Below are 132287 nucleotides of genomic sequence, written 5' to 3' on the forward strand. Positions count from 1 at the left end.
TGAATGCAGAATGTTTGCTGAGAGCAGCAGAAATTGTTTTATTATCCTCTTTGGTGGAGACACCCAAAACCCACTTACATCCATAATGCACCATCACAACCCAGAATGTATTTCACCCTTTAAATTTGCTGGCAGCCATATAAGCATCACACGTTCTAAATCCAGACAAGACACACACACACAAACACAAATGGATACCCCACACACATGCCGCATTGATAGCCATTACAAGCTAATAGGTCCCACCTCCCGCTGAGGGTTAGAGGTTAATCTGCGCTTTTTCACAGCAGTCGAGCAGAGGAAAGGGATGGAAAGGAAGAGAGCGGTGGGGAAATAAAGGCTGACAGAGGAAAGAGGAAGCCAAGAGCAATGAGGCAACAGAGATAGCTGAAATAAGGGGATTGAGATAGAATAACAAAGAGGAAGCTACAGGCAAGAGAAAAAAATGGAGATACAGAGGAAGAAAGGAAAGAGACAGAAAGCAACAGAGATACAGGCCCGGATGACACAGAGTGTCCACCATGATGGTCTGGATAGAAAAAAAAAAAAAACCATCTCCCCACAGTTCTTTCAACTTCCTGCACATTTATGATGCCACCATCAGATGCACCAGGAAGCTGTCCTTCAGGGTGGAAGGTGCCTTTCGGCATTGATCTTAGATAAGCTTAGCCACTGGAATACCTAACCTTTAACAATAAAAGGAAAATGCAAATCTGACCTTAGATGACAGTGTATGTTAAAGCTCTTCCCACTCACCTAATCTGGGTGCCCACTGAGCTCGGCATCACCTGTGCTGCTGTTGTGGCTGATGAAATGTAGATGTTACAAAGAACGGGTGGCAGCTGGCTTTTTCAACCTGCACCTGTTCATTTTCTGTGCATGTGTATGTGTGTGGGGGGCATGTGTGTCTGTCTAGGGGAAGGGGTTTTGTTGTTTATGTCTTTCTGTATGTGTATGTGCGTCCGTGCCTGTTGTCTTCAGTGTTTCTGTGTTGTCTGCAGAAGTACACTTTCAGGGATGATGCAGTACTGAGACTTCTGATATATGAGGCGTCAGGAACGTTTGTCTAAATAGCCCCAAAGCTGCAGTTGCCCTTACACTTACCCTGCAGTACTGGACATTCGCTTTAACTGGAACCTAAGAGAACCTTGTGCTGAATGACAAATTCATGAATTTATCTGCATTTTAAAAAAGAACGTTTGTGGAAAAGAAAGATTTCACAGGACTCTTTGCAGTCCATGACTCACTAGCTTGTAGAACCATCTTTAGCAGTAATAACTTAAAGTAATCATTTTCTGTGTGAATTTACCTCACATCGTTGTGGAGTAAATTTGATCTACTCTTCTTTAAAACGCTTTGTGGGCATTTACTTATTCACAGTTCTCCTAAGGTCCTGGCACTGAACCACTGAAGCACCTTGAGTCATTTCTTTTTCAGCCATTCTGTTGTAAATTTGCTGCTGTACTTGGGATCATTGTCCTGCTACATGACACAGTTTTTCCAAGATTTAGCTGTTGGACAGATGGTCTCATGTTTGACTGTAAAATACTTTGGTAAACAGAGGAGTTTACAGTTGAGTGAATGACTGCAAGGTCAGCAAAACAAGCCCAAATCATCACCCCTCCACCACCGTGCTGTATTAATTCATTTATTTTCTCAAATAAGGCAAACATCTCGATTTTGGTCTTAAAGGTTTCAACTTGTTCCCAAATTCTTGAGTTTTGTTCAGATGCAAATTTTCAAACTGAAGCCGTGCTGCCATGATTAATTTTACAGAAACTAGGCTTCCTACTGGCAACCCTTCTGAACAAGCCATACTCATTCAGTCTTTCTCTAATTGTACTGTCATGAACTTTAACATTTGTCATGCCGACTGAGGCCTGTGGAGTTTGAGAAGTTTAAATGTAGCTCTTGGGTTTTTTTGCAGTTTCTGTGAGCATTGCACAATCTGGGAGATTGGGGGGGAATTTGCTGAGATGTCCACTCCTGGGAAAATTGTAGGGTTGTGTTAACACACCTGAATGCTCGAGATCAGAAAACTCCCAAAACTTCTGCTTTTGTAGACGTGATCACAACTTCCAATGATCAGTCAACCAAGTGCATTTGATTAGCACTGCTACTTACCCTATTCACTCCCATGGAAGCAGTAATGATGCTCTTTTTCGTAGGGCTGCGAGGATTAATATTAAATTGCTGATGCTATTACTTTGGGACACCTATAGCAAAAGAAGATGTAAATACATTGACTTAATTGAGTTAATTTGGGCAATTAACCCAAAAATAAACCTTAATCCATTTATACTACTTTCCTTTATTTCTTTTAACTTTTATTTTGAACTCTTGAAACTTTGGTCATCTTGCATCCTTTCTGCTCGGTTCATCACACACAGATGTTGCACCACAATGACTACACTGATTCCTTTCATTTGAATGGATGGTGCTCAAAGACCATGAAAGTCTAATCCAATGAGCGCCATTACTTTGCTGTGGTGTGGTCTATCACAGTTTTGCTGCTGTATGATTGTAAGTTCATTCTTTTACTAAAACAAATATTTCAACTTGTTTTGAACTGTTAAATTAAAAAGTATATACTGTGAACTATGAAATTATACCAGCTTCTCTTTTTAGAGAAGTAATTATATGAGTGAATATCTGTTTTACTTATTTCATTTGGCATTCGATTCTTTTATAAAATCCTGGTAAGTAACGTGTATTTGACTAACATGTTGCATGCAGACAGCAAAGGCCTTTGTACAGTTTTGAAATGGTTATGCTATAGAAAAGGTAAGCTCAGTACAGCTGCAGTAATTGCTGCATCTCTCCTTCCTCCTTTTCTTGCTTCTTTATCTACAGTGAGCCCATCGTTCTCTTCAGTGACGCACCCTATCTGATTTATGTCAAGATCCTTGCTTTAAAAAAAAAATGCAGAGTAAGTGACTGCACGAATGTGTGAGTGTGATAGTGAGAGAGACAGGGAGGGAGGGAAGAGAGATCTGCCATTGTGCTCGTTCTCTCTATGTGTGAGATGCTGGTTAGATATTTGCATGAAGGCTGTCGTTAAAATGATACACCTCTTAGCCTCGGCTGAAAATCAAGATTCCCTGAAGGTGCTGCATCAATTAAAAATTACAATTATTTATCCAAAGTGAGACATAATCTCGACACTCGACTCTAAACGACAGAAACAGCGTGAGTGTTTACTCATCACTGGAGTGTTGATTGCCGTGTGTTTGCATGTGTGTCTGGATGCCAGGGTGTAGCATCTTCTGAAGCCAACTAAACTTCTTCCTACTTTTCTAAACGGATCTCTCGCGTTCTTTTTCTTTTTTCTCCTCTAAGAAATCTATCAAGAGTGATTCCCTGCATTAAAATAGCACGTGAAACAGGAACCTCAACATTCCAGTGTTTTTGGATTAGCGCCAGTCTCTTCTCATTGAAATTTGGGATCATCCCTCTCTCAGCTACTGACACTGACTTCTGATGATGTGGAAGTTAAATAAATAAAATCATTTCTCCATGGTAATTTTCGTCAAACCTGCCAAACGCAGCCTAAATATTTGACATGGAAGGGGAGAAGATCAGTGAGAAGTGAGATCAAAGGATGTGGGAGTGGGGTGCGCACGCGCGCGTGTGTGTGTGTGTGCATATGTGTGTGTGGGGTGGGGGTGCATGCGTGCCAGTGCGCATGGGCGCTTGAGTGTGTGTTGGGATGGTGCAAGTAGTGATGAAACGTATTCTGCACTGTGATATTTTCAACACCACCAAATTCCACTCCAGCTCCACCACACATGGGAATAATCTAAACTCAAAGCAACATCAGTGCGTGCACTCGTGTGTGTGTGTGTACACGCGTGTGATGGTCTCCAGCCACAAGCGACTATTCTTCATATTCCTGTCACCTACTCTTCTTCCCTCTCATCTTCCTCTGTCTCCAAAACAACGCGCGCACACACACACATAAACACACACACAAAACGATTGTATTTGTCTTTATCAGGCCCTCCATTTTCTTCGCCCCTCCTTGTGTTCGTCTCCTTCGTTCAATATTTCATGCCGTTGAGAGCGTATCTATTCTGAGCTCTCTCTTTCTTTCTCTCTTTCTATATACGCCCTCTCTACCCCCTCTTCCTCCATCTCTTCGTCGTCTTAAAAAACCCTCTCTCCACACATCACTCTTGCTGTCCTCTCCCTCTTTCTGTACCTCTATAAATCTCTACACCCCCCCCCCCACCCCCACTCTCTATATCTCATTGCACTCCTAATGTTCTGTGCCCCATCTAACTTTTTCTCCCAACCCTGGCTTCCACTCTCTCAGTTCCTTTCCTCTCCCTCTCTTTACTCCTCTTCTCTCTCATCTCCTGCGTCCTCCTCTGGATCAGTTTGCGTGACTGTTCGAAAGTATCAGCTCCCCTTCTCCTTCCCTTAACCCCTCACTCCTTTTTCTTCCTCTTTCCCCCTTGGATTCCCCTCCAACCATAACACATAGAAAGCCCCGTTCTCTCTTTTTGCACCTCTTTCATTTTTTTTGGCATCCACCCCCTCTTCCTCATCCAATCTTAGTGGCACCTTTCCTTCTCTCCCCCTCTTTTTTTCCTTCCTACGACACTCTCCCGTACTCATCTCCATCTCCACCCCTCACACACACTCCCCCGGTCTTCTCCTCTTTGCTCTTAGGCTGTACCAGTGTTGTTTTAGGCACAGCGGTGAAAGGTAAACAGAGAAATTGAAAATTCGTGTCAGTCAGTCGGGTGAGAGAGGGACAGGGAGGGAGGGAGAACAGCAGAGGTGGTGAGGGAGCGGGAGGAGGCGGGAGGAGTGTCAGTACAATTTACTAACACAACAGTGAACAGCGAAGCAGGCCAAGAAACGGAGCGAGCAGGAGGCAGAGTGAGAAAGAGACTCCCAGTTCAAGAATGCCATCAGAACAAAAGTATTCAACAAAAAAAGGCTTTGCTGTATATTCACATGATGTTCATGCACATACAAGAGCCCTGCTGAATTCATCTCTGCAGTGCTTACTTCCTGGTGCCCCAGGAGAGGGATGTGAGCCCTATAGGGGCCTAATATCCAATTATCAGTGCTATGAGAAAGCTCCGATTAGATTTCGAGGTTTCAGAAAGAAGCCCTTGACAGATGTGTTGTTGGCCGGCTATGGGTTGGAAATGTCATAAGAGCCTCTGTGTCACCGCATGCAGTCAGCCCCGAGGTCGTTTCTCATAATAACCCCAATACAAAAGTAATCCAATAGCACTGCAACCCACGCCTGAAAAATCCAACCTGGATGATTAGAATTGACAGGGGCGTTTGCTGAAACAGAGCATGTCAGCGTCTGTTTAAGGGAAACCAAATGGAAAAGCGAGAAACCGAATTTTTATTATTCAAAAAAGGACCAAAACCGTGCCTCTGTGAGGGACAACTTTGTCTTCTTGATCTATAGTTTCCTTTAAAACACAGTCATATAAGATATTTACTGCCAGTATCTTGTAGCCTGTATACACTCAGTCGCCCATGTGCTATAGGATGAGATATAAAGGGCATGTTTACCTAACTGGTGATTTAGATTTCCTCACTTACTTCTATAGTCACCTTTTTTCCGTTCTCAATAAACCAATTTAAAATATTCAGTGTTTTTGTTACTGAAGAAATACAGATTGGATAAACCACAGACGCTGCTGTTAAAGATGCACGCTTCACAAATATTCTAGTCTTTTAACCGTGTTACACATCCCACCTTATAGGAGGAAACATCTTGAACTGTTTATTTTTTTTAATGACTGGGAGAAATAATTATTTGATCACTTCTGCTCACTTCTAAAGAAATGAACAGTCTCTATTTTTATGATAGTTTCGTTTTAATGGCGAGAGACAGAAAATCATCTAAAAATCTAGAAAAAACCCCTCCACATTACATAAAAGTTATAAATTGATTTGCATATCATTGAGTGAAATAAGTATTTGATCCCCAAGCAAATCATGACTTTGTACTTGATGGAAGAACCCTTATTGGCGAGCACAGCAATAGGACATTTCTTATAGTTGGTCACTAGGTTTGCACACATCTCAGGAGGGATATTGGCCCATTCCTTTTTACAGACACTCTAAATCCTTTCGGTTTCTTGGCTGCTACTTGGCAACTCACAGCTTCAGCTCCCTCCACAGAGTTTGTCTAGGACTGAGGTCTGGAGGCTGACTAGGCCATTAAATGATCTTATTGTTCTTCTTTAGTCATTCCTCTTCTTACTTTGGTGGTATGTTTTGGGTAATTTTCATGCTGGAATACCGACCTATGACCCATCTTCAGTGTTCTGGCTGAGGGAATGAGGTTCATACGGCACATGGTCCCGTCCATTAGTAGTAAGTCATCCTGTACCCTTATCAGAAAAACAGACATAATGTTTCCACCTCTGTGCTTGACTGTGGGGATGGTGTTCTCTGGGTCATATTCAGCATTTCTCTTGCTCCAAACATGAGGTGTCTTATTGATGCCAAAGAGCGTGCTTTTTACTTTCATCTCACTACGGCACTTTCTCCCAAGCTTCCTGTGAATCGTTCAGATGTTCACCGGCAAAGACGGGCACCTATGTGCACTTTCTAGACCAGGAGGATCTTGCAGGCAGTGAAGGTTTCGATCTACTACGACATAATGTGCTACCATTGGTGTTCTAGGTGACTTAGGTCCTAACTGCCTTCAGATCACAAATAAGCTCCTCCTGTGTAGTTGTGAGCTGATCCACCATCTTTCTCATTTCGTCACGATCACCCTCGCCCCATGAGGTAAGATCTTACGAGGAGCTTTAGACCGAGGGCGATTCGGTTGCTATTCTGTCTTTTTCCATAAAAACGAACCCAGCATTAAAATTAGAGACTGTTCATTTCTTTGTAAGTGAGCAAACTTACAAATTAAACAGGGGATCAAAAGATTATTTCCCCCACTGTAAGGTTGCACAATAACACCTGAACAAATTTCATTTGCAATAAAGAGGCAATGAGATGAAAGTTAAACCCCCAGAAAAAGTTAATAAGTGTCCCTCGAGTTTTTAATATTGCATCATAGCCAGGAATAAAACTGTTCAACATTATAAAGGCTGTGTGATAATAACTTGGGAAATTTACTTATTTTGTGAAAAATGAAATATATCTGACTGCTGATTAAGATGCTAGTCAGCAGTTAGCTTAGCACAAAATCTGAAAATGGAAAGTGTGTTTTTATTTTTAAAACTTTTTTTTTTTATTGTTTTCTATCATGGTGGCAGCATGCAATTAAAAGTGGTCAGGTAGAGAAAACAAAACAAAACAAAGGAGTAGGGCTTCAGAAGAAAGCACAATTTATGCTGAGCTGAAAATAACCTTTTTCATATTTAGCACACAGAGTAACCTCACTCTCTGAAAGAACATCATTTTCTCAAAGTTCAAGCACCAGTCTTTTAAAATTAAGGCAGAACGATTGAATACGAGACCAAATATTCACTAATTAACTGTACCAGATGTTTGACTGTGCTGCTGTGACACTACACTGTCTAACAAGATCTATGAACTGGACAGGCTGAGGAAGAATGATAGACAGAGGGGCAAGGAGAAAGGGAAAAAGAGGAGAGCTTATTAAAAAAAAAAACAGCCTCCTTGATGTAACAGAGATGGAGAGAGAAGCAGAGGAGATCTGGACACCACCAGGAACAGAGCTAACAAAGGACAGAAGCAAACTACCAGGTAGAAGGTTTCACACAGAGGAGAGAATTTTCATCGAAATCTGAAGGGGGGGGGAGGTGAGGAGAGGAAGCAAGGATGGACAGAGACAGAGGGGGATAAAATGGACAGCTCGTGAAAGGGGTGGAAGTACCGGAGAAGACAGAGGGATTCCCCAATGGCATTTCATCCCTTTCTCTCTCTTTCTTGCGCCCCTTCTTCCCATTTCCCTCCTTTTTTCTCCCAATAAATCATTCTGACTTATCCTTAACCAACTCATTCCCAGCAGGCAGCTAGAAAACTGTAACAATCTTTCTCCTACCTGCAATTTCTCTCTTTCTCTCCCTCTCTCCACGTGTCTCCTTTCCTGTCTGGTCTCTCTCTCTTTCTGTATCACACACACACACAGACACCTTAAACACATGGTTGTGTCAGTGGAGGTGAAAGTGGTGGTCGTGGTGGGGAGGGGATTATACCTTGTCCCTGCAGGACATGCAAAGAACTCAAAATCTATCAGACACTGTCTGGATGTGATCTATTCATGCATTAAAAAAAGGCTGAAACTTAATGTTGACTTGGCACATGACTTATCTGCAAGGGTACAGTTTGTATATTTTCTGTGTATTAGTGCCTGCAGCGCACGGACGAGCCTGCGTGCGCTGCACCAATAACAGAATAGCAGATGATGGTCCAACAGCGCTGTATCAAACTGACTTACAGTGTCTGGGGATCAAAGACGGGCAGTTGTGGAGAACAGGCCTGCAAGTGCGCCAGTGTATGCGTGTTTTTAGCTTTTGTAATAAACGGAAACATCCGACAACTCACGGATACACACGCACACACGTCCTTCGGTGTGTGTGTTTGAGTGCGGTGAGGGGGTATAAATACAGATGGTCGCTGCAGACTTCTCTGGCACCGAGGGGGATTCGGAGCTTTTTACTTTCACGCCATCGGTGGAGGTCGAATAGTTGACCAAAAATAGAAGAAGAAAAAACTTAAAGTTGCAGTGATGCCTGATGGACTGCAGCTCGGCCACAATATTGGAGGAATGCGCTTTTGTCGCTCGCGGGGGGTGGAGTTAAAAAGTGAACGAGTGCTGCCTACCAAACAGAGAGAGGCGGAGAAGGAGGAGAGAGAGAGAAGGGAGAGAGACGGGTGGGCAGGGTGCTCACCGTAAAGGATGGTTGTCGGAAAGAGTCTTGAAGACCTAATGAAACTGGCTGCTTGAATTGTTTGCAGCGATAATAGAGCTCAGTGGCGTGCTTTGCGTTTCTCGGATCCCTGGACGGAAAAAGAACTGCAGTAGCATCCTGATAAAGAAGAAAAAGAACAGTTAGGGACAAAAAGAGGTGGACTTGCTCAGTGTCTTTTATTTTTGCATCGTTTTTTCATCCTTCATTTTTTTCTTCAGTAGCCTGAGCCTTGTTTTTTTCCTTCCACATCTGCAGCACGTAACTCTTTCCCGGCGCACCGGGCTGTTTGGTGCTCAACGAAAGACCGACCTCCCGTTTGGACCCAGTACCGTCCTACCACACTCCTCTGGCGGGCTCACAAGCAGCAGTTCCCGGTGAGAAGAGAGGATCAGCTCAGTCAGAAAAAGCAGGGGGGGACCGCACATACGGACAATACCCCCCTCCCCCCGTTTTTTTTTTACTTGAAGCCCCCAGGATTTGTTGGGGAGGGAGGGAAGGAGGTCTGGTTTACGGAGGAGGGGAGGGTTCTCAGTCACTTTACAGCGCTATAGACTTTTGAGTTTTTCCAACACTTATTTACTACATCAGGTATGGACTTTGAACGTTTTGTATGAATGCATGAAGCATCTGTTTTCCCCCTCTCCCGTTTGTTAGGCATTTGCTGGGATGTTTGAGTCGCGTTGGTTGGTGGGGTGAAGGGACCGAGAGTGTGGCCGGAGAGACCAAAGGATCGGAGGCCGAGAGAGGAGCCGAGAGCATGGCTCTGGTAGCGCTGTCTCTCTGGGTGCTAACGAGTCTCACCTGGGCGAACCTGCTCCAGGTGTCAGCCAACAGGCATACCGTTTACTGGAACAGCTCTAACATACAGTAAGACCCCATTCTTCTTATGTTTACCAGTGTGTGTTTGTGTTTGTCTACTATTTCTCTTAATCTGCCCCCTCTAAAGGGAAGAAAATGATGTGCTCTGTCTGGCCCGAGCTGACGTATTTGTACCATCACACTTGAACTTCATCAGTTGTTTATTTCTCTTGTGAGCCTTGCTTCTAAAGCCTCTATCAGCCTTGCAGCAGTCACCTTCTCCGTCTGTCTTTTTTTTTTTAACTTAATGGAAGAAATGATGTAGATCCACAGGCACTGTTTAAGCAGGCCTCTCACGTTTCTCCTAAGCTATTTTTGAGCCCCAAACAGCTCTGTCAGACCCCTGCTGTGATGTCAAGGTGGCTCCAAACCATCTTTTCAACACCTTCTGTTGCACAACTGGTCAGACATATTTGGTTTCTGTTCCCTACTCAGCCACCAATCTCTGCTTGTAACATTTTACCCCCTCCTTTTCTCCCCGCCTCTGCTACACCTATGGTGGATGAGAACAGAGAGAAGAAAAGGAAGAAAATCACATGTGATTCTCTTGCCTTCCTCTCCTCTCTCTGTCTTCTCCTCTATCTGGTTCAATTAGGAGCACTTCTTCATCCTGACCCCATTGTGTTGTAGCAGTGTCACTATTCAATCTCTCCTTCCCGCTCCCTCTCCAAGTTGCTCTCTCCTTCTATCCCTTCCTAACCCCCTTTCTTGTTTACACTCAGTCCGTTGGCCTTTTTGTTATCCTCCTAATCCCTCGCTCCTCGCCCCTATCTTGAATCAAGTGAAAAAGCTTTTTCTCTCTCTCGTCTTTCTTCTTTTCCCCCTCCTTTTTTTTTTTGGAAAGCTGCCTTTCTAATACTGTCCTCTTGAGTCCAGGGCTCTGCCACTGGATTCTTGAGAATTAAGTGTCAGTCTGCTGCAACACACTCTGGGTTTATGTTTCCTGGTAGAATTCATAGTAAAATGTTGCATGTTTTAACAGCCATGTTTCAACATGGCCTACAGGCACTTTGTCCTGTGCTTGAATTAACACAGATGAAACGTGGAAGCCATATTTTTAGTAAGTTGTTAGATTTAATATAGTCGGCTTGTCTCAATAATGTCAGAAAATCTCAGCTTTATGTGTCAGAAGTACAGAAGAGAGCACACACCTACCTTTTCGCGCTCCATCTTGCAGTGAATCCTGTCTTTGTGCACAAAGTGTCCAGGTGTCCCTCAGAGCAGCTCAGCATGTGATATTTACCTCTTCAACAGAATTTACCGACCTCCTCGAATGAGCAGTCGGATAAATAGCGGCTCTTTTATGACTGTGCTTATTAAAAGCATAAACAAAGTGAAAGGTCGGAAAATACGCCGTTGTTTTATTTTAAGGAGGATGAATGAGTCTGCCCGCCAACGGTTACTCAAGGCCAGTGATTTTAGTTTACAGCGTGGAATAAAACAAAGAGAGGCAGGTGTATTTATACCTCGCAGCAGAATTACTACACATAAAATGCTGCGTGAAGTAATAGACGCGGAAGGTATGAGGATATTCGTTGTGACGTGAGTGGAAACAATATTAGTTTTCCTGAAAGTAAGAAAATAATCTCAACACATTTTAGAGAGAGTAATATTGCACGCACAGTTGCTGCTAATGCATTTTAGCCGGTATTTATTCTCCAAGCACCGCCCGCGTGGAAGGTGCTCATATTCAATTTCTATATTTTTTCCCCCTCTATAAAAATTTGATAATAAATGCTAATGAAATTCCACCTTCGCTTTTCATATAAGAGACAGAAGTTGATTTAGGTAAAACGCATGGAAAAGAAACACGCTTAAAGGCATAAAGGAAAGGCGAGACGTGAACCCCAGACCTCGGCTCAATCAGCTCGATGTAACGTGAGCTGCGTTAACCTTGGTGAAGTGCAAACTCAATTAAGCAATTTCAGCTGATTTTTTTGTTGTAAATTCAGTATGTGGTCATTTTTTTCTTTCTTTTTGTTATTTATTTATTTTTTTTAGAAAAGCAGGGCAAGAACTCAAGCAGTCTGGAGCAGCCTAACCTTTAACCCTATTGTCCAGGACTCGAGCACTGCAGAGCCCAGCAGTCAGTCTTCTCTTTCTCGGCAGGTTCCCTGCCTTTACTGTTTTCATCCCAGTGGCAGAATATTCTTAGCCCCTGCAGTGTGAGTCTTTTATAAAAGACTGTGTTTAATTAAAGAACAAGCCGCATCTCAGTGGACCTGCCTCATCCCTGATCTTCCCTGTCTTTTTCTCTCTTTCTCGTTCTCACTGCACACATGCACAATGACAATGCACGAGCAGTGAGTGGGGCTAACTTTTTCAATTCAGCCTACTTAGTGAGTTAGGAGACAAAGGGGCCATGGACAGTGGGACATAAAAGACAGATAAACGGCAGGAGAGCCTGTCTAATCTACTCTTTCATTCACTACTGAACCATTTTTCTACAGCGCAGATCCTATTTCCAGCATTTATTTTAATCTCTGCACTCAACAGTACAACATCCGACATTTGTAAGGTTGGCTGGCGTGTCTTTAGCCGTTGGCGATCCGCCTCCCTGGAGTTTCTCTAACTTGCAGTGTAGTGTGGAGGTTTAGAAGGCCAATAATAAGCTGTAGTATTGCTGTCAGATTGAGTGGTAAACACATTGTAAAGCCTCAGGACCCAGCAGTTTCTCAACCAGCTTCTGACCCCAAGCCACTCATCAACCACAAGAGACAGGCTGAGACTGTTACCAAGCATTAACTATTTCACACACACACACACACACACGCTTGCAGAAACGTGGGTCTGCAGCCCTACATTTGTGCGCATGCTAGCTCGCCCACTTACATGCGCAGCTTTGTGTGTGCACGTAAAAACACACGCACATCGCTGCTGTGTACTTTTTTAACTTCTATAAGATGGATCATTTCCCGCGTTTGCGTCTCGCACAAAGGCTGGTGCCACTGCCTATCAGTCACTTGTCACTGATATCCCTGGGCATGAATGTGTGTGTAACGGTGTGCATATTTTTTTGCGTGTGTGTGTGAGTGTGTGCGTGTGTGTTTGCCCTGTTACAGATGTCTGTGTTCATTGATGGGTGACCGAAACAAAAACAAATCCATCAGTCCGTTAAATCACACATTATCTTCCACCACCTGGCAATTAACCACTGCTGCGAGTGTGAGCGCGCGCGTACGCGAGTGTGTGCGTGGCTATACATGTGTATGCGTGTAATTTAATAACACAGCAGTTAACTGATTTGCATAATAGATATCTGCTGATATCTCTTAATTTATCAGTTGTATATTTTTCAAGCGATTAGGCTGCGGATAAACAAACACATAAGAAACTGTAGGCACTATGTGTGCGTTATGTGTGTGTGTTACTGTGCGTGCTTGTGTGTGTGTTTGTTCATGACACTGTCACCTCTATGCATACCTCTGGAATAAAGCCAGCTGTTGCAGGGAGAATTTACTCCTCATACCAATGCACATGTGCATGTGTGGTAATCGATGCCAAGGTGGAACTTGTTTTATATTCATCCGACTTGTCGGAGTGCACAGAGACACGTCACGCAAGGCAGGAGAGAAATAATGCCAGGAATATGAGAAGACTGAGGCAGCGAGAGAGAGAAACACTGCGAGACTGGTTGGAGAAGGGAGGACAAATTCAGGTGGATGCTGTGTTGAATTGTAATAGGGCACGGGCAGGGCGGCCTTCATAATAATGATGATAATAATGCCCGGCCGGTGCCCTGGTCCACGCAGCGAGTTCGTACACGCGGCTGTGCCTGAGAAAGAAAGAGGGAGACTCTAAGACAGACGGGAGGGTCGAGCAGGCCAATCAACACTCTCCTCAACAGCAACGCAAAACTATCGGTCTCTGAACCCTACTCGGGACAACAGTATTTACATTTATAAGTAGCTGCACAAAGAAGAGTATTACTCACAATCACCAGACCCGTGGCGTGCATGTGTGTGTACGACCCATCTATCCGTGATGTTTGAGGTGCCACAGCTGTGATGTGTGTTAGTGCACCCTTGCAGCTAAAGCCTTACACAGGGTTCTAACTGTGCTATAGACACATTGATCAGACTGTTCATTAGTAACGAATCATGAGGCCACACGGTGTACAGGTGTGGGTGTGTGTCCATGCGTGGTGTCAGACGTTCACACAGAGATGTCATTAATTAAAAGCAATAGGGAACACCTGTGTGATGGATGACTCCTGTTTGCGCAATAAGATTCAGTGGTCTTCTCTGTCCTGCGCTGCTCCTCACTCTTTATATATGCGTGTGCATGCTGCAGTCATTTTTTCTGATTGGACAGTTATTGCTTGGTAGGTGAGAGGAGCAATAAGAGATGCAAAGGAGGAAAATAAATGAATGGTTTTCCTCTCAATTTTTTTTTTTTAACTTTGCAGATGAGCCAGATATAAAGGGTGTGTGTCCACCTGTGTGTCTTTCTCTCATTCTCCTGAAAGCACTCATAAGGTGGTGGTATTATGGTTTAATGTCGATTTTATGTGACATTTCCTGCTTTGTCAAATAAACTTGAACTGCATGTGCTAGAAAGTATGTTGCATTGTTTTGAGTTCTTCTTCACCTTACCCCACCTACACTTTCTTCCTGTTTCTTCTCTCCTCTCCTCTTTTACACTTTGAAATGTTGACCAAAGCCATTTGCCGTGCATCTTTCTCAAAGCTCACACATGAAACACTCAAAAATCCCGAAAAATCGAGCCCACCATGTTTTTTTTTCTTTTTTTCTGCATCTCGATTGGCCCTTTCATTTCCTCAAATGTTGTCTCGCTTACACCATCGACTAATCGGAAGCGTTGCTGTGAAAATGAAGTACTGATGTTAAGCGTTCGTGCTTGCTTGGCCTTGGGTTTAGCACTAACTGGTCACTGTAATGGTTGGACTCAAAAAGAGCTTTTTGGGGGCGCGAGGTGTGGGGGAATTTTACAGCTGTAATTCTACTAACACACATCTGAGAGTCACTGTGAGTCCGGCAATTGTGATCAAGCCTGGCAAAAAGTAAAGGTCTCACAGGTACAAATATCTGACCCAGGATTGGTATTGATTTATGTGACTGCTGATCTTGTTCTGGTGGCTCAGTGGTTAGCACAGGCTGTTGTTATCAAGCCTTTTAGATTCCCTGTTAGAATTACCAACACAGTGTTGTTGGGGAGTAGAAGTGCTTTCACCTCAGAGCTGAGTTAAACAGTCTTTGCTAAATTAATCTTCCTACACAACCTCGGTAAGAAAAGTAAACTATCGATCCAGAAAGAATATGCCTATTTTTATGACCAGGAAAAATTAAAAACTGGTGCATGTGTTTGATATTTTTTCGGAACAGTAGCCAGAAAACAAGGATTATAAATACAGGAAACCACATTACTACCAGTGTTTCTAACTGGTTGAGAATTTATTTTTGGTTGTCAACCTCATGGGAGGTGGAGGTGTAGCTTGGTGGGCTGCAGTGAGCTGCACATAAATGCTGTATTGTTGCAGACCGAGTCAGTTTTCAATTTCATCTGCGTTTTTACACAACCTTGTCGTGAAGAAATACTGAATAAATCAGTATTTATTATAGATCAGTATGTCAACCGACTTTTGGTATATATAAGAACTTCTGTTACATCCTAATGCACATCATTTGGCCAAAACGTCAAGGCTAATCCACATACGACCAGTATGTATTGATAATGTGATATCGATTTACTTGGAAATTGTCAGTGTTGGGTCTTGGATGAGTGACCTATGTGACTAATGACACTGACTAATAAAAACAAACACATATTTGGGACACAGAAACCTCTTTCATTGTATCTAGTGTTACAAACAGTGAGTGGTATTGAAGCTTTGTAGGTCAGTGGGTATAATCAATAACGCGTCGCACATAATTTCCAGATTTGCCTTTAGTAAAAGATTTAATCACACTAGTATAGTAGTGTTTCATCCAGTTTGTAACTTAAAGGTAGTTTTAATTGCTTCAGTATATGTCTACATCTACTGGAATGTGCATGTGTATTTATGAAGGAAGCACATATTTTTTGGGGAAATTCTGTGCTAATAGTCACACTGATGTTTAAAATACCATTAAAAAAAATCAGTTTGACTAGGAAAAGCTGATTTAAATAACAGAGTTAGAAAAGCTTGATCATGCAACAGACCCAGTGGTGTGGCTCAAATCATGCATCAACCTGAGATTAATTTCTTTAGAAGCTGTTATTAAAATTTTTTTTCTAGGCTGGGGCTTGTGTGGCATTGGAACGTGCATGTGTTTCCTTATTGGTGCTTCCAGCCACATGCCAGCCACTGCAGTCTAACCAAAGATGGGACTAAGAGTGTGAGTGATTGCTTTTCTTGCTGTGTTCTGTGTTAAGGCCACTGTATACTCTCACAGAAGTGCTGTCTGGACAGTCCGTGTTCAGACACGGTGGGCGAGTGTTGTCCAATTAATGCAACTTTCCTAAAGCAACAATCTGACAGTCACACCTGGGCTCTGGCCAGGTGTGAAAATTGGGTGATCTCAAAATGCGGTGCAAATTCTTTCCTCCATCTCACTCGTCTCACTCTACTCACTGTCCAACACTCACTGCTAAACTGCACTGTGTTATAGTAACAGTGGGATTGCTTTTGTAGCAAAGCACAAGAGATTGCAGCCAAAATAGGATCTGAAATACAGCCAGGGACAAATATGAGTCAGCTCTCCCGTTACTTACTCTCAGTGTTTTTGAATTACAGTAACTCTTCTGTGGTCCTCAACAGAGAAAGAGTCTTACTACAAGAAAATCAAATCATTTTTTAAGCATCTTTGAGTCTGTTGTTCACCATTTCTATTTCTGCGTTGTCTGGAGAGGTGGGCAACATAGCCGCAATATAGTCTCAAATTTACATCATGATACCTAAAAAAAAATTGCAATAATGATATTTCTGATGATACAGAAAAAAAAATGAAAATGAACAGTGATCATTCATTGATGCTTGCAGGCAGCAGAATTTATAAGTATAAGTAAATGAAGGGCATTTTTCATCCTTCATTTCCAATAAGATGCTGTCACTAATGTCACCGTTTCTACTTTGAAGTGTGAATCTATTGAAACAAGGTGCCGGCAGCAGCATTATATTACAATAGTAGTGACACAGCATTAAACACAGTGACACAGCGTCACTCAAATGAAAGCACAAAAGTACCCTTGTAGTGTTTTTCTGGGAATTTTAAGTAAAAGTAAAACATGACTTAACAGTTCAGTTTAACAATAGCCAAAGTAACTTTATGTTGTAGCCCTAAAGGTGTATATACACTAAAACAGGTGTGTTGTTTCGACCTTTATCAAGAACAGTTTACTTGCATGTTTTGTTGGAGGTTTCTGAAGTAGCTCTCATATTAGGTGCTCTTCCTCTCAGACATGCCTGGACTTGTCATATTGTTTTCTGTATCAGTGAGTGTTTCTTGTTGTTGAACATAAACCCATGACGTTGCAATATGACACTTTTATATTGCATAGTTATTGTGAACTCTATGGTATGGCACAGCCCTGGTCGTCTAGCCTCTCACCTAAGCGTACTCCAAAAATATTTAACCTTATATGCATTGCTAATAGTTATGCTTTCTTCTTACCGCTGTACCACTGACTCAAACTTGACCACTTTCTAAGCTTAAACAGATGCAAATCACCACGTACCTTAAAATTTAAATGATATACTTGCACAATGGCACACACGAGTTCACACAGTCAAACACATTATCATCTTTTCTGTTTATGCTCTTAAAGTCGAGGTATGTTCAGCATAACCTGGAGTTTATCTCAGGACAGAAGCAGTGTGAGCACAAATCAAATGGTGACTGCAAAGAGGAGTATCCTCAGAAATCACGTTGCAAGAACAAGAGGGGCCACATCAGAGTCACCGAGTCACGCAGCGCTTTAACTTAAAACGGTGCCGTTTGAAGCGGATGAATTGCCTTTTTCCTTGACAGCCAAATTATTGAATGACCGTCTTCCCTTGTTATCTGTAGATTTTAGGCAAACTATGGGGTGCAACAAGAATTTATCTTTCCCACCCATGTGTTAAATTTGAGCAAATTGTCCGCAGAGAACAAGTCCCGTAGCGACGAGCTGGAGTCAGAGCACACAAAACACACACACACATAAACACAGATGCACGCACCTGATGTTGTTGTTGATACGTACATAATACTCTGAGCCGCTGTCTAAGCTCCAGCAGTGTAATCAGGTGCTAATAACAAGGCTGCGATGTTTACAAGCTGTTTTGGTGTGTGTATGTGTGAAGTATATGTGAGCATTCTCTATATTCTATTCCCCACCAGCGCTCTAGGGGCTTTGGGGGTACTAATAATGACTGTCAGCTCCTGCACAGACACACACGGACGCGCACGCACACACCAGATGCTCCAATGGTGTGTTTGTGACGCGGCTAATGATAGCAGCAGAGCGGCAGTCTAAGGCCATATGCTGAGCCTGATCACAACAGAGCGGAGTGGTCTAGCGTTAATAAACTCTACTGACGTGACAATTAGTATTCCTCTGCATAAAGACAATACATTTGCACATGAAAAATGCAGCTGTTTGCATCCAACTCTGCACAAACCAGGAATCAGCTGATGCCAGCCAGGACAATACAGAGGAGGAGCTGGGAAGGAGCAATGTTACTACTGTCACTGCTTGCTGGGTAGAAATGTTGATGTTTATTGTTGAGCTTCAGTTATGAATATCGTTATCGGCTCGTCAAGACGTAAACATCATCAGATCTGAATTGTGAGGGAATGATGGGAGCTTTTATCGGGAAGTTAGCTTCTCTGTAACAGGTTTTCGTAAGACAGGAAGAATTACGGTGTGAAAGTCTTGACTGTGAATGTTTGTTTTAGCACCTGGTAGTAGGGGAAAAAGGTCCTCACTTCAGCAAAATGCACAGGACACAGAATTATGCTTATTCCATCCACAGAGAGACAGCATGTAGAGAGGGAGAGAGTCTTTAATTGAGGTTTTATCCATTTAAGCTGTCACTAAGAGGCCAACTCTGAAACCTTTTAACCACTCTCTTCTCAGTAATGACACAAATCAGAGAGGAAATGTGTTTGTGTCTGAGCTTCAGTGCGAATGTGTGCGGGTGCGGGTGTGTTCATGCGTGTTAGCGTTTGTGAAGCAGGAGGGTAATTATGCGGAAATTGGGAAATGGCTAAGTGAATTATGACCTTGTTTCAGCAGAAGGCTTTAATCAGTCCCAGCCAGGCCAGGGAGGGAGGCAGAAATGTTCGCTGCACAAGCACTCTGCTCCTGATGGCCACAGCAGCCAGTCAGTAAAGCTGACAATCAGCCGGTCTGATGGGTCAATGCAAAGCAGTCACTCAGACTGCTTTAGTCCCAAAACCACCTGCAGAAAATGTATGCATGATGATAAGGCTGAAATGAGGGTTGTTGCATTCATGACACTTTGGTTCGTTTTTCTTCATTCTGTATCTGTGCAGCGCATAGACTGTATATAAAAGATGCAGCCACTGAAAATTCTAGCCTAGTGCCGGCGTCATCACCATATTGTTCTGGAGCCTGCAGCAGCCACATTCAGAGAAAAAGAAGTGCTCTGCTATTGGCTAATAATAGCAAGCTTGGATAGCAAGCTAATGGGTGCAATGTACAGAGCTAAACAACAGAGCAACAAAAGCAGCAATTTCATTCTTCGAAACTGAAGCAAAAACTTCTTGAACACCTAACAGGCCATATTATTTTTGATATAATTAATAATACTGCAGAAGTCACTAAAACCACAAACACTGTTGGGAGAGCTTCATATTAGTGCCGCTCACTGTGTGACTGAGTGACCCCCAACTTTAAGCCTGGATATAAAAAAAGTAGTGAGTTAAGCCGTGTTGTAAACATGCTAATATCATCTCTAAGCTTGAGCATTTAAACCTGTTGATCTAATGGGTTTAACTCCCAGTTTAAGCCGTCCCCAAGTGGCTACTGAAGGGTACTGTTGGTTAGGTGGGCTGGTGATTTATTTTCATTATCAATGTCATGTGACAGGTATACTGAAAACACAGAGCTAGGGCTGTTCGATATAACGATATATATCGGATGACGATATAAAAACGTCTATCGTTTCATTTTATGCTATCGTTTGTTTCGTGGTGTCACAAAATAAACTGTTTACGGCAATATTTTTCATTTGATGGTCACTGTAGTATTTATATTAATTTCTTAAAGTTCTCTCTTTCTCTTTATATTTAATATAACCACACTACAGACGGACAAGCGCCTATTTTTATGCGTTGTCATTAGCAGCAACGACGGTAAAACCATCGCGTGTCCGCTTGTTTATTTTCCATATAAACCTGTCACAATAAAGCTCAAGATCCTGTTGAGACTTTTCAAAATAAACTGAATCACGTGAAAAAGTATGCAGAGTATTTACGGATGAAAAGCAAAAAAGAGCCGTCAGGTGCTAAAAAATAAACCTTAGACTCAAACGTTAGAACAGGCTTTTCCCCGCAGCACGCTGTGTAATAAATACTCACAAAGAAAACGGCAGCCGTTACAACTTATGTCTAAAAATATATAGTTTCATGCATCGGTTAAAACACTCGACTCCAGGTACACGACGCCCAGCTGGAAACACTTCACGCAAGTCGAGCTGCCCGAGATTCACAGAATTTACAGAAAATGTTACATTTTTGTGATTTATATCGTTATCGGACGATAGATGTCTTATGTCGGGATATGAGATTTTGGTCATATCGCACAGCCCTACACAGAGCCTCTTTTTTTCATTTTTATACAGCCTTGGCACTAATTAAAAAAAGATTTTGAAATGCAATTATATCACTAAGATCATTGTTATTTAAATCACTTAAATCGACATTTCCATTACCAATTAATATATTATCTGAAGTCTAATCGACTGTGTAATATTTGTAGATAATTTGTGTGATATAACAGGACAAGTGAAATTTGCTTGTCACATTTTAATAGAGGCCAAAGTCACATGTGACATCACCAGATTGCTTGTTTTCTGTCTGCTAGCTCAAAATCCCCAAAAATGTTCAGCAGGAAAAGCTTAACCAACTTACTAATATCTGATTGATTTCATGTCCGATTATTGTAGCTTTTGAAAGTGTCCTGTTAATCGTTTTACGAGGCCCTACAATCCAAACGAATGATATCAGGCAAATTTTAATGAAAAGGTTTAATACGATATACCACATATTTGCCCTCAGATTTTGTCGTGATCAAAAGTGGAAACTTGGTTTGGAAATGAGGCGGGAAAAGCTGGGGTTTGTATTTGTAGCTATAGCTTGCTGTTTTTGTTTGTGTGCATAAATCACGACTACAAGTTCTGGATTAGTTTTGGAATGAGCTTGAAAAGATTGTTGTGCCGTAATGCTAACTGGTTCCAGGTGGTGTTGCACAAAACAAGCTGTATGATTTTTTTTTTTTTTTAATCAGAAAATATGTAGTAGTTCTGCCAAGCATGCGCGTGCTGTTGATGTTGGTCTCAATCTCAGTTTTTTTTGCCTGTGATTTCCTGGTGGTTTTATCTGTGCCTTCATTGTTAATGTGTTTGTGCATACACATGGATGCTTGTGTGTGGGTGTTAAGTGTTCATGTACAGCATGAAAAGCTCCTGCTGTTCTGGTGTGTGTAGGGCCAGCCATGGTGCTGTCAGTCAGTGTGCCTCAGAGAGCCTGTGCTGCTCTTGGTCTGGTTGTCTATTTCTGCCAAAGCTGGATCGATGGTGTCCTACAGACTCTGCACTCATCTCTTGGATGTTTCAGCCTGTTCCTCTTCTCTCTCGCCGTGTATCTGCTGCTCGGCCCTCCCTCCACCTCTTCATCTCACTTGTTGGCTCGGCCTCTTGGCATCACTTCCTCTTCTCCTCCTCATTGTCCTCCTCTGCATCATCCTACTACTCTCAAGTCTCTCTTCACATCAGACAATGAGCTCTCAGTGCGTGTGTGTGTGTATTAAGTGTATGCATTTATTAGAGCTTCTTTATGAGGGATTCCTCTTGTTGTGTTCACATCTTGTCCAGGTTGTACTTGTGTGGTGAATGCCAGTGTGATGCAGCGGTTCTGTACTAGTTTTAACTGGTATGCGTTTGTGTGTATGTGGCTTTGTACCAAAACAGTTCATTCTACAGAAATTAATCCACAATGATTCATCAGTTCATTGTCTCTCATTTGAGGACTTGTGTGAAATGTGTCTGGTTTTGGATAAAAACAAGGTATTTCAGATTTATTTAAAAAAAAAAAAGTAAATCATTAAGATTAAAAATAATTATTTTAACTACTTTTGGTTGGCAATAAGAATACAGTTAATATGTTGTAGGCTAAAAAAGAAGTTTATTAATTTTTAGCAAAATTTTGCTTAGAGTTTAAAATGTGATCTATTTATATATTCCATTATGTGTATCTCTGATGAGAAGACTGGGAAAAAAAACTTACCTCAAAGCATTACCTTAGGCTGATGGAAATTGTGTTGGAAACACATGAATTATTGAGAGATTAGCTGATGATTTGAATCATAATCTGCAGCCTTAAATTGTAATTTTATATTGTTTCTTGCTGTATTGTTAAATTTAAGATGCTAACATTTCAAACTCAGTAATGATAAGCTGGAAAATACTCAGAACTTGGTAAAGTTTTCAGTACTAGTGGAGAAAAAATTGACAGAAAATTAAGAGGCATTGTAACATCAATGACAAAACTGTGTTTAAGTGCAAAAAACATCTAACTTTAAGGTGTGTGTATGACAAACACGTTAACATTCTCCTAGTGCAACAAAGAAAAAAAATAAGAGTATTTTTAGGTCGTCTGAGGTAGTGCTCTGCTTTTGCGTCATTCTGCAAAATATGTGCTTTTGCGACACCAAGATGTCTTAGAATTGATTTATTTTTTTGGCATTAACTTCGACCGCATTATTACATAACTCGTTGACTTTATGTATTTACAAAAATGACAGATTTAAATCTTATTTTCCCTATTTATTTATAGACACCATCTTCTGCTTTTTTGCAACTGGTGTTACTTTAAACCTTTAGCACATGTAGCCAGAGTCACAGAATATTAAAAATAATACGAAAATAAATTATATGTTACCATTTTCAATCAGGTGTATGCAGCCATCTGTTTGCTATAACTATGAAAATACTTCAAAATAAGTAATGATTCATTCCTTAAGTTTAACAGAAATTCATTGATTTGACTTTATTATCATGTCAGTGTCTGTGACACATTTTATTTGAGACAGGAAAAAACACACACACACAGTAACATCGAGGAGACGGTAAACCGTTTGGAGACACATATCGGACTTTGTTTGAACGTTCCTGACAAAAGGAGGATTATGTTATAATATTCTGTGAACAGCTTTTGATAAAGTTTTTCTATAGATGGGCATCAATGATGTTACCATTAAGTAAGTAACAGCAGTGACAAATTTTCAGGAAAAATGCTTTTAACAAAATGGCTGCTAAAAGGCATCAAACCTGTGAGACATACTCTACATAAAAACATATTATTATTATTATTATTATTATTATTATTATTATTAACAATAATTTCTGTATTCTGTTTTTTACCGTTTTTGTTTTTTTGTTTTTTACAAAAAATTTGGGTCAAACCAGTGACTTAAAGTGTCTTATGAAATTATGAGACAGAAGAGAAAAATTACAATACATTCTATAGACCGTCAGGAAATATGTCTCAGGAAGTCAAGTAATGTCATCACTGTGATGATTTTATTTCAAAATGATACATTTTCTTAAACGGAATCATATGTGACATAGCTCCACGGGACAATTGCGTTCTTTATATATATCACATTTATTTTAAAAAATTGTTATGTCATTTTTATTGTACATTTGATAGATACACTTTTACTTTTGTATTTAAAAACATTTTTTTAACCTCAAAAGTGTGTTTATCCCGGCAGAAACCCTTGTCTGTTACTTGCGCCTATATATCAAATTAATGCCTCCAGAAGGTTTAATTGTTTAAATAAGATATTTTGTTCTTATATTATTTTTAACAGAAATTTTTCAATTGTAATATTTCTGTAAAGGCTAGGGACAAAAATCTGATTTGGTTCTATTTTTTCGTTGCTGATCAAACAGAGTTGCTAAGTTAGGCTGCCACTGGTTTTGTCTAGTTGCTGGTAGACTTTTCTCTGCTCCAATCTGGGATTTTAAGAGAAACATGACACTTTTTAGACACAAATAATTGTGTTATCCTGATAAATTAACACTGTCTCTTAACGTTTAAGATGGCCAGGCTTTACTAACCTCACGAAATTCCTCATAAAATGTTATTCAGTCTTGTGAAGGTTCACTGCTGTTCAAGTGTTCAGCTGCTACTGAGTGGAGAGGCTGCGTGAAGGTATAAGTCAGCTGAAGGAGGCAAAGATAGGAGTGTTGGTGTCGACACTGCTGGATATTAGTGTCTAATCCAGTAGTAATTTTTAATATCGTTTAATCCCTGATGTCTACAAACGTCCTGTAGGGGTGACAATCACAGAGAAACTGATGATGACAAATATTATCTGGATACATTGTCCTCTAAAGCGATGGCATCACAATCTGTAATATGTAACAGCATCTTTGTAAATGAAGGAAAATATGCCCTCAAAAAGGCAAAAAGCAGGTATTAAGTCTTCACTGCAATCTATTGTGAAGATGTGTGTGTGTGTGTGTGTGTGTGTGCGTTATATTATTATTCAGTTTTAATAATTTGTCAGTTAATTACCTCTCTGATTTGCTTTCTCATTTGTTCACCATTTTCCTCCTGTGAATTGCTTTTTTTTCACTGTGAGTTAGTTAACTTGCTCATTTTACACTTATTCATTTAATAAGCTCGATGATGAGGAGTCGTGAAGTTGTGACTCTGTTACGAATTTTCTGGGGAATCCATTTTCGAGCATGTTTTAATCAATCAGATAATGTTTGACGCCAGTGTGTCATTGACGTATTGGAAGAGAAAGCAATGCAATACACAGCTTTAATGATATTTGGTCTCCTAATTCTCTGGGTGAAAACCGATAGATATAATCAATTTATACATCAATTTATAAAATACTTTATTTATTTATTTCTTGCTGGAATCCACTAATAATTGTGGTTTTGTGGATTTATACATCTGAGGAGCTCCATAACAGCCATACAAATCTAGTGCTTCTATAAAGCAGCTGCAGTTATTGATTTACATGAAATGGATATTAACAAACGTATGTATGTATTGTCTATGCTTGCTCTGTTTTTAAGCGTGTTCACGTGTGATTCTCTGAATACCTTTGAGTTTTTGACCTTTAGTTTGGACTTCAGATGTGTTTTGTTTTTTTTATGTATGTATGTATGTATGTTATATATTTTAATGAGGTGCATACATGAGTACACTGAAAAGAGTTGATGGTTGTCAGTGGAGGGAGAGGAGGATGGCTGAGAGCTAGCAATGCTGCCTGGCCTCTACGCTAACACCCACGCTGTCTGTAGGCTCTACTCTCTTCTCCTACGCTTTGAGGTACGGCAATGTGGTAGCGCCGCCGTAGTAAGACTGCATATGAATGAGTGTGTACTATCTCTCAGCCAAGTTCTCTGTCCTGACCGCCTGTCTTGTTTTTAATGAAAGCTTTAAGTCCAGGACGGCTGCTGGAGGTGGCTACATCCACTTTCTTTATTTCACATGTGCGATGGAGAGGGAGAAGGAGAGTAGTGGAGGGGCGCGTGGAGGATGTGGGGGTTGCAGGGTTGTTGTAATGAATGTACTGCAGTTAAAAAGAATTCTGTGTCACTTCCCGGGAGAGAGGGAAATAAAGGTGGTGGCGGGGGAGAGGGAGATGTGGGAGGAGATGTTGGGAAATAGGATGTGTTGTGTTGATGGAGCTGAGTTCTTTGCAGCCAGACGAACTCTCCTCCCATTCTAGTGTTTGCGTGCATTTGTGTATATGTGTGTGCGTGTGTGAATATGCGTATATGTGTTGCACTGGGGTGCAGAACGAAATCACGAAAGAAGGCATGTGAATGCCCCACAGCCTACGAGCATACCACCCACACATTTTACCCACATGTATTAGACCCATACATATGCATACTTCTCCCTTTTCTCCTCCTCTGCTGTTCTTTCCATTTTTCCCCTCTGCTTTCTCACCTCCATCCATGCACAAACACACACACACACGTACTATCTTTCACCAACACATGCACATATGCCGAAGAAAAAACTAGTTACACAGGGGCAATCTCTGTCATTGCTCCCCATAGATTCCTCAAGGGGGTACATTGTTATTTGCTACCAGCCCTGATCAAATAAAATGGAACAAAGAGAACACACTCCGCCACACACAAATTTATAGAAACACACATACAGTCCTGTTTGCAAAATTGTGACTGAAGAAAAAAGAACGGTGCCACCCAACCACCCACTCGCTGTGTGTAAAATGTCACTCACACTGCACACACTCGAGTGTTTTCCCCTAGAGGTAAACAGTAAATCCCAACATATGTATTGCATCATGCATTGCTATAGTATCAGATGAGATAATCAGAGTCTCCAAGCTATTCTCCTCTTAGGCTGGATGTGGCTTTGGAGATGGATGAAGATAGGCAGAGAGCGGGAGAGCAGTTTAACTCTGCATAAGGCATATCTGCTGGCAATTGTTGGTACTTAAAAAAAAGACAGGGAGTGCATACAACAAGAAGAACCAGACAGAGAAAAAAAAATCATTGATGGAGGGTGAAGGAGAAGGAAAGGGAGGGCACCAAAGAATAGAGAAAGGAGGGCCCTGCCGAACAGTACTGCCAAAACCGAGGTCAATTGTGATGAAAATGGCCGTTCACATGACCACAATAGCGGCTGAGTGACAGCACTAAAGCGGCATGGACGGGCTTATCCTGATCACTCAGGGCCTTGACTGGGGAAATCACAATACCCTGGAGATCTGTCCTTTTTGGGCTTGGAGGATCACAGAGCGCCCACGGTCCCAAGCTTTGGCCCTGAAATGTCCCCAGCATTACCATATCAATGCTTCCCCGGCTATTCCGCCAAAGACCAGAACGGCTAGTGATAGTGCCTGCCGGTTAGCATCGTCCTGTGCCTTCACAAGACTATTCAGCAGGGTGTCAATGCTAACTCAATACTAAGTGTGAATGGGAAGAAATGTAAGCTCACCCCTGTAGCGTGAACCCATGTCTGCTGTGCATTCAGGCCAGCGTTGGCGTGTATATGATGCAGCTTTCACACATGCACTGCAGCCCTGGGCTTTTCTAGGCATTGCCGGGTGGATCTGTATGTGTCTTAGATCTGACTTTAAACAGACTTCAGCTTGCCAGCTCCGTGGTACAAAGTCTGTGTACAATAACGCTCATGTGGGAGCAGTGCAGCTAATTGTTTGCTGAATTCACAGCAAGCGAGGGGGCGTCATGTGTGCCTCCTGCACACACTACCCAGGTGCCACCCCTCGCCTAAATTAAAGTTAATATTTCAGTAGTGAGAACGCGTCTGATGCGGACTTCATGCTGTGTGCTACACGTGAGAAAGGGCAACTTCAGACAATACTCGGACTCTCTTGATGTTGTCTGGAGTTGGAATGTGTGAAAACAGCCCTTTTCCTTGTCTCTGCCTGACTCTTTCTTTTCATATTTCAAGTTGCTCTTATATTCTGGGGCTGAATATTGAACTTTTTAAGTGCCAACTGATATGTGTCCGCTTGCAGAGATACTTGAAAAGTCTAAAGACAGGCATCCAGTTCTTGCTCAATTCAGACCACAGTTTCTGATTCTAATCATATTTCTGCCAGTTTTGCACAAAAATTTTGTAATAGAAAGTTCTCATCCAATAAAAACGACATGAACAAATTTGAACATCCACATTAAGAGACAACAGGGTGTGTGGCACTTATGTGACTCAAAGCTCCACAGCAACTAACACTATAGTCACACTAGAGAGCACAGCGGTTGGAGATTGCATGGCTAAAATTATTGTGACCATATGCAAAAATCTTGCACGCTCATTGCCTTTGAAATTCTTGCTTTGAAGACGGCGGCCAGGTCTGGGATCGCTTGAATTCAGTTGCCATCTTGAAATGATCAAGATAGTAATAAAATAGCAATAAGACACATGGTGCAGAAGAAGTGACGTCATTCTCGAGTTAAAAACATTCCAGTAATAAAGTTGCAAAAGTAGAAAAATAGAATTTGTTTTTCTTTTTAGTCATGGAGAGGCATTCATGTATCATTACCAATAAAGTGCAGTACTTGTTTGTTTGCCTGATCAGCGGTCTGTGCATACCTGACTTAGCAAGTCTCAAACACACAACAATGCTGGTACAAATGAAAAGTTTTAAAATGTTTACGTTCACCACGGCCATCTTGGATTAACCTGGATTAACCTGGAGTTGGTGCGGATGCTTTGAATTTCAAAGTCGAAAATTTGGACTTCAGACTGAAACGTCAGTCTGCTATTAGCTTGTGACTGAACAGGGTCGAGTTGGCAGCTACATGTTGTAATTAACTGTGATAAATTGGTGAAAATCAGAAATGTGTTGAGATCTGCTACAAATCTCTTCCTGTCTACATACAGACAAATACACGATAACTATTTACATCCAGAGTCCAGACAGAACCTCACAAAATTGAAAGAGAAATACAGAAATTCCTCTCCAAAACGAGTTACTGCAGTCAGTCTGAGTCAGATGCGATCGTTTGGAGACAGCTTGCCTCCCACGAACCAACCTGTACAGATGCTTTGTGATTTAAAGAGGTCGTCCAGTTACATGCTGAACCTCTGGGCAGTCAGTTCTCTGACAGCAACAAACAAATGTAATCACCAGGGAACCTTAAAGTTTTCTTAGTTGCTCTCCTATTTTTACTCCAATATGACTGAACAAAAAATAGTTGTTGTAATAAAAATTATGCCCCCAGCTGTTCAGTCAGTGTCAGGAATAAACTAATTTGTTTTGGGAATATGGACAAAAAGAGTGAAACTTCTTGTGCTGCACCAAATCTTTTCATATTCAGTCGTTTCAAACTGGGAAACTGCTAAATTGGGTGGCACTGGTCAGATTAAAGCAGTGCTATAAAATCTGATACCACATTTCTAGGAATTATTAGAAGTACAATCAAATGGACTTAAAACTAAAAGAACAAGTTACTGCTGTGGATTGACTCAGTTTAGTAACAACCAATCTCTGTTGCCCGAGTTTAAACTTAGTGTATGTGGCTCTCGCAAATAAAAAGTTATGCTTGAACGCAAGAGATTAAATTCTACGTGAAATTTTTGGTACATCATCTCTGCTCTTACCAACTTTGTGCAGTTTGCTTCAGATAGAAGACAACCGAAACAACACAGTTGAGCAGGGTGTGAAAAATGAGAGCGCATGATGTGAGAGCAGGTTACAGCCTCCCCGTGTTCTAAACATATTATATCACATGGCACTCGCAGTATATGGCCTTTTAGATCATTATAATGGAATTAGAGATAGTAGTCAGTAAGAGTACAAGCCACAATGTAGTGATAACCTGATTATTACGCAATGGGGAGGAAATGGATGATCTCGAGAAGAAGGGTTACTTTTTAAACTGCGAGCAGAAGGTGCAGAGTATGAGAGGGAGAGGGCAAGGAAGGAAGTAAGCAAGGAGGAAATCGATGAAAGTAAAGTGGAGGATGAGAAACTAAAAGGGCAATAAAGAGGGAAAGAGGAGGAAGACAGGTGAGATATTGGCCGTAGACTTCTTGCTTTGTCATTGGAAATCAGAGCCACGGGGCAGGACACTGTTTGATTTGGTGTTCTTGTTTAATCTGTCAGTCAACATGTTCACAGACACACACACACACAGAGATAGCCTCCAGTCTGTTACTGAATATTGGCAGAGAGCTGAGAGGTTATCATGCGTCGTCAGGTGCCAGACCGACTCTTGGTAGCAGGTTTGTCATTTGTAATTAGAGAGAAAAGGAGAGTTGGCTTGTTTTTTTCTCCCCTCTCTCTCCTCTGTTCTCTGGCTGAAGGCTGTCTCTTGGTATCGACAGACAGAAGTGATGGGACAAACACGCACACACGCACACACAAATGCATGCACTGACACACATTTGATGGGCCAAGTTTGATTCCATTAAGTGGAGTTTGTCAGTTAGTCAGTGAAGTTTTGGGGGTGAATGCTGATGGCCCGACAGTGAATCCCACACAGATAAACAGGATCTGAAGCAGCCTGTTCAGACGCTCACAACATTGAGGGTGACTGAGCAGTGGCAGCCCTAACTATGACTATTTTATGTCAGTCACATACACACACACATGCAGTCACACACAGCCTATCTGGTGTTGTATGGCTATGTGGTCACGGTCCATGCAGCTCTGAGTTCTGGTCACGGTTAAAAAGGCTTCCTTCTGGAGAGGAGGGGGGAGTGGAGTCTTAAGACGGGGTAGGATGTGGAGTGGAGGAGGGAGTAAGAGGAGTGGGAGATAATAGGAGAGGGCTAACAGTGGGGGTGGGATGAACCAAAGAGGGAGTAAAAAGGGGGAAGATAGAGGCTGAAGGTGGGTTTTTCTGAGTATGAAAGCCTGCGTGCCTCCAATCCTGTGCCATTGATGTATTCTAATGCTAAGTGTGCAATGCTGGGCCTCGACTGGTCTCTGGGAGAGACGAGCCTTTGATAGGCGCAACCAAACTCTGGGACAGATCCCTCGCATGCCATTCATATGTATATCTGTGTGTGCGTGTACATGTGTGCGCATGTACAAACAGTTTTTTTTTCACCATTAAAGTAACTGTTTTTTGGGGTATTTGGTCGCATTTCCATATCAATGTGAGCATGTTTTAGGCTGTTTTAGGCATCACACACCCTAATCCCAAATTAGCCCCAGGTCCAGTGCTGGTGGATGTTTTCATGATCTGTGTTTGCACAGTTCGGTGAGTGGCTGCAGTGCAGCGGACCATAGCTGATCATGTAACTGGCCATCTGCAGAAGAGGGCAAAGTGCAAAAATCTCAAAGCCCACCAGACCTCGCCAGCCGTTGCTTGAAGTGCGTGTATGCAACACGACGCTTGCGTGTGTGTGTGTTGCGGCGTGTTTTTGTGCCGATTGCTTTGTTTGGCGTGTGTTCCGGTCTGTGGCTGATTACGGCGTGAAATTCCACACGCATTGTATAGCAGTGGGGAGTTTTACATGTGGACAGACACACACAAACGGGAGCACACGCACAATAAGAAAGCAAAGAGAGAAGTCAGAGAGGCCTGTTAATGACTGTCAGGGACAGAAAGGGAGTAGGACTGTGGCGGTGTCAGGGCTTTGTGATAGATGCTGGTTGTTAAATGCCTTGCTCACAGGTTTATTTTTATGAAAGAAAGTGACCATTCAGATTCAGCAAGATTGATGCCATTCCTTTCCTTTTTCTCACTTTTTCACACACGCACAATCACGCACTGCCTGGAGCCTAACACTCCTCCCCTCCCTCCTCATCAAGCCCAGAAGAGTCTCTCCCATCAAGCGACCCTTCTTCCATTTGAGCCCTTTGCCTTGTTTTTCTCCCCTTTCCTGCTCAGATTTGTTCGTCTACTTCAACCTCCTCTCATGCTTGTTCATCTTCACCTCTGCTCACCTGCTACTTCATGGGCTGCTGTGCACACGCCCCCGTGCATATACGTGTAAGCATATATGTGTTTTTGCTAGAGATAGGCAGAGGGGTGCGTCAAAGGGTGTTCGCCTTAATGCTTTCATTGCTTTCCTTTCTACTCAGAAATATGATGGATGTTTCAAAACAGAGCGAAACTTGAATATCAGTGCCAGCCACTGATGCTGCGTTCACCTCGTGCGCGCGCGTGTGTATGTGTGCGCCTGTGCTCAGAGGCACTGGAGGTTATTTGATCTCATTGTGTTGTTGGAGAGGAGGCTGCTCCCATGCTTTATGACCGGCGCTGTAGGGAGATATACAGGTTCACCTGCCTCTCCTCAACAATCCATCATCCCTCTCTCAGCAGACAAACGCACTCCCCTCATCTTATTACTTCCTCTCACACTCTCAGAAACATTTAAGACTTTCTCTCGCTAGCTTGCACTTACATGCAGCGTAATGTATGCACATATTCTCAGTCTTTCTCCAGTTTGCTGACAGAAGTTGATAGAAATGACTAAAAAATGACTGCGTGCTCTCACGGTGACAGACGGCGTGCGCGCGTGTGCGCGTGTGCGCGTTGTATTTTGGTAGTGTTGCTGCAAGTGATTATAAGTCGTTGCGGTGTGAAAGCAACGCAGCTCCTTCGTTAAGATGTTAAGTGTGTGGTAAACTGAATGAGGACGACGACTCAGCTAATGACTGTTTCTGCACACTTCATCAGATTGTTCGTCTGCAATATTGCCTCATATCACTCTCTGGCACCATTGGCGCTTAATAGTCTGTGTACGTTAGGATAGTGTTTGTGTATGTGTTCGTGCGCCTGATCACGACGTATATTGCTTTGTAGAGCTATTACAGTTTAATAGGCATAGTAGAATGTGCAGTGCATTAATGCTGCGGCAACATGAAGTAATGATACAATAAAACAATTAAATATGGTGGAGGAGAATTACTTTTTGAACAAGCCGCACCTAGAAGCAATTTTGAGCGAGACGAAATAAACAAAAAAGTACAGATCAGGCTTATTAGGAGCGGAGGATGAGCTCTGGCTCTTCTTTTCTTCTTCATTGACTAAAAAAGGTCAATATGACTGTAAATCTGCTGATTCATAGATGGATGAATGAAAGAGAAATCCCCTTTAGAGGGAGGTGATTTCTGAGTAATTATGGTCCTATTAGAGCAATTGCTGTTATCAATCAGTCTCTTTTTAGCAACATTGTTTAGAAAAAAACCCCATTTACAATTATGCAGAGCCAAATTCCATTTCTTGTTTATGCATTTTTTTCTAATAAAAGGTCCAGAATTTGAAGATGTTCAATTTATGGTGATGGAAAATAAAAGAAAGCTAATTTAAGAAGCTGGAAGCAGCAAATGTTTTGCAAATGTTCGCTTGAGAAATGACTTAAATAATGACTTGATATGTAAATTGCCAGCAGTTTTTTTGCCATTCAGTACAAGCCAAATATTTTCAGTGGTAAAATTTAATTGCAACACTTCCCCAGCTGCTGCATAATATTGCGAGACGTACACATAAGAAAGCTGTAATTGTCGTTCCCTTTGAAGCTTGCAACTTTGGCTGTTTTCTGCATGGGTTTCCTTTGGGTACTCTGGTTTGCTCCAGCAGTACAAAATCAAGTATTTTATATAAACCAGCACTTTAACAGTCCTGCTGAGTGTCCTGTCTTCAATTTACCTCTCAAATCACAGATGGATAGATTGATATTTATTTTGTTTTGTTTTTCCCAATATTTTCAGCTTATAAAGCTGACCAGTGAGTGATTGCTTATTTCTAAATCAAACAGCTTGTTTCTCACTTAGAACTGAAAACTAGCCGTTTTCACAAAAATTACTCCCTGGAAGATTTTCTTCACACTCAAGGGCCACGTCGTTTATATACTGTAGGGTTGTCACAGTACTAGAATTTCAAAGTCATTACTGAACACCCCGGTGCACTCAATGCTCTGTACTATTTTTGATATGATGAAAGAAAAGGGTTTATTTTAAATAAAGATTACAAAAACAAGTAACAATATCTATTTTCAACACTATTTTTGCGTTTATGTGTGGCAAAAAATCATTGGTATCAAAAAAGTATCATAACTGTAAGGTGTGTGAGACGAGTGGTTTAAAATATGAAACTTTTAGGTTGCGCTTCTGCTGACTTGGCTCCATATTTTATTGCTTTCCAATAGACCTGGGAAGGTAGGCTGCCACTGTTTATATGCATTTGCTGGTGTACTTTTCTCAGCTTTGGTGTGGAAATTTAAGAGAAACATAAACCTTTTAAACATAAATAATTAGCCATAGCCACTAGCTGCTTCCTTAGTAGTAGCTTATGTAGCTATCAGCTAATTGCTAATAGTTAATTAGCTAACCATAGCGTGTGTGGGCAGGTTTACATTTATACTCGTACAGTACTCCACTGTAGTTCGAACGGGAGCTTAACTGACCTCTCGAAATTCCTGACAAAGGGTTGTCCAGCTGCTTCAGCAATGAGTGAGAGGAAGCACTGTATTCACACCTTTGTGCAGTCATATTGTGCAAAGTTGTGTGTCAGCTGGAGGAGGTGAAGGCAGCATTGTTGTTATACATGTGGCCACAAATGACTATGTAATCAGATAGTCATTTTTAGTAGTGATTAGTATCTGAGTATTGTTTTCTTTTACAACCCTAATTTACCGCTGAAAAAGTAACACAGGGACACTTTAATTTTTCTCAATGAAAGTGCAGTAAAACAGAAAACAAACTGATGCTCTGCTTTGCATTTAAAGTAGCAGCAGTTCTTTGATGTACGTTTGTGTGCAGCGCTACTTTTCAGGTAGCTTGTATCTGTTTTCTGGAGAATTTCCCAAAATTCTTCTACAGGCTGTCTCAACCGCTTCTGTCTTTTCATGTAATTTCAGACTGACTTGATGACGTTGAGATCGGAGATCTGTGGGGGCCGCAGCATCTGTTGCAGTGCTCTTTGTTCATTTTCTGGCAGAAAATGGTTTTTCTGTACAGTAATTTTGCTCAGTGTGGTAGCATTGCTCTCTCTAAAGCCAGCATACATGCTAGTGTCCATCTCAGTTGTGGTATGTTACTTTTTCTTTTTTTTGTACAGAAATAAAATTAAAAAAAATTGTTACTTACTAACTTGGGTAGGTTAGTTTAGAAGAGAGTACTGAGATGAGATAAGCACTTCCATTGCATCTTTTCAATTACAAACTGTTCCATGCTGTGTCAATCTGAATCATAGGATGCATAATTTCTGAGGTCATTCTGAGCATAAGTCAGTGGTTGCTGAATGAAAAATGTCACAAACAGGCTACGAGATCTTCTTCCAAGAGATTGTGCAAACCAAACGGTGGGAGACTAATTAAGATCAGACCTCAAACCATATTTAGTGTGGGCGACAGCCGTATGTGTATATCTGTGTTTAAATTGGTGATATGTTTATGTGATGTTAAGTGTAGGAGTCAGATTGACTGTAAACGTTGAGTCACTGACCAGACTAAGAAACCACCGGGAAATTCTGTGGTGATTTGCCAGTTTTTATGTAGGTGTTAGTTTAAAAGTCTCTCCCTCTTATTCTTTAATCTTTTTCGTCTTCTTTTATCTCTCTTTTTCCCCCCTCTCTTGCTCTCACGTGTGTCTTTATGTAGTTGTTTATTGGGATCTGTTGAAAATTAGAAATCGAAAACCCATTTACAGAGGTTACCTACGTAAAGTCAGCCTATTTGTCTCCTGTGAAATCGAAACTTTACCCTTTGCCTCTCTCTTCCTTTCTCTTTTCCCACCCTTTGAAGCTGTCTTTCTCTCAACCTCTCTCTCTTGTGGGGAGGGGGGGGGGGGGTCACAGCTCCACAATGGAGAAGTGATAAGAGAAGAGATAAGGTGATTGGGAAGAAATGAGGGAATTTCTTAAAGATATAGGGATTGACAGAAAGGTCGTTGTTGGGGAATAAAATGGAGACAGAGTGTTAGGGTGAAGCCAATTGTGGCACGAGATGAAAGCTTTTTTATCCTCGCTGAACAAGTGAAGTCAATGTATAATATAAATATGTAGTTCAACATGGTGGCAATTTTTTTTTTTTACCATTTTTATCACTGTAAGGCATTTATTGAGAGTCTCAGGAAGTGACCTGAGGGACTGAAGAAGTCACTTAAATGAGTAAAGAAACATTTCTCCCACTGGTATCACTACATCCAGATGAACAGAATCAACTTTTTGGAATTTGATTGAAATATTGCGGAAATTCACATTTGTTTTCAGGGAAAAGCAGCACCAATTGCAGCTTTCTGAGCATCCCGAGCTGCACAGGTCATAAAGCTTCCATCAGAAAAGTTGGTAGAGCCAAGTGCTGCTGGGACTGATGCTAATGTCACTAATGTCCCTCTGCATACTGGTGTGGGGAGAGATTCTGTGGTCAATGATATGTTGCCTATTTACGGTCAGTGTAGGTGTAAATATCAGAGATCTATTTAAGTTACATGCAAATTTGATAAGAGAAAAGTCCACAGGTACAAATTTTAGGATCATATAGTATTGCAGTAAGAAATAAACCACCTTTGTGGTATAGAAACCCTAAGGTTGACACTGGATTTTATCTACTACTGCCCGAGAGCTTAGACTGGAACCACAAAATGTAACTTTAATTGATCCAAAATAAAGTCGTTGAAATTTAGTAGCTGAACAATAGCAATGTGAACAATTTGATAACAGTGGCGAGAGTTCACAATCCAAGCCAGCAGTTCGAACTCTGAGTAACTGCCCTTTTTAAGTAAATGTACCTATACGAGTACAGGCTTTCCAACACAAATGTTTATGACCCCGGTGGATTTCACCCAGCACGAGGGTGAAGGTATGCTCTATACCAACGATTTTTAAAAAAGAAAGCATGGTGAGAGGGTCATCTTAGGTCTTGTTTCTGGAATGTAACTTCTTCCACACCTCAAGCTACATCCTGTATTAACATTTAGCTGTACCTGAGGTGGGTCGGGGGGGGGGGTTGTGGTGAAAGAGAGCAGAGAGACAGTGAATTTGAAGCTTGCAGAGATTTTTCCCTGGGTCAACAAATGTAAATTATTTCGGTATATAGTCACACATGACTTTACAGTTACAGTTACAACACATATGTCAAATTTTTAATGTATCTAGTTTCTGTTAATGAAACAAAATGTGATTAAATCAAAGGTCACGCGGCAGGAGAAAAAAGCTTTACCCTGAAGTTTAATGGGTTTAATGTTTCACACTCTGTACCAACAGTGAAACACAGTTATGTCATGGTCAGCAGAAAGACAACAAAGATATGAGACTCTGGTGGTCAAATTTTAGAAGGACAATAAATGCAAATGTACGTGGATATGAAAACTGTGCTTTTAATATATATTTGCAATAGTGTGGCTGTGGCTAAAGTAAATGTGAAAGAGAAAGACATGAAAAGATGGGTTGATTGATGAGGGTGTCAGATAGGGAGTTGTTAGATTAAACCCAGGAAGTAGTTTAAGTAAATACAGCTATTTGGAGTAAAATAGTGCACAGAGCAGTAAAATTGTATTTTAGGAACACTGCAATACTGTCACAAAATATTTAGAAATTTGATTATATGATCAAATCGTTAGAATAACTTGGCATACACTGTAAAAATTGATATTTGCGGGGAAAAGCAGCACTGATGCCAGCTTTCTGAGCCTCCCGAGGAGCAAATATTATAAGTAAATAAATAACGTCTAAAGAAATGATAAAAATAATGAAGAGTTGATGCTTACACCTGGTAATACAAAGCGAGTTCAACATACCCATGATGTCTTTTGGTTATCTGGCTTTACCTACCTGGCAATCAGGATAAGTGGTCACACTAAAGTTGTTATCAGCTTGATAAGTTCACCCAGGGTTGCCCCTGTGTGTTCACGTGAAAGAGGCAACGTGGGCAGCACCTGACCCGTCACAGCGTGGAAATCAGCTGCTCTATCTGCAGAGCGGCTGATTTTACAAAGAAAGATAGAAACTATAGTTAGAAAGATAGATAGAAACTAGAAACTATAGTTTGGGAAAAATATGAAGAAGTTACACACATAATACAGACTGAAAACAACACAGCTGCTAGAGCCAAGTCAGTATCACAGCTCTGATGGATTCTAATAGAGTATATCAATAAATTAGTGTTAAAAGACAGAGTTGGTTTTTATTCTTTCTACTGCAGCCTTGGTGGTGTTTAATAATCTGAGCACATTTCAGTATAAAAATGAAATTCAATATAGTCTATATACAAATTTGATAAAAGGCTTCTAAGTACAATGAGGTGCCCTGTTTTAGCATCATATATACATCAAACAGGAGAAAAATGAATGAAGTTGCTGCTTCTTATAACTGATGCACATCAGGGAAAGCTTAGACCCTTTTACTTCCTGAACTCTGATGTCTGAGGGATCTTCCAGGAATGGTGGCATTATTTCCTGGAGAATTGGTTGATCCATAGGCAGTGAATTCATACCTGTTGATCTCTTACCTTGAGTATAACCTTTTCTCTCAAGTTACAAGTTACCGTTATACCCTTGTAAGAAGTGAACCCCTTTTGTAGTACAGAAAACCCAGGGTTAACCCTAAAGTTACCTTCTTACTGGATAAGAGGAAATCCTGCTTGGTTCTACAGGCCTAAGGCGGGTCTCTGGGCTTGAAACCCTGAATGTAAAACTCACAGGAACCATGAAATCTTTAAATGGGTCACAATGAAATTACTTGAAAGTGATTACTCGAAAAATAGCCATATATTTGGAGTTTAAAATCCAACCCAACAATCTGAACTCTGAACAACTCTCCTTTTAAATAAATATAGCTATACCAACACAGAGCTTCAAGTAGAAATCTCTGTACTTAAGCCTGGCGAGGGGTCAGCTTAGGTCTTGTTCCTGGAATCTTCTTCCACACCTCCGGCTGAGTCTTGTATTAACATTTAACTGTACCTGAGGTGGGTCAAGGGGGTTGTGGTGAGAGCAGACAGTGTGCTTTAGGCTTGCAGAGATTTCTTCAAGAGCCAACAAATGTAAATTGTTTCAATGCATAGTTACACATGACTTCATTCAGTCATGACACATGTGTGAGGTTTTAATGTGTCTAGTTTCTGTTAACAATGAAGCAAACAGTGATTTAAAAGATGGTCACAAGGCAGGAAAACTAACAAAAGAATAAATGCAGATGCACATGGACACACAAACTGTGATTCCATATATATCTGCAATAGTGTGGTCAAGGCTAACGTGAATGTGAAAGGACGAGAGAAAGGAAAAAGATGAGTTAGAGTGGTGAGAGCGTGAGATGGGGCATTTTTAGAAAAATCCCAGGAGATAGTTTAAGTAAATACAGCTATTTGGACTAAAATAGTGTGACAACAGACTGATAAAACTACTTTCACTGTAACACTAGCACTGAACATTTATAAATTTGATTATCTGATCAAATTGTAAAAAGAACCTGGCATCTGACTGTAAAAAAAAAAAAAAAAAGATATTTGTGGTGAAAAGCTGCACTAATGGCAGCTTTCTGAGCCTCTTGAGCTGCACACATTATAAAGCCTCCATCAGAAAAGTTGGAAGTGAATGTAAATGACAGGTATTAATGCTTTTAAATGATTGGTTCTTTTGTTACTTTTTAAAAACTTTTGTAAAAACAGTAGCAGGGGGCTAAAGTATCCAAAATTTTCTATTTTATGTCTAAAATAATAATGAGGAGACCTTAGACCTGAGCCCTGTGCCACGAACCGAGTTAAACAAACCCAGGATATCAGGATGATCAGTCACACAAAGGTTGTTATCAGCTTGACAAGTTCACACGGGGTTTCCCCTCTGTGTGTTCACATGAAAGACGCGGCATTGGAAGCATCTGACCAATCGCAGTGTGGAAATCAACCGCTCTATCAGCACAGTGGCTGATTTCCATAGTGTGATAGGACAAATGCTATATTAACATTTATTTGTACCTGGTGGGGGGGTCGTGAGTTGGTTGTGGTTAAGGAAGAGGGGACAGTGTGTTGATCCTACAGGGATTTGTTCCAACTTTAAACCACCAAATAAAATGTGAATTATTTCAATAAATAGTTATACCGGAATTTATTCAGTCATGACACGTGTCAGGGTTTTAGTGTTTTTATTTGCAGTCAATAGTGAAACATAATGTGATTAAATAGAAGGTCACAAGGCACGAGAACAAAGTGTATCCTTGAAAAGGCAAGTTTGTTTAAATGTTTGACACTCTGTACCAACAGCAACGGTGGAGCATAATTACATCATGGCCAAGAAAAAGACAAAGACGACAGGACTAAGCTGGTAAAATTTTTGCAAGCAACAATAAATGTGTGTACGCACAACCCCCCCCCCCCCCCAAAGCAAAACAAAAAACCGGTGCGTTCACATATTTCTGCAATAGTGCGGTCATGGCTAAAGTGAATGTGAAAGATAGAAAAAGATGGGTTTGAGTGGTGAGAGTGTGTTATTTAATGATGCGTGCTGGGTTGAGGGGAGGGTGGTTTGAGGATTTATGGTGAGAAATGGCATGGTGTGAGTGTGAGAAAAGAGAGGGGAGCGCAGAATGATGGAAAACAGGATTAGATAGACAACGCCGCGGGGAAGTGGTTTGGGCCCGTAGCGAGGAAAACTGTGCGAGTAAAGTGACAGAGAGAGCCAGTGTATGAAAGCGAGAGAGAGAGTGTTTGTGTGTTGGTGGGAGACGTAGAGCGGGAACAGAGTGGAGCCATAAACGAGTCAAGGTAGGAAATCAGGATAACCAAGAGCTGGCTAAAGAAGGAGTAAGGAGATGTTTTGGGAAAGACAGAAAGGAAGTAAGGGGAGAGGAAGATGGAGAAGGGAGAGAGAAAGTCAGTGTAACTGTAACAGAGTCTGACACAAAGCTCTGACCTAAGCTAATAGCCTGTCTATTAATATCTCCTGCTAATGACTGCCACTCCCTGTCACAGAGTGACAGAAATCGTAATCCTTGTTCATCAGTTTTAACTTTTACTTCCTGAATAATGATCCTAATAAATTCTTTAAATATGGAGAGCAGAGTGACCTCCCGTGTGATATTTTATAATGACACTGCTGCAGTATCCTGGAAGCAGTGCGGCTGTGGGTTTAAAGGGCGTCTGCTTGGTTGAAATTTTAGATTTATGAGAACGTGTAGGAGGGGATATGGATTGAGTAACAAATACTGTTAATGAAAACAGTACCACGTGTGGCATGTGGTGAGATGCGCTTGTTCACATTGTTGATAAGAGCGCTGACACCACTGCCATGTCTGCTGGTTGAAGCTACAGTCAGCAGAAAACTGTGTAATATAAAAGATGCAGACGTTAGGAGGCGACTGCATCTCTAGACCAAGCTAGGCTCCCGGTTTCCCCCTGCTTTGTCTTTGTGTCAAGCTAAGTTAGCAGGATGTAGCTCACTTTAAACAGTTGCAGTTGTACGCCTCCACCAACCAGTCAAAACTGCAGTTTCGGGGCATGCTCACACCTGTAGTTCATTTGAGTCAGAATCAGCTGATGAGTTTGTAAACTTAGAGCTTTTCCTTGAGGTTTGCTTTCTTTTCACTCCCAAAAACGCCAACCGATGTCCAAGCAAATCAAACCGCACAAGAGAGCCTTCAGTCTGCTTTATTGCCCATATGTGGGACAAGAGCAACAAAAGTAAATACAGGAAGAAGGTGCTACGTTCTGGTCTAGTGGATAACATGGAGAGTTTACATTCATTTTACAGCTAGCTGTAGTCTGTGTATTGTACATGTCTATGGTGTTCTGCCACATCCCGCAATGCAAAACACACCTGGCTATGGGAAGGTGCTCAATCTTGCAGTGTACACAAGCTACATGGGTTAGTTTGAGGTCAGATCACATTCTCACTATAAATAAACCATTATAGAGTTTGTTTGGAACCATATGGAGACCGCCTCCTCCAAAGGGTCTCTGTGGGTTTGTTTTGGTCTGCACGCGAGTCCAATGACCATGTTCGCGTCTGCACAATGAATTGCACAACGGGAGAGTGCACAACCCAGAGTTCAGTGTAAACAGACATAAACATTGCAGATATGAAAAACACCCCTAAATCTCTTTCCATCCAGCTGTGGACTTTGACCTTTAGGGTATAAATTGTCTTTTTTAAAAAAAAATCCTATTAGATATTTGTGTGGGAGTTTTTCATAATAGCGTCATAGCTTCATAGCTTAAGGGCATTTGTACCAAATTTAGTGAAAAGTCTCTAAAGATGTTAAAGAGATTGATTCAAAACAAGAAGACAGATGGATGAATCGAAAACCTGAAAACATAATATTCCTTCTCCCTGCATGGTACAGCTCGACGTGGTATGATTGTACTTGCTCTTTTTATGGTTTTTCATTGTGGATAGTACCCACTAATGTCTTTGGTACTAAGAGCACCTGCTAAAACGCTTTTTTGCAGCTTTTTATACTTTTTTTCCCCCCTCTGCTCTTGTGGCTCACTGCCTTTAGCCAGGAGTCAAACTCAGCACCATGTCCAGATATCTGTAATTTCTGTGTTTCTGGTAGAACCCTTGACATCACCCTTAGTAAAATTCCAGTGTGAATTCTGGAGCCAAGTATTTTGATCATTTTGAAATTGGCAGTGACAACTGAAGAGTGGATCTGACTGAGAAAATGAGGGACACTGTGTGCTTGTACAGTACTATTCAGTTACAGAGTGTACCTCCTAAAAACATAGTCTGCGTTCTCGTCCTTTTATCCTTTGTTTATTCTAATGGAGACCATCATTTACAAAACAGCTGTAATAAAAAGGTCTTGAAACTGGTCAATGGGACCATAAATATCAGGTAAGTGTTTTAGTGAGGTCAAAAACAATACCCAAAGGGTTGTTTTCTTATAGACTTATACAAAACTTTATCTTTTTTGCAGCCAGAGGAGCTGCCCTCTGCTGGCCATTACATATAATGCAGGTTCTACACTGGCTTTACTTTTTAGACCCACAGATGCATCCATGCACTTTGCAACAAGCGACACTCTTTTGATGAGCGTTATGTAAAAGAAAGAAATAACAATAACCAAAAATCTGTTTTGTCACATTACTCTGCATTTTTGTCTGTGCACTGTGAAATGAATAAGGAGAAGTGCTAATGCTTGTGTAACCACACGCTAATGTTCCTCTCACTTGACACATTCTGAGCAGCAACGCTATTAAAACTTGATTCTAATGTGGCTAGAATTTGATTTACTCATATCTTACGTTTCTCTGTCTTCATTGTTAATTCTGCTTTAATGCACATGATTACATACATTTTAAGCACGTCTTGAAATACCTCTCAGCCTCATTGAGGTCAATAAATAACAAACAGCTCAGAAAGCCTCAGGAGCCATCTGATTCAGTTAGTGTAGGTAATCTGTTTGTGTCAGTGAAAAGCTAAAAACTGCAGCGTTTCAGAGGCCTGCTCATCGGAAAAACTAATGACTCTGGTTTTATCTGGCAGCTGTGTTGGAAACTCTTTGACTGAAGAAAACTCAAAATCACCAGTCACATTTGGAAGATGAGCAAAAACAAAGACAACAAATTTGACTAAAAATTTGTGAAATTTTTTTGTCTTCCTACATTTTCAATAAATAAAATTTCAATAAAATTTGATGAACCTTAGTTAGTTTATAGGGCTTTGGAGTTGATGTCACGCCGCAGTGCATTGTGGGATCGCGGCGCCATGTCAGAAGGCCACAAATCAAAACAAACACACTGTGTTGGAAGCAGGACTGCCAGAACCATGCTTAAAATCAACGCAAAAGACAAAGGGCTGTATCGCGACCGACTGCGCCCAGACGCCAAGAAACGGTACATGGAAAAAATAGCGTGCATCGGTAATGTGGACCCGTATGAAAAAAGGCAGTGGAGCGGAAACCCAGACAGCCTACCGCCGTTGTCCTATCCCGATATCGTCGCGTACCTTGTCTGTGGAGTCAGCGCGTACACGGCGAATCATTTTCGGAATTATAAATTCCTGGAGGCGCACATCTAATTCACAAACGGTTGGGTACAAGATTTGGCCGTTTTTAAGCCTCCACGTTGTGAGTACGTTGACCATATGACCAAGATACAGCCAGAGGTTGCCAGCTGTACGTTGCCATGTAAATAGTTTGCATTTCATGTGTATGTACTTGCTAAGTACATGTCAACAGATCTTGAATAAAAAAAATAAACATACTTTTCTTTCCTGTTTCATATTTCATATGCTGGTTTGCCTGCAATAATGCCAAATAATACGCTACTCCGTCAACATGACGTGGTTCTGCAGCATCACACATTAGGATGTTTTATCTAATTATCTATGACCTCAGCGCATTCAAAATAACACTAAAAGCCTATTAAGAGAGATATGAATTTATTTAGAACTCACCGGAAAGAAAATGCCGCGAGCAAACCAACAAAAAATTGGGGATGGCAGAGAACTCGATATCCGCTCGTCTGACCGCTGCAATCCAAGCCTGACGTCTTCGTTTAGTAATATCGGATACATGAGATCCCTCCCGTTGCCTCCAGGAGGGGAAACGATGAAAAGAGCCAATTTTCCAGCTTCTTGCCTTCCTTATCGTGTGATCTAACGTTGCAACACAGCACGTACGAACCATAGCTGACGCTTCCGTGTGCTTTCCTTGGCCTACTGTCATGGCGGGAGGGGGCGTGGCCCCGCTCCCGTGACATCACGCTCCAAAGCCCTATAAAACAGTTCCTTCTTTGTCCCAGTCTTTATGCTACAGACTGTTCCTTCATTTGGTAGGAGCTATTTTTTTCACAACTACAGAAATGGGAAGCTAATGGGGTTCAAAATCTGTAATCATCTGACCTACAGCTGCATTACAAAACACTAGGAAAACATTAAAAGCCTTTGGACAAAAGGAAAAGACTGCAACAAGTGAGAAGAAATCATTTTTTTAAACCTGTGCTGATCCCAGTCAAACTTCTCTTGGTCCAAAAGCAAGCACAGGTTAGAGATGCAGATGATACAACATTAGCAAATAGTTGTGCTACACTAATGGCTCCATGTTTCTCAATGAAAGTTAGGTGGCCTTTTGAATAATCAGCAAAAGAAATACAAATAATAGTCAACAAATGGATTCTTTTCCCTTTTCCTTTGAAAAGTACATCGAATTGTGCATCACTAACTAACAAATTGCTTTATAAACACTACAAATAGCAATACTGTCCAATCCCTCCTGGTTTGTCTTAATGGCTTCTTTCTAAACTGTAGTTGTTGCCTCCTAACATTCTCTTGCATCCCATCCTTGCACCTTCTGCCTGCTCATATGGCCAGAAAGATTATTCAAAAAGATGTAATGCTGCAAACAAGTCTGTGCAACACACACAGGTTTCGTTAAGTGGGAGGTCTTTGCTTAGTTAAGCATCTTTGTCTGTGTCACACGTTCCAATTAAAGACGTCTGCATCCTGGAAAGCTTAACTCTTTTGAGAACAAGCGGAAATATTGTAGATGACAGTAGATCCTTCTATTTTCTGTAAACAGAGCTAGAGAATGGTGTGTGGCAGAGATGAGGCTCTTCTTCCCTCATCTCCTCTCGTAATCCAGACCGCCTGCCTGCCTGTCTGTCTTCTTCCATTTCTTTCTCCCTGTCTCGCTGACCCTTGACACGTACGCGCATACGCAGACCAATACACACACAAAAAAGTATGCATGAGACAAAACACACACTCGAATGTTTTGCTGCCTCTCTGCCTGCCCCACTTTGCTCCTTTCTCAGTGGTTATGTAAAAATGGGACTAATGTGTTATCAGTGCGCCACCACAATGCAAAATACCATACATCGAGTAACAGTGTTATGTCACTGTTAAGCGGCGCATTTAACCCTGTGTAATGGATGGCGATGGGGAGCAGTGAGACGTATTAACAACCTAATATAGGCGCAAGTACAGCGGCGTGAGACGTGCTGATGATCGCTGCTCGCTCTCTTCGCAGAGAGGGACCCTTGCAGCGAGTGTGGGAGGAAGGGAGGGGAGAGTGAGGTAGCGAATAGGTTTTAACAAGTTGAGAAGAAGAGAAGAGAGAGACAAGAGGGTAATAAAGGACAGGCGGAGACATAAAAGCTGACATTGCAGATCCACACTCAGTGGGAGGTCCAAAGTGTTGTGTACTTCGCGCACCTCTGGAGTTTCTTTGTCTCATTTAGTGTTTCCAAATGCACTGCTGATGGCTGTGTTTGCCCATGTGTTTGTGCATGAGAGGGAGGGAGAGACATGTCCTGGCTGTCTGCTGCTGCGTTCAGCGACTGTCAGAGCCACCAGCATGGCTCACTCACACACATACGCTACATATTAATGAACTGTAGTCTGTTCCTTGGTATTGCTAGCATGACCCATTGAAACGGAGCAGTCCCTCAGACAAGAGGCCACACAGACACGCAGCACATTAGCCACGCATGAAGCTTCATGCCGCAAGAAACATCAGTACAGCCTTCGCCCTCCCCTTCATTTTCTTGCTGACCTCTCTGGCCTCTTGCTGTCTCTTTCCCTGACCACCCTCACATGCTCCTTCCATCTCTTGCTCATGTGATTCACTCATCACTCACTCTTCTTCTTCTTTTTTACCAATTTTCACCACTAGCATCTTCTGTCTCCAATAGAAAATTAGCTTAAGGACTGCTTTTTTTCCCCAACACAAACATATATCAGCACAAAAATATGTGCACACATCATAAACAAGGATTTAATTTGTGTGTTTATGCAAAGCCAGCGTTTGCTATTCAAACCAGCCGACCACAACCAATTACAACCAATCCAATTACTGTCTACATCCAACACGTGATATCAAGAAAAGTGTGCTCAGGCCTCTGCGAACAATGCCGCGATTCAAACGAGCCCATTCTGCCGATTGTGCGCGCATGCCAGTGTGTGTGCATGTCGCCGTGCTGGCTGACCCGCAGGTTATTCCCCGGGTTGGCTCGTCGTCATGTCTGATTGGCTGCCTGCCGGTTTCATCACATTGCGCCAGAGACAGAAGCAGACCTTGTGGCCTCCTCACCCACAGGTCTCTCTCTCTCTGTTTCTCCTCCTCTCTGTCTCTTTCTGTCCCTCGCTGTTTGCCTCTCAGTCCGATTGAGCCGAGCTTTGAGGCGAGTGTTGGCTGACTTTGGTTTTGTCTGGCAGGCCGAGCTGTGGGGAAGCACTTTGATTGAAGAGACAGAACAAAAGCTCACACTGCTATCTTTGAAGCAGCTGTCCTCGTCCGCAAGATGGTCTCACAGATGATACGCACATGGCAAACAAATCCACGTGAAGACACTAACGCACATGCATACGGGATGGTTTACTCATGCGACAATAGGTCAGCTGACAGGAACAGTTGTGGCACCTGTAATGTATGTAGAAGCAAACAAACATCCCTCTCTCTCGCCTCATCCAGCATATGCTTCTCAATTTTTTAACAATTAATTTTTGTTCAACACACCAGATAACAGTAAAAATATCTCGCTCTAGCCTACCAACACTCCCCAATCACTACATATTTAATTTCCTGCAATTTAAAGTAAAAAAGATAAAGATTCTTATGTTATAGTGCTAAATTGTGTCTATTTTCTCCCCTTTAAAAAAAATTATTTTCTCTGAAAATATACAGTTTTTTATAATTCTATATTAAAATATGCAATTTAAAGTGTGAATCATGCTATACATCCATCCTTCCATTTACTTATCCACTTATTCAGCTGTAGTCTGTCCCAGCTGACGTGGCATGAGAGGCAGATTACACCCTGGACAGGTCGCCAGTCCATCACAGGGGTAACACAATGGCACAGACAACTATTCACACTCACATCCCTATCGACAGCCGATTTAGAATAACCGATTAACCTTACACGCTTGTCTCTGGACTATCAGGGAAAACCTGGGGGAAACTACAAACTGAGAAAGGCCACAGCCAACCAGGAGGTCTGAACCAGGAGCCTCGCTGCTGTTATTGCTAAACAGTGCAAATTCATGTTGCCAATCTTACATTATCCTGAAATTACATGCAAGTTCCTTATAGATTAAAATTAAGTCAAGTGTTAACATATTTTAAAATAAAGGACTAAACTAAACTGGCAGTAATAGATTACATTTTCGAATATTTATTGCACTTCCCCAAATGTCCACTCAAAAGTTGACCTTCATCACTTCTTTTACCGTCTCACTGCTGCTCCTTTGTTTTGCTATTACATTGACTCTGAAAAATAATGAAGAAAAGATGGGATGAAGACAACGGTGTGGGAAAGGCTGAAAAATGGAGGTGGTGGAAAGTGGAGAAAACACAGAGGGTGCCACGTGGCGTTTGCTGCACATGAGCCGATGAGCGAGTTAAGTCTGCCTCTGAGAGATGAACCAGGTTCAGAGTTCAGACAGAAGAGCCAGAGCCGGCCGGCTGCTGGTAGTCTCAGCTCAGCGGTAATGATAAACATTACAGCAAACTAATGGATGTGCGAGTCGGTCACCGCGGCCTCTGATGCCGCTTTATCTTCTTTCTTAACACCCAACACCAGATTGCTCACAACCTCCATGGCCCCGGACAGGAATGTGCGCTAAGCAAATCACTGACCGCACGGGCCGTCAATAAAGCTCGGGTTTGAATTTCAGTCGTGCCGTGAGCGGGGGGAGGGAGGGACGGAAAGGCGGAGGCAGGGAAGCAGAAGGAGGGCGCTGATGAGGGGAGGAGGGATAGAAGGATAGAGGGAACGAGGGGAAGGATGAAGGGGTCAGTCCTGTGAGATAAGGAAGGGCAGGGAATGCGAAATGGAGTATGAAAGCGAAAACAGATGGAGATATTTTACATAGAGGCAGATAGATGGTTGACAGGAGGTGCGACAAGGGGACAGGGTGGAGAGATAATTACAAAGATAGAGAAGGATGTAAACGACAGGAATGAAAAGGAAAGGGATTATAACTTTACACTACGGTGGCTAGATTGGTAGTGGCACACACATAGAGACAGAGAGAGACAGGGGGAGGGCAGTGGCACAGAAGACGAGAGGAGCAGGTGATGTCAGACAGAAAAGACTGGAAAAAGAGCGTGTTTGAAGGGGAGTAAGGACAAAGAGTGAGGGAGAAAGTCCTTGCCAGAGGGGACAAAAACGTCAAATAGCAAACACTTGATTCATTTCTCTTGTGTGTGTTTTTTTTCTCTCCTTTTTTTCCGCTCCTGGATGTCAGTTGTGGCTGTTTGTGTTCTTACACACATCTTCGAAGGACTACACACGTCTACATACGGCATCAAACCTTAGCCAGGTGCGCACATACACAGCACCTTCGGTAACGGCACAACAGCGGTCTCCCAAGACATACCAGCATCTTTTCATAATCCTGAAATTGGCTAAATCAAAGTGCTTTTTACAAGAAAGCGAGTCGGTTTGTGTCAAGAGAGCTCCACAGCAGCTGAGGTGAGCAGGTGGCACATCTGGTTTCAAAAGAGATATTTTTAAACCCAGAAAGGAGCAGTATACCAATGACTTTCCTTTAATATTGTTGCATTCACATGTAAAATTTGCATTTGGCAGTATGTGGAGAATAGTGTAGTGAAAGCGGAGGTGTAGTGCATCCCTGGATAGGTAGTAAAGTCTGGGAAATATGAATAAACAGTCAGCTTACTATGAGTCAGAGCTTTTTTAAAGTCAAATGACAAGAAGGAAATCAGTGTCATCAGTGTCTGGTGGTATCAGGGTTAAAACTATGCTTTGTGTATGTTTGACTGAATGTAAAGAAGGTATTTAACTTGATGAATGACACAGCTGAGTACAAAATAAATGTAAAAGTACAGCTGGACATGAATTTAATGAAGAATGAACAGACTGAGTTCAGTTAGCTCCTGTGAGAATGATCAACCAGGCCATGTTCTCCTGGCTGCATGAAGATCCACATATACTCTGTGCAAAGAATGTGCACTAATGGGAATATGATTTTGGGGACACTGGATATTTGGTCAGAAACAATCACTGGCTGTCTTAATGTTGTCTTGCTTCTCTGGAATAAATAATTCCACCAAGTCCCTCTGACATGTTTTTCTTTTAAATAAGTGTTTTTCATCAGTTTTTTTTTAGTTTGTTCAGGTTCAGTAAGTTCACTTTAATTGCAGTGAAAATGTTACAGTATATACTTTAGGGCAGTATTTAATTTTAAGAAAATAGTATTGTATTTTGTATATATTCATTTTGTTTTTTTTGTTCCTTTTTAATACACTTCAAGAAGATTGTAGGGGAGTAAAAACAAGTGCAAAGTTACTTCGAAATCCATTTTGACATACATGACATAATTTCTAATATAATTATTTTGTATTATTCTTTATATAATATATATTTACATATATTACATATATAGAATCATATTTAAATCTTTATACAGTACTTTCTATATGTTGACAATACACACCACACTTGTAAGAATCATACAAGTGTATGATTCTAAGTTCTTAGTTTTTGATCAATCATTAATTTTACTTGTTTTTAGTTTTAGTCTTTGTCAGTATTATGAAATATACTGCGATGGTGCATCTCATTACTTGTCTTATTTTAATAAATGTTCATAGGTTGGGGTTTTGTTGTTTGTTTGTTTTTTTCAGCTCTTGTGAATACACACCTCTTAAAAAAACAATTAAACAAATTTAATTGAAAATAATGCAAACTATCCTAAAACTAAACATTTTCCAAAACCCCCCAAAAAACAAACTATAGCAGATTTCTCTGGAAACTGCAAAGTACATCAGTAAAAATAAACTACACAAAAAAAGCAGAGTATTTAAAGTTAAATGGTAAATGGCCTGTATTTGTATAGCGCCTTACTTAGTTCTAAGGACCCCAAAGCGCTTTAAACTACATTCAGTCATTCACACACACATTCACACACTGGTGATGGCAAGCTACATTGTAGCCACAGCTGCCCTGGGGCGCACTGACAGAGGCGAGGCTGCCGGACACTGGCGCCACCGGGCCCTCTGACCACCATGAGTAGGCAACGGGTGAAGTGTCTTGCCCAAGGACACAACAACCGAGACTATCGGAGCCGGGGCTCGAACCGGCAACCTTCCAATTACAAGACGAACTGCCAACTCTTGAGCCGCGATCGCCCCATGCAATATCAAAGTGGCAACAATTTATTTTTTTTCAGAATTGGACAATAAATATTTAAAATTGTTCTTTGGATCATAAAAGCTGTCATGTATATTAACTGAGACCCTCCTGTGTATGTGTGTTTTCCCACGTTCCCGATTGTAGAGAGTGTGAATTCCAACCAGGAGTTCCTCCAACTTTGAACCTCCACACATACACATAAAGTTTGACAACAAACACTCGCATCTTGTCGGCCGTGTATTCTCGCCTCGCTCTTCCAAATAAAATAAAGCAAGAGCTTTCCGCTGACTGGAATGCTCTCGTTAGCCTGCAGAGTGCAGTAACTAGAGAGCAGTGCCCATTAGCAGATTGATGTTATGCTCACCTGAGCTGACAACTTTTAGGGGAAGCTGGATGAAGGAAGGCTGACTGAAAGAGTAAAGAGATTAGATGGAAACGAAGCCCGTCTTGTAGCTGTCCTGTTTGTGTGTGCTCCCGTCTCTGTCTGCATGGATGATAGAATTTGACGCTGACTTAGTGTCAGACTCCTCGCTGACACATAGTGTAGTTAAAGATTAGAGAGATGTGCACGAAAAAAGGGATGAGATGAAAGTAGAGAGATGGATAGATTTGGATACACTAGTGCTTTCCCAGTGGTAGGCTGTTTTTAGTTGTCATCTCTGTAAATTTTGAATAAATGAAAATGGACTTTCTGCCCAAATAATTTTCATTTTCTTCCTCTTCGCCCTCACTTCTTTTATGCCTTTCTCCTCTTCTTCTTCCGGTATGCTAACATGTCTGTTTGTCTATCTGTTTGCCTGTCTGTCTGTCCACGTGTCTCACTTTTTTCCCCTCCCTGCGTGGCTTATATTAAATTTTAATTCCCTGCAGTGGAGGGCCGGAGAGCCTGACAGTGACAGAGCCTGACAGAAGTGTGGCAAAGAAAATAAAGACAGTGTGACAGCTTAGTGGGGTGGCACATGCATGTGGATGGGTGTTTGTTTATATCTTTGAGACAGTCGAGACATTTGCTCGTGTTTCTCTGTGTGAGGACTCTTTTCGCCTGTTGTTATGTTGCTGCTCTTTGTAATGTCTTTACATCAACATGAGAAACTTCAAGTGAAAAATGTACACGAATCAGTGTCAAATCTCTTCCCTCTCCTAAAAAGTGTTTGCTCGGCTGTGTGTACGTGCTTTTGACTGTTATTGCGTGTGCACTGTCAGCAGAAAGTTGGTGTTGAAACTGATAAACCATTATGCACAACGTGGGAGTGCATGTTTGTGTGCCATTTGGTGTGTACGTAAGTGTGTGCGTACACACCAGTGTGTGTTAGGTTTAATGATCTTTTTGATGGTTTTCTGTGGCGCGTATTGAGACGGATGGTCCATATGCTCTTTATGGCCCATGCATATTTCATATTCCAGCAGCAAAGCAGAGCAGAGCAGGCATTGCTTATATGGCCAGGATGTTGCACTGGGACGTGGGCTGACTTTATGAGAGCTCATATACCCATCCCACAGCTTTGTCCCCTTTGAATAAATGCCCGAGTACGAATAAATACAACACATTTCAGAAAGATGTCCATAAACCTTAAAGTTGGGCAAAGGCACAAGATCTCAAATGGACCCATGTGGCCATCGGTTGCATGATTTACCATTGGTTTACCAGGTGTACGTTTGCATGTCGTTTAAAGCAAAGGACATCACTTGACTTGAAGTAATAACCTGCAGTGTCTTTACATAAAAAAAGCTAACTTTGCTTCTTTCCTTTCCCACATAAAAAACACACAAAAAACACACAATAGTGATTGAACTGATTCCATTTTCATTTTCTCTTCTCTCTTGAGAAATACCTCTGGGCACACGCAATGTGATGCTTTTTATGCCTCCAGCAGCAACTGCAGTTTGTTTTTGGAATAAAAAGATGAAGAGTTCAGTAGTTAGAATGAAAGAAAAGACTGAAACCCAGAAAAGCTCATCAAAGAAAACTATATCACCATGATGTATTGTTGGGGTTTTTTCTCATCAGTCTCTGCGAAAGATGTGAAGTCACATGAAGTACGCGCACAAGAACATAGAAGGAAAAGAAACCTTGATATTGTTCTCATGTTTATGATACTATTTTATTTTTTAGAAGTCTTATACTCCTTTCACATGCAGGTGTTCTGCATTTGTGAACCACTTGTACACTTGTGTCCAAGTATGCGCTTTGTAGTCGTTTCAACAAATCAGCTTTGGATCGCCTTCAGACTGTGCAGAATGCTCCGGCAAGACTTTTAACTGGCACCAACAGAAGATCGCATATCACTCCAGTGTTGGCTCCAGAGGTTGCTGCTGGCCCCACACAACCTGTGGTGATCAGGCTTTTCAGGCAGTGGCACCAAGGTTGTCTGTTATTACACTGTATAGACGCCACTGAATCTTTTAAAAAGCAGTTGAAGACATTTTATACAGACAAGCCCTTAATTAACTTGTTGTTTTATGCTGAATTCTATTGCTTTACATTGTTATATGTTACACTTTTATTTTTTGTGTTTTGTTGTGAAGAATGTGATTTTTATGTGTGCATTCAGTAAACCCCTGGGAGACACACAAACACAAAGTCCAGATGAAAGCACATTTTACAGACTGTCACATGATGATTGGCAGGTTGCCGCCACATCGAGAGGTGTATCGACTTTATGAGAGAGCGTGTGTGTGTGTGTTTGGGGGGGTGGGGGCAGATTGACAGCGGAAGACATAAGGGGAGGAAGAGGTGTCGTCAGAGGAGGAGTAAGCAGACGTCAGAAAGATTGAACCTGAAATGAAAAATTGAACAGGAGACGGATGGAAGGACGCTGATAAGGATGGACAGACAGAGGAGGGAGAGTAGGGCAGAACGAGTGATAGTGTGTGTGTGCTTTTGGGGGGATGTAGGAGGGGATGTGAGACGGATGTTGCACTGATAGACTGTCGAGTCTGACAGAGTCTGCTCATGTTCAGCAGAGAGAGTCAGCCACATCATCAGACAACGACAACGACACCCGCAAACGTGCACACAGAGATGCATGATAAGCTTATAAAATCCACACGATCTAAGGCTTCGAGCTCATAATCCTACACTATCAGTTTCACTCACTGTACTTCAGTGCATTTACATTACTATGGCAAACGAGGCTAGCCCGTGTCCCTTTGATTATCTAAACACCACAGTGATACTGTGCAAATAGTCCACTTTACTGGTTTATTGTCCTGCAAATTAAAATGGTGTTCCTCTGAAAAGCACTATACCCGAGTGCGAGGAGGTTTTGTGCAGCAGGCCCCATTCAGAGCTGACCATTGGCTCTCACTGGTAGCATTTCTCAGGCCTGATTAGGGGGAATGATTGAGCATATAGTGAAGCAAAGCATATACAGTTGCAATGAGTAACAGAGACCACCCCCACTTCCTTGCACACACAGTCGCTGAGTGATTAAGTATACTCCCCAAAGTCAAAGTTTCTGTTTCCGCACCAGTCACCGAGTTGAGTTAAAAAACTGGCATTGATAGATTTTTAGCTCATTTATCACCCAACAAAATCCTTTTGTTTCTGTTATCACTTTGGCCCGCACACTGGAGAAGGTCTTAACGCTGAAACATCTGTGCTCCGCTTGTCTTTTATGTTCAGCTTTGATAAAGAATAAAAATAGAAAACTCTCAAGATCAAGTGAGGCAGAACATTGTTTTTTTCTGAGTGCAGGTTTTTTTTCCTCTCCTTTCATTGTTTTACTCCATTGATTCCATCTTTCCTAAACGGCTAATTGAACGCTTGCTGTTTCGATTAGCGCCGCGCTTCAGTCTGCATTCTTTAATTTCAGGCCTTTTTGAGCTAGTATATGTGAATATATGTAATTAATTCTCCCCGTCACAATGCATTAATAGAAATGTTAGAGCTCAATGTCATCTCCTATCTGACAAGAATACCCAGACGCTTTTAAACACTTAAATACTTCATGCTGGCGCCTGCTTGTCCAACCAAGTCCACTATGTGTCTTGCCACTTTGATGTATCTTACCCTGAGAGTAACAAAGCTTATAATTGCCTTTAAAATGTGCTTGTTCTGTTGTTATTTTCTTTTTTACTGAGAACATTGAAAGGTCACAGGGGGCTTTTTGTTATAATGACATAGTACTCAGAAGACGTGGGAATCACGGAGAAACACATTATATACTAACTGCAATAGTGCCATCTAAACCTCGTATCACAGCACAGCGATGCCCAGCACAATTCAAGGCAGTAATCATGGGCATATGACAATATCTGTGGAGTAGAAGAGGAAAAATACCCCTAAAAGGCAAATGAGTTATGTGTTTATTTACTGTATCGTGTTATCATTGTGTGGGTATATCATCATCATTCTTGTGCCATTTCACATAATTAGCTCTCTCTCGCTGTCTGCTCTGCCTGTCCCTCCTTCCCAATCAGTTTCTTCTCCATCACATGTTGGTAAACTTTTCTCAACTTTTCCCTCACATATTTTTATAAGTGCCCACCATGATGAGTCATAAAGGAGTAAATCCGGTAAGTCAACCCCGTCAGCTGAATCCATTTAGCTCGACTTTGTGTTTAATAAAAGTATCAATATTTAATCCGGTTTGTCCGTAAAAAATTAAAATATATTGCCATGTCTTGGTAAGTTAATTGTACATTTTCAGGAAAAAGCACTTCTCTTTGGGGCAGTCCCCTCCCCCCGTTATGTACAAGTGAAGCACTGTATGTCTGACTGGTCGTAAAGGACGTGACCGACTCGAGTTTTGCCTGTAGCCGTTAAAAACACACCCCTGCTCTCTCCCACTGCTTTTAGCCTTTATTTTTATGTTCATTTTGCAGCCGGACTGAGACGTAACAAAAGAAACTCTCCACCTAAAAACAGTGTGAAACCAAATTTGCCACAGTAATAGCTGATGATTTGTGATAATGGCAAAGAGTAATAAGTGGTACTTAATTAGCCATTAGAGACACAGAGGGGAGATGGTGGATAAAGAGGGGATGGGTTTTTTTGCACAAAGCAATGAACCCCTGTAGTCCGCCCCCTCTCCTATTTTTTTCTTCTTCTTTTTTTTTGCTACAATAGCACCATAGCAAGGGCTTCTTCAGTCGTCATGGAGACTAATGTTGAAAGCCAGCTGTGGTTTTGTCTTGGCAGCCCATTAGGCTGGAGCTCTGTTGGCACTTCTCTCGGTTTCTTTTTTTTCTTTGTGGCTTTGCCTCCTTTGACTTACAATGGTGAAATATAGTCTCTCTGGGTTTAACTTAAGTTTGTGATATTGGCTGAGGGTCATATACGGGTTTTAAATTCTTCTGAGCTTTTGTTTCACCTTGTTTTAAGTGCTCGTTGAGGGATACTTTTTCTTACATCACCCGAATTGGTCTCACAGAGCAGCACAGCTGGGTATGGCACAGAAAATCAACTCACTGAGTTTTAAAGAGTTTGGTTAAGTAGCTCCAGCTTCTATATGGCAGACCCCACCCACCTTGCAGTTCAAGTAGGTTAAAACAAGTTCAAGCAGATAAAGAATTATCTGCCTGCCCCTGCTCTGCTTGATGGATGGCATTTCTTCTCATTCTACATTGTCCCTACGCCTGGCAAGCAGCGTTTCTTGCCCCGGATCCCTTATTAAAGTGGCTCAAGAGAGGGATCTGAGTAATGTTTTTGTTGTTGTTGAGAACCGTTTATCCCAGCGCTGGAGCTCTTTTCCCCACAGCCCTGATATTCAAGCCTCCCTGACCCAAACACATCAGTCAACAGGACATTGGTGCCGTGTGACTCGGCCAGGAAGTGGGCTGAGGCAGGCAGGGAGAGCGATTGTTATGCAGCAGATTGATCAGGTTTCACAGGACACCGCGAAACTATCAATCTGTAGGACTGTACACACAGCGTGAGTGTTTGGGGGTCAAGGCTAGAGTTGTGTGTTTGGGGCGGTGAACGCAAGAATCAATAGCTGGGTCAGAGGGTAATGTCTCACTGAGTGCTGAGTCTATACACAGCCATCAGACAGGATCACTATCAATCATGGGAGAGCTTAGGGAACATACACTCTCTGCTCTCAGTGCGTCTCTTTGCCTCTGCTGGCCCAGTGTCTGATGGGATCACTATTGCTCATGTAAGGGCTTTAGGAACAGAGACAGAGGGAGATGTGGGGAAACAGAGGGATAGAGCAACGCAGGGTGGATTGATGGCAACAAAGTGACAGAATAAGAAGGAAAGATGGGTTTGTATTGGCAGACACATGGAGGGTGACACTTGGGGTTTGGGAGATAAAAGAAGCCTTAAAGTGAAGAAAGTCTTTGGAGCGTAAAATAGGCTGTGTGGGTGGGATGGTGGTGAAATGGACAATAAATTAAAGCTGAAAACAAAATCAATAAACACGCAAATTAAGGTAAAGACCACAAGTCCCGGTCTTACTCACAGGTTAAACAACATTTTTCTTAATTGAAGTATTCTGTCTTTCCTCCTTCCTGGTCTCGTCGTTCACGCTTTTATCCGCCTTCGTCTCTGATCTCTGTTTTTTTTTGCCTTTTGTCTTATTCAGCATGTGTTTTTTTTTTTCTTCTTTTTGGTTTTTTTTCCCGACCTCGGCTTTTGCCATCTGGTGTTCCATGTGCGTTTGTTCATTTTAATTTCCTCACATTCATCCATCTGTGTCACGAGTGTTTGAACAAAAGCCACAAAAAGCGCATGTATGATTGATTGCAGAAACACACGTGTGGAAGAGAACATGCTTATTATTATACATAATGGTGTGGGAGTGTGTTCGCCGAATGTGGCTCTGTGTGCGAGCGAGACGGCTCGGTTCAAAGGGCTAATAACGCTTGCCATTAGGTTTTGTGCTGCTGGGACAGTCTCTCTCTCTCACCGTGCAGTCAATATCCACAGACACCGAGAGGAAGGGAAGAAGGGAGACGGAGTGAGCGGACAGGACAGCGAAAAAGTCAAATGAGAGCTGAGAAATTAAGCAAAAGAGGGAGTGAAAGAGATTTGGACAATGCTACTTGTGTGATCATTTCGGTGCTTTGTGTGTGTGTGTGTGTGTGTGTGTGTGTGTGTGTGTGAGGCCACCTGGGAATAAATCCTGTTACCTGTAATATTTTGATCAATTACCAATGATGAAACATCGCTCAGCAGGCCTGGGCTGTATGTGTGTGAGAGTGGAAGTGTGTGCAGTGGCCTTGAGAAAAGGGAGCATATTCCAGCCTGTTGGACACACTCAAGACAGCTATTGATTTTAACGGGGAGAATTTAGAACCATTTCAACCCTTACACCCTATCAAACACCGCTTTACACACACATTCAGGCACATACACACACACATATTGTACATGTTCTTCAACTAATCCAGCTGGATTCAAATAAAGGGATAAATTCATCTGCAACCAGTATTTAATGAGACGGCATCATTTGAGCAAGCTTCTACGCAAGTTTTTAATCAAAATTTGTCTGCGCGCTTCTTCTCACGGGGTGTTAAACGTAGACAGAAACAGATTGAAGATGAAGGTGATGAGAAAAGAAGGAAAGGCAGAGTAGAATGACTAGGTAGTGGGAAAGACTCGTGTCTGCCTTTGATGAGGGCCTCATTGATGCTACAGATCTCTGGGAGTCTCCATTCACCGGGGGAGCCGTTCAATTACACCGACCACTCCGCTGGCTGATTGGAGTCCTCCCGCAACAATGTTAGCATCTCTGTAGCGAGCCGAGATGGGATTAAGAAGTCTGGCCTCTGGAGGCAAAGTGGCTTTTAAGTCCTGATTGGCAATCATTTGTAACACTGCTGGACAAGTTTTAATCCAGCCCTACCTTGTGCCCATCAGGTGTGTCTCTTTTGATTTCTTTAACCTTGATTTATCTTGGCATATAGGTTGCTTTTTCCCCCCAAACAGTAACGCACACTTAAAGTCTTACAACCCAATCAGCCACCTGTGGTTTTCCACTTTTGATCAGCAAATGATTAGAAAAATTAAATTAAATGCTTCATACTTAAATCCAAAGATAACTTAGCATTCACTGTGCTGAGTTACTATAGAAAGTTGTGTTGCTGAAGCCTAATTTATAGGTCATAATGGTTAATCTCCAGAGAAGGTTGATGGAAAAAGAAAAAAGTTTTTAAAAAGCTTAATAAAATACAGCGTCTGACATCCTTTTTAAAATATGTATTACTACGAAGGGAAAAAAGCATAAATGATTTATTTTTGCCTTGTTGTCAGCATTTAAAAACATAAACATACTTTAATAAGTAATAAAATAACACCATCTCTCCAGTAGGGCTGTGCGATATGACCAAAATCTCATATCCCGACATAAGACATCTATCGTCCGATAACGATATAAATCACAAAAATGTAACATTTTCTGTAAATTCTGTGAATCTCGGGCAGCTCGACTTGCGTGAAGTGTTTCCAGCTGGGCGTCGTGTACCTGGAGTCGAGTGTTTTAACCGATGCATGAAACTATATATTTTTAGACATAAGTTGTAACGGCTGCCGTTTTCTTTGTGAGTATTTATTACACGGCGTGCTGCGGGGAAAAGCCTGTTCTAACGTTTGAGTCTAAGGTTTATTTTTTAGCACCTGACGGCTCTTTTTTGCTTTTCATCCGTAAATACTCCGCATACTTTTTCACGTGATTCAGTTTATTTTGAAAAGTCTCAACAGGATCTTGAGCTTTATTGTGACAGGTTTATATGGAAAATAAACAAGCGGACACGCGATGGTTTTACCGTCGTTGTTGCTAATGACAACGCATAAAAACAGGCGCTTGTCCATCCTTAGTGTGGTTATATTAAATATAAAGAGAAAGAGAGAACTTTAAGTAATTAATATAGATACTACAGTGACCATCAAATGAAAAAATATTGCCGTAAACAGTTTATTTTGTGACACCACGAAACAAACGATAGCATAAAATGAAACGATAGACGTTTTTATATCGTCATATATCGAACAGCCCTACTCTCCAGTGTGTGGGGAAATGGTGTTGTTTTTATCATGGGACTACAGCTGTGATGCTTTCTGATGCACCTGAAGTTAAATTTTTTTTAGATCAAAATAATATTTTAAACAACTGGAGAGTGGGAGAGTAGGCAGCTGTGCATGGTTACAACTTGGAGAGAGTTGCAACACGTTAATTTCCATCAATCAGGGACAAATGAGAAATTTTTGTCTTCCTCCTCACTTCATGTTGTAGCTTCCAAAGGTGGAAACACCCACTTAGGTAAAAAAAAAAAAATAGGACTACTATAACACTATATTTTACGGAGTAGTGGTATTATTATAGATCTAACTGTGTGACAATATTGTTTGGCTTATGTGCTGCTGGCAACAAAATAGCAAGGGTAGATGTTGCTTAAAAATGGGTCATTTTAGCTCATTGCTAGGTGGTTGCAGGCATGTATTATTAAAGTTTTGTGGATATAAATGAGGTGTTATTGTGATGAAATAAACCAGTAGTGTCGTAGGTACTTAAAAGGTAAACACAGGTCATTTTCTTTTGCTACTAGGTGGTTGCCAGGGAGCTTTATGGCATAATATATAAGGTATAATTTAACTTTTGTGGATATAAATTAAATGATGTCTGATAGAAGTTATATAATTCTTTTGTTCAAGGCATTGTAGGTGCATAAAAGCTAAAAAAAAAGTCGTTTAACTCATCCATTGCTAGGTGGATGTTGGCAACATGATGACATTAACATGTTTTACATTGATAACCATCAGGAAACTTAAGATGTACATCTTTGCCAAGTTTCAGTGCTGAACTCCCGATGGTCTGGGATGTCCACCCAAGGTTAACAAATGAGAGCTTAGCCAGTGGAGCCCAGAGTACATTGTAAGAAAAAGAGTTGCCAAACAATTTAAAAACTGTAAACCCTTATTTGAAGTATTTACTGTGGCTTCAGCTAACCCCCAGCATGTATTACCAAGTTGGTAGAATCCAAGCAAAACATGAGGTTATCTCCCCCAGTGAAATTTGATCTAATCGATATAGAGTAGTAGAAAACAAACTCTTTCTTTCCAGGAAGTTTAACAAGGACATTCAGACAACATTCACAAAGTTGAGGTAACATCTGCGAAGTCGGCTCAACTTTTATTCTGAACATTTTTCTACCATGAGTACACATCGACAGATATTCAAACGAGTGTGATGTATTTGACATGAACCCACAATGTTACATTTTGTGTCATTTATAGCAAACGAAATGAGCATCTTGTATTAAAGTTTAAAAGCTCTAGTTCAGAAACTAAGTGAGTCAGAGTTACTGAGGGAAAGTTTGTTACAGCCAGACTCGGCCTTTCTTTAACTATCTTGACACTATCATAGTTTTGAAAGGGGCAGAATGTAACGTCTCCAAATTACTGTGCATCTGTCATGGTTGCAATTTCAGAAATATGTCTAAAAGTAAAGCTGATTCCCCTAATAAGGAAAAATCAATCAGATGGCCTTCTTCGCAGCAAACATTTTGACTTGGTGTATAAAATCATGTCAGAAAAAACACTGGTGTGACTAATAGAAGAACTGTAATGACAGCGCCACAAACTTCTGTAATAGCGTGATGGTAAACCAGGCGATCCACAGCCTAAGAACACTAAAACAAAGCAGCATTGCTTATATATTCTTTGATTTATTCTTTTTCATTCTTTGTTTTTATATATCTATGTACAACTAATTGTAACATAGCAAAGTGTCTTCAGTAAAAAGGACCGTTTATTCCCAGAAACAATGTTTGCTAACTGTTACATTGTGTTTTTTTAATGTCTTTCCTTTTGTTTCCATGGCTATTTTCAAGCCCACTGCTGAAATTGAGCTGCTGTTTTAAAATGTGCTACAAAGTAATGTTCTCCCACATTTGCTGACCTGTCATGGCAAAGTTTAATAAGCCATAAGAAAAAATATGCTTTAATAAGTAACATTTTCCACCTTAGCCGGGGCATCAGCGAGCTTTCACACCATCCCTTGTTTAAAATACCCTGCATTAGAATAATTGTAACAAATGAGAGCATTTTCAGCAGTTAATCAAAGACTGCTGGTACAGTGAAATAGTGGAACTATACCTGGACACATATCCCACGTTATGGGAATCACATAGATGTGCCTACACTATGCAGCATATTGACCAATGTGCTGTTCTGACAAAAAACATGGTCCTAAGGGGGAGATCCTCTCACTGACTTAAATATTTGAGCTTCTACCTATCCTTATTGTCCTCCGCTGTCCACAAAATCTTCCATGTAACCAACAGAAGAGCAGAGTAAGCCAGTCCCACTAGCTCTTGTTACAAAAAGTAACGATGGCGCTTACTGTCAAGTGCTTTATTGATATATGATGCTCCAACAGGCCACACAGATAATAAGTAGATAGAGGGTAACTCTGTGGCATTATGTTGCCTATGACTGATTTATACAGGCAACATACTCTCTCTCTCTCTCTCTGTATCTCCCTCACACTCTCTGATGTGATTTTACAGTAGTGACATTGATCCAGGCCCACTTTGATCTTGCTCTTAGCTGTTGCTCGCTCTCACTCCCTCCAGCTATCACCCTTGGCTCTCTGGTTGCTAGAGTCTGCTGTTTTTAACCCCAGCTACCCCTCGTCTCATCCTATAAATCCTCTCATCTTTCTCTCCATCTTTCCATCGCTCCATCTCTTTGGCGGATCTGTATACAAGTGATCTTTTGCTCTTGGAAACCTTTGCTCAGGCCGATGAAATGTCCCATCAGGTCTCCGGCTGTTATCAGCGTCACCTAGCCAGGTATCACTTGTAAGAGAGGAAATTAGTGGTGCCTCAACACAAAAGGAAACTGAGGCATCAGGAGGCAGCATCTGCAAGCAGCACGTTCTGACTTTTCATAACCTGCTGGGCTGTATCGCTGCGTCTCTCTTTGTTTGGAATTTCAGGAAGAGTTACGATCTAATAAACTCCGGTATCATAGAGGGGAATAAAAGAAAATTCCAAAATGAGGCTGAACATTTTGTGATAGAGTCTTCTCAGCCAGAGCGACTTTCGCTCACGACTCTAAGGGAAATCCGTTTTTAAAATTAAAATATTTATTGCATTTTCTTTGGACTCGAAGCAGACGGCAGGAACGATATGGCTGGTACGTGACTGTCGCAGCTTCTTTGCTCAAAAGGATGTTTCTGTACATGAATGATAGTCGTCAATATTTCAGTAACTGTGAGTCGACTTTTTATTTGTAAAAATAAAAATGCATAGAAAAAGTGTTTTATAGAAGAATTAACACATTTCTCTAAAACATGAGTACATTAGTGTGTACCATTATGGTTAAAAATATAGTGAGCAAAGCATGTTAACAGCGTCTTGCATATACTGGAAATGCTGACCCAGGATTCTAATGCAGTGTCGCACCCATGCAGTAAATTATAGCTTAAAAGCTTTTTGTTTATTTGTTGGCCACATTATTGCACATCTTTTGAGCCGTAGTTAAACTGAACTGCTTTATACTGAAACGTTTCTATATTTACTGAGATATGCATCGACTAAAATGTAAAAATGCCTTACTGTATAACGCACTCGAGTAAAACCAAAACATGCTTTATTAGCTCATTTTTATCACCTGCATATTTTCTGATTAAAATTTATCTCAACTTGTCGAATTCATCGGGGTCATTCTTCTGATGGGAGAGTCTCAGTTCACATAATAATAACTACATTTAAAGCGAATATTTAAACACACTGTATTTTTTATTATATGAGCAACATATAATGAAATCTGATTGTTCTTGAAGTTTACATTGTGTTGTTAAAATTGTTCAGTGCCACAATGAATTTATTGCGCATGGTTTTTGCTTTTTTTTTTTCAGCTTTTCGTGTCTTCTGTGTCACGTAATTGGTCATTAATCGAGTAATAAAAAAAGAATCCTTGTGTATAGTTCGAAATTTGGATCATTTTTGTTTAATGCAATCAGTCTTTCTGCTTATGCAAAAGCGGTATAATTATTGTGATATATGAATAAGACTGCAGACATGATATATCATGCAAGCCCCCTCAACGCTCTATCTGCTCTTTAATCTCACTCTGAAATTGGTCTGATTTTCCGATTATCCACGGCGTGAAACAAAGGAGTATTATATGATCTGATGCCACTTTTATATAAGATTGGTTTTGCCGTTAAGTCACTTATGTTGGATTTTATGTGCGTACATGTGTGCGTGTCAGAGACATGGCTCCTAAAGATGTCAAGATATCAAATAAATGGCTGGCAAATCGCAGCGCTGTACGCTCGGAGAAATGCTCATTCGCACCTACTACAAACCAAACCAGGACATACACAGTGGGAATCCTGTGGCATCTTTTATCTTGGAGGAGTGATTTGCTTTCAGATTATTCAAGATGCCCTGAGATGCCCTCCCCCTCATTTTCTCTCACTTTCTTTTCTGCCATTATCCCTTCATCTTTCAAAACTTGCTTTTCTTTGGTATCATAAAACTCGCCAATTGCTTCTTTTTTTTTCTTTTTTTTTCTTTTTTTTGTCTGCTCTATTCTGGCTTTCACTCCTCTTCTACTCAATTTGCATTCACACCTCCCTAGTGGAACCAAACTCATCGCTCACTCGAGTCTTTTCTCGCTTGCTCTCCATGTCTCTCTCTTTTGCATTCACTATAAATATAGTTCCCTTAAAGCATTTTCTGCATTTTTCTACCACTAATACCAGAAAAAGTAAATCTCCTCTGCAGGCTATTAAGTGATGTAATGAGTGAAAGTGAGAGGGGTGGATAGGAGACGAGGCAAAGGGAGTAAAGGATGAATGTCGAACAATTAGTCTTAGGTTACTCTGAAAGAACGAGATGAGAGAAAAATGAAGGGCTCAGAGGAAAAAAGAAATTCAGGATGGATTTAAAGAGAGCAGTAAGAAGTGATGGAGAGAAGGAGACATTGAGAACAGTGTTTCGATCTTCATTTAATAATTGAATAATAATCTCCCTGGAGACATGACCTAGAACTGGCAAAGTGGGAGCGAGGCAGAGTCGGGCTGAGGATGACACACTGCTGCCCCCTTGTGATTTTATGGTGTCACCACTAGAGCGTCTGAGTGAACGAGAGCGGATGTGTGTACGCACATGCTCATCGGTGTGTGCATGATTTACAACTGCAGCCTGTCTCAGTCTCACAGACATGGGCCCGTGTCTGTGATGGGGAGAAAAAAAGGGGCTTTTGGATGTCAGGAAAGAACCTATTTCACTTTGTCACAGAAACTACACACACACATAGGCGCACACACAAGCTCCCAGACACAGAATCAGACCTTATCTTCCTGTCAAGCCGAATCTTTTTTAGGGTTGACGCTGATATATGAGCTTTGGGGGGGAAGAAATGTTGCCGGGACGTTGACGGCTGACGTGAGTGCAACGTTGCGCTCAGGTTGATGTACGAGCAGTGGGGTTAGGGGACAACGCTGCGCTGACACCAGGAGAAGGAGCTGTGGCCCTGGGGCCTTGAGTCCATTCTGAAGAGCCAGCTCCGCATTCTTTGCATGCAGCAGCCCCGCAGCCACGAATACACACCCTCGCCCCCTTAAGCACACACCCGCTTACTGTTATTAATAACTCGATACCTCTGAAACAAAGATTTGTGTGACGCCCGGTGATTGTTCAAGCAGAAAGCATCCGAAAGACAAAATCCCGTGCAGTGATCTGAGATGTTACATCGCTGCTGCTGCTGTGCAGTGATGTATGTGACACTGAGTGTTGAGGAAATACCGAAAGCATGTTTATGTTTGTGTGTGTCATCTGTGTACGAACATACTCAAAAATTAGCACTCATAATATAAAGAGTGTAAAATGTGTGTTCATCAACACCTCTGTTCAGCTTTGCAATGGCACTGATTTCAAAAAAATGATGTAAATGATGACAGAAAGTGCCAGAATTTAGATAAATAATACAACTTTTCATGCATGCACCTTTCCAAGTGGCTTTTGGCAAGACGATAAACCTCAAATTGGCCCGATGCGGCCTTTACTGTGTGATTTGTGATAAATGCTGTATATATATCAAAGAAAGAAAACACTTTTTAAATGATAAATACCGCTTGCATTAAAAAAAATCAAGTAATATTTATATATAGCTGTTTTGAGTGTTTTATATTCTAATCTCTGCTGCTTCTCTGCTTGTCCAGTCTGCGTAGGGAGGGCTACACAATGCAGGTGAACGTCAACGACTACCTGGACATCTACTGCCCTCATTACAACGACAGCCAGCGCATGGTGGGCACCGGAGAGCAGTACGTCCTCTACATGGTCAGCTATCGCGGTTACAGGAGCTGTGATCCCCAGATGGGCTTCAAGCGGTGGGAGTGTAACCGGCCTCACGCCCCCCACGCGCCCATCAAGTTCTCCGAGAAGTTCCAGCGCTACAGCGCCTTCTCGCTGGGCTACGAGTTCCACGTCGGCCAGGAGTATTACTACATCTGTGAGTGGAATCAAACCTGCTGGATATCTTATAAAATAAATTTCACTAATGTCGTAAATGTCTAAATATAAATATTAAAGAACTAAGTTAATGAGGTCAGAGCAGCAGGTTAAAAAAAAACTGCTCGTTATAATATTACACATATTACTTTTATCTTTGAATATTCGGCTCGATTATCCAAGTCATGTCCTCGAGTAATTTGGGGATGACAAATTGCAGCCTCACATTTAATCATATCGCCCTGCAGCCGTGCAGGCTCATCCATTTTGTTGATTGCTAATCAAATTAACTTGCAGCACCTTGTGCCAACAAGCCACTGTATAAATAATGAACTTTTAGCCTGTCATAAAACAGTGCAAAAACAGATATTACGAGGCACTGACTGTATAATCGGTGCAGTACTCATTTACTCCTGTACATATTTGTGTGTACTGTGGGTTTGATAATATTAACGTAGGATTCTGGTAGGTAGGTGAGCAAATTCTACAAGAATCATGTGCCATCCTAACATTTTCAGACCACTGCTCTCACTGCTTCACATGAAAAACCCAACACTAAACTATACACCGTTTTTACCCAGTGAGTCGCTTGCAATAAAACATTCAACCCACCTTCTCGGGTCATTGTTTTGTGTAGCTGATTGCCAGCTGATTGATTAGTCAAGTAGTAGTAACATAACATCTGGCTGATTGTTTTTCTGTTTAACAAATGCATGCTAATAGTGATCCAAAGGGTTAATTCTGGCTATATTTAAGTACAATCTCTGTAACAAAAGTGCACACGGCATGGTAGTTAATTTATTGTGTATTATTTTGTTGTGCAGCCACGCCCACTCATCACCACGGACGCGCCTGTCTGAGACTACGAGTGTACGTCTGCTGCTCCACGGGTAAGTCTCCTGCTTTGTGTTTGGGTGGATGATGTTTGACCTATAATGCTTGGACTTGTTCGCCGGCTTTACCTGGACCCATCTGGCCACTCTGCCCATCTGGAAAGCACCAGGCTCCCAATGAACTCACACACTCTCTGCATACAGATGCTCACACAATCTAAATACAGCCTAAAACAGGCAGAGCTATTAATACTGCTGCTGAGTCTCCTGCAGCATTTTCACTCACAGCATAGCCCCCCACGTCCCAGCTCCTCTTTTTTCTCTTCTTCCCCGTCTCACTCTTCTTTCACTTTCTCTCTCTCCCTCTCTTTACAGCAGCAAAAAAAAAAAGGAGCAGCTTCAGCTTTGAAGGCCCTCAACCCCCTCCTGCTTCCTCTCCACTCCTCTCCCTCTCTCTTCCACCCCTCCTCCCTCTCTCCCTGTCAGAATCCATTTATTGCCGTGTGCGGTCAGTGGGTGGCTATGTATATGTAGTGTTATCCTCTCTCGCTCTCCTGCCACCCTTCAATCTCTCGACCCGCTCTCACTCACTTTCACACACACACGCACGCACACACACACACACACACACACACACACACACACACACACACACACACACACACACACACGTACACACACAGACTTTGATCCCTGGCCTGTCCGGTCCTTTGTAGTATTAACCTCTCCTCCCTCTTTCACCCCCACAACTCCATCACTCTCCAACCCTTTTCACACACTGACTCTCTTCAGTTTGATCTGCCTCTCCTCACATTCCCTCTTTTCCCCGTCTCGCTCTCTCTATCTTTTTGTCAGGGCTTCTTGTGATATTGTGGCTTGTCAGTCGGCGTGCTGTGGGGTTTTTCAACCCTGCACCCTTGTCATGCCACTCTATTGGATGTCATGTTGGAAGTAATTAAAGTCCTCTTGGTTGGAGCAATAGTTTAACCCCTGCTCCCTTTTTTTTCTCTACCCAGCTCAATTACTTTTCACTCTCTCTCTCACACACAGCTTCTGATGTGGACGATGAGCCAGGGCCTACAGATGGAGTCTACACGCTTAGACCAGGCCTAAAAATTGATGAGCTTGGTGAGTAATACACACAGGAAGTTCAGTAAGTGTAAGACACATCTGTCTGTTGCAGCTCGATTCACAAAAACAGCAATAGACTCTGATTTTGATCACTTTAGTACCAAATCAAGGAAATCAGATTATTTGCCTTTTACAAAGTGTCTCATTGAAGTTAAAGCAGAGTTCATAAATTCATAAACAATGTATTAGTCTGAAATATTAAGTAACTGAAAATATGGAATAGCAACGTCCTATTAATGCTGCTCGCTGTATTTTCAGCAGCGGATTATTGCAAACATGGAAACGACACACTTGCAGTGGATTTGCTTGCAATTTTAAAAAAAAAGCATACGGTAGAAGATCATCAGCATTATTCTTTGAACGCGTCAGCTGGCTGACCAATGATATTGATATAGATGGCAGTGCGACTGTGCAGCATCAAAAGTGGCTAACCAAGTGAAATGATATTCAGCGCAGTTAACTTCACAGCGCCAGCTGGCTTGGCAAGCTGCTGATCCTGCTAAACAACGACATGAATATTCATTTCACACATTTCATGCCGTTTTCACCCAGATGAGCAGAGAACACAGAGTTTCTTGAAAATTTACAACAAAAAGTATAAAAATTCATTCAGAAAAGCGGGGCCTCTTTAGATATCCCGTATTCAGATAATCCCTGCCCGTTTGGAAGTGCTTCCTGTTTGTCTTTGTTTTGCTTCCATTTGGAGTTACATGATTAAAAAGGGATCGTGTGTATAATGTGAAATCTGTTGGCAGCGATTTAAGGGAGAAGCGGAGGAGTAAATCAAAAAATGACAGACTTTGGGATCACCTGTTCATATTGTTGATTTTTAGTGTTGTGGCAACAGCATAGCAACACAGTAACAACATGCAGGTAGCTTGGCCTACCTATCCAGCAGCCGTTACACAACCAGGCATGCTGGTATCAATCATAATCCTGTCTAGCTATCACACGCTCTCCTCCAAGGTATCTTGTAAAATATGGCGTTGTGTTGTTGTTAATCTCCCCGTGTGCCTGAGTGTCTGTGTGTGCGCACGCTCGCATGCGCGCACGCGTGTAAATCAGTTTGTTCTAATAATTGTCGTAAGAAAACTCATGACTGGCTGCGGCAAATAGCTGCAGGTCATGCGAGTTTCTCTGAGATACCGCTCCCTCGCTTCTTTTTCCTCTCATCATTCTTTCATCTTATTTCACTCTCACTCCATCTCCTTTCTCTATGCCCTCCTCATGCCTCTGCCTTTTAATTCCCATCTTCCGTTTTTCCTCCGAGAGCACAAGTAGCAATGCAGTCGAGGGGAAAGCCACCTAAACTCAGTTTATTCACCTTTTGATGTGTGAAATTGAGTTTTTCCCACGTTTAATACTTTTCCCCCCCCGAAGCGATATTTATCTTAGGTTTTATGGTATTCATTAACACTATCACAGTGATATTAAAAAAAAGTTTTAAATATTTTTTATGCCAAAACAATTTTTAGAGCTAAAAATTCCCATTTGCTACTGAGCAACAATATATTACAATATGTACGATATATTCTTATCACATTTCCTCAGTACTTGTTCCTTCCTTGCTTTCTTTTCTAATACAGTAAATGCAAAACATGATCACTGCAAAATAAAATCTGTTCGCTACACATGTACAGATTTTTTATGCGAAGGTAAAGGACATTAAAGACCATTTCAACAGAAGAATATCTACATTTAATGTGTTAAACTGATAGAGACAGCTCGAGGACATGGTACTCTAGCTGTACTGTTGATAGCGAGCGGCTAACACAATAGCTGAAGAGAAATTACCCCAGCTCCTATGGGTCTTTTTCACCTGTAGTGCTGTGTTGCCAATTAAATTAATACGATAACCCAAGTGGTGTGAGAGGAAGTGAGAAGATCAGCAGGGAGTTGCGAAACGAACTGAACACAAAGAAGTGGTACAGTTTCCCGTTCTCCTCCTTCACTCTCAGTCCTCCTGGCTGCCGATTAGACGTCCTCACATCGTAGTTTTAATTACTGTTACTGAAGTTTCACACAGACTGCGCAGTTCAAATCTGCCTGATAATTGTGTGTAGAAATGTTGAAATAACTCAAGTGTTGCGTATTGGAACCCACCCGTGTCTTTCTCCCCCCTTCTCTCCTAGCAGTTTATTTCCTGGGCACCTTCCCCTTTCAATCAATGTGGTTCCCTCCTGAATACGGCCACTAGCATTAGATTTCATTTAGATCTCATTTACAACGCAGATGGAATGGCGCTAGCTGCTCCCCGTGCAACCGTGCGATTACTGAAAGCTTTCAGTGGGAGGACGCTCATTTTCCCACCCTGTTGGCTCAGATTACTGCATCCGATGATCAGCTCTGGCCATTAGTAGAAAAATCTGTAGCGTGTTCTTGTTAATGGGGCTTGTTGTAGCAATTACTATTCCTATGAGCACAGTGTGTTTAAGGTACTTGCCAGCAGAATAAGGCTGGATGTCGGCAGCAGAAGACAGCACAAACAGTTACAGATCAACATTTTCATACCTGTAGTTTGCAATTTTGTAAATTTTCCCTATGCTTTGGTTTCTTTTTTAAGGAAAGAGAATCCAGGTAATCATGATGTGCCACTGCAAGGGATGTGTGAAATTTCAGCCCACTGGGTGTTAAGATGTAGCTGGCAAAACAGAGGTGAGAGGAAAGTCAGGTGTTCAGGACTGCAGTTTGTGAGCCCTGCTGCATTACAGCACACCTGGCTACAGGAGCTCAAACTCCAGGTCACCCGGTAGTTGCATCGAGGTCAAGAGCCCGTGCTCATCACAACTAAACTTATTTCGGATTGTTGTGAGGACCTTTTTCTAAAAAAAAAAAAAATCTAAGCTATCTGTACGTGAGTGATCACACCTCTCCTATCGCACTGCCCCAAAAGTGAAAAACAACTGTTTTAGCTGGACTTAGGAGGTGTGAAAATACCTGCCACCGTTTTTTAGGTCAATTTGTAGAAAGAGTTGTGAGACAGTTTGAACTCAACCAGTTTAAACGATCTCTACTTGGCAAGCTTACACGTCTGCTGTAACGTGCAAACCGATTTGTGCATTTTTGTGGTGTATGAGAGCTGAATAATGCAATTCTAACCTCTAAACACGCCTTAAATATTTGGTTTACAACGATAAGATTGCACGAGAAAAACAAAAGCGAGATGGTCGAGTGCATTCTGGAGCAAAATGTAACAAATAAGTAAATATTTAAAATGTGTTTTATTTATTATTTGCCTAATAACATGAATAACTCGAGCTTACCATTTATCCCTTCCAAATGTCACAGCTAATGATTCTGTTTACTTGCTGTTAAACTCCTGGAAAGTGTAATTATTTGCATACATGCATGCGGTCTGCTGTCAGTTTCTTTTGAATTTCTTCAGCAGTCTAACAGCTGTTTGTTTGTGGTGTTTGTTTGGACAGCCAGTGTTTGTTTAGCTAACGTTCGCTCTTTATTTTTCAGTGACCTGCTTCTGATTTAGCATGTCAAGCTCTATTTACTAGTCGCGGCGAGAGCTGCGCGGCTTTTACAGACAGTTGACTATTGTCTTCGGAGGCTCTGCGAGATGTTTGTTAAATAAAGACTATGTTGAAAGACGTGTGTATGAACCAGTCAGGCGGGATCTGATGAAAAGCGCTCTTGTAACAGTCTCGGTCACAGTTTTTTGTTTTTTTGTTTTTTTCTAACCTGTGTCTCTGAAGCCTCAGTACTATGTAAAAATGCAGTACTAAATCACTGCAGTGCCCCTTTAATGAGGGCTTTCTGATGCAAGAGCGCCACAAATTATAAGCTCTGAGAAGACTGCCACATCAACGCATCTCTCAGTGTCAACAAAGTCACTCTTAAATTATTTATGCCAGGACGTTTCTACTGAATTGCATAATGCTGTAAAAGTTCTTTTTAAATTACTCAGTATTCATAAAATGCAGAATAAGGTCAGATTTATACTCCCACAGTAACATAATGTAGTATAAAATGTGTATAAAAGAGGATTTAGCGCACACACTCCTTCACAAACACAGATTAGACAGACGTAATCCAGTCTAAGATACAGTACTGTGCAAAAATCTTGAGCTACTCTTATTTTCTTATATTTTAGAATAGAATGCCTTTATTTTTGATTATATGGGAATACAGTGAAATTTGAAGCATGTCTCTGAGTGCTACAGATAGATAGATTGCCGGGTGGACCTTGATTGTCTGTAGACCTGCTCGAGTGAAGGTGGCTGGTTGTCCTCTATGTTGATTTAATGACTCTCTGAACAGCTTTCTTGTCAGCCTCAGTGCAGCTGGCATACCACACCAAGATGCCAGGCTAAGTATACTCCACCGAGCTGTGGTAGAAGGACACAGGCAGCTGTTTGGGCAGGTTTGCTCTTTGCAGTGTTTCTAAGAAGTCAAATGGCTTCTGTGTCTTCTTCACGCGAGAGGTTGTGTTTAGAGTCCGTGTGAGATGAGTGTGCCGAGGAATTTAAAGCTGGGCACTCTCTCCACAATGTTTCCACTTATGTAAAGCGGAGCAGGTTCCTCTTCATGTCTCCTAAAGCTGACGATCAACTCTATATTTGGCTTCCAAGGAGACTTTCTTGCAGTTTTTAAAAAGCGGTCGTGAGGAGTAGTTCTCCAGGCTTCCTGAAAGTCTTTCAAAGTTTTTCTTTGGGCATTGGCTGATTTTTCACTAATTTTCAGTGCAGTCTTTCTGTCTGAAGGAAATGTCAGAGGATTTTTTTGTTAAGTCCTTTATCACTGAGCTATTAATCATTCAAGCATAAAACTCAATTTATTTATTTAACTCAAGGGATGAACCAGTATTGCATCTTGGCACATCTTTAGGCACTTTATTATTAGCAGCCTGTAACAAAAACACACAATTTCCTTTCATTTCTTTATCTGAGTCTATGAAAAATGTCAAAGATAATATAGTTTGACAGAATAAAATATCTCTTCCTGGTTTGTAGTGCTTTCTTTTAAAAAACTGAGGAAACTGGACAAGTGGGGACAAACAAGTGACAGCTCTAAAATAGTATCTACACCAGCATCCGGAAATCATGCAAAGACCTGACACAGGAAAGATGCATCTAGATATTCAACTGTTCCATCTACTGTATTGAAGCTTCATCAGAAATGGTCTCAGTGGAAGAGTGGCTGTAATGAAGCCACTCTTAAAGAAGCTTATGGAAGGGAAACGGGGAGAAAAGGCCAAATTATACAAGAATGGGACTGAAAATCAGTAGCAACAGGTCTGATGGAGTGATGAATCCAAATGAGAAATTTCTGATTCTGATTTGATTTAAATTAAATACCATCTGCAAAGCATCTGATTGGCATGAGAATGATCCCAAACACACTGCCTGTGCTGCAAACACACACCTAAATAGAAAAACACACAGTGGAACACCATCAATCATGGATCGGCCTCACCAGAGCCTGGCCCTCAACATTATTGAAGCAGCGTGGGATCATCTTGACAGAGAACAGAAGAAAAGGCAGCCAACATCCAAGGAAGAGTTTTGATTGTCCTTCAAGAATCCTGGAAAACTATTCCTGAAGAAATGACAGGAAAGCTTGTCTCAGAGAATTCAGGCTGTGTAGAAGTATAAAGGTGGTGCTTTTCAAGCTCATTAGAACTGTAAAAACTTTGTTATTGCCTTATATGCTATATTTCCATTTATGTTTACACATGTTTCAAAAATTTCTTGGCAAGTTTCCCAGGAAATATGATGGGTGGCTCAAGACTTTTGCACAACACTGTATTTCGTGACTTCCAGATTTATAGACACTTACAGCTGTCTGAGCTTCTTAATTATTAGGTAGATGCTACTTGCTTTTTGTGCACTGTAATATGTACATGCAGACGTTTGTATGTTTAGCTCAGCCCAGCATGTCAGAAGGTCACAATGCACCTCACATGACCTCTGCACAAACAAGTTGTACGCCAATAATTATACGTTTATTAACAGCAGCGGCAGACTATGAGTGTCTGTATGTCTCTGTGTAATGGGGCGATTAGCAGAGCCACACTTTGGAACCAGTTGTACGAGATGCTCTGCCGTCTGCTGTTGGTGTCTACAAAACCACATTCCTCTGTCAGTCAGCACCAAAACAACAGTTTGAAGCCACACAGTGTCCTGACCCCTCAGCTGCATACTCAGTTACACCACGGTCAAAGCATTTAACCTGAGCTCCGCTGCTGCATGGACCTCATTAGACTGGCTGGCAAAGCATACCAGAGAAGCCCATCTCTAAAACCAGGTGTCAGAGAGTCATTACTCTCCTGTCTGACCCACGGAGCAGCTGGAAATATTCTGGAGATAGATACAGCGACGAGTGGAAACACTGAGAGCAGCCCTGCTTTATTTCAATGCCATCAGACCGTAAACACAATAGTTGCTAATCAGCATCAGGGACCTTCTGTACAGACAGAAAATTGTGCTCCTGTCTGGTCTCCAGTCTTATTAATCAAATGACTACAGAGGGAGTGTCTGCCCCTGCGTGTGTCTCATAGGTGCAGGCTTGTAGCAAACTGTCTGCTGGGTCATGTGTTTCTCACTTTGACTAGACATCAAAGTTTGGTGTGTAGCCCTCAAGAAACCTATTTTTAGCCTGTTTCCAGGTGTAAGTGCAGGGGTATTGGGGCGATTACAGTACATACAGTAGGTTTATGTCTGAGGTATGATGGGCAATGTGTCACCTTATTAGAACAATGAATGCTGTCTGGTAACAGCTGCAGTCTTTGTGTTGTTTTTAGTGCAGACTGACCATATTTCAGTGGGAGTAAGACTGAAAGCTGCCTTTTGTTCTCTCAGGCTGTCATCATTTTTTTTTGTCACATTTTAGAAAAAGTTGTGCTGTGAAACCAGATTATAGCACATGTAGGAAGCCAGATAAACTCTTTTAAATGTTCCACTGAAGGATGAGCCGAGTTTTATTTATAGAGAACACTTCAAAGCAGCAAAAAAGTGTTGTACAACTATGCCAGCAAAACACAGGGAAAAAAGACAACTGGGCAATAGATAATCTAAACAGTAATCGCTTTATTACATTGCCTACCCAATTACATACGGGTCTCAATTCTGTCAGACAGGTAGGTCTTAAGCGAGGATTTAGAGGGGAAAAATGTAGGACAGATCTGATATGAACGGGTAGTCTGTTCCGAAGCTTAGAGGTGCCAGCTGAAAAAGTACAATACCTCTTTGTTTGTAACTTGGACTTGAAGCCACCTGGAGCATCTGGTCAGATGATCTAAGTCAGGGATTGGCAACATGCCGTCTGAGACAAAGAGCCAGACTTTGAACAACTGAATTCAAACATGATGCAGACTTATGCTTAGCTTTGTGGATTGCGTAAGCATGGTATTCTTGTTTCAAAAACCAAGATATTTCTTTAGGAAATGTGACTGTTTTGTGTCAGTGGAGTGTACTGTAAAACAAAGCGGTCCATTTGAAGCCAACTGTAGTCCTGGTACAGAGGCCAGGTAACAAGAGATAGTAGGTAGCTGAAATAACAATGCTTGTTTAAAACTAAAAACACACCAACAGAAATCCTGAAAGGCTCAGTGTGTTTGGGTACTGTACACTGTGATACTTTGCCATACAGAATAATCCATCCCAGCCACGTCGCCTGAGAAAAAAAAGTGCCTAAATTTTGTACCCTGAAGTTTAGCTGAAGTCTCATTTAGTAGAGGCTCTTGCTAATATTTTATATTATCTGTTATTTTAGTGTATTATTGTGTACTCCAGCCACTTGGTATTACTGGGTTGAACCTCTTTTGCCTAGAGAGCATCTATTTAACAAGGCACTGACATATTTTCATGATGTGAATCTCCTGTTCCACCACATCTCAAAGGTGCTCTACTGTATTGAGATGGAATTGAGATTGTGATTTTGGGGTCCTTTGAGTACAATAAACTCATTTTCATGTTCATTAAACCAGTTTGAGATGATTTGATCTCTCTGACGTGGCATATTATCCTGTTGGAAGCAGCCATCAGAAGATATGTACAGTGTGGTCATAAAGGTGTTTAAATGATGCTCATTTGATGTTAAGGAACCCAAAATGTACAAAGAAACTACGTAATACTACTTGACCATGTCTAATGTTCCTAAATGCATTTGAGTTGTTGTCATGTGATTGGCTGATTAGATATTAGATATTATTATTAGATTAGATATTTGCATAAACAAATTGCTGAACATTTGTACCTAATAAAGTGGCATGTGGTTATAGTGGTGATAAATTGGAAAGTTGGAAAAAACTGTCCTTAACATGGTCTAAGATCAGACATAGAAATTTTGCGGCTAATGTAAGGAGTGCTGCCGATGTTAAAGGTGGCGTCTGAATGACCAAATAATAAAACCTTGGATTAAAAGTACAGAAAAATTCTCATCTAACATGATTATAAATAAGATCTCTCTCTGTCTCTCTCCTGTTGTTGTTGCGTTCTAATAGTTTCTCGTTCTCTTTTATTTTTCAAGCTGAATTTAATCCTGTTATTCCCAAGCTGGAGAAGAGCGTCAGCGGAAGCAGCCCATCCAGGGATCGCCTTCTTCTCACCGTGACGATGCTCTTTTTGGCCGCTCTCTGCATCTCCTAGCAACGGCCATCCCATCAGCGTCACCATGCCAACTAGCCTTGGGAAGGTGTACAATATCTGAGGAGAGGATAGGAGAGGAGAGGCAAATAGAGCAGAAAGCAAGAGGAGCAAGACTTTGAAATTAGAGTTTGGAAGAATCACGATGTGTGTGTGTGTGGGCGAGTGCGTGTGTCTTTGTGTGCGTGCGTGCATGTGTGTGTCTGTGTGTGTACAGTTGTGTGTTTGAGGGAGTGTGGTTTTGGCAGAGTACAGGCACCTTCAGGCACTTGGTGACACAGACTGAACCATATCTGGCATTAAAGTCAGCCTGTGCCCACAAGTGCAGGTGGGGGTAGACTGTTTGTGAGTGTGTGTTTTTCTGTTTCTGTGTGCGTGTGTGTGAATGTGTGTGTGTGTGTGTGTGTATGAGCAGGCCAAATGCTGAGCTTGTTGAATCCTGCACACCACACAAAGCATTTATTCCACAGGTGAGGTGGAGCTAAAATCCTAATAAAAAGATGAAATCCAACCACCAAACTGAAACCTATTTGAAGACTTTCCCTTGGATCTGATTGGCTGTAAGAATCCTTAAGTCTAGTTGCCATAGTTTCTTGCAACAAAGAGAACTGAAATGAACTGATTCATATAGATTTCAGCGGTACTGAACTGAAATTGCCTTTTTGTTGTTCTTGTTGTTGTTTATCTTGATGCTGGGAGCGTTTCCCAGCACACAGAGGAAAAAAAAATGGAGCCAGCTGATGAACTATGTTGGCCCCGTGTAGTCAAAGTAGCCGGTAGTTCATACACAGACACACCCTGGGACTCCAGACCACCAGTGTTTCAGTTGCCATTTCCACTATGCTGTGTCATTCTGTGTTCACCATCAGCGCTCAGAAGGCAAAAGGACAGAAAGGGGTCATGGGAAAATACAAAGCATTTAAATGTCGACTCACCATTTTGAGGAAAAGATAGAAGAGGGGGAAAGGAACCTGAATATGTGGCATTGATAGACAGTGCAAGGGTGTGTGGACGTTAGAAGTTGCTGTGCTACTTTTCTGTCTTTTCCTTGAAGTACTCAGTTCGTCCTCTGCCAGCTCCGAGGTTAATGAAGCACACGATGGCCATCGAGCAGCCATGGATACACTCAGCAATACTACCCTCCTCACAAGCGACTGCAAGCTGTTCAGAGAGGAAGAGGAGCCCAGAGGAGGGGACGAGAGAGGAGGAGCAGTCACTCACACGAGCATCAATAAATAGGTCCTGTCCAAGCCATGTTGGTTTAGCGGCCTGCTCTACCAACCCTGTTCTCTGTACGCCCATATGTCAGTTGCCACATTTTTGCGTTTCTGTTTGAGTGTGTTTTATGCGTGCCCGAGTGGGAAAAAAACAAAACCATCTCGAGTGTGCTGTTTGTCTGTGTTTGAGAGCGAGAGAGAGACTATTTTAAAAGGTACTAACAGCCTAAAAAAATACATACATCCACATACTGTACATCTTATAAGTATGAAAATGCAAAATAAAATTTAAAAAAATCAAAACACGACTAAAGCAGCAAGTTATACATACAAACCAAGTGCTTTGGTGAGGAGGTACAGCAGTCCAAAACTCAAACAAATGTACCAGTTGGTTGCTTCAGAATAGCGTTTCCATAGCAACTAGCACCTTATTCACCATGGTTACCCTACCCTGCCAATGGATGGACTCTAGTAGGGCATGGCTTACCATAGTAGCTGATAACAATGATGAAGGTGATGTTGATTATAATGATAATAAAGAGGATGATGACGATGGACTGTGAGCTGGCCGTTTGTCGATTAGGACTGACGCCACGCAGCTCGCCCACTGGTATGTGAGGCGTTCAAGTACTCGTGTAAATGTCACAACAGAACAGAATGGAATTCTAATGTATTGAAATCTGACGAGGTGAAATGTGATGTAAGCATTTTTACAAACTTGAAGCTCAGTTTTCTTTGCGGTTGTTTTCCTTTCCTTTCTTTTTTTAATTTTCAGTTTTCTTGAGTTTGCTGTGGTACATAACTGCTTATGTTGAGATGGGAAGACGGGTTTTAAAAGTTTGAAAATTGGGTTGGGTTAAGCTTTATGTAAACCTGGGCTGCACTCTGTGATTCTCTTCAACTTGTTCAACTTTAAGGTAAAGTTATGCTGCATACTATGTTTTTAACAACAACACTGGTGCGTCGCTTTATTTCCTTTAAAAGACGCTCCGGTGACTATATACATGAGTTAGGAGATAATTAGGAGCATTAGTGAGCTCGTGAGAACTTTTTTAATGTAATCTCTGGCTCTGGGGTATAGACTGTAAATAAAAGATGGGCACAGCCACAGTGACATCACATATTGGTTTGTGAAGTCCACTTTTGAAGCCATTATTTTAGCCTTTTGCCAACACTGCAAGCACAGGAAAGAGGTACAGTTCAGTGACCTAACAGACAACTACTGGCTGCAGCTTCCTGTCAGTCAACATGCCTAATTATGATAACTTTAACCTTTAGAAAAGTTAAACGGATAAGTAAACTAAGCTGAACTTTAGCCTTGAAATTTTAAATAGATGTCTTGTTTAATCAGTAAGGGCCATGACATTTGAAAAATATAGGCTTGTACAAGACATGACTTCTGAGAGGAGTTACAGAGTTGCATCATGGGAATTGTAAGATCAAGTATTTTTGAGTTGAGGATTTTATAGTGTGGACAGAAAGTTGGTATTTGTTATCTGTTTTATCTGTTCTCGTTTTCATTTTGGCCATGTGCTTTTATCTTAAAGAAATCCCAGATTTATAGAAGGGAAGTACTAAAGTGATAACCTTTTAAAATAAACTATGTCTGTTTGCTATTAATTGTATATAGATAGCATATGTTTCACTGAGGCAGAGATATATTTTGAACCTTTTTAAAGGTCTAATTTTGACCTATTTTGGCCTTTTTGGAGACCTAAATGGGTTAAAATGATCAACATGTCTAGTAAGAAAAACTGAAAAGAATGCAAGAAAGTCTAATGAAATGTCACCCTGACAAGAGATTGTGCCTGTGGAAATAAACAACCAATTAAAAGACCATGTGTGGTCCAGCCCCAGGTGTACATATAGCTCATGGCGGGAGGGTGAAGGAGGAAAGGTTTGGGTTCGGGTGTCGAGTGGGAGGATTGAAGAGTTTGAAAGGTTAAATCACTCTTCAAGAAGTTGCACTTAAGAACTCAGACACGCGGGCGAGAAAACATGTATGTGTGTTCATGGGTGCGTTCGTGTGTGCAAATTATTGAGAGAGAGCGAGTGAGTGAGTGAGCGACAGACTCTTTGTTTCTGATCTTTCCATGTGTGCGTATGAATGAGAAAATGTGACCGATTGTTGTCTGGCAAAACAATAAAAGCATTTACTAGTGTTGGAAACAACAATTACAATCATGTTTACCTTCGACTGGAATGACTTTAAATGAACTTGAAAATAAACTGTAAACTGAACGAACCATAACAGAGGTTATAACAATGATCATGATAACAAAATAATAAGCTTACAAATGTTACTTTTAACAAGACGTGTGTTCGCCTCTTTATTTGCTTCCCCCTGTTAATCTCCTCCCTCACCCTCCCTGCTCTCTAAGTCTTTGAGGATCTAAAAAAACAAAATAAGCATGGAGCTAATCCAAGACAACAGATGGAGGGGTTGCAGAAAAAAGGTTTTACCTGGTATACTCAGTTCTCTGTAGATAATGTTGTTTGGGAGCTCACAGATGTGATTTTCCATATCAAAGTTGGTGTGGCAAGGCTCTCTCTCGGCAGTAATACCTTTACACACTCCGATTAGGAGAGATAAGCACTTCAATCACCAACCCAACATTTGAATGACAATGGGACAGGGCAGCAGTGTGTACCTGTACGTCTGGACCGGCTGATGGAGGGATAATGCTGCTCCTGATGTCAGAGTGCATCCAAGCTTAAAGGCTGTGATGTTATGCAACAGGTTTCTGTCATATAGGTAGAGGTAACATATTCACCACTGAGTGACAGGACAGCACAAGGGTTGAGATAAACAGAGTTGGTGTATAGAAGGAGATGGAGATGTGAAATGTAGAGTTAGACATTTAGAAAGATGAGATTATACAGGAAGTCAAAATGTGGATATTTACAGTCATGTGAAAAGGACACTGCTCAAAGAACTATATGCAGTCCTAAAACTAAGTACAGTCAAATGCACTTAAGTGATGATTAGCAAGTTTTGGCAATTTGCAAGGCTGGAGCATTCAGGTGGTTCTTAACATAATCTTCCCAACAGTGGATGTCCTCTTAAATTTACCACAAGATCAGACTGTGCAATGTTCAGAGATTTTTTGTTTAAATTCAAAAGCTACATCTCAGGCACAACAAGGCTCAGACAGCATGTTACCTGATTAAGTTCATGACAGTACAGTTAGAAAAGAACTGAACAGGTGTGGCTTGTTTGGAAGTTTTGCTGTGAGAAAGCCTCTTCTTTCTAAAAGAACATGTCAACACGGCTTAGGTTTTGAAAGCTGTATCTGAACAAACCGCAGGACTTCTAAGATGTTTCGCCATAATGACTAGCACTGTTTAGAGAAATCCACACACATATCAGCACAAACACATCATACTAACTGTTAAGCACGGGATTGGTGGTGGAGGGCTTGTCTTGCAGCCACAGGACCTGGGCACCTTACAGTCATTAAGTCGACCATGAACCCTACTGTATGCCAAAGTATTCTAGAGTCAAATGTGAGGCCATCTGTCTAACAGCTAAAGCTTGGCTGAAATTGTGTCGTGCATTAGGACAATGACCCCAAGCACAGCAGCAAATTCACAACAGAATGGCTGAAAAAGAAAAGAGTCAAGGTGGTGCAATGGCCTAGTCAAAGTCCAGACTTCAACCTGATTGAAATGCTGTGGCAGGACTCAAAGAGAAGTGTGCGGCGTGCGTGCAAATTAACTGAAGCAACAATGTAAAGAAAAGACGGACAAAATTCCTACGCCATGACGTGAGAGACCGATAAACTCATAGAGAAAACAAGTACTTCAAGTCATTGCTGCTAAAGGTGGTTCTACAAGCTACTGAATCATAGGGTGTTCTTAGTTTTCCACAGGACTTCAGAGACCTGTGGAACTTTTCTAATGACTTTCACATGACTGTACACCAATCCGGTATGGCATTGTGACAACTGACAGGTAAAGTAAATAACACTGATTATCCGTTCATCATGGCACGTGTTGGTGGGTGGGATGCATCATGGAGCAAGTGAAGATTTTGTCCTTAAAGTCGATGTGTTAGAAGCAGGAAAAATTGGCAAGTGTAAGAATTTAAGTGAGTTTGACAAAATTTAATGGCTAGACAACTGAGTCAGAGCATTTCCCAAACTGCAGCTCTTGTGGGCTGTCCCTGGCCTGCTACGGTCAGTATCTATCACAAGTGAACAATGGTGAAACAGCGTCATGGGCGTCCGACTCATTGATGCAAGGGGGTAAAGACCGGCCTATGCGGTCTGATCCAACAGGTAAGCTACTATAGTTAAAACTGCCAGAAACGTTCATGCTGGTTCTCATAGAAAGGTGTTACAATATACAGTGCATCACAGTTTGTTGCTTATGGGGCTGAATAGCTGCAGAGCAGTGAGGGTAGCCATGCTAACCCTTGTCCACCACTGAAAGCGCCAACAATGGACATGTGAGCATCATGACTGGACCATGAGGCAATGGAAGAAGGTGGGCTGGTCTGATGAATCACATTGTCTTTTATATGGGTGCGTGTGCATCGCTTACCTGGGGAACACCTGGCACCACAATGCAATATGGGAAAAAGGCAAGACAGGGGAGGCAGTGTGATACTTTGCCCAGTGATCTAGGAAACCTTGGTTTCTGCCATCCCTGTGGATGTTACTTTGACACATATCACCTACATTGTTGCAGACCACGTACACTCATTCATAGAAACAGTATTGCCTGATGCATGTGGCCTCTTTCAGCAGGATAATGCGCCCTGCCACAAAACAAAAATAGTTCAGAAATGGTTTGAGGAGCACAACAACGAGTTTAGGGTGTTGACTTGGCCTCCAAATTCCCCATGGGGGTCCCACCTCACAACTTACAGGACTTAAAAGATCTGTTGTTAACATCTTGGTACCAGATACCTTTTAGCTTGGCCGCTATTGCTGGCCAAGATCCACTCTGCAACACAAAGTAGAGAATAGCAACTGTGTCTACAAGAACAGGGTTTTTATTTTAAAATACTTCAGGTACTGTGAAAACTCTACGGTTATATGTAATCCAGTCTGCCTGCTTTCTCTCACATAATTCCAGTCAACAAAAAGCTAAAACAAAAAACCCAAAACAAACAAAAAAATAAATCTTAAAAAGAAAAACAGGATAGTATGATGATGTAGAGTGTTGGATATTCCAGGCTACCACAGGCACTTTTTCCATACCTTCACATGTGTGGGCATTTAGGTAATATAGCTCACGCGCCACTCAAAGACTTCTGCACTTCCACTGCAAGGCCAGTAGGAGCTGCAGAAGGGCTCAACAATGTTTAGTATAAAAATAATTATCTGAAAGGAAATACAATCAGAAACTCCTATGCTACTTCTGGCAGATCTGTAACCAAGATAAGAAGAAGCGGTTTGATTGCTTTCTTTATTATCATTGAAATCACAAGAAAACGAGCAGCCGTCCATCCTCCTGATCTAATGTGCTCATCATTTCCATCTGGAAGCAGACACATCATCAGCCTTCTGGGAAAGGATGCAGTCAGTGATTCAGACTTCCAGTAGCATTTGAGAAGTAGGCTTGAGGGATGACTACTATGACTGACACCATTCAACAAATCATTTTCTGGCAGAATGAAGTCTGCTTTTTCAAGGAGCACACCGTTCAGAGTGTGTGATGGTCCTCTAACCCCAGTCCTTATTCACATCAGGCTATTGTTCTTCATCCTGCTCACAAATGTGAAGTCTTTCTGTTCACATATCTTCATTTTAAAGCTGACACAGCCATATCTCAGTTTTGCACAAAAAAGCAAACGCTCCAAACTTCCAAGTATTAAAAACAGAAAAATATATTGAATTAAACAGCCACTCCTCACACAAACACAACTGTGACTCTTCTCATACTTCATGCTTGTCATAACGAAGGGAGCGCTTACACATCCATGCTGCAGCATCGAGTTCTGACCACTTGATGATGCTGTTCAGTCGCAGCTTTGGCGAGCAGAGGCACTGCTCCCTAATGCCCCTGACTTGTAATCCTTTATCTCAATACATAAATCCATTACAACCACAATGGACATTGTGTAACTAGAGCTGCTGGATTAATCGCACAAATTTATGTCACTGTTATGATATAACCGTTTAGTTTTGCACACGTCGCAATAGGTGAGTTCATGGAGAAGGCTTTGCTGTGGCTTTGTAAAGGTTAAAATCAATGTGACTGCGTCTTAGTACTCGTACTATAACATACTGAGCAGTGAAAAATTATTCAAGGACTGCTCATCCAAGGATTCAGCAAATGACTGTGTAAACTCAAGGTCTTCCAGCCAAAGACTTGAAAGCAGCTTTTCTTTCTGCATTCATTTATCACAATGAGTCAGGCTGAAGAGAGCGAGAGAAAATAACCCCGACTTTCTCTGATTGTGTTTGTTTTATAGAGAAACCAGTGTTATGCATGGCCAGGCTTGTAAATATGAAGCTGTTTACGATAGGCTTGTTTTACCCATGTTTTTTTGCTCTGCAGTGAAAACCTCTGACATTACAATTAAGCTGAAAAGTCTGCGCTGCATGGCTAACCTTAGGTCTTGTCTTACACTAAAGCTGTTTTCAATTTTAATGCAAATACAAAACACGGGCTCCTGTTTTTAAAACTCTTATCCTTATCTTAGCTAATGTATTCTTAACAAGCACAACACCAAAAGCTATGAGGGGGTAAGCAACCACTACACACTTGCCTCATTAGTTAAACCTGTTCATCTGCTCATTAACGCAAATATCTAATCAGCCAGTCTCATGGCAGCAACTCAGTGCATTTAGGCATGTAGACAAGACCAAGAAGACCTGCTGAAGTTCAGAATGAGAAAGAAAAGTGATTTAAGTGACTTTGAACGTGGCATGGTTGTTGGTGCCTGATGAGCTGGTCTGAGTTTTTCAGAAACTGCTGATCTACTGGGATTTTCCCACATAACCATCTCACAACAATTTAGTTACTAAAATAAGAAAATAACAAAAGTAAAGAGGAAATAATTAATTTTAGTATTTTTTAGTTTGCTAAAAATTTAGATGCTTCCATGATGCTTTTAAAAAGCTCTGTGTTTTTATTGTAATACTTTTTTAAATTATCGGATCCATCCTGCCCTATATCAACGGTTTGGGCAGATGCTGGTGGTCTAATGGTGTAATAGGGTGATACTCTTTAGCACCAACTGAGCATCATTTAAACACTGCAGCCTAACTGTGTACTGCTACTGCTACTTGACATGCCCATCCCTTTATGAACAGAGCGTGTCCATCTTCTGATGTATACTTCCAGAAGCATCTCAGACGTGTCTCTTGAACATAACAGTAAGTTCACTGTATTCAAATGATCTTCACAGTCACTAGAAGTCGGTCCCATAGAGCACTTTTAGATGCACTGGAACAGCAAATTCATATCATGAATGTGCAGCTGACAAATCTGCAGCAACTGTGTGATGCTTTCATGTTAATATGGACCAAAATCTCAGAGCAATGTTTCCAGCACCTTGTTGAATTGGTGCCATTAAGACTTAAGGGAGTTCTGAAGGCAAGAATGGGTCCAACGTGGTACTAGCAAGGTGTACTTAATGAATTGACCAGGCAGTATTTCAAGCTAAAAATGGAAAAATGCCAATAGAGTATTAAAGCTACATAATTACACTGAGCAGTGCAGTGTTTGAACCAGTGTTGGAACAGGACGTTGAGCAGTCAATCAGAAAATTCATGGTCCATTCATGTTTACTCACTCAGTTTATTCTTTGTGACTTTCTGAGCTTAAAAATAACTTTGGTCATTACACTGTTATCAGAACTGTTGGCCAAGGTGCTGGAATTTGTACTTTTACTTTAAGATGTGGTTTTAGCCAGATCTTCCTTCAACCCACAGAAATGACTAGAGCATATATGAAACAGACGATCCCCCTGTTGAGACACACCAACTTTCCATGTCCCCTAAGGCACGTCTGTGTGCTAATGAGTCCTGTGACTGATGCAGCCACAAGGGAAGCCCTCCTACTCTGCCTTATGGTTCCTGTTTGAATAACCTGACCCTCGCCACGTGAACAGGCCTTTCTGCCTGCATGTTAATTCAGTATTTAATGTGTTTCAGTCAGGGCTCTGACTGAACATAAGGGTGATTGCGTCAAGATGTACTGGATTACATGTTGTTTGGTGCTGATGCATATGATGTGTCTGTGTATGTGTGTCTATGTGTGTATGTGTGTGTGTGTGTGTGCTTAGTGATGCAGCATCTTTCCAGAACCAGCCCAGAAGGTGAAAGCTAGCTGAGTCACCGAATGCGGTGAAACCTGCAGCCAAATTGACAAAGCCGTCTCACCCACCTTTTTAATCATAACGCCTACATGGTGTTTAAACTTGGGTGTGGTTGATCAAGCGACGCACCTCAGGTAAATTCTCCTACATATTAACAAAAATTCAAAAGTTTTTTCTCGGTTTTTTGTTGTTGTTTGTTTTAAATTTCAGGATAATGACATGTATTTAAGGTCTCAAACCTTCTTACACAGTTTCCATTCTGAATTTTATAGTTTTGATTCTAATGTAAAGCAACTCTTTGACCCATTTGAGAGATGCATTTTTATCCCTGATTACTGATGCTGATCATTTAACCTGTCAAACCTATTTTGAAGTATTAGTATGAAAAAAAATTGCAATTTTCTCTCTCACATTAAATCAGCACATTTGTTTGTGAAACACTGCTTGTGATTTACATTTCATTTCACCTTTTAACATTGCTGGCAGAGTCAGGCTGTCACAAAGCATGAGATCTGAACCCAAGCACAGATCCAAAAAAACGACTAAATGAACAAAAGACGAGCCTTTATTTCAGATGATGAAAGGTCTAAGATATAAAGTCCACTGAAAATATAAAAAAAAAATCAAAACTGAGTGAGACATGCAGAAGACATTAACAGATGCTGAGACCAAGACTGAGACGGAGATAGCACCATTTATACACATGAGGCCAGTTAGGAGAAGTGAACAGAGCAGGACACGCAAGTGACAATAATCACAGGCAATGAGACCGGAGGGAGGAAGTGAAATTAGACACAAGGCACTAGAGACAAAACTATCAAAATAAAACAGGAAGTGAGAACTATGATTAAATAGGGAAACAGACGCATGAATAAACTTAACTGGGCAGCTGACACAAGAACTAAAGATTCCACTAAAGGCTTGTAAGACTGAAGATTCAAATATATCTATAGACACAGACCAATAAAAAAAATTATGAATCCCAAACAACCTAAAAAAAAAAAAAAAAGAAGCAGAAACCACAACCAGACGTGGGAACATGACACTTGTTAACAGGTAGCCATGTGCTATTTACTTATTGGAGAAACAACAATGAGTTCTTCTGAGTAAACAGAAGAAAAACTCATATATTATAATGAGTGTAACCCCTGCTGGAAAACACTGGAAAGGCCAACCTAAAGCGACTCATTAGCACCTCTGTAAACAGCTTATTTTTTCCCAACCTTATAGAAAAACTCTTTTCTTTTTTCTGTCTGTTGTGAAGATTTGGTGAACAGCATGTGTCTGTAAAAACTGTAAAACTTTTCATGTTAACTTCTGTCTCTTTGAATCTCTTGCAACAAAAGCTGCCCAATTCTCTGTTCTGCATTTAAAGCACTAAGATAATCATCTGATCTCACAAAACATGACGCTAAAGGAATAACCAGAGGACATGATTTGTGGATTTTCCTTCTAAGTTCTGTTCTAAAATAGGGACATTTAGATGAATGCAACATTAAGTTTTTCTTAGAAAACTCAGCAGCATACCCAGAATTTTAGCTCAGAGGTGAAAAGACAACCTTACTTTGTTCATCACTGTGGACGTTTCCATGGATTTCTCATGAAGCAAAAATCTTTTTTTCTCTGAAATACCTAGCAGTTTTGATGTGAATCGTGGAGTAATCCAGTCTCTGGAGACAGAAACTCACACACTCACATACACACATACACTAAAAGTAATTTTGCTTTCATGCTCAAAGAGATTTGCTTTTTCTTGCTTCAACTGCTTAATCACCCTGACTAGGGTATGGATATATGTGGCCAACCATACTTAATGACTTAATGAGATAAGGAATTGTGCGAGTTCTCTTTATCATCCTGTCTTCCTTATCTGTACATTTTCCTTTCTCCCGGTTCCTCATCTCTCGTGTGGGCGCAACATGCGCAGCCCTCCCGTCACATCACACACATGCTCTGCTGTCTCTCCGTTTTACTCATCCTCCCTCCGAGCGGCTGCTCTGATGCTGTCAGTCTCCCTCAGATTTATGCCTTTGGCGTTAGTCACCGCCTAGCTTGCCCCTCGTCCCCTCCTCACAAGTCCCCCTCTTCTCCAAGTTTAGCACTAATCTTCCGCTTCTAAGACAGCACCTGCACAGCCCCGACAGATGGGATGGTTATATTTACTCTGTCTCTCTGTCTGGCACACACATCAGTACACATGTACTTTAACACTGTGCAAACATTTAAATGCACACTTGAGATGAAAGACTCACTGAGACCGGAGAGTGAAAACATCCTGCTGTGATTTGTCAGATCAAGATACTAGAAAAGCATATTGCGTATATGAAGTATTTGAAATGTTTCCAAGGTCAGTGCACCATTATGAGAGATAGAAACGTTGTAACGTAGTGTTTGTACTTCTTAGAACAGGTTTTACTGTGAGACCGTGTCTCAGATAGACTTAATGGAGTTAGGTCTAATTGATTAATCAGAGAAATGGAGTTGTGCGCTTTAATTGCCAAGTCCTCTTTTCTTATCCTGTAAGCACCAGATTATCTGCCCCAGGATTTCCGGAGTGATAGTCTTTAGTCTTTATTTTGGAGTGTGTGAAATGCTAATGACGACAACCAATTGTTCTACCTGTTTATATGACGTGTGCAGGCAGGAAGTCACATAATAGTGACTTACTGTAGACATGTTACCTATGCATTGTTTTTCCTTCTGTTTTTTTTTTTATTTTTAATTTTATTATTTTGAAGCCAGTGATCCAATGCAACTACTGTCACTCCTTCACCAAATTTGCTTATACTCTAAGGACTTACCCTAGTAGATATACAGCATATATACAGCAACATTTTTGATGAGAGAAAAAGGCACCAGCTAAAAGGCCACACCAATAACAGTAGCTGAGGTAGAAGAAGGTGAGTGATTTGATTCTTGGCTCCTTCAGTCCACGTGTCAAAGCATTCCTGGGCAAGATACCGAATCCCAAATTACCCCAGATGCATTCATCGGCATGTGAGTGGGTGTGTGCTAATTAGAAAGCACTTGTCCTCTACCAGAGGCCTTGGAGCTTGAGGGTCCTGCGAAGTATCTTCCTAGGACTGTGCTCTTCTCGGATGTCGTTCCTGGGATCTGCCTGATGCTGGAGCCACTCGCCCAGTTTGGTGGTCACTGTCCTAATTGCTCCATTTATCACAGGAACCACTGCTGCCTTTACCCTCCACATGTTCTGTTTCCCCGTCAGTGTAGATACTGCGTGTTGAATATTCCATAGGTCCCACATCCTCTTCATGTATCTCCTTCCGCTGGGACTGCTTGTGTAGTAGTAAAAGTTACCTTTTAACAGAAACATGATACTATGGTTTCAAAAAGCATGTCACTCATGAACACACACCTCAAGGTTTTCAAAACAGAGAAAAAACTATGCAGAATTCAACTATGAGACACTAACAATACACATGTATAACAAAGAACGCATGACATAGAGACGTGTGGTCTGTGACATATGTGGCAAGCCTAGGCGAATCATTGTCATTGTCTGATTCATGTCAAAATGTCACACATGAGTGAACATGAACAAACTGTTGTACCTGTGGTCAATATCTCTGAAATGATACATATCTTGTCTCTTTTTTGCCAGTTGATTGATTTTTAGCCAAAGTCTGGAGAGCATATGATGTACGGAGCATACTTTAACCTAATTCTGTACATACGTACAACACAACACATAAACACAAACCTAAGACTGCCATCACGGTGTTTGTCATGTGAGGTCTTCAGACCGAAATGGATTTATCACACATGGTGACACACGTGCCATCATACCACCTGCAGAAGAGGGTACGGTTGCCGTTCCATTATTCATCCATTTATCCATGTCACGTGAAAAGAGAAATATGTTTATTTCACAGCCCAAATGTCATATTGGGATGGTGAAAATGATTTTCTGATGCTCATCAGAACAGGACTATAACAAACACGAAGCTGTTTGGTTAAATGTGGCAATTTCCATTTAGATTTTTCTTAAATTGCATTAAATTAAAAATATTGCTCAATTATACTTTCTCATCTCATGCAGTGTCACAGATTAAACGTTGCCATAAACCTTAAATGCACTTTTAAAATGTCACACCCTCTACTTCTGTAGACTCACAGATACATAGAAATGTGTTTTTTAAAGGGTTTTAATTTCCCCATTGGAAAAGAACGCCTGTGGTCAGCTTGGGGTCATTCGGGTTTAATGGAATACATTTAAGAGGATTCATATCTATTGTTTAGGTTCTGCATGTTCAGACTTTCTTAAATTATTCAACCAGGAATGTACAGCCACAAAATTATATATAATCCAATATAAAGGCTCCATGTGTCAGATAAGTTTATTTACTCAGTGTGAATGTTATATGTAGTCTGATGGTTTAGTTTAAAGACCGACACTGTTGAAAAACAATAGTTAATAAATTAAAAATCAACCTAAACATACAAAATAAATTGAAACTTCACAAACAGAAATGGGTGAATTAAACCTTTTGGTATGAAGCTGTGAAAATGTTAACAGCAAGCTGTAGAGATCCTGGGAGATTTGTTTTTGATGTTACCCTGAGTCGAACTACATACACCCCATGGTTTAGTGGCTTTAGAACCACCTTTAGCAGCAAGAACTTGAAGTAATGAGTTTCTGCATAACTTTATCAGCCTCACATTGTTGTGGAGGAATTTTGGACCGCTCTTCTTTACACCTTTGCTTCAGTTTGTTGCATTCATTCATGCAAAGCTCAAACAAGCACAAATCATCACACCTACACCACGTGCTTGGCACTTCTATGAGGTGTTTGTGTTAATGGTTCTATAGTAGTTGTATTTGGTTTTGGACAGACATGGTCTTGTGCATTATGGCCAGAAATCTCCACTTTGGTCTCTACTGTTTGAAGGACCTTGTTTCAAAAGTCTGTTCAGATGCAACCTTGCAAACCTAAGTCGTTATTTTTAGAGAGGAGTGGCTTTCTCCCAACGGCCCTTTCCAATAAACACACTTCAGTCTTTTAGTTCAGTCCTTTTCCTAATTGTACTGTCATGAATTTTAAATTTAAACATGTAACATGAGGCTGAAATTTCTGATGATCAATTAACCAAGTATAATATAACTGATCATTCTTACACTCTTAAATTCCTTCGGAAGCAGTAAGGATGAAGTTTTTTTACAGGGTGTTGTGTAAAAACTTTCTTTTCCACGTGACTGTAGTTATTCGCTGTCAGTCTTCATGCTAAGTTAAGCTAAGACCCACCTCTAGTGCATTTTCCACTATGTCTTTTTGAGTGTGTGGGTTACTGTTTAATACTCAAATTGGGAATTGAATTATTTCTTTAATTTATGAATGAACAGAAAAAATGATTCTCTTGTGTGTAAGTAATTTATGTGGAAATGAGGAATAAAATGGAAAGCTCTGCTATTATTTGTTGGTTGGCTAAGTTGGTCTTTGAAAATCCATGGCATTCAGCTAGACTGAAGTGCTGCTTAATGGACCATGAGGCATATGGTGTGTCGTCTAGCTGCTGTTTTCTCCCTAGATTTCCACTTAATCTCTTGCGTGCCTCATTTTGACTCTAGCTGCTTTTTTGTTGTTGTCCTGCATAAAAAGCAGACATAATTTTTTTCTTTACTCTAAGACTGCCATCGCCACTATTATCCACAAGTCCCTCAAATGCCCAACAACTTTGAAGCAAACAGCTGAGCCGTCATAGCCCACACACACACACACACACACACACACACACACACAGACACACAAGCTGATGAGCACGACTGAAGCTGTGAGCATGCTGCAACTTGCAAAGTAATGCTTGGCCCAAATAGAGGAATTAATGGGGGGAAAATAACAACTAGTGGGACACTGACAGTGTGCACATGCATGTGCATGTGTCTATAAAACAATCAGATCTCAAATGGCTGTGTAGCCTCGCTACATGCAGTGTAAAAGAACTTTTTTGGTTTGTTTTTACTGCATTCAGCTTTCGATGTGAATTTTGGCTCTGATTTGCTGGAACAAAGTGACATGGCAGAATAATTCTTGTCTTTAAACAAACCCAAGGCCATACAGTAGGTGTTGATTAAAAAGCCAGTGCAGAAGCTGTGCTCTGTTTTTACCTGCACACTGACGACACCATCACCGCTTTCCACTCATTCTAATTCCAAACAGAGAGCATAATGGAGACACTTATGTTTCTTTTCTTTCTTGAGGGAGACATCCTTGACATCACCAAATGTCCTAGCTGCATTAATACTCGTAATCCAATTCTAAACTGACTCTTCTAGCTGACGGCGAAAAAACAAATACACACTCACAGATGCTGATTAGTAAACATCTCCGAGGGTGTAACCTGCATCCTGGCAATGTAGGTTATGTTCATTTAGTTACAAGCAGGAAATAAAGAGCGGGAATAACGATCTTCCAGACTGTCATTACACATGAACACGTGTGCTTCTGCTTCTGCATTTAATTACACGTGGATTTGTTGGCACATGGAAGCACAAAAGAGAATGAGGCAAAGATCCTCTCGTGGCCTTGATGCTCTGAGCAGGCAGTGCAGTGGCCTAAGCTTGTAAAATGAGTGTATCATCCCGTGGCCCCCTGGAACACAAATAACCTCTCTCGTTTAGTCAAGACATGCACTAAACCTCCACTCATCTTCTTATCTCATGTAATTACAAATCAACATTGGCTTAATGTTGCAGGAGCTTCATGTCGAGTTTCTAAAAGCTGTTCTTCTTGTGTCCCAGAATGCCCTTTCATTATATGGGGGCATGTTAGAGGCAGATGAACCCCTCTGATTCTAATTATAGAACGTCCTTTTGATTGGGATTCATCTTGAACTGCATCACTCATATTCTGTGCCCTTTGTGTGATCGGGGTCAAGATTTTTGAGGATAAATGCCAGATGAAAAATCAAGAATTTACAAAATGAAGATTTAATATTTTTGATTGTTTTTAAAAGATTCACAGACATTGAAGTACACTTTCTTTAATGATCTCCATAATTCTGGCGATGTTTGTGCGAGTAGTTTTTCGTGATGGGATTTCACCAAAGCCTATGGCTCGTAATTTGCTGCGATTTCATAACTGTTGGCTTTTTTGCTGCGCTGTCCTGATCCCCTCTGACCCTTGACCTTTACATAAATCAGATGCCAGAAATACACCAACTGTTTTGATAATGACTATGGGAATCGGGATATTATGATGACAATTGTATAACGCAGTTATTGTTATTACTGTGATAAATCTTATATGCAACTGACATAACGGGTGTGCTCAGGTCACTGCATTTCATAATATAGACTGAGACACGTCCTATATTTTCAGCCTTATTTCAAATGTGTGTTACTGTGGTGAAACGCATTACAGACATTGTTTTGTACAAACATTTATTAATAATAAACTTCATATGACATTCATGCATTATCTAACGCATGGCTGTTATCTAATGTACTTCGCCTTTACAGTCTTCTAACCTTAACCCCTATTTTGTTTTTTTGAATCTGAAAAAGGTCATCCCTTGATGCACAGCCATTTGTGTCTATTTCATTTCACCACAATGGTTTCCCATTAAATCTAACTACTCAGCCTCACTGTAATACTGTTTGCTTTCGCCAGTATTAAACACATACATTCAGCTTTCCATCTGTAACTGCAATTGTCATTTTTCCTGCTAGGATTAGAATAAAGAGCGCAGTCCTGCTGTGATGGGTGCTGCAGATCAAACGATGCATTTCTGCTGATGCTATCTTTCTGTTGTAGGCTTCAGGGGTCTGTTTTCACATTGGCCACAAATTAAATGCTATTGGGGGTTTTTTTGTTTCTTTTACAGCATCCAAGTGGGGAAATCTGTGAGGCAAAAGCCAATATTTTTCCTGCTTCGCACACACCATAGAATCCGTGCTCACTGACTGCACTTTCACCATGACAAATCCTAAATAATGCCTATTTCTCTTCCTCAGATTTGGTCCAGATACACCACAGGGAAGAATGGCCGCTTAAAGTTTTTAACGCCTATGTCAAAGTCAAAGTGAACTTTATTGTCATCTCTGTATTAGAATAGAGAGGGATGAAACTGCGAAGCTCAGGGTCCACAGTGTACACAGCCTACAAATAAAAACAAGACGTCGTGCTTTAACATAAAGAACACTATGCATATAAAATACAATGTACAATAACTCTTAATATAAAATTATATGGTTTGCCTGTAATATATTATTCATCCATTTGAAGAGAGAAATTAGAATGAAGGTTAAATGAACAATATGTCCTGAATGTATGGACGGCACAGATGAGTTGAAAAAGAAAGTCCAATGCATCTTAACCTCTGCTCCCATAGAAATTCTTTCACCATCTGATGATGTGGACTGTACTAAGGCATGAGGTAATTCTTACCAATATTTACAACTGAGGACAAGATATCTGAGGAAAATCGCTTCCATATCTTTCCAGAAGGTAACAGCTGGAAGGCAGGTATTCACTTTTTATGTTACTTCGGATTTGTAATGTACAGTTATACTTGCCTCATACAGTGCAACCTTGTAAACTGTACAAAATACACAAAAAGTTCCTGTTTTTGTTCATCCCAGCCTTCTCTAGTTGAACAAAGTTTTTATTTCACTTTCAGAAAGTACAAGCTTTTGGATGGTAAGATCTTTGGTTGTCTAGAAGAAAAGTCCAGAAATGAGAAATCATTTAAATCTTAAACACTGTCGAGACCAAATTTAATAACAAACCATCCAAAGACCCAAACATAATTAATGTGATTGAGCCTCTGCAGATAGCGAATGTATACACAGAAAATTCACTGAAAGAAAGTTACTCTGCAGCATTGCTAATTTTGCTAATTTACCTGTTTTTGACCTTACCTTTAATTAGCAGTGATTACTCCACACATTCATGTAAACACAAATGCATTAACTGAATGTATCAGGGTAATATGTCAGTCATCAACCAAAGCTGAAACTAAAAGCCTGATTATTTCTGACATTACGCAACCAAAAACCTGGTAATATATTTTTCCGTGTTTCCAGCCCCCCTGGGATAGGATCTGAGCGAGGGTGTATATTTATTTTTTTTGTTCTGCATCTACTGTTGTTCGCTTAGCCATTGCAGGACTACTTTATACAATCAAATGTAGCAGATCACGTGTTAATGAAGCATCTTTTGTTGATGTGGTGTCAGAGTGGTGTTGATTCAGCTCTATTGTTATTTTTAGCCATTCAAGCTGTGCAACTCTAGCAGGAGAAATGTTTCTCTGTTAATGTATACACCACTTTAGTCTGGAGTGTAATATTTCCCCTCCAATAGGATGGACTGTCTCACTTTTTTTTATACAGTTGTACAGATTTTCATGCTCTCTTGACTTGCTCTAATACACTGCACTGAGACTGGTTTTGTTTTTATAAGCTACAGTGGCGTGTAAAAGTCTTGAGGCACAATTTCTTTGATCTTTTATTGCTTTTTCACTCATTTTCAATCCGTCCACTGACCTGTGAATCATTAAAGCATAAAAAGACACTTAACTCACAAGGTGAGTCAATGTCGTGTCTGCACCTCAGACTTACAGTCAATATCTTTTGGACAGTACTTTAGATTGATATGAGATATGAAAATAGTAACCAAAAACTTCTTTACTATATACTATGTATACTTTATACTGTAAAGGATCCTGCAACATTACTGAGGTTTTACAAACATGTGACTTCTAACCATGGTATGTTAATTTTTCTGCCATTTTGGGGGATGACAATGACATAAGGAGAGAGAAATGGTCTGTTTGACATGACGACTATCTGCAACCATCTAGCAAACACTGGTCTTGAGGGAAAAATACACATTCCCCAACAAGTTGTAAGTGGTTGCTGGAAGCTGATGACAGTCGCCAGGAAAAAATCTCTGCTAAAGCTCCATTCACACTAGTCCACAGGCGGGTCAGTGACCCCCCCTGGCAACAACCTGTCACTAGGTAAAAATGTGTATTGTCCAACCAGTTGTGAATGATCTGGTTACTAGTACATTGCTGCAGTTGTAGTTTTAATGGAAGTGACAGATTTCTCTTCAAATACTCGCCTTCTGCTCTCTGAGCTGTAGCAACATGGTGAAAAGTGTAAGGCAAACAAGCAATTTAGTGAACAAGTAATTCAATTAGGAGAGATCACTGGAAGAATCTGAATAGGATTTAATGATATACAAAATCAGCCATGCTATTTGACAATTTGAATGAAATTAACACAGAGATGGGAAATAGGACAGGACCTCTCAGAGTATAAATGCTGGTGATGACAAAGATGAGATTGAGGCTTGTATGGAGGGACTTGTGTGAGGTGGAGATGTGGAGGAGGTGGGTTACATTAAGAAGTCTGCAAGGGAGGACGAAAGATGAGCAGTGCAATTTAAAGTACAAGCATGTAGGCTGATTGACCTAAACAAGGTGGGCAGAAAGATGTCTGGACTACAGCAATGATGTTGACATTGAGCTTTAGAGCATTGGAAAGTGGAAGTGATGCAAAAGAACAGACTGGCAGCCAAACATGAACCTTTTTATTGAACTTGCTAACTAAGCATTACTTCAAGACAGAACTACAGGCGACTGTTGCAATGTGCTAGCAACCTCTAGTAATCACTAGAAGGTTTTTGGTGGAGCACCTCCCTTGCAACTTTTTTGATGGAGCTACTGCCAGAAACTACCAGGAACCAGTGCTAACTGGAGAAATACTCCAGCATCCAGCGGTTGTATCATAATACTATAGCATATATCATAATACCTTTGCCCTTGTGTGTATATGTTGTGGACAAAAAAATGGAGGGCTACACAAATAGTACACACTAATTAAAAGTTGATTTGACACCTCTTAGGCAGTGTAAGTTCTCAGGTTTCTCTGGTATTTGCATTGGTCTCTACCTAATTTAACATGGATTATACATTGCTACTTGAGAAAGACTGCATTGCCTTTGAAGAGATACTAGTTTATATAAACTCAGAGGCATCAATTTTCTCTTTGGTCTGATTAAAACTAGCATCACAAACTTTAGTCATTTATTTCAGCAAATGTAAAAAGTAAACTAACACAAGAAGAAGGGGCATTGCGTTATCTCCTCATCCATTGGTTAATGAAAAATAGCAACTAAACTTTCATTTATATTACGTTTATTGTATTAAATTATTTCAGGTACAGTTAATGTATCAGTGCATATCCATGGCTCAAAATCGTCTGTATTTTACTGTATAAAATGTTTTTTGTTACAACCATTTAATTAATTTTTAAGGTGAGATATTTATGAATTGATGAAAAAAAAAATCTCCCTGTTTTGTTGGTATCTTCAAAAATAAAGATTTTAAAAATATTTGTGGTCTAACCCTTCTCCTCACTTCAGCTTATTTTTTTGCAATCAAAATGTCATCCTACATGACGGTTTGATAACATCTATTTTGGACTATTACATAAAAAAAACAAGTTATTAATATAGAAAATCTTGCTCTGGTTTTACAAGGGGGGATTTGAGCCTGCGCGCTTCCTGTTTTCGCTAAGGCTGAGCATGTTTGTGCAACTCCCATGAAACTGGTAGATAGAAAAAAAAAAGAAAAACACGCACACATATAGTATGCTACATTACAATGAATCCAAACACCTCATTAACACCAATTCTGCGGGCTGTCCTTGCTTCTTTTCAGCATCATCAGCATATTAACACGTGTCTACTGAAGGGTCGTACCATAGTTTATGAGCTATAAATACACCCACGCCCTCTAAAGACGTGTTATACAAAACAAGTCCAAAAATGCCTCTTGTAGCGGAGAAGAGATTAAATGGGGAAGAGTGATGGACAGAAAAATACATAATGAAGACACGGCCGTGGGAGAGGGGGGGGGAGATAAAAGGTGGGATTACACATATCAACAGCAGTAAGTCAGTGGGGCAGGACAGAAGGGGAAGGATGATAGATGATGATGAAAAATAATCTGGGAACATCTGGACATGCTGTCTCGGGGGTGGTGTCTTATACTGACAAATGCTCGCTCATATGCACAACATAGAGATAATAAATAATTTCTACAACATGACCCAAAGAAGAGATCTGTTTTTGGTTGGCCTCCCTTCTCCGTCCAAGACGACCATCTCTTTGCCTGCTGCTTTATGTCCCTGCGCTAAGTGTTTTACTACATTTCCCAGAACCACTTTCACCAAACATGCCTGGACATATCCTGCCATTGTTTATATCCTGGAGCAGACCTCAGCAGTGATAGTTAAGGTGTTAGTGGTAATCGCAGCAGGAGGTCCCCGGTGGGTGAAAGCCAGAGTTTTTGTGTCCATTACTCAAAACACGACATGCCTTTTGGCTGTGTTGCATCACGCTCTGCTGAGGCCACTGTCAGTGAAGAATTTGATATTTTGCCTTTCCAGCTCTACAGAGGATTTCTCCCTTTTGGCAGCGTTGAAAGTCAGTGCAAGATGGTGAGTGGCCTTGATCTTCAGATCTGACATAAATGAGTAATAAAGCTGCCTTATGTTACTGTGTCTTGTTTTTTTTCTACGCAAATCTGCATTGCAGCTTTACGTATTATTATTATTATACTTGTAATTTGCCTCTCTCATTTTGGTGTTTTTGTTGGAATAACAAAGGTACTGACGGCTGTTAACTGTGGGATCTGTTTTGTTTCTCTTTTATCCTTTTTTTGCAGCTTTGTAAGAGAAGCACAGCTGTTAATGCAAAAACCAACAAATACAAAAACAACTTCTATTCAGTCCATTCAATGAGCCAGCATGCACAAATAGGAGCACCCTGAAAAGGAACTATGACTCAATGAAACTGAGCCATCATTAATTTTATTTTCCTTTTTCTCTTAAAATAGATATAATATGAAAAATCTCCTATTGAAATTATTATTAGCAGTTGTGTTTTGTAGTTGTGCTTTTAAACTCAAACTATAACAAATGTCCAAACACAAAAAGGAATTTTGAATGACAAACTGTGTCATCTTAAATAACTACACAGCACAAAGTCAGTAAAACTTCAGGGACATCAATCTGTCCACTTTGCAAGTATAAACAAATGTGAATCAGTTTCATCCACTTTGGTCCAAATGAAAGTGACAACAGGTGCAGTGGAGAGGCTGCTACAAGACAACCTCCCAGAAAGCAATGGTTTGCAGGTGGTTGCCACAGATCATTGCCCTCTCCTTATCCCGCCTGGATGATTTTTCTCCAGTTTTGCTTTTCCGAGGAAACTACAGCAAAACCAAACAGAGACTCAGTGATTGTTGGGAGCATACAGTTACTGGAATAAAGGGAAGAGTATAGCCTCTGATCTCCCTTGACCTAGAATACAAAGGTTCCTCATCAGTGCTGGTAGTATTAAATGGTACCTGCAGCTCATTCAGGTTGCACAGGGTATCCAGCTCCTGCAGGATATTAAATCCATAAATCCATACATGTCGTCACATGTATCATTACGCTATTTGGATATGTGCCTCCTGCACAGTCTCAAAACTGTGAAAGACCAACTGAACACAGCAGCGGGAGTGGCATCTTTGTGCAAGGAGGAACAGGAGGATCGTGGCTAGATCCCTACAGATTACCTCCAGTGATCATGTGCATGTTACTGACTAACGTATCAGACTCCATGGGTTTGGCATAAGGGTCTTTAGAGGAACCTATGCTCACAGCCCAGGACGATGTGATTGTTTTCAGGCAATTTACCAAGAACAACAGAACTGGCATGCCACCACTGGCGCCCAGTTCTCTTTGCACATGAGAGCTGGTTTGCGCTGAACATGTGACAGACGAGTCTGGAGACACGATAGCAAACATCGTGCTGTCTGCAGAGATAAGGAGAGAGGAATGGTCTGGCAGCACCGCTTCCAAAACCATTCCCATATTGTTGGTGGTCTTGTTGGCTCTCCAGTGCACCTGTTGTCACTTTTATTTGCACCAAAGCAGGTGGAACTAATTCACAATCATTCACGCTTCCTAAAATGATGTGCAGATTGTGTCCGCTTCAGTAGGCTAGTTGAATTAGCAAACAAACCTGTTGATGAGACAGGGTCAAAAATAGATAGAAACATATGACTGATTGACTGGTTTTGCAGTTTAGCTGCATCAAGTAGAGCCCATTTTTCATGGTTTTCCTAATGTAAGAGGACAGTATTATTAAAATGTGCCATCCATGCATTATTTAAAATATATGGCGCAGAAGCTGAACTACAAACTTTAGTTTTTCTTTATTGCTTTTTCTCAGCACTTAAGTTTCATCGTTAATGTCAAGCTGAATTGTGTTTCCCATATGGAAAAGAAATAGAAAACATATATATAAGTTTTAAAAGACTAGATGCATATTAGCTGTACTCATGAAAGTGCCACCATTTGCATTTTCTTCATAACCCAGTCCTTAGTTTTATAATGATAAAGAGGACAATTTCTGTGCTAACAAAAGATCATTTTTCAAAGTAATGTTTAAATAACTCCACACCTAATTCTACTCTATCATTTTAGCACTTACAACCTATAAAAAATTAGACCTATACTATACAATTTATGGTTTTCTTTTTTCCGTATGAATTAGAAATCACATGAAGCATAAGTGGCTGTTGTCAGAGTGTTGAAGTTTATTTAACAAGAATGTGTAATTTTTGGATGACAGACTTATTCGTGTGTAACAATACGTACACATTCACAGACCACTTTATTAGGTATACCTTCCTAATGCATGTATCTTAATGTGTGGACAAAATATTAGGAACATGTTTGAATTTTATGCAGTGTGTTCCACCAGCAGCACCCACTTTAGCCTCAAAAACAAACATCTGTGAGAATTATCACATAAAAGTAGAATGAAAAATATTCATCAGATGTCACAGCTTCACCCAGCAAAGTGGCTAGTTAGTGTACGTATCTTCAGTAAAATTAGGCCTCCTTGTATATGTGTTTGCTAACATCTGCTGTGACTGCAGATTTAAATACAATGATTTGTAACCTGACCATGAATTGAGTTAAGGTCAAATTAAAAAAACCTATTTTGAAGCCTGCTCTCTTTCTCAAATCTTTCTCTGTTATCCTGCTTCTCTCTGTATCTTGTTTGGTCCTGTCTCAGGCCTAACAAACGGCCAGTAAATGAGTTTGTTCAGTTACAGCCTTGAATGCCGGCTCTCCTCACTCTGTTACCCACACCCACATCCCCTGCACACACTAATCGAATTGTTTGTCTTCGGACAAAAGCAGAATTCTGCTCAAATCCATCGCTTTTGAAACAAACACATTTTTGACAGCCACAGTGGGCTCTGTGATACGAGGAAACTACAGCAGCACCAAACAGAGACCCAGTTATTGTTGGGCGCATAAAATGATTGGGATAAAGGGAAGAGCATAGCCTTTGAGCTCCCTTGACCTAGAATGCAAAGCTGGGCTACACTAGGTCCTGCAATGGCAGACTTAAGCTGTTTCTACAAATCAAGTCCGGACACTGTCGGGAGAATCAGGTCAGGACATTGCCAGGACTGTCCCATGTAGCACACAGAAGGAGGTTGTCCACATAACATGTGTTCTCACTACTGGAAATACTACAGTGGTTTAGGCCAGGGTGGCGTCTGGGTAGAGAATTATACATTATAGGCCTGCTCTATTCCCACATGTGCTCAAATAGACATTACATGGACTGAAAATGGGAGCAGGACATGTCTGTAAGAAACAAATATTTTCATTTCTTCAATGGTTTAGATGATGACTTAATTGCTGGTTTTGACGTGCCAAGCACAGAACTGAGAACTACATGTGAAAATTACAAAACTTTGGCTTTCTCCTTAAATCACAGTCATTATTTTTTATATGATAAAGAAGAGCATTTCTGCGAAACACCACATCATTCACTTTGGCCTTGGGCATTATAAAAGAAAGGTACAATAAAATAAGGGAAATTCACACTTCGCTGCAGGACTCTCAGCAGCTGTTGCTTCATAGATTTACTGCACTCCACTGTTTATTCTGCTCAGTCTGCTGTCTCCTGAAACCACATCAAACCTCCATTTACAAAGGCTATGCAAACAGGAACACAAAAGCTACAATTATCAGGTATACTTGAGTGGGAATACTAAACTAGTAACATAGACTGTAACACTTAGCAGGAGGCTTCAAATTTCAATGCCTGGAATAATGCTGACCGCACCATGGCATCACAGAGGAGTGGACACTGTATCGCATTAATGGCTGACTCAGATGAGAAAGCACAGAGCATGTGGTGAGGTAAACAAGAGAAGTGTTTCTGGTGATGTAAATAGTATAGTATCAGTGGCCGGCCTTACCAGCAGGCATGATGTCACCTTTTATAAGGTTTGATAAGACAAAGGTCCAATGGGTGTTTCTTTTCTTTCCTTGCTTGCCATCATGCTCGTGCATGCCCCCTTTTTTATGTACTAATGGATGCCTCCACACACTGCTGCAAAAGTGCAACCCGATGCACAAACAGAGACAATGGTAGTCTGATGAAGGGACAATAGTGTCTGTGTAAACTTTGAGAGCATTGCCGTGCCTGTCTCTGTGGGAGTTTGCAGGCACACAACAAGAAAGCTTCCAGAGCTGCGATTACAGTTTACATTGTTCAGGCCAAAACAGTACAACTTTCAAAGTCAATTCTTGAGAAACACAGGTGAACTTTGCGCATACAGTTGTAAGATAAAAGTTTTACTGAGTCGTGATAACAATTGTACAGGTGCACAGGCCCGCTCTCTCTTGGTTTATATCTTCTTTATATGACTTTCTTATCTGCTCTTGAACAAGGTGCACGCACAACTGGATAATAGTACCCGTATAATATTAAGCTTGCTGTGACCCAAAGCACGTACGCTCAAAACATGTGACTCAGCAGGGCAAAGGTAGATATAGCAGGTTAACGTTAGCATCCAACGAGTGTTTCTTCACGTACATGCTCCTTTCTATTAATAACCCAGACTTACGGGTTGTGTTGGCAGTTTGCATTGGCATATCCTATATACCCCATAATAAAACCCAGCTGTGTCTGCTGTTGCCAAGGTAACCTAGACTGATTGACCAGTAGGAAGCAGGGCCAAATTACAATCTGTGGCCCTTCACTTGCCCTCGTTTCCATTCCTTTGCCCGTCTGTCTATGTCCGATAAACTTCTCCAATCCTTTCATTTCTTCACAACTCAGCTTGACAAAAACAAGGAAATGTGTGAGACAGAGCTTACTGTCTGTCTCCCGCGATTCTGTCAATTAAATCTAGCCTGTCTGAATCTGTCTGATCCTCCTGATGTAGTCCGGTCCGGGTTTCACTGTAATGACTCGTCCTTAATTTGTGGAGACTCTAGCAGACTGGACAATGCATTAAGGACACAAGGATCAGGGCTGAATGTTTTTTAAAAAACTGCCCTAAATACAGATTGTCCACTGACTGTCTTTCTGCTTAATTCTCCGACAGCTTGCAAATGCACAGCCGTCATTTTCTCCGACAGCTGTATTAACACGGTGCTGATGGCACCGGACCAGGATCCTTTAAGCTGCAGTAGGTGTCCGTAATGTTGTTCATAAGTAAGGCTTAGCCTACTGTTTGCTGTCTGAAGCTATGGGCGATAAGATGTAGGTCAGGCCAAGCATTCTGCATGAACACTGACAAGTTGGAGACAAATTGCATGTGTATACACGTGCATGTGTTGTTTGTTTGTTTGTTTTTCCTCCGTCTGTTCCTAATTGAGTCAGACAGACAACCTGAGTGATGCTGGTCTTATTTAGACTGCTTTATGTCCACGCATTTAGTCATTCACCACAGAAAAGTCAACAGCCCTGACAGTGCCAACAAGCACACTGACGTGATCAAGAAACACCCTGTGGCTCAAACCCAAAACACTTGCGCCCCACCCAAACAGTTTGAAAAACACCACCCAGGCCTCAGAGACCAGTAACTCCAGTGAGGTTGCACTGGGTGTATCCCTCAAGAAACTGTGATTTCACTGACATTATGTACATTTCAAAGTGACATCATGAAGTTTCTTCTGTTTCTGTCATTTCTGATTAGCACTTGTGCAATATATGTTCGCTCAGCCCATGTGCACTTTCATCGCTCTCACTGTCAACCCTGGGTCTGACACTCTGGTTCGTGCAGCAGAGACATAAATGCTGTGAAGTAATTGGCTTTATCTGGCCCCTTCAGACAGCTGAGAAAGCTTTTTAGTCCATTCTTTCAGTTCTCTCGCTTCTTTCTTTCGGGCTCTATTTACTGCTGAAATTGTCTGCACTTGTCATTGCCCATGTCTAATCTGTCATTTCTGTTTTGCTGTTTCTCTTGAGCCCAGTCGACATGTCTCTAACTTTGTAGCGGACTTGGGTATTCCTCTTCTTCCATGGTGTGCAGATCTGCGTAGTGACACGGAGCTGTTTCTGTTGCCCTCCAAAATAAATTTGGCTTTATCAGGACAGGGATCAGGTTACCTCCCTCGCCCTTTCCCACTTTCCTGCTCCGTGTTTTTTTTCCTCCTTCCTCGTCTCGCTTTGCATGTCTCTTTTTAATATCCCAGTTTCCTTGTATCTCTGAAAACATTTCCTCTCCTGCCTAGTTCAGCCGTTTTATTTCTTCTTTAAATGTCTCCCTCACGCTCATTTCCTGTGCTCTCTGGGTCCCTCGTTGAGTGGTGCATAGTAAAATTGATGGAATAATTAAAATCACACACTCTTAATTGGCTTTTTCCCAGCTCTAGTCATAATACCTCTATTTAAAATCACTCCCTTCACAGGGTGCGGGTGACTGTGTGTGTGTGTGTGTGTGTCACTGGAGGCAAAAGTGTGAAATTAAGCTTGCCAGAATGCTGTAAAAGCGCAGTGAACTCTGGACACTGTGTATGTGTTTTGTGTGTTGCTGGCGTATGTGTGTGGAGAGCACTCATTAGCCCATGTCCTCTAATGAGAGCCATGGGTGGTTTAACACCTCGGCCCTATAGATGGGGCCTGGCTGTACCAGGCTGAATCCAGGCTGATTGTAATTATAGCAGTCAGTCTGAACATTAACAGCCCTCTCTCTGCTGTGTCCTGCTCTGTAATTAGAAGTGCCAGAGCTGGCCTATTGTATATCTTCCCCATTTCTCTGTCATGCTTCTGCTGAGACATACAAGACAAACAGCTGGTGGGAATTGAACTGGCAACCCTGCTGACAGCCATTTGTAGTCAGGGAATTATTTCCAGGGCATTCATGATGGAGTTGAGGCCAGCAAAAAGGTGGTGCAAAACTGCAGGGATTGGTTGCGTGACCGTGTGTTTGTGACAGTTGTGCGAGCACATGAGTGCAGCCCTGAACCACACTGAGCAAACCACAAAGGAGGACTGCAATTAATTTTTTTTACTGAGAACAGTGAGAAAACAGCAAAGTAATGAGTCAACACCTATACTGACCATATAGCTTGTAAAAAAGCATCATTGTGTGATGGACTTGCTAAACTACTCCAGTTCTCTGTTTTGAAATATAATTTAAAAAAAAGTCATTAAACATCAAAACATCTAAAATTCCAAAGGCCATTTGCCATTTGCTTGCTTATCAGCTAACAGACACACCTTGCAGAAGATGACACCCTGAGAGAAACTGACTTAAAAGCTTTTTTTGAGCCAGAGGGGTTTGCTGATTAATTGGAAAATTATATCATTCAGCAAACTTATTTTATTAAAATGTAAAGTTTGCTACATTTTACTTCTGTCTGTTTTTAAGCCCCTATAATACAAGGTGCAGGGTTGAAGCCAGCAGCACAAATCGATTGAGAAAGTTGACATTTCATTGAAATCTCTGGCAGTATTGTGTTTCAGATCACATAGTGCTAAGAGTCAAGGAGGGTAACATTTAACAGTTTGCAGTGAACCGTGACACTTCAACAGACAAAACACGTTACATACAATGGTGTAATGGTATGAATTCGTTACTATTGTATGTACAAATCACAGATATGATTTACTTTTATTTTATATATAACTGACTGGGACACAAGTACTCAGATCTATCAGTATGAACTGCAATACTATTTCATCACATGAGAAGATAGGAAAAGTTTGTGCATTCAAACTAATAATTTTACATTTGGTACACCTATTCACCTTTAAATCAGCCTTTCACACGGCATCAACTCAATGCATTTAAGCATGTAGACATTGCTGAAACAACCTGCTGAACCTCAAACCGAGCAATAGAATGATGAAGAAAAACGACTTTGAACATGCCATGGTTGTTGGTGCCAGATGGACTACTCTGAGTATTTCAGAAACTGCTGATCTACATCTCGTTTTCTTGCAAAACCATCTGTAGGGTTTACAAAGACCGACATGATGTCATAGGTCAGAGGACAATGGCTAGACTACTTTGAGCCAATAGGAAGGCAAGAGTAACTCAAATAACCACTTTTTACAACCAAGGTATGTAGAAGAGGACCTGTGAACACGTAGCATCTCGAATCTTGAAGCAGATGGATTACAACAGCAGAAGACCACACTGGGTACAACTTGTCAGTTCAGAACAGGAAACTGAGGATGTGGTTCACGCTGGGCCACCAAAATTGGAAAATAGGAAACTAGAAAAATGTTGCCTCTCTATTTCTGCTGTGACATTCTGATGGTAGGGTCAGAATTTGGCATCAACACCATGAAAGCATGGATCATCCTGCCATCTGTCAGTGGCTCAGACTGCTGCTAATGGTGTGAGGGAAATTCTCTTTTGTCTTAGCACATTGGGTCCACTTGTACCAACTAGGCATTTTTTAAATGCCAGATCCTACCTGAGCATTGTTGCTGACCATCAGAGGATGGGTATCCTTTATGGCGGGGGTCTCCAACTCCAGTCCTCGAGAGCTACTATCTTGCAGCATTTAGATGCATCCCTACTCCAACACAGCTAAATCAAACGGTTGGATTACCTCTTCAGCATGTCATCAAGTTTGGTAAAGACCTGGAAACAAGCCATTCATTTGATTCAGGTGTGTCAGAACAGGACAGTAGCTCTCAAAGACTGGACTTGGAGACCCCTCCTTTATGGGCTATGTGCTCAGAGTACTCATCTTCTCATGGCTGTTTCCAGCAGTATAACGCACCTTCTCACAAAGCTTAAATAATCTCAAATGTGTTTCCTGACATTATAATGAGCACACCATACTCACATGCCCTCCACAGGCATCAGATATCAATTCATTAGAGCAGCTTTGAGATGTGGTGGAACAAGAGAGTCACATCATGGATGTGGAGCTGATAAATCCGCAGTCACTCTTTATTCTAGCTCTTTGTTGAATCTATGCCACAAAATAGATGATTCTGAAGGAAATAAGAAGTCCAACCTGAAACTAGGAAGATTTACCTAATGAAGCGACCACTGAGTGTATTTCCTTATGTAATGCAGATATAGAAAGTAACATAACTTTAACATACGTGAGTAAAACACCAGTGCAGAACAGTACAGTTCTTACTTTTTAGGTTCCATCTTTGCACAATAGCTAAAAGAATTAAAAACAGTAAATGAACCCGTAAATAGGAATAACCACTGTAATGAAATACACATGCAAATGATCTAAATGACAGCATACTAGCAGGCACAAGCCTCCAGACATCCACTCCGCTATGATGTTGATAAGTGATAAGCTACATTTTTTCTCAGCCATAATCATTTCCAAATCTGACATGTTTCTTTGACTGATTTAGGACAATGCACTGACATCTTCCACGATGTGTTCCTATTAAAACACACTGAAGAGTTAGCTGCAGTCACATTCATAATGCACAAATATACACACAGGCATACACACACTTATCCCTGTAATAGGCATAGCCACTGATGTTAACCCACTTACATATAATATCCAATAATGGGATTAGAGATTTATTCTAGTAAGGGAGAGCAGAGGAGCAGAGGAAGGTGGGGTCGCATTTGTACTCAGATGACCTTAAAATCAGTTTTCAGGAATCATCCTCCATTTTTCCATAAGTTCTGTCTCCAGTTGAAGTCAAACCCACAACATGTAAGATTTTAGTGAGGCACTACACAGTTTGCAGGCTAACTAATGGGAGGTCAGAGCATTGATCCATAGTGCTTCTGAGTTCATAGCCTTTAATAACTCTTAAGCCTGTTATAACCAGACTTAGTGTGCCTCCTTAGTATACATTATCCTCCCTTCAGACGTGGGTGCAGTAATGTGATTGGTTTTAATCGTGTAAGAGTAACAATACAGTCTCACATCCAAGTAATCCCATCCGGTACTGTTCTTTGACTGTCCTTTGGATAACCCCCTCACCTGCCCTTTGGAGTGCATCCCAGCTAATGTGACTTCTGGCTGATGAGTAATTGAAAAAGCCTCCACTGTTGATCATTAGTTAAGGAGGAGAAAGCAGATTTCAAGTGTTTCATTCTTTCAAAACCTAAACTTTTAAGATCTAAATATGAAAGGTGTCCGTTCAAAGTGTCCCTCTAAATCACTTCTTCTAATAATCCTCAATATCTTACATATGGGGCTAAATCTACACCCAAATGTAGGAGTCTCTGAGTCAAACGTGTTAAAATCTATTCCAGCATTTTGAAAGGTTTGGCAAGCCAGCTGATCCAGACGGCAGATATCAAAACCAGATAAGGTCACAATGTATTCTTCTTGCTTTAACACAAAAATCAAAGTTTTGATTTTGTTTGCTGTTGAGTTTCAGCTTTGAAAGTCTTTGTCAGAATCATATGAAAAAATGATATGTTTTCTGCAAACTTTATAGCTATGCTTCTCATTAATTTTTGAGGCTGTACTGACTGCGCACCATCCAGTGACTAAGATGTCTTGGTTCTGAGCTTATTCCTTCCCGGCAGTCCTCTAAAAGCCCACATCAGAGGAACATTTTAGTTGGTTGAGTAAAGTCCCTGTTGAAAAGACTCCTCCAAAAGAACCTCCTTTTTGCTTAAAATGAATAATCTCAAAAACATTCCTAAGATCCCCATGAGCCTCTTCCCCTGCAGGATCAATGTGTCTGTGCGTGTGTCTAACTGCATCATGGTATTTTATTCTATTAGTTCATTTTGGTAGAGGAGACCATCTGTTAGCAGTTAGGAGCTTGGGAGGAGACCACCACCACTACTGATCCTTCCTTCTCCGTCTGTTTTTAACTCTGTTTGTAACCTCCAAGATATGACCCGATCTTCCCTCAGCCCATCACGTACTCTGATCAGAAAATTGGATGCACAACCTGTCCATGCTTATGTAGTTTGGATCATTTCAGTCCCTGCAAATCCATAAATCGCCAACATGTCTATCTGTGTGTATGGATGACCCTGTACTGATCAGGTTTGGCAGCAATATAGAAAATCCCTCAGGAACATGTTGTGCATGTATCCATCTGCCAAGGATAAACCATCAAAACCTCCAAGCATATCTGTCTGTGTGTGTTTTCATGTGCTCTGGTTAAGTTCCTGCACAGTTGTGGGGACTGTTCACTGATCTAATGAGGACATTTTTCTTTATAAGGACAATTTGATGAATTCTTATTATAAAGGCTTATTCTGACACACAATCAGAATAAGCCTTGTGCGAGGGTAACTGTCGACCCTGCTTCACCCTGTCACAATTCACCCCATCTTAAGTTAAGAGACGCTATACAAACTGTTCCCGTTTGATCACTTGTGGCCCTGCTGCAGCTGTAGGTTTGCAGCGGATTACTGCAGTAATACACTGGCAATACCAAGTCCTCACTAAAATAGTAAAGCCAGTGTGTGTATTAGTGTGACTTTTTTGCCACCCACTTGTGTCATTTAGAAGACCCTGGTTAAGGAGATCACCATGGTGACCACTCTTTGCCCACAGCTGCACACACAAATACACACACACAAAAAGGCACATCTCCTGTTTGACTGGAGAACATCAATTATTAATGAACTGTGCTCACTAAATTGATTTTCAGTCCCTCATTAGACAATCTCTTCAAGAATCACATCTGCGCTCTAATTCTGAGCGTTTCCTCTTTGAACTCTCTGTAATTATGTGTATTTGTAAAATATGATTGTGGGGATTTATAAGCTATACAATTACAGAAAGTGCACAAGAAAATGCATACAAAAAGAGAAGCGTAATAATTCTAGGTATGTGGCTGAACGGATGAGTGTGGGTGGAAGTTGCTTTTTGTAATTGCATCCACAGGTGACTTTGTAGTAGCACACTAGCTTTATGCCATGCTTCTTCTCAATAGGAACAAAAAAACCAAAAACAAAAGATGCAGAGATAATGGTTTAGGTAGCGACAGCAATCGATATTGTGCATCTGTGTGCACCAGAGTCTGTGTCGAGTGTGCTTACATTAAGAAGGGAAAAGGGACCGGTCCCTGACATGCCAAGTGCTAGACTGCGTGTTCTCGATAGTTAAGCAACTGTGCAATTATGCAACGAGCGTGACCATGCCAGTGATAGACAAAGAAAGAACAGAGAGACAGAACAGGAGGCAGAGGGAACAGCGTGACAGGGCTGAACAACTTACTGAGAAAAGGAAAGAAGCACCACAGAGAGATAGAAAAAAAAATAGATGCGCCGCTCAGAAGTATTAAAAGATAAAGTTAAGTTGTTGGTTGGTACGTTTTGTTGTTTGGCTGAAGTTGGATGGCAGTGGGTGTTTATGGTGCATGCATACTGAGATTTATCCTACTAGTGCAATAAACTATATTTGGCGGGTGGGTCAGGCAAAGTGTGCGTATACATTTTAGGAATGCTAAGGTATCTGTGACACACATATACATGCACTCTGCCCTAGCATCTGTAACATTGTAACCTTAGCAGACTGTGTGCACACATCTGTGCACAGTGTGTTTGTGTGTGTGCACCAGTTGGATCTCAACTTGAGCAGGGTTTTAACTTATTGCCTTCACTAACTTGATGATCCTTTGGACCTATCCCTAGACGCATTTAACATAGCATGCATGTCTGTGCTCCCCACAAAATAATATATTGTTTAATCATTAAGCAGCTATATTACTTTATGAACAACTCGCATGGTCAAAAGCAGTGTTGATGCTGGAGCAAAGTAAAACGGGGTCTTTTGGAATTATAGATATCTAAAAGATTTTGGAAACTTAGCTTGCAGGAATTTGCTCAGGTTATGCCACATGGACATTAGTGAAATCCTGCACTGGTGCTGATAAGGCCTGGCTCACAGTCAGCATTCAATCCATCACACTGGTGTTGGCTGAGCTCAAGCTCAAGGCTCTGTGCAAACAGGTCAAGTTTTTATACACCAAATTTGTTAAAACACTTCTTGATGGACCTTGATCTTTCTCACTTTGCATTGTGCATAAGAACATTGACACGTGCAGTGCATTTTGCAAAATACTCATAAATTCAAAAACTTTCTCATCTAAAATGTAATTGCATTCTACAGGATTTAGACTTTTGTTAATAGGAGCGACACTGGCTGACCTGAAACCATTTCAGGAATAGCTCGGTATTTTACTAGAGCTTGCAGTCTTTAGTGGTCCAGCTTCCAAGTACAAAGTCAGTGTGAAGTTTGATTACGCAAATACTCTGGTGAATTTGCAGTGGGCGAATGAGTGTCCGGTGCCCCTCCTACAGCACACTCTGTCCAAGTAGCGACCCTGTCCAAACTAATATTTCCAGTAGTGAGAACATGTCTGAAGCTCTGTGTTACATGCAAGAAAAAAGCAACTCTGGACAATATTCCAACCTCATTATTATTAGGTGTCTCTGAAACCAGATCCAGAATGAGAGTGCTGAAAGGAACTAGAAGGACAGAGCATGTTTCTCCAATGTTGGTTTCTCTTCATTAGCTCCCTGTTAAATTTGAAACCCTTCTTCTCAAATAAAAAATCTTGAATAATCAGGCCTTATCTTAACTACTTCATAATACCTCATTACTATAACAGAGCTCCTTGCTTTCAGACTGGAAACCTACTTTTGGTACCTTTAGTTTTCCAAGGTCTCTTCTGAGAAAGCAGTTCCCAGTTCCCAGTGCATTTGGGAGACAGACACTCCTTCTACTTTTAAGATTGGGCTTGAAACTTTGATTTTTGATAATTGATTGACTGATTATAATTATGGCTTGATCGGGCAACCCTGAACCAACCCTTAGTTCTGCTGCAATAGGCTTAAGCTGCTGGGGGGCTTCCCATGATGCACTGAGTGTTTCTTCTTCACTCACCTGTTTTCACCGCTGTATTATTGACTTCTTTCTTTCTAATATTTTATGGTCTTTACCTTACAATGCAAAGTGCCTTTAGGCGACTTGTTGCGAATTGGACTGTACACAAAATCACAAAAATCTGTTGGACATAGGTTTTTGAAATCTCATGAAGAATTTGCAGACAAGTTAATGGGGCAATCTAAGAAACAATAAGCTGCCGGATGTGTAGCTTTGTAGAAGCACTGGTAAAGTCTAGTTTTGTTTCCACAAATGTGAAACTTAAATGTGTGACTTGCATGCAGTGCCACTGACATCCATCAAAGCAATTTAGCATTGAGACATTTTTTTTCAAGGCCTATTCAAGTTTGTCCCAAAAATTTAAAAAAAGGACTTTAATACTTCGGTGAAGTACAGAACTGTTACTATCCCCAACCGTTTGCACTCACTTGATACTGAAATGCAGAATAAATTCCCTGTGAACGCGCTTGGCTGTGGTGTGATCAGCTTCATTGTTGTCTTTCTAAAAGCAGGGCATGAAAGATGCTTATCATCAACAACAGAGCAATCTACCGCCAGAAGAAAAAAAATCCTGATACGAGCACATGTGCCCACACACATGCACACATGTACGTAGACACGGGCATGCACGTATGTACACACAATTATGCACATGTGTACCCAACAGCCGTACATGCCCACACAAACATACACACACCGGCACACAACCACCCACACACACCCTGGAAGAAGCCATTCACACTTCGCCCCCATAGAGTACATGTCAGTCCATCTGGGATCATTAACACTATGTTAATGAATATAGGGCTGGGGCCAGAAGCAAGTGAGGAGAGGAGAGAGGAAAAGATACAGAAACAGACAGAAAGAGACACAGAGAGATAAAGAGGACAGAGGGTGGGAGGATGAATGAGGATAATAGATTCGCTCCAAACCAATGCACTGCTTAAGGTAGTTGAAATTGGAAAAAAAGCACACACGCACACACACACACACACACACACACACACATGTCTGGTTTGCTATCCTCGTGGGGACATCCCATTGACATAATGCTTTCCCTAGCCCCTTACCCTAACCCTAACCATTAAAAATGAATGCCTAACCCTAACCCTTACCCTAAACCTAACCATAACCTAATTGTAACCCTGACAGTAAAACCGCATTTTGAGTGTGAAAATTGCTTTCAACCCAGAGGGGACCTGGATTTTGGTCCCCACGGTGCAGAAAGTCCCCACCAGGATAGTAAAAGTCAGATTTTGGTCCCCACCAGGATAGTACGAACCCGTACACACACACACACACACACACACACACACACACACACACACACACACACACACACACACACACACAAACACTCACACACACACACAATGAGATAGGAAAAGAAAATTATTCAAGGAGGCAACGAGCATGAAGAAAACTGGACAACATCAAGACAGGCGGGGAGAAAGAACTGTGAAAAAGGGAGAAAAGTGCATAAAAGATGGGAAGGGAAAAGGGTGATGTTTAAAAGCCACACAGTGTGAAAGACAAGAGAAAGGCAAAGTATCAAGCAGAGTTGCACTCGGTACATTCTGGTCAGGGGCTGATGAGGGCTCCGTGGAAATAACTGAACAGATGAACAGAAGAAAGGAAAGGAAGGAAAGACAGCAGAGACAACAGATGAGCCGAGAGAACAGGCAGCGAGACAGACAAGGAGATACAGTATAACAAATGATGGCAGAGGCAATGTGAGCTGAGTAGCGTGGTTAAATATTTCACTGGGGCTTATTTGTGCTTTTGTGTGCTGCTGTGTTTGTGTGTGCGTGGGCATGTGTGCGAGAGTCCCTGGGAGACAGAAAGGAGGACAGAGAGGCAGTGAGAGAGCGAACGAGGGAAGTGTGCCTGTTGACTGGGCAAGTTAATGATTCCTGTGGTCTGAATAGTGAGACAGTGTTAGTCCAGGAGGGAGGGAGGAGGCTCATTTACCCCCTACTGACACACAGAAACACACATATAACATTGTTTCAGTGTGTGTGTGTCCATGGCTTGTTTTGATACCCTGTCAGCTTATGTGCAGCACGTTTGAAACAGCTCAGCCTCCGTGGCTGTTTTCCAGAGTGGTCCGAGCAGAAACGTGTTGCAAATCCAAGTTGTTTCTGCTGCTAATGTCTCGGTGTGTGATACCACAAGAATTAGTATCCCCCCCTCCCTGCTCCCGGGCTAAATCTAGACACATGGAGATCTGCGAAGCAGAAGCGTGCTTCTCAGTGGGTGAATAGAGGACCACCTGTATGCAGATGAATGGGTTTGAATGAGCGCCAGGAGACGTGCCTTTGTGGTGCCAGAGAAGGAGCAGCTTGTCGAAGTGTGCCGCTATGAGCCAGAGGGCCAAGGGTCCGCAGGAGGCCAGGGATAAAGGGACAGAGGGCAGCAGGGTGACGAGCTGTCCATGTGTAGATGAAACAATGCCAAGTGTTAACAAGCCTAAGCTAACGGTAATGATAGAGGTTGGGTGAACAAAAGGCAGCTCTTTGAAATACAATCTGTGATCAACTAGAGTCAATACAAAAATTACACTGATTTGGCTCCTTTAAGCCCCTTTATACCCCTTTCATTATAGCATAATGTTAATCTTCCATGTGACCTTTTTTCCATTGCTATCTAAGGCTCTGTTTTGTGAGGAAGGTTAAGCAACATTAATGGTACACTAGCAGCAGAGGCTCGAGGGCGCGACGAGCGATGGTGTGATAACATCGGGACAAAAAAGACGACGGACATGTGATCAAAAGGATAACATCTCGCTTCTCCTAATGCACCAACGAGAGAGATAAAACCAGGGATCAGAGAACTCCTACACATCTTTAAACTCCACAATAAAAACCTGTGCGATTGTGTTTGGACAGATGTGTTGATACTCTATTAAACAACAGCTGCTAAGATTGGTCTCCACCATCCCCGTTTTGGTTTTTGTTGCACTCCAGTGCGGCTCACGCCCAGTGTTTCCGTGCCTCTTTTAAACTGTAACACCTCTTTGTTGTTCTTTCAAAGTTTCACTCCACCTCATTCCAATTTATCCTTGCCTCCCTGTTAAACACTCCTTCTTCACATTTGTGTGTATATGTGTGTGTGTCTCTAAAGAAACCTCTTCAAATCTTTAAACACAGATCCCTGGCCAGCTCTGATCCCCACCTGGGGGCTGACAGGATGAGAGCAGAGAGGAAGGAGTAGAAGAAAGAAGCAAGACTGAAAATTTAATAGACTGATAGAAATCAGATTTTTTTCCTTTTTAAAAAAATAGCTGTCTCCCACATATTCTTCACTCCTCCAATCAAAACATTTATTCTGTCTGGACCGAAACCTCTCTTGTAGCTCTGACACCATATGTTTTGGTTTTATAGATTTGTTCCTTTACACAGCACTCTGCTGTGTGTTTATCTTCCGTAAAAATGATAATCACATTTTTGATGTGGTTGAAAGAGAGCAAAACTGAAAAAACAGGCATTGCCAGGTACAGGTAGCGCCACTAGCTTCCTGTCTTAATTAAACAGGTTATGCAATTGTAGGATTTCCACAGCGTGCTGAACAACATGTGACAGATACTTTGAGGCCTGGAGACAAGTCCTTGGAATATAAACAAGATGGTTTATGCTCCCTGAAAGGCTTGTATGGCTGTCAGGTCTTCCCCAACTTCCTTTAATCCACTTTTAGAACTGTCAGATTTTCCATCTTCTGAAACACTTTTTCAGTGAGCTGCTTTTTTCTCTCCTTTTCAGACATCTTCTTATTCTCTGCCTTTCTGTCATTCACAGGAACCCCGGTATTCCCTTTCTGTGTATGTGTGTGTGTGTGTGTGTATGTGTGTGTCTGTATGTGCATGCGTGAGGGCGCACTATGGGAGGATTAAGTCTCACTCTGAGAATCATGTATTGTTTCTACTGGCAACAACGCTGTCAAGCCGTAGAGAATGCTTACATCTTTGTGTGTGCTTGTACACATGTATATATGATGCACGTGCACGATGGGAGATCCCAGCCATCTGACTGTTAGCTGCAGCAGCACAAAGGAGGTGCATGTGGGGGTTGTGAAATTCTGAATGTGGGTTTCTGTTTTATTGCGAGGTTGGTTGTGTGTTAGATGAACAGATCATCGGGAGACACCGAGCATGAGTGCCGGAAGTGTGCTGGCAGTGAAGGACAGTCAACAGTCACTCCTGGTGCTGTGTATGAGAGAGAACTGGAGAGTCCTGTTGTTGGTAGTCTGATAGATCATAGACATTTATGGAGCTGGAGCAATATTTATCATCCCACAGAAGAAAAATATACACAAAAGACTGCAGAAATGTCTGGGTTTGCATTAGAACAAATTACCAAAAGGTTTGATTTTTGTTAAAACTGACCTCTTGTCCCAGTTTTCTTTTTCAATTCTTCATCGTCTTACTTTACTTTACCCTTATTTTGGGGGGGGAGGCATTATAGAATGGAAAAGCACCCTGAGCTATGATTAACCCCCACCGCCTGCAGGATATACAGTGTGTGTCTGTGTTTGTGATCCAGGACGTGTGTATGCCTGCCCAGCTAAGCCTAGGGACAGTCAGGCATATAAAACATACACACACACACACACACACACACACACACACACACACACACACACACATGTCTGGTTTGCTATCCTTGTGGGGACATCCCATTGACATAATGCTTTCCCTAGCCCCTTACCCTAACCATAACCATTAAAAATGAATGCCTAACCCTAACCCTTACCCTAAATCTAACCATAACCTAATTGTAACCCTGACAGTAAAACCGCATTTTGAGTGTGAAAATTGCTTTCAACCCCGAGGGGACCTGGATTTTGGTCCCCACGGTGCAGAAAGTCCCCACCAGGATAGTAAAAGTCAGATTTTGGTCCCCACCAGGATAGTACGAACCCGTACACACACACACACACACACACACACACACACACACACACACACACACACACGCACGCACGCACAGCCTCTTGCCTTTTCCCTGAAGTCTTGGGCCTCTGAAGCAGCTAACCCAGGCTGAGCTCCATGCCTGCTCGAGGGAAGCCCTCTCCTGCTGAGGCCACAATCCCGTCGACACCCCACGATCTGGACTTTATCCATTCCATCTGTGAGCTTGTTTTCTAAAGTTACCTGTCTAGGACCACAGCTATAAGCAGACACCACAAGATTAGACTTACTGATAAGATTGTAGTAATTCTTTACTATCTGACAAAACGTGCCTAGACAGCAATACCCTTAAAGACCCCGTGCATCTTTCTGCAGAACATTCTCAAGCGATCAAAGGACAAGTAGTAAAACAATCAGATCCAAATGATGTTTAATACACAATATTTAGTTCTTTTGCGTTGAAGCAACCTTTGTGCATCTGTATGCTTACAGCTCAGTGAACAAGCTGGTTTACAGTGCATAATAACAAACCAGCAACTACAGACGTCACAAAGAGAAGCAACACTGCCTAAGAGTGACACATAGCAGTGTTACAAAAGAACAACAACTTTAAAAAACAAAACAACAGTTGCTGACATCTGTATGAATCTCCTTCAAGTCTTAGATTAATTTTTAGTTATAGGAAATAAAAAAGTATAGTACTTGTGATCTAGTGGCACTTTAAATGATTATTTCTACAACTACTTGTAAGAAGGAAAAATGTCCGCTTTTACCATTAAAGTTTCTGTAGAGCTGGTTACTAGTTATTTCTCAGATTACTGTTTCATATACAGGACAAACGTTTAGTTTAAGCATGATCATGCGTTAATCCAAATCCATGTGTTTTTTAAAACAAATACTTAAAACAAATTAAAACGAGTGCTAAGATAAAGTATTGCTTACATGATAATGTAGAAGTAATTATGATCTGCCAACACTTCAAACACCGTACTATAGCGTTTTCTACCATATTTTCTTAAACAAAGCAAAAACAATTTTTATATTTACTTTCGTTTCTATAAAGTTATCAGTTTACTACGAGTAGGGCCGGGCTGTTGTTTTCGTGAGCAGCTGGAGGGCGCGTCTCCAGTGGGGCGGGGACTTCACTGGTGACACCTCGAGGGGGTGGAGCTTCTGCAATACAAAATAGAGTTGCGCTCCTGTGATACAGTCAAGACTTACAACAGCGTGTAGTGAGAAGCGTTACTTTGCAGTACTTACTACACACAGCGCGTAAAATCCTCAATTGGTTTCCGTGCGCGCATTTACGCGCATTAACATCTTCCATAAGTGAAGCCCTTTAAACGTCAGTTACCGCTTTAAAGGTGTTCATTGTTCCTTTCGGAGAAGAGAAGCTATGGATGTGGTGTGTCTGCTGTGTTTGGTGCTGACCATCGGTTCTTGGTTTGCCTCCGCGGAAAGACACAGCGTCTACTGGAACAGCTCGAACGCAAAGTAAGTGCTGATCTGTGCTTTGGTGTAGTGTTATAGGGGATGTTCAGTGCAGCATGGGAAGCCAAGTGAGTGGTGTACTGGGTCAATCATACTGTCTGGTGTTTCCCAGTTTGTCCAGAGGGGAATGACGGTAACATCCTAATTTCTTAAGTTTGACACATGTAAAGTCTTATCCTACATACCCGCATCCGCGGACTGCTCAAGCTTCTTGCTTTCTTCATATGTCAATTAAAGATCTCTATGACTTTATAGCAGTGGCTTTAGAGTGCTATAGCACCCAGCAGCAGATGGATGTAAAAGCAGAAGATTGTGAACAAGTGCCTGGACGTCACTATATTTAACCGCAACACATAGACACAGACATACTCTAATAGTAAAAAATAGACCGACGAGTATGAACTTGGCCAGTGCTGTCTGCAGGGTTTGCACCTGTGTGCACTGTGCGTGTCATGGAAAGATGACTCTATTAAGCAATAAAAACGAGTTAATTCCCTAATATATTTACAAAGATACGGCATCAGGCAATTTAAAGAGGTTTTTCATTGGAGAGGAGAGATAGTGAGTCACACAGAGAGCGGCGCATATTGCTGATTAGTTTGTTTTGAGGTCAGAAATGTAATGCTATCCGACCACTCAGCGGGATCGATCGGGCCTGACATATCGCAGCGCGATTTATTGAGCTTTTAGCGTGGAGCGGGTGATCCCGACGTTTGAAAGACGGTATTATTTTAAAACCGAGCTGAAACAGAAGGACGCTCTGCGAGGCTGCCGAGATAGGTCGATTAAAATCCACCACAGAGAAGAAACAAGGGCAAAAGCCATTATGGCTTTTTAGTCTGATTAGCTTACATTTCTAATTGCCCTTTAACATTGTTAATAGACACGGGGCTAAAAAGAGCCCTGCAGCATGGAAAACAATTGTCCTGATAATTGGATAAGAAGTCTAATGGAAAAGTCCTGTCGTCACGAGGAGTGTTTGTGTCATGAGTTAGTCCGTGTGTGAGTCAACAGACCAGGTTTGACCCACCTGAGTTATACACCTGAGTCACTACAAACCAGGGAGGGAGTCTGGTTCAGGTGGGACAGGAGGTAAAGGTAACTTCACAGAAGGAAACTTGTAACCAGAGTCTTCCAGTCAGTTCCACATAAAGGACAGAAACTGGATCTTGGAGGCTTACTTCAAATAAGAAAGGCTGGAGGGGGAAAGGAGGCACAGAGAGAGAGAGAGCAAGAGAGATTAGGGTGGTCTAATACAAAGTCAGATCTTATGTCTGCTGTTTTTAATCCAACTCTGTACTATTTTTGCTCCAGAACTGGAGTTGCATAACTAGAAGAAAAATCACAATATAACACTAATCCCAAATGTGCCACATGGCTAAACATAGACTCTGACAAAGACAGACAAACGGGCAGAGATAAGCTTCATAGAACAGTTAATGGATCAGAGACACTTGTGGATATATTCTGCTTCTACTCTGGCACACTTTCGTTTGCTTATTGTCTGTCTCTAAAACACATTTTCACAGGGAGAGGAACTAAACCCCCATCCCACTTATTTTTATTTTTCTCACATTTTACAGTCTGATTTCTATTAGCCCCTCAGTCCATCCCCCCCCCCCCCCCCCCCGACTCTACATCACCATCCCCCAATTCACTCTCACTCCTCCTCCTCCTTCTCTTCGCTCTTCCATCGTCTCGCAGCCCTGTGATTTCCTGCCCGACTAAAAGCCCACCTGCCTACTACTGTCCCCAGTGATCTATCAGTCACCTGTTCAGAGGATTAAGTAGATCCATCAGCGGCCTTTGGTGGAAGTGGGCCGTGGATAATTGATGCTAATTGATTCCTGGTAGGATTGTGAGCAGCAGTGATCTGTCTTAGGTGGAGGACAGTGACCAGATGGCAGTAGCCTGCCCACTCATATAGAGATACGAAGAAACCGGTAACACCTTAGGTGTGCGTGTTTGCCTCTTAATACAATCTGTATGTGTACTCATGTGTCAGCGTGACTTAATGATTATTGCTTAATCCTTCACTTCAAGTCTTTTTAGGGACTTGATCCAGTGTTTTTGTTTGTGTATCGTTTTCTTACACGACAGGTGGCGAGGCATGTTTTTCACAGTCTGGTCTGGTCTTGTTTTTACGCTACTTGTCTCTACTTGTGTCAGCCTTATTAGTGTGTGTGTGAGAGGGAGAGATTTAACTTCCTTGCTTTTAACAGGAAGCAATTATATTTTTGTTGTGAACTGACAGTTCACGGATTGTTTCTGAGTCTTCGGAGTGCACGTGTCTCGGCGTCAGAGCAAAACAGGGAGTGACCGGTTACCGTAAGCAGCCTCACCGAGACGTGATAAATGTGTGACTCACACTTCCACACACTGGGGGGCATAAGGGGGACGACTTCGCTGTTAATATTAGCCACAGCCAGCATTCCACCCCGCTGTTACTATACTCAACTCTGTCAGCTGTGCATGAGTGTGTGTGTTGTGTGTGTCTCTGTGTGTGTGTGTGTGTTTCTCTGCCTTGTACCTGTCTGTTCCTCTTCTCCATCTTTCCACTCCTACTCCTCTCTTTTAACAGTTGGGTCTTCTCCCAGACTGGCCGCTAGCCTCAAGCCCTCCTTTTCTCTCTACTTACTGATTCAAGCACATTCAAGATCGCCTCGTTTTTAAATCCAAATATGGACGATACCGACACACTACTCCACTGCATCCTTTTAATCTTTCATATCTGAGTTGTTTGGCTGCCTTCATCCATCTCCAGTGGCCTGGGTTTGCGTCCCATGCCTCTGCTATCTGTGCAAATATCTTTATCAGGAGTTTGGTGTAATGTAATATTCTGTTTATCTCAGCCTGTGTCTGGCTCAGCCTGCCTTCACTGTTATTGATGCAGCCAGGCCTGCCTGTACATGTACATGTTGCCTGCAGTTTTAGGTGAACGGGGTCAATGTACTCCCACCTCCTTTTAAATCCCAACTATTACACACTTCGCCCCCCTCCTCTCATCACCCTTCCCCCTCTCTTTCTCTCTCTGTGTTTCTATTTTTACTCATTATTCATCCCTTCACAGCCCATATCGTGTCTGGTTGTTGGACTGTAATCTCACCAGAATGGGAACACACACATACGCACACACACTAACATCGAGTACAGACAGCTTGTAATCTGACCATCTGACCCAAAACACCCGACACAAAACCATCATCCTGGAATATTCATTCTATGTATATGCCCCTGGGATCCTGTGATGTAACTCTTATCTGTTTTTCTGTGTTTGTGTTTGTGTGTGTGTGTGGATTACTGGGTAATTGTTAAAATGTATGTAAATTACTTAAAACCTTTATTTGTCACATTGCATCATTCCCACAATAATCTCCCAGATAGGATCCATCAGAACAATCAATTTCCAGCAATATCTCAGTTTAGCTTTATATGATTCTTGCCCATCATTATCAGGAGGCTTTGTGCCTATTCCCTGCTGATATAACTGTCCTCTTACCTAACGTGCTTATAAATGTTCTCACATATCTTCACACATGATAACACTGAAGCACCTGGGGTTATTTAGTTACCATAGTTTACAACAACAGTATATATTGTTTTTTAGGTTTGTTTTGGGGTTTTTTTTGCATCACGTCTGCAGACTCATCTGTTTTACTCTCTGCTCTTCCTCTCTGCTCCTTATCTGTAGTCCAGATTTCCTCCCCCCCTCCCCTTTCTCTACCAGTCCCCCCTCATTCTCACAGACCTTCCTCTGTTTTTGCCCCAGTAGTTTTCCATCAGAGGAGAACGAAGCACCTCTCAGCTCCCCTTCTGCTAACATTAGAGAGGCCTGTTTTCGCCCGGTGTTATCGTCCTAAGCATGGGCAAGCATGCGTATGTGTACACTGCTCATTCATAGAATTTCAGACATACCGTGACCAGTGCTGCCCACTTGAAGCTCACTAGCGCCCCCCCCCCCCCCCCAAGGCTGACTCACCAGCAGATATACTTCAGCTCATGGTTTATTTTGCATCAGTTAATTCAAAACTTATTTCATTTTTTGTTTTAATTAAAAAAAGTTAAATATTTGATGTAAATTCTTAGAAGTTAGTGAACTTGTGCCCTCTCTCCCTCAGCTAAACGGGCCAACAGATTAACTCTACGTGACCTCCAGCATATTAAACCAAGCATGATACCATTTGGCCTCTTTCTATTCATCACAGACAGAATAGGAGGCTACCAAAAAGGAGGGGACCGGTGAAAAGAGAAAAAGGAGGCGGGATAGAGGCCTGGGCGCAGGGTGAGAGAAGGGTGAAAGGGATTTGTGTTGAGAAATTAGCCTGGATGAAGAGCTCTGGTATATTATGTCAGCATTAAGAGACAGGACAAATAGAAGATGGAGGGTGGGGGGTCGGGGCTAAATTTGCAAGAATAAAAGAGAGGCAGACGGAGGGAGGAGAGGCTGGACAGTGATGGATGAAGGGAGGGAAGAAGTTTAGAAGTGAATAAGTGAGAAAGGCCATTGTTGACAGTTTTAAAGGCTGTCATCCTGCAAAGGGATTGCTTCATATATGAACACACATTTCTTGAAACTGCTTAAAATTTAATCATTTTATGGACATCAGGTTGTATTTGCACATAGTGGGGGAAAGAAATCCCCCGTGGTTTTTGTTTTTATTGTAATACAATGAGATATAGAAAGAAGGGAGTAGATTACACGGGAAGCTCGGTAATATAGGAAGACTTTTCATTTTATATTAGATTGGCTCTAATGGAGAAGCCCACTAGTGAGCAGCTAAACCCATTAGAACCACTGACAGCTCCTCACGCCCGTGTGAAAGGAGGTGTGAATCTGTCATACCACAGCAAATTAATCGGGTATTAAGTGTACACCTCAAAGTAAAAGTGTGTAAGAGTGGGGCTGGAAATTTGATGAGCGCGCCTTGTGAGAACGCTGTAAACCATCCGAACTGCAGCCCCCACCCCCCTCGCCCCCTCTGCTGTGACATTCCTGTGTGTGTGTGTGTGTGTGTGTGTGTACACTTACTACTGATTACCTGAGGAGCAAATGGAAGAAGAGGGGGGAGTGGTGCGTGTGTTTGATGTTTCAGACGTGCTGACTCTCTCCGTGACTCTGTTTTTGTGTGTGTGAAACATATATCTACGGTGCTGACTCGGATGCTAGTGCGGGTGAGAAGTGGCGACCCTGAACTGTAACCCTTTGACCTGGCTGCCAGTTTGCGACTTTCCCCAGACGGACAGTGAAAGACAGGCTCCTTGTGTCAGTAGTTTGAGCGAGCCCAGAGCGAGCTCAGGGGGACAAATGGTGGGAAGGGCTGTAGAAGGGAGACAGGAAAGGGGGGTGGCAAGGAGGGGGGAAAAAGAGCCAACAGCAGAGCAAAGACAATTGCAAAACTTCAAAGCTTCAGTGACTAGAAGTGTTGCAAAAGTCACCTGCAGTAATGAGCAGTAATAACTATTCTGTTTTGTACCTTCACGACACATGCACTGCAATCAGAGTAGGTTTGTATTGAGGAATGACCTGCAGAAAAGAAAGACTAGAGCCACCTTCAACCTTTGCTGTTTACCCATACCTCAGTCTCATGCAAGAAAACGCACACACACACAAACACACACACACACGCACAAGAGGCTCCAACAGACCTTGATAAACAGATGTGCTCATAAGCCCGGGGCATGAGACGGCCTGGATAAGGGGTCTTCAGAGAATCCCTCTCCCTTGAAAACACAGACACACAAAGCAATACGCGGGAAGAAGAAGATGCAATGTGGAAAGTAGGTTTGCGACAGCTCACACACCTGGCTCTCTGTCTCATAGAGGACATAGTTATCACATTAACGCGACTCTCACTCTCCCGAGAACTGCCAGTCAGAGGCTAGTGTAGACGTGGGGAGATGCTAGAGTGCAGAGCTTTGATGAATGAAGACGTAAAGAGGATGGAGGAGTTGAAGACGAAGCGAATTCAGTGGGCACGAATAGGTGGAGATATAAAGAAAGAATTATTTATTGAAATTAAAATAATACAGAAGTGTGAGAAGGTTTTATTAAACCACCAAAATCAGCCACTGGGACACACATTAGACACGTAAACAGCAGCCAGGGTAGTGAAAGCTCCATAGGGGTTAAGGTAGAAGGGGTTGAAGGGGCCCTGTAGCCTTCAGGCATTCTGTGTTTGGGGAGGGAAAGGGTATAATTACATCCCATTCATTCCTCCTCCCCTCCTTTTCAGGAGAACACATTGGCCCCAGACCCCTAACAGCTTTTAATTAGCCAGACCAATGGTGGCGAGGAGGGGAAATGAGGAGGTGAAGAGAAGAATAAAAGGAGAGTTTTCTTAAAAGCAGGAGCCGTGAATGAAATTAGCAACAAAATCTATCTGTTTTGTTGGCTTTTGACAAGCCTGTTTTCACGTGGAGGTCGGCCAGACCGCTAACAAGGACACACTGTGGGAAAAAGGTGTATCCTATACAATTTAAAACTACTCGTTACTTCAGAGGGAACCACTAGAGACCTCCAAACGTCTTGTTTTACCCAACCCTGTTATTACTGGTTTGACTGAAGAAAACAGTAGAGAGGAGCAACATGAGAGGCACAGCTTATTTGGCTAATTAGGCTGCTACAGATGTGTCTTTTCATTTCAGTAAAGCACTTGCCCTTGTAGACCCAAGACACACACACAGTCACAGATAAACACACAAACAAAGGCGTACACACCTGCACAGAAGTGTACACACTTACAAAGGGCCTTTTCAGAGAGAAAGCTCAGGGTAGTGATCAGCTTATTAGCCCTGGAAAACAAGTATAGAGCTGTGCTCAGCTAACAAAGCATGTTTTGACAGGTAGGTTAGCACTAACCCTTACACACACGCGCACAATGCACACAAACAGTTACGCACACACAGAAGCAGGAAGAAGGGGTTAGAGGCCCTCATTTTGGAGCCAGGGTGTCTGACTTGGCCAGGGGTGTCCTGACGGGAGCCACAACAACGGGAGGGGAAGAAGGGGGAGGGTCTCAGAGGCACCGCGTCTCGCTTTGATGACAGGACACGCACATAAACAGGGGTTGTTTTCTTGTCACTCTCACTCCGCGCAACATGTGAGACACAAGCGTCCACAAGCAGTTGCTCAATTTAAGCACAGATTGAATTTGCGGATTAGAGCTTTTATCCCTGAGGATGTCATGGAAGTAATGCGCAAATATCAGTCTTTCTTCACCTCCTGGTTGATAGCGAGATTTGTGCACAGGCCAGCTGCACTTCGCACGCATGATGAAACTGAAAGGTTGGAGTTCATTGAAATCTCTTTCCCCTTTGCGCCGATAAATCTGGTCCTAATGGATTAGTAGCTTATTTTTTAACAAATAGTAAGAGTTTTACTGCAGTGAAGCTTTTTTTTTTTAAATATCCTCGCTGAACATTGTCATCACTTAATGTGCAGTGAGACTTTACAGGAAATATACTTATTTTTCTACTGCCTCGCCATACTTCATTAGGACACCCGGGGCGAAACAAGCATAGGAAGTGAGCACAAAAAGGAGCCGGGGAGGCTTAAAAGAAGCCATAAAACTAAATGAAGGGTAAAGATGAAAAGGGAAAGAAAAAGAGTGAGATAGTCTGGCTCTCCACCTAGTCTCTCTGTGTCTTTGAGGAAATCAGAGAAAAAGAAGATAGAGATAGAGGCAGCAAATTAGCCAGAAAAGTCACGGCAGGAGCTCCGCCACAGATGGACAAACATTCAGGTGAAGAAATTAATGAGACAGAAACCAGAGAAGAGCTTAAAAACACTTGACAGAAAGACTCAGTGAGCTGTACCGAGAGGAAAGTGGACCGAAAGAGAAAGTGGGAAGAAAAAACCCCCCAAAAGATTGTTGGGGCTGAGCTGTCATTTGTAATTTAGTTTCAAGCAAGTGCATCTCACCCAAAAGGAAGAGAGAGAGAAAGGTGTGCGAGTGTGTGGGATGGCGGGATGGGCTGTGTACGATTCTGGGTGTGTTTTCTCGCCCCAAAACAAATTGAACAAGTCCAGCCTGATCAGCCTCTTTCTAATTCTGTTGCTCAGACAGGTTTGCACAAGCACGCAGAAAAACACATCCTCACACGGCATCACCCAGCTTTACCTGTCTGTTTATTTGTGTTATTCATGTCTCTAAGACTCTTTTCAGTTGGCGCACGTGTCTGTGTTTAACTAGTCCTCATCAATATCCTGAACACATCCAGCTCATTATCTGCTCTGCTGGGTGTGTGTTGAAAACAACAGATGAGATCCGCCTCTGTTACTCATTTTTGGAAAACTGGGTGAGGACGTTTGTCAGTAACCTCGTGTCTCTTTCTGTCTCCCCTGCAGCTTTCAGTGGAATGAGTATACGGTGGAAGTGCGCATCAATGACTATCTGGACATCATCTGCCCTCACTACACCCACGGCGAGGTGCCGTCGCATGCAGCTGAGCGTTACGTGCTGTACATGGTGGAGAGAGAGGACTACGAGGTGTGCAAGCCTCACTCCTTCGATCAGCTCCGCTGGGAGTGCTCGCGGCCCTTCGCTCCTCATGCTCCCGAAAAATTCTCGGAGAAGTTTCAACGCTTCACCCCCTTCACCCTGGGAAAGGAGTTCCGGCAGGGAGAGAGCTATTATTATATCTGTAAGTATCTTTAGTGAGAAGGATATTTCTGCTCAGTCTTCTGTGGGTAGAGGAAGGTTCCTTGTGTTAAACATTTCCCTCTGTCTCACTTTTTCAGCAAAGCCAATGCATCACCATGGGAAAGACTGTCTGCGGCTGAGAGTGGATGTAGTTGGACGTAAAGGCTCTGGAAAGAATCACTATGACAAATCCAAAGCACATGAAACAGAAAAAATCTTGGAAGGAGAAAAAGTGAATTTCCTTGCTACAGGAGGAGTTCACAACCCCTCTAACCGTCTCCCAGCAGGTGAGCATTCTTTAAAAAATAGATTCCAGACATAGAAAATAATCACAGCGGTGCTGTGACTAAGACCAGCTCAGCTGGGTGTGTTTACAATTCCTGAGTGATGAAATCCTGTCCTAACGGTCCTTCCCATCTCTTCTCTCAGATGACCCTGCTGCGATGGAGCCAAATGTCCAGAGGAGCGTCGGCAGCTCTGCAGCACAGCTGGTCTCTCGTTCACTTCTTTTTGCCCTGATCCCAGTCTTATTAGCCCTGATGCTACACTAAAGGCAGTGAAGGCTCCACAACAGAGACATTACTAACCCGATGCTGGTCATCGGGACATGAACGATCAGAGATTCTTTTTATACAGACTTTTTTTATACAAGCATGGACAGTGTGTGTTGTTCAGCGTGCGCTTGATGTGGTTTTTTGTGTGTGAATGTGGAGCGTGGATCGCTCCAAAATAAAAAAGAGGACCTCAGAGACTTTTTTTTACTTTATTTTGAGGATTGAAATTCTCACTTATGACCATTTAAGCTGAACATTTTTCTTTTTTCATTATGAACGAAGTCGCAAACAGAACGATCTAAATGTTTTGTTATAAATCGACGGCAGCAAGATTGCATTATCCTCACTGTCACGTGTCATCACATTTTCATAGCACTGGTACAGCTGTGCGTTTCATTAGTGAACTCTCTTTTTCTTCCTCTACATGTAGAGAAACTATTGATATTGTGTATTGTTGTCGGCAGCTGCCACAATATGTAGGATAATGTAGGATATTTGTCATGTTGTGTTGCACTCAACTCCTCGTTATAATGCTCCACATTTCTAAAGTTATCTGACATGTTATCAGTTGTAACGCAACCTGAGAAAACAAATGCTCGAACAGTGCAGCAGTGGTTCTCGCCCCGATTTCTGGCTTTTAGTGATGTCTATTGGTGCTCATGCTGATGAAATCTTTTCATGTAACCACGATTAAAAATGTATTCCAAGAACTTAAAGATATGCATATATTTAAAAAAAAGATGCAGTGATATTTCTGTTTTTGTTAAGTCCTCATCTGTCAATTACACGGTTTCATGCGATGTTGTGAGCCAATGTTGAGAGCCACTGAACAAAGCAAAGATTACAAACTCAGCATCTTCAGCACTTATTCACTCATTTCTACTGTTTCGACTGTATCATGGTACACTGGCTGATGTTTGCAGATGTCGTCCCACTTGCACATCCTGAAACCTCAAACTGAAGGTATCTCCCAGAATACATTTTTTTGTCTTTTTTTTTTTGCTTGTGTCATTTTGTAAATGTTTATATGTGCATTTGTACATACAGAAAACTATATGAAACTGTTTTAAGATGTGAAAAATCTTTAGTGAAATAAAAATGTGATGTAATCCAAAAAAAAAGAAAAAGATCTGTCTGTTTTTTATCATAACTTATTGTGGATCTTGATAACCGGCTGAGATCATCGAGATTTGGATGGATGACACAATATTTTGGCAGAGCCATCTATCCTCTGTCCGTCTCCACATTTCCACCCCCATGTCTTTCCCAACCTCTCGTCTCTGCCCTCTCCTGCTTTCATCTCCTGTGATACAACATACCCGGGCTTAGATTTCAGACTCAAAACCAAACATGGACTAAGAGGGGGACAAAAAAAACACCCAAGAACCCAGAGAGAGGGAGGCCCACAAGCGAACTGACAGCTGGGTGTGAAAGTGTCACTCTCACCTCCTTGCTCATACTCTTTCACTCTTTTTTTTTTTGCCCTGTTTTTGCCCTTTCTTTTTCTTCTCTGAACATTGCCTTTTGAGGAAAAGCTGAACATCCGTCCACACAGCTGTATGTTGGAATGAGTAGAAAACAAACCTCAGAGCTGACTGAAAACTGTCAAAACTCACCGTTCCTTGTAAAACCGCACAACATACACACTCAAAATCAGAACATTAGAACTGAGCTGTTTGCTTTTCCGTGATAACGTCATAGCTTAAATTCAATGCAGATGATCACAGAGTCTCAGGTATCTTGTGCAATGCTGCACCCACAAATGTGTACAGTAGGATAAAGCAGGACATCATTCAACTGTGCCTGATGGGATGGATTAAATATGGTAGTCTCCACCGCTTTGATGTCTCAGTTCAACATTATGTCAGGCATTATGTGAAAAAGTAAATGTATTCTTTATAATACAAAAAATGTTCCTTTAGCTGTGCAAATACCATAAACCAAAAGCAAGTTTTCAGATTAGTTTGAGGACAAGCTTTTACAAACACGGCATAAAACTATAGGAACATCATTTTAAGGTTTTTTTCCAGTGAAGTAAAACTCAGTATCGCAGTAAAGTCAATGAAAATTCTACTAAAATACAATACTTGAAGTTTAAAATTGGGATTTACTACATATGACAATAAGTTTTTGAAATATAAATCCTTTGGGCACTTAATTACATTTACATGTACAACTATTCATTAACACATTTAGGCAAGGTGACATGCTAAAGTTCAAACTGAGCATCAGAATAAGGAAGAAACATCATTTAAGTGACTTTGAATGTGACATGGTTGCTGGTGCCAAACAGGCTGATCTGAGTATTTCACAAACTGCTGATATACTGGGATTTTCCCACATAAGGTTAACAGACAAAGGTCCAAAAATTCAAAAAAATCCATTGAACAGCAGCACAAGAGGTCAGAGAAGAATGGACAGACAGGAAGGCAACAGTAACACAAATAATCACTTGTTACACCCAATATATGCAGAAGAGCATCTCTAATTGCACAACACATCAAGTCTTGAAGCAGATGGGCTACAGCAGCAGAAGACCGCACAGGGTGCCACTCCTGTCAGCTAAGAACAGGAAACTGAGGCTAAACTTTGCACATTCTCCCCAGAATAGGACGACAAAAGACTGAAAAAATATTGCCGAGGCTGATGTGTCTCAATTTCTGCTACAACATTTGGGTAGTAGAGTCAGAATATGACATAAACAAGACAAAAGCATGGATTAATCCCACCTCGTATCACTGATTCAGGGTGCTGGGAGCTGTAATGATGTGAGGGGTATTTTCTTGGCACATTTTGGACTCCCTAGATCTTACCAGAGTATCACTGCTGATCACATCCATTCCTTTAGGATCACAGTGTACCCATCTTCTGATGGCTGCTTCCAGCAGAACAATGCATCATGTCAGAAAGCTGAAATGATCTAACACTGGTTTCTTGACCATGACAGTGAGCTCACTGCATTCAAATGGCCTCCACAGTTAAGCAAATAAACGACCTCTGGGATATGGTGGAACAGGGCATTCACATCATAGATGTGCTGCCAAAAAATCTGCAGCATTATGTGATTCTGTCATGCCAAAGTGGAGCAAATTTCCAGCATCTTGTTGAATCTATGCCATGAAGAACTTTGCAGCTCTGAATAGAAAAGAGGCAATTTTTACTTAAGTGGCCAGTGAGTGCATTTTACCATCTTTCTTGTCCAAAATTTTAGCTCTTATTTTATGCTTTAATTAATACAAAAGGTAATCAACTTTCACTTAATAAAGGCAGACACGTAAACAGCTTCACTGGCACAACACTTGAAGGAGTCTGAGCAGCTCCGATAAAAAACACTGTCACAAAAACAAAAGGGATTGCAATTTATTAACAAAAAGATCAACCATAAATCAGAAAAAGAACATCGTTCTAAATCAATATAGCAATGACCTTCAAGTAAAGAAAAACATGTGAAAAGACTAAATGTCAAACAGATGCAAAGCTAAAACTAAAAGCTAAAAACTAAAGAAGAAAGGTGAAAATTATACATCAGAGACTGCTGAGAAAGGTCAAGTTTTGAAATGTCTAGAGTGACAAAGCAGCTCGGCTTTGACAGCTGTACACAGGAGGGAGCAGTCAGGTGACGATGGGGGAGTGGGCGAGGCGGGGTGGTCGGGCAAGAAGGGTCAAAGAAAAGTTAATGAGCAAACTTTAGATGATTCGTATTAAATTTACCCCAAGAGACGAACAATAAGTGAAAGTTTTAATGCACAACTTTTAAATATGAATCTTACTTCTTGGATGTAATATCCATGAAATGACACCCAGCACGCTGACTAGTTGAAAAATGATGCATATGAGATAAAATTAATCAAATAACACTGGTGCACCCCAGTGGAGTGCATAATTAATTTTTCAGTTTAAACAGTGAAATCATCTCATTTTAAAAGTATAAAATCCAGCGTATTTGCCTGGATCCAGACACTGACTGTTCTGTGTGATATCAAGCTACAAGCATGTGATATGGGATTGGAACAATGATGTAATGACGAGACGCTTTTTTTCTCCTTCTTCTTCTTATCATAGGGTAATAGTTGGGTTTTCTCTTCTTCTTTTTTTGACTGTGCTACTTGAATACAGGGTGAAAAACGAATGTGTGATTCACAGAAAGGAGGAACTGGAAAGAAAGCCTGATGTATTATGTGAAGCAGTGGAAAAGCTTGCCTTATTTTCCTATTCTGTCTAATCCATCAGCTTAGTGTTATACTTCCACAAGGTGAGATATAACAAAAATGAAAACATGAAATTGCTCCCAGTGTGATCTTTTCATTTGGAGAACCCGTATCTTCAGTGTCCCTTTAATGTACAAATGCTTGATGATTTTTCTGGGATGTTGAAAGCTTGTAAAAGTGGGTGTACGATTTGTATTGTTCCAGTGAATATGTTCTGTTTGTGGTGTGAAACCTGACATCTAATACAGCTTTTTTAAGAGTCTTGTCATGGTTTGCAGACCCAAAGAGGACAAACATCTAAGATTTCCTAATCTTGATTTTAATACCGTCTGATAATAATCTTAGTGTCTGTAATAGGCTCAAATATCTTGGACATCTTATTACAGATCAAATGACAGGTAATGATATTGCACAAGCAAAACCCCCACTTATCAAATTTAAGACTTTAATA

At 41.4% G+C, this 132287-nt stretch overlaps 2 protein-coding genes across 3 annotated transcripts; both read left to right on the plus strand.

Moving 5' to 3' along the window:
- Positions 1-8822: 8822 nt before the first annotated feature.
- On the plus strand, positions 8823-79899 carry efna3b (ephrin-A3b). Of its 2 annotated transcripts, XM_063487714.1 has the most exons (7): positions 8823-9032; positions 9132-9250; positions 9531-9743; positions 65548-65840; positions 66664-66729; positions 67723-67800; positions 76282-79899. In XM_063487714.1, exons 3-7 carry the CDS (start codon positions 9634-9636, stop codon positions 76398-76400), a joined length of 666 nt encoding a protein of 221 aa, XP_063343784.1. In that variant the 5' UTR covers positions 8823-9032; positions 9132-9250; positions 9531-9633; the 3' UTR covers positions 76401-79899. The 2 variants fall into 2 exon arrangements, with proteins under 2 accessions (XP_063343784.1, XP_063343783.1); XM_063487713.1 differs by having other exon boundaries at positions 8823-9250.
- A 38261-nt stretch (positions 79900-118160) lies between these two features.
- On the plus strand, positions 118161-128755 carry efna1b (ephrin-A1b). The gene is made up of 4 exons (XM_063487085.1): positions 118161-118435; positions 126780-127075; positions 127173-127361; positions 127504-128755. Exons 1-4 carry the CDS (start codon positions 118338-118340, stop codon positions 127623-127625), a joined length of 705 nt encoding a protein of 234 aa, XP_063343155.1. The 5' UTR covers positions 118161-118337; the 3' UTR covers positions 127626-128755.
- Positions 128756-132287: the final 3532 nt, after the last annotated feature.

The sequence above is a fragment of the Pelmatolapia mariae genome, linkage group LG10_11 (genome assembly GCF_036321145.2).
Source record: "Pelmatolapia mariae isolate MD_Pm_ZW linkage group LG10_11, Pm_UMD_F_2, whole genome shotgun sequence".
Lineage (NCBI taxonomy): Eukaryota > Metazoa > Chordata > Actinopteri > Cichliformes > Cichlidae > Pelmatolapia > Pelmatolapia mariae.

Bases quoted from the DNA above. Each gene is read 5' to 3' on its own strand.
- efna3b (XM_063487713.1), top strand. From the start codon at position 9,634: ATGGCTCTGGTAGCGCTGTCTCTCTGGGTGCTAACGAGTCTCACCTGG. The intron at 65,841-66,663 runs GTGAGTGGAATC...TTTGTTGTGCAG, and splicing joins CCAGGAGTATTACTACATCT to CCACGCCCACTCATCACCAC. The intron at 66,730-67,722 runs GTAAGTCTCCTG...TCTCACACACAG, and splicing joins GTACGTCTGCTGCTCCACGG to CTTCTGATGTGGACGATGAG.
- efna1b (XM_063487085.1), top strand. From the start codon at position 118,338: ATGGATGTGGTGTGTCTGCTGTGTTTGGTGCTGACCATCGGTTCTTGG. The intron at 118,436-126,779 runs GTAAGTGCTGAT...TCTCCCCTGCAG, and splicing joins TGGAACAGCTCGAACGCAAA to CTTTCAGTGGAATGAGTATA. The intron at 127,362-127,503 runs GTGAGCATTCTT...CTCTTCTCTCAG, and splicing joins CTCTAACCGTCTCCCAGCAG to ATGACCCTGCTGCGATGGAG.